This window comes from Juglans regia, chromosome 13 (genome assembly GCF_001411555.2).
Source record: "Juglans regia cultivar Chandler chromosome 13, Walnut 2.0, whole genome shotgun sequence".
In the NCBI taxonomy this organism is placed as follows: Eukaryota; Viridiplantae; Streptophyta; class Magnoliopsida; order Fagales; family Juglandaceae; genus Juglans; species Juglans regia.
Genome location: NC_049913.1, coordinates 34602866 through 34747044, shown reverse-complemented (window position 1 = coordinate 34747044; position 144179 = coordinate 34602866). Strand labels below are relative to the sequence as shown.

General features: G+C 35.7%; 12 protein-coding genes, 2 non-coding genes and 1 pseudogene across 17 annotated transcripts in view; 6 read left to right on the top strand and 9 right to left on the bottom strand.

Moving 5' to 3' along the window:
• Positions 1 to 4346, top strand: part of LOC108988323 (long chain acyl-CoA synthetase 9, chloroplastic) — a 12134-nt gene extending 7788 nt beyond the window's left edge. The window contains exons 8-12 of the mRNA XM_018961558.2: positions 1431 to 1548; positions 3075 to 3206; positions 3279 to 3413; positions 3487 to 3693; positions 4023 to 4346. Of these exons, the coding sequence (XP_018817103.1) occupies positions 1431 to 1548; positions 3075 to 3206; positions 3279 to 3413; positions 3487 to 3693; positions 4023 to 4190 (760 nt within the window). The 3' untranslated portion in view covers positions 4191 to 4346. The remainder of the gene's footprint in view (positions 1 to 1430; positions 1549 to 3074; positions 3207 to 3278; positions 3414 to 3486; positions 3694 to 4022) is intronic.
• Positions 4347 to 7472: 3126 nt separating this feature from the next.
• Positions 7473 to 9559, top strand: LOC108988294. The gene is made up of 2 exons (XM_018961522.2): positions 7473 to 7866; positions 8756 to 9559. Exons 1-2 carry the CDS (start codon positions 7566 to 7568, stop codon positions 9109 to 9111), a joined length of 657 nt encoding a protein of 218 aa, XP_018817067.1. The 5' UTR covers positions 7473 to 7565; the 3' UTR covers positions 9112 to 9559.
• Positions 9560 to 19425: 9866 nt separating this feature from the next.
• LOC108988316 (esterase-like) lies at positions 19426 to 22755 on the bottom strand. Its single transcript, XM_035684680.1, has 5 exons — positions 22323 to 22755; positions 21232 to 21444; positions 20949 to 21118; positions 20266 to 20530; positions 19426 to 19925 (listed from the first exon to the last, which is right to left on the bottom strand). Exons 1-5 carry the CDS (start codon positions 22579 to 22581, stop codon positions 19669 to 19671), a joined length of 1164 nt encoding a protein of 387 aa, XP_035540573.1. The 5' UTR covers positions 22582 to 22755; the 3' UTR covers positions 19426 to 19668.
• A 21574-nt stretch (positions 22756 to 44329) lies between these two features.
• Positions 44330 to 52449, bottom strand: LOC108988317 (esterase-like). Of its 2 annotated transcripts, XM_035684679.1 has the most exons (7): positions 51832 to 52449; positions 50110 to 50408; positions 47551 to 48713; positions 46274 to 46483; positions 45983 to 46152; positions 45183 to 45447; positions 44330 to 44849 (listed from the first exon to the last, which is right to left on the bottom strand). In XM_035684679.1, the coding sequence occupies exons 3-7, from the start codon at positions 47807 to 47809 to the stop codon at positions 44593 to 44595; spliced, it is 1161 nt and encodes a 386-aa protein (XP_035540572.1). In that variant the 5' UTR covers positions 47810 to 48713; positions 50110 to 50408; positions 51832 to 52449; the 3' UTR covers positions 44330 to 44592. The 2 variants fall into 2 exon arrangements, with proteins under 2 accessions (XP_035540572.1, XP_018817091.1); XM_018961546.2 differs by lacking the exons at positions 50110 to 50408; positions 51832 to 52449 and adding an exon at positions 48915 to 49055.
• Positions 52450 to 52804: 355 nt separating this feature from the next.
• Positions 52805 to 54154, bottom strand: LOC108988321 (esterase-like). The gene is given in 5 exon segments (XM_018961552.2): positions 52805 to 52969; positions 52971 to 53065; positions 53223 to 53487; positions 53653 to 53822; positions 53944 to 54154. Coding segments are annotated over 5 exon segments (906 nt in total).
• A 3714-nt stretch (positions 54155 to 57868) lies between these two features.
• LOC108988315 (esterase-like) lies at positions 57869 to 61133 on the bottom strand. The gene is made up of 5 exons (XM_018961545.2): positions 60821 to 61133; positions 59019 to 59231; positions 58728 to 58897; positions 58298 to 58562; positions 57869 to 58140 (listed from the first exon to the last, which is right to left on the bottom strand). Exons 1-5 carry the CDS (start codon positions 61077 to 61079, stop codon positions 57884 to 57886), a joined length of 1164 nt encoding a protein of 387 aa, XP_018817090.2. The 5' UTR covers positions 61080 to 61133; the 3' UTR covers positions 57869 to 57883.
• A 3388-nt stretch (positions 61134 to 64521) lies between these two features.
• LOC108988320 (uncharacterized protein At4g08330, chloroplastic-like) lies at positions 64522 to 66950 on the bottom strand. The gene is made up of 2 exons (XM_018961550.2): positions 66521 to 66950; positions 64522 to 65219 (listed from the first exon to the last, which is right to left on the bottom strand). The coding sequence occupies exons 1-2, from the start codon at positions 66631 to 66633 to the stop codon at positions 64826 to 64828; spliced, it is 507 nt and encodes a 168-aa protein (XP_018817095.2). The 5' UTR covers positions 66634 to 66950; the 3' UTR covers positions 64522 to 64825.
• A 10698-nt stretch (positions 66951 to 77648) lies between these two features.
• On the top strand, positions 77649 to 79027 carry LOC118344251 (annotated as a pseudogene).
• Positions 79028 to 84928: 5901 nt separating this feature from the next.
• LOC108988339 (photosystem II 22 kDa protein, chloroplastic) lies at positions 84929 to 87149 on the bottom strand. The gene is made up of 4 exons (XM_018961577.2): positions 86713 to 87149; positions 86455 to 86571; positions 85661 to 85904; positions 84929 to 85333 (listed from the first exon to the last, which is right to left on the bottom strand). The coding sequence occupies exons 1-4, from the start codon at positions 86926 to 86928 to the stop codon at positions 85089 to 85091; spliced, it is 822 nt and encodes a 273-aa protein (XP_018817122.1). The 5' UTR covers positions 86929 to 87149; the 3' UTR covers positions 84929 to 85088.
• Positions 87150 to 103452: 16303 nt separating this feature from the next.
• LOC108988340 (filament-like plant protein 3) lies at positions 103453 to 108654 on the top strand. Of its 3 annotated transcripts, none has more exons than XM_018961580.2 (5): positions 103453 to 103615; positions 104574 to 104733; positions 105932 to 106151; positions 106359 to 107905; positions 108052 to 108654. In XM_018961580.2, exons 2-5 carry the CDS (start codon positions 104623 to 104625, stop codon positions 108454 to 108456), a joined length of 2283 nt encoding a protein of 760 aa, XP_018817125.2. In that variant the 5' UTR covers positions 103453 to 103615; positions 104574 to 104622; the 3' UTR covers positions 108457 to 108654. The 3 variants fall into 3 exon arrangements, with proteins under 3 accessions (XP_018817125.2, XP_018817123.2, XP_018817124.2); XM_018961578.2 differs by lacking the exon at positions 103453 to 103615 and adding an exon at positions 103646 to 103849; XM_018961579.2 differs by lacking the exon at positions 103453 to 103615 and adding an exon at positions 103874 to 104149.
• Positions 108655 to 108848: 194 nt separating this feature from the next.
• On the bottom strand, positions 108849 to 108933 carry TRNAM-CAU. Its single transcript is given in 2 exon segments — positions 108849 to 108884; positions 108896 to 108933. It is a non-coding gene; the product is annotated as a tRNA-Met (tRNA).
• Positions 108934 to 111200: 2267 nt separating this feature from the next.
• Positions 111201 to 111272, top strand: TRNAQ-UUG. Its single transcript has one exon. It is a non-coding gene; the product is annotated as a tRNA-Gln (tRNA).
• Positions 111273 to 122218: 10946 nt separating this feature from the next.
• On the top strand, positions 122219 to 126052 carry LOC108988337 (chlorophyllide a oxygenase, chloroplastic). Its single transcript, XM_018961574.2, has 9 exons — positions 122219 to 122384; positions 122776 to 123009; positions 123193 to 123297; positions 123589 to 123864; positions 124090 to 124237; positions 124362 to 124546; positions 124661 to 124773; positions 125050 to 125344; positions 125525 to 126052. Exons 1-9 carry the CDS (start codon positions 122307 to 122309, stop codon positions 125693 to 125695), a joined length of 1605 nt encoding a protein of 534 aa, XP_018817119.1. The 5' UTR covers positions 122219 to 122306; the 3' UTR covers positions 125696 to 126052.
• A 78-nt stretch (positions 126053 to 126130) lies between these two features.
• LOC108988338 lies at positions 126131 to 126820 on the bottom strand. The gene has a single exon (XM_018961576.2). The coding sequence runs from the start codon at positions 126705 to 126707 to the stop codon at positions 126381 to 126383; it is 327 nt and encodes a 108-aa protein (XP_018817121.2). The 5' UTR covers positions 126708 to 126820; the 3' UTR covers positions 126131 to 126380.
• Positions 126821 to 128585: 1765 nt separating this feature from the next.
• LOC108988362 (BTB/POZ domain-containing protein At1g21780-like) lies at positions 128586 to 140113 on the bottom strand. The gene is made up of 4 exons (XM_018961610.2): positions 139880 to 140113; positions 139639 to 139784; positions 129735 to 129850; positions 128586 to 129417 (listed from the first exon to the last, which is right to left on the bottom strand). The coding sequence occupies exons 1-4, from the start codon at positions 139990 to 139992 to the stop codon at positions 128812 to 128814; spliced, it is 981 nt and encodes a 326-aa protein (XP_018817155.1). The 5' UTR covers positions 139993 to 140113; the 3' UTR covers positions 128586 to 128811.
• Between the last annotated feature and the right edge of the window lie 4066 nt (positions 140114 to 144179).

The window sequence follows — 144179 nt, the reverse complement described above, 5'->3', positions numbered from 1 at the left end:
TTACTTAAAGCTGCTGGAAGAACCTGTAGTTGTCTCTATTGGAATTAGACCATCAGGTTGACCTTTTTAATTGTTAGCTCTATGTATGACCATTTTACGTAAGATTGTTTGAGATCAAGATTAACCCGTCATGGTTAATGCCGCTTTATATAAGAATGATAGAAAACAAGATCTATAATTTGTATATTTTTATTATATATTAATGTTTATACTCCATCGCAGTGATTTAAATATTTTTCTTTCCTTTTATGATAATCCAAAGCAAATGTTTACTTTTTACAAGTGGGAACAATTGCTCTGATATTTTCCTGAACTATCCTCATGCTTTAATAAGTAAACAAAATTCTATTTAAAGTAGTTCCCCATTCTTAATTCTTGTCACTTAGACTTTTTAAGACACAGTTGTTGATAATGGAACGTCCTGTAGCACTTATCAAATCTGAATGGGGAAAGCGTCTAAATCTTGAGCTTCCCGATTGTGTCATGTGAAGCCCCTCAATTTGTTGATGGAAAAGTGTATTTTTCTCTTTCATTTATCAATAGGGCCCTGGTCGGTCACTTTTCCAGCACCTAGATGGCTTAATGCTGTTATACTTCTGGAACTTAATGATTAATGATGTCATACTTTGGATGGAGGAAGTGAATGTCTTGTACAGCTGAAGGTCTTGAATTCCACTAAATAAGCTTATACTGGCTTTTCCCGAGTTTTTTTGCATGGTTACTTAAATCGTTTGTCTCTGCTTTTCTTATATGGATTTTATATATAGGTATTGATGGGGGTGCAGCTTAGAGGGCCTCTTTTTTGGATCTCCTCCTTTGTACTTGGGCTGCTCCCCTTCTTTTTAGTTTTGTGCAATTTGACTATCTAGGTGAGTGTAAAAGAAAAAGATGTTTGATTCTCCAGGCTTGAATATACTAGAGCTCAGTTCCTTTGTCCACTCCTTTGATGCCTATAGTAATCAGCGATCATTGCATCTTGTGATTGGATTCCTGTGGATTTTTGCCATGAGGCAGGTGACATCTAAATGGGATGCCTAAATGTTAAAGCTAAGGCAAATGGTTTCTTATCCTTGCTTACGGATCTCATAGGACATTTGCTAAGATCCATCTTGGTATTGATACTTGTGAATAGAGGTTTCAGCTATGTTGGATATTTTTTTAGGATTTTAACAACTATGTATTTTACACATAGGAAAGATTTATGCAGAAAGAATCCCTCTTCACATCCTTAAAAGGGGGAAAAGGTGTAGTAAAAGAATGCATTGTGATGCTATTAGATACATTGCTTGGAAGGTTTATATTTGATCATTTGAAGAATACCCGCCCACTCTAATTCTTTCAAGGAAAAGCTAGTAACGCTAGATCTGCTCTCAGACATCTGTCCTATTTTTACGTTTAATATAACATTCTAATTAGATGACTATTTACAGTGCTCCAATAGGTCAAGGTTATGGTCTTACTGAGACTTCTGCTGGTTCAACATTCTCCGAGGTTGATGATACATCTGTCGGTCGTGTTGGAGCTCCACTGCCTTGCTCATTCATTAAGGTAATGGATGACCGAAAGTACTTTACCATATCTGCATAAATGAGCTTGCAACTTTTTCAAAAGTTTGTGTGAATTCCAGCTGTGGCTGCTGATATGCTAGCAAATACTGGACAGAAGCTTTGCAGCCGAAGACTCCGAGGCATGAGCCTCGATACATGGAACTTGGAAGCCTATAATACTTGTCTTTTCTCATTTTTATTCTTTTAGAATGACTGTCAGTGTGTACTTGCGTCTAGGATTAAGACTTGATTAAAAACAACCTTCCCTCTCAACTCTTGGTGGGGCAAGGAAATTAGGAATTCAGTCAATATTTTTGGGTTCTCTACTGTCAGGAAATGTTAGGAAGAGAGAACTTACAATTACACAAGCCACATTCTCTGAAGATTGAGGAACAAGAAGAAATCTATTGAGAAAAAGATTTTTCTGAGAGAAAATGATGAAGTTACATTCAATCATAAACTGCACATAAGTTTACCCTTCTCATGGGGATTTACCTTTCACAGAGATGCACAGAGGAACAAAATGAACTTCATAAAGACACAAATAAGGAAAATTTGTTTGGTGGAAAAAATCTTAACAGTTACATCTAATCACGGATTTTTTTTTTTTTTACTTATCAAAAAAAAAAAAAAAAAAGAAAGTTGCCCCTTTTTCATTGGGATTTACTTACCCTAGAGATGCACAGATGAACAGAACCAACTTTATAAACTCGCAAACTGAGAAATGCCCTGGAAAGTTTTTGGAAACAACCCTTGAAATGGGCGTGCCTGGTTCCTGAAGTTCTGAGCTCTATTGATGAAAAGGATCGAGGCTCTGGAATGGAGTTCGTCTGTTGCTGACAGTTGAAACGCATAACCCTTTTTTACAAGTAGTTGAAATACATATCCCTTACTCCTACTAGTTAGTGTATCAGTTTTGTTGCTAAATAATACAATTGTGGATGACATAACAAAACTAAACAAATACAGTTATGGTTGACTTTGTCATGATGGATGATTAAACGATATAAAAGGTTGAAGAAGCTAACTATAGCAATGCTGTAGAGCATATGCCTCGTACGCTAAGGCAAGTTCTCAAAAGTCAATACTTTGTTCTAATACGCTAGTGTTTTATGTGATTTATCCACTTTGAGTTTTTTTTTTTCAAGATTTATCTTTCTCCACTTATTATGATATCTTTGGTTTAATTGCTCTCTCTCTCTCTCTTTCCCTTTTTAGAAAATTCTTGTCAATATCAGCCTGTATATTTTCGTGTAGAAGTGATACCTTAATATATTATGGTTAACGTGGCTTGCATGGCCATTCATTCGGGTTCAACCTTTTTTTCACTCATCATGAAGCTTCTAAGTTGACGAGAATAATAACTGCAATACTACCCAATCTCACCCCTCTCTGGGGTTCAATTATATACTTTGCAGTATTGCTGCTATCAGCAACCACCCTCTCCCTCCCATCTCTCTCATTTCAAGAATCAGTGAAGTATTTATTCAAGTTAATCATATTAACATCTGGTCTTCTCTATCTCAGTTAATTGATTGGCCTGAAGGTGGATATCTAACCAGTGATTCACCAAAGCCACGCGGGGAAATAGTAGTTGGTGGTCCGAATGTTACAGTCGGATATTTTAAAAATGAAGAAAAAACAAAAGAATTATACAAGGTAGAGTTCCCAAGTTTCCGTTAGTTGTTAGTAATTATACTTTTAATTTTAATTCCCTTTTTGTTGTGGAAGGTTGACGAGAGAGGAATGAGGTGGTTCTATACAGGTGACATAGGGCAGTTTCATGCTGATGGTTGCCTTGAGATAATTGACCGCAAAAAAGACATAGTCAAACTTCAGCATGGAGAGTATGTCTCCCTGGGAAAGGTTTGAATGCTGCAAACTGACATGTAAAATTTTTCATTGAATCTTCCTCGGGGACTAAAAGTTTTTCCTACAGGTTGAAGCCACTCTCCTTGTTAGCCCTTACATCGACAATATCATGTTGCATGCTAATCCCTTTCATAGTTACTGTGTGGCTCTTGTGGTGGCTTCTCAGCATACGGTGGAAGATTGGGCTGAAAAGCAAGGAATTCCTTTTACTGACTTTGCAGACTTGTGTGAGAAAGCAGAAACAAAGAAAGAAGTTCTTGCATCAATCCAAAAGGTATCTATAGCGGATCAAATTTCTATGGTTATTATGAGCTTCGTTCTCTTTTTTACATTTGATGCATTTGAGATTCAATTCTTCAAATCAACTTTTGGGATGGAATTTACTTCCAGCATCCAAGGTAGACATTTAAAACTTTGGGAATTATGCCTTTGGTGTTCAAGAATCAAAAGAGATAATGAAAAGTTGAGTCGGCCAAGGCACTAGTTTGGGAACCGGATGCTAAGTTGTTAACTAAAAGTTAGTCTGGGACATCCATCTGGTTCAACTTGCTTTAACTTTCCTCTCTGTTTTTGGGTTGGGGGGTATCTTTTGGACGATTACAGGAAGCAAAGAGGGCACGATTGGAGAAGTTTGAGATTCCAGTGAAAATCAAATTGCTTTCTGAACCATGGACTCCTGAATCTGGCCTAGTCACGGCAGCTTTCAAGATCAAAAGAGATATCATCAGAAAGGCTTTCTCTGAAGAACTCTCTAATTTATACTCTTCCTGATACTTGGCAAAACTTGGGCGGGTTTGGTTGTAGCTCTTTTTTTTCCTACTCTATTTTCGTTTTATGTCTTGCATTAATACTTTTGCTGGGAATTATTGCTAGGAAAAGTCGAGATGTGTAGATCTTGCATGCTTAGAAATAAAAAACATTTTTGTCTACATTATATATATATATATATATATATATATATTTCCTGATGAATTATTATTATCTGCTAAGTGTGGTCACACCTAAATGCTCTGGATACATTCTCTCATTTGCTCAATTAAGTCGTTTCTTTTCCAAGCACTTGTTGAGTTAAAAAGTTTAAAGGAACGAAGATTAAGGTACAAGGAAAAAGAGGACCCAAGGATGTGGGGATGGTTGGGAGAAAGGGTTGAGTCTGGAGAAGACTACACAATTAGGTGGCAAGAAGGAGACCCACATCCAACTCTGGTCCATGAAAAAGCCTCACGCCCTCCTCCCCATGTGAGCCTGACTTCAAGCCAAACCCCATTGTAATAAGCCCCACGCCCCTCCTCCCATGTGACCGCAGCTTCTTTGTTTCCACACCTTTTAAGCCTTTTCTACATGTTTCAAGGACAACCCTCGTTGCCTTCCTTCTCTACTTTTCCCATAATATATTACCTCTCTCTCTCTCTCTCTCTCTCTCTCTCTCTTGCAGAATGTGTATATGAGAGGTAGTGTGTGTACGAGTGAAAACCTTGTGTGGAGCACATGCTTTGAAAGGAGAAAGGAAAATGAAAAAGAGTAATACTAGATACAATTTTAAGATGTGCAGATGAGATCAGTAGGGAGTATAAGGATCATTGAGATAATGGTTCTATTCTCAAATGAATTGTAAGATGGATTTGGATGCTCCAATGTTGAGAGACAAGAGACAACATTAATGTTTAGGTGGGGGTGAACACTGCCAGAAAATCCTACATTGTAATATAGATCCCACATGATAGATGGAATTTCTCTGGGTAAATTACTTGTAATGGTAGCTCAGGATTTCAGATTATTTGTTGGACCTGTGATTGAAAGTGTATGATGATACATGAACGATGAGCGCTGGTGAATCCAAGGCTTTATTTATGAGCAACCCATTCCAGCCCCCAACTCTCTCCCTTGCCATGTTTTCTGATAGAATTCAAGTCCCCAACAAGAAGCCAAACTACCTCTAATGGTGGATGGTGGAGGTATAATTAGACGATGTATCTGTCTGTCTACAGCAGTTCCCTTCTGCCATGACAATTGTCCCCACAGACAACGGAGACCACTGACTCCATGTACTAGCAATGCATTTATACTAGGAATTTGTTCAAACGTTATCTCTTATATATCTAATTTAAATGCCATGTTTTAAATGCAGGTATAGATTTGTAATTTTAAATCCTTTTTGTGAAATTATCTAATAATAGCAGCCAAGCTTATTAAATAAACATTCGTTTTACTCATTCAAAAAATTATTATTTTTAAATAGTAATCTTTTTTTTAAAAAAAAAATTGAAAATATCATTTTTCTTTCTAAAATAACAAAGAAAATCATAAAGGTACAAGTGCTAGGCTTCATGAACATAAGCAGTGAAGAAAGCAGGCAACCCTGAACAGCTACTTTCTCACAGCTTTTCAGATGCTTCAGGAAACTCCAATAGCTATATCTATGGCGATTATAGCCTACGGTTTTTAGCTTTATAATCAAGTAGGAGTCGAAAATTTTGACCTAGCCGACAATGCCCATTGCCCACCAATACAGACCTTTTCTTTTCTTGCATGAGTAGGACTATGGCTTTCTAGATGGCTTTTATTTTTATTTTTATTTTTTATTTTTTCTTAACCCTATATTTTATGAGTTATGTTCTTTAAAGTTATTTTTACGTATTTTTTTTATTATTTTATTGATGTAATTAGTTAAAATAATTATTTTATATTAAAAAAATAAAGTAATCAATCATATTAATAAAGTGTACAAAAAAGACGTAAAAATGATTGTACATATAATTTTTGATATTTTATATCATTTTTTTTAAAATAATAAGAAAATTAGCTAAATTTTTTTTATAATAATATCAGTATCAATTGCTTTCGCTCCTTGAAAATATCTCTCCTCCCTCCCGTCTTTGAGAGGGAGCCAATTACGAAGTCGATGCCCACTTGAGAAATTCTCATGCAAATATTTAATTCATAAAAGAAATGATATTTGCAATTACCAACCTACCAACATGTTTTGAAAGACAAAAAATTCAAAACCCCTAAACTTCTAAAACTTCAATGTTAATTATTTCAAAGAAAGCTTCTAGTTACCATTCCGACCACCGGTCGACCTTGGCCGCCACTCTAAGTAGCGGTCGGAAAACTCACCCATGTTGAATTTGGATACATCCTATGTCTATGTGGTCTGATCCGGTGGAATCTTTCTGGCCAGTACCCCAAAAGCATGGGGTGGAGGCAGACCACCCTAGAGGTGGCTGCCTGCCACCCTTGGGTAGATACCATCCACTCCTATTTTTTAAAAAATTTAATTTAATTATTTTAAATTTTAGAATTTTAAACCAGTATGAGTAGGCTGATTGATTTTACTCTTCAATAAAAAAACCTGACATGTCAACTCTTTATTATAGAGTATAAAGGACTTGATTTATACCAAATCTTGATTTTAAAAATTTATTCTAATTGATAAGAGATAATTGCTAACTCTGTATTTTTTTTTAGAGTAATGCTATATACATCATACTCTTATCTCATTTTCATCTTAAGATATAAGATGTGATATATTTATCATCATTGAATAATAAAAAATCATCTAATAAAATATTATTTAATGATAATAAATATATCACGTCTTACGTAATAAAATAAAAATGAGATGATAATACGATATATAAAATTTTCTAATTTTTTAATTACCTGTCAAGTAAAGGTAAGCAAAGGTATATAGACTATGGAGTGATGATATTTATTTTCTCATATTTGTTTTTATAAGGTAACTAAGTGGAGATCATTTTTGTAATGAGTAAACAAAAAGCTTTATATCTACTAAAAAGAAAAGATAATCAAGATTAGAAGAAGGGGTTTTTGGAATCATTACAAGAAAAAGGTTTCAGAAAGTACATTATACAGTTTTTTATTTTTATTCTGAAAATAAAGAGGCAGTTAGAATTTCAGAAATGACTTAAGAGCAATACAGGTAGAGTGTTACATTATTCAGATAGTGATATATGTTTTGGTGGGCCATGCAATTCATTCTAATTTCTACATTCTCCATACTATAAATGACTTCCTCCATATATATTATTCACCTTTATATAAATCCACACTTTCTCAAGTTTCTTTTCCCAACACTACTTTTTTCTTCTTCTTCTTCTTCACCTTTCCTCTTAACCCCATAACATGAATGGCCGCAGATCAGAAGACAACTCCTTCTGCCATGTCCATCCCAAACAAGTGGTTGTTGGGGTCTGCCCCTTGTGCCTGAACGAGAGGCTCTTAATCTTGGCCTCAAACCAAGACCACTTTTCCTCCTCTAGAAGCAGCGTCCGAAGAGGCCAGACCTCCAAGCACAGAAAGCCACCCATCACTCTTCCAAAGATCTTTGCTCTCGGAGGCTCTTTTCTCAGTCGTCTCGAGTTCCGGCATTGGAAATATTCCGGCAACTCCGATCATGATATTACCTCCATCAGTCCAGAAGGAGGTATATATAATATTACTTACTGTTACTACTACTACTATTACTCCTCACATCGATCATTGCCATTTTTACTGCTATTATTAACTTGTGGCCGTAAATTTCCATTACTGTAAAGGAGCTTCAAATGTCACATCTTGTTCATATACTGTGTCTGTATATGCGAATAATTCTTTTCCTTTTTTTTTTGTTTTTTTTGGTATGGTGACAAAATTAAGGTCAAAGTATAGCTGCATAGAGAGTGGCAAACAGGAAATATATGATCTTTTTTTTTCTATTATTATTATTATTTGAATGACATTGTGTTTGTCATAGCCAAGACTAATTTGGGTTTGAATTTATGGTAGCATGCATTAAGTATGCAAGATATTTGAAAAATCATGGTTAGTTTAACAAACTTTGAAAAAACTATCATATCCTATATCTTGAAAATGCAAACCTCATGGCCATAGACTTGTCTATACAAGCATATATGAAATCTTTCATGCACTTCAAGAAATTAGAAATACTGCAGAGTTCATAACAAAATTGTATATAAAGAAGCAACAACATTCTATATTTTCTGTAATTATGAGTGTAAATCTATGAGGGATTCCTCGGATCACGACCCATATCCCTTTGATCATTTCATTTCCACTAATCAAGTCCCGAAGAGGCCTATAAATGCATTTAGAGTAAAGAATAAATGATGTTTTGGGTGTACATTCTGCACAATATGTATGCATTTATTTGGATTTGTCAAAAAAAAAAAAAAAGGATTTGTACAGTTCTGGTTTTGATTTTCCACATCTGGGTACATCAAGTACATATTAAGTTGGAGTTTTTTCTAATGTTTATTTTCCATGTTTTGATATTTTTTGGGTACCCATTTTGATTTTGGCACGCAATATTTTAGCCTTTGAAGACTCATTTATATCAATCAAGTTTGGAGACAACGGCGTAGCTTCTTGGGAGAAGAACACAGTGTCCAAGGTATCTCTAGAGAACTGCAACATGTCCTGGAATAACAGCTTGACCCAAGAATTGACTAAAGAAGCCAAGGAGACAAAGGAGAACAAGACTGTAATAGAGCATGGGAAACCGCGTGCATCGCTTAGGTGGCGGAAGCGGATTGGGCACCTGTTCCAGGTCATGAGATGGAAGAGGTCCAACAAGGGTAATGTGTGCCATGTGAGCAGCAAGGTGGAAGGAGTCAAGGTGAGGAAAGGTTGGATAAGGACTCTGACAAAGAGAAAGACCCCAACGGAATAATTTAAAGTTGGATACAAAGTGATGACACAAGTCCACAAATCTTTTCACTCTTCCATATATAATACCAATTTAATGGGGTTGGTGCTCAACATTGTGACTGTAAAGCTATATATTATAGAGATGGTAAAGTCAAATATAGCTTTATCACCCTAAAAAATGTGCTTTATTTGCTTTGAAGTCTTTGGGTTCTTGTACTTTCCCACTTTCTCTTTTTCCAAATTTTTTATGCATATATACAGTCTGTAATGGATCATGTTGCTGAAATGTGCTCCGGTTTCAAAATCCCATGACCAAAACGGTATAGATATTGAAAAAAGCAAGCACTTGTAACTTATTTTCCATGCCAAGCATCATGCTAGATGTGACAAATTAGTGGGAAACAGTGAAGCACAATGGCCCATAAACACAGTGCCAGAAAAGTTGCTGTATCATTGTCTTGGTGGGAAAATATGTTGTTCCTTCTTCTCAGAACACTCAAAATGGAACTGCACTACTACTGCAGATGATCAGAGCAATATCAAATGCTGTTTCATGAATTAATTGAAAAGAGAGTAAGGTTAGCCATCATCTTTTTACTCATCATCTCATGATAATGTGTCATTAAATGGTCGTCAAAGACTTTAAGTATTCTCCCACAGGTGTGAGCCATCTTGCATGTGCGAATGGCCAGCCAATCAGGAAAAAGTAACCTGTTTAATTCGCAACACTACCCCTTACTTACAGGGACAGTTTGTCCTAAGTACATGCATGCATGCATGCCCCTGGCCTTTAGCTAGCCTTGGGACCAATGAATTGCTATAGGACCGCAGTGGAGGTTGGAAAAAGCTTCTCATGGAGTGAACGAAAATGACAGGACATGAATCTTCACCCAACTTCATGAACAACTGTACAACAAGACGGTCAGGTGTCTTTCTCCATTTGTTTCATTGCACCATTGAAAATTCTTTCTTTTTTCTTTTTTCTTTTTCTTTTTATTTTCTGGGTTTGTGACTCTTTCAAACATTCAAGAGTCTAAACTTACTAAGAATCCTCTTGATCATGTAAATTGACATTTTTCCGTTTTGTTATGCATTAGTTACTATTTATTTCTAGACTCCACACTTGATAACTTTTTTTTTATATTTTTTTATAAGATGTAGGGTGTGTACAATAAATAATGGTTTAGAATTATTCTTATACATGAGTTAGTGATAAGGCGTCAAAGGGATCATGAGGTGGATTGTGTGGGGATACATAAGCTACGTTCTATTTGAATTCGAAATTTACTTCAACTCATCTTATCTCATCATTATAATTTTTTTAAATTTTTACACAAAATATAATAAATAATTTAATTTTTTTCAAATTTCAAATTTCAAATAATATTAAAAATAATATTTTAATTATATTTTATTCAATTAATCTAAAACTATTTCAATTCATCTGAATTTAAACTGTCCTGTTTCTTTTAAGCCATGTAGATTTATAAGCTTTTTTTTCTTTTTTTTTTTTTTAAATATCTATGTAAGCACGACATTAAATTCTCACAGTTAAAACATATTTTTTTCCCTCATGGGAGGGAACCAGAAAATCAGATAAGAGGACCATAAGCCAATATAGAAAGAAGATAGATTAATAATGTTTAACATGTCAGTACAAAAGTGGTTGCTTGTTTACATCTTCTTTCACATGTAACATTAAATGCTTGTTTTCATTATGTGTATGTTCATGTGGAGGGAGAGAGAGAGAGAGAGAGAGAGAGAGAGAGAGAGAGAGAGAGGATTCAGATCACTCGAGAGGAGCGGGGGCGAGGACCCCGCCAACCTCTCATCCACCAAAAATGAAGTGACCAGATGAAGTCAGAAGAATAAAGGGCAGCAGCTTTAATTAACTAGTCGCTTTTTGTTCAAAGATAAAACATGATCAGCTTCTTTGAGTAGCTCATGAATCTAGTCAAAGCTGATCCCTTAGATACAGAGAGAGAGAGAGAGAGAGGCAGGTTGCTTTGGTCACACCTCATAACTCATGACTACTGATTACTGAACTTAAAAAATTTTCCTCTTTTCTTTTTCCTCATTCTTATCATCTATGATCTCCTTTCCCATCATTCTTTTCTTGGGAGAGAACCCCGGCCATACATATGACATGATCCATCTGTTCTCTCTATCTTGTAATTCACTTAATAAGTAGTGTTCCTTTCCAATTTCGCCTCTTGTTTCTGCAAACAAACTATATCAATATCTACATCAGAAACTGCAATTTCTAATGAATGAGTTTTGCTGCAAAAAATAGACATTTTATGAGAAAAATTCTATTCTCACAAAATTTTATTGTGGGAAGCTCCTGAGATAAAACTTGTCGTAAAAAATATTATAGTCTACGAAAGGTTTAAATCGCCTATCTTTTCCAATCTGTACGTAAAACTTGCAAGGAAATATACACACACGACACACATTCATGCACCGTCCAGCAACCATAATATATGAAAATTATGCATTTTTTTCGTGCGTAAAGCAATGGAATCTCCTCCTCTAATGCTAGTACTGTAGAGTGTACGCGCGTAGACAATATTAGGGAAACAAATGGGGCCTGTAAAAGTGTCCAATTAAGAACTTCCCGCCCTCCCAACAAGAAAAAGACACAAGTCATGAGAGATGTGTAGAGCTAGCGACGTGGAAAAGATCATTGGATCAAGTTCATTTTTTTCTCGAGTGGAAGGATCCAACGTCCGACCTGCAACCCATGATGGGACTCGACACTGATCGATCGGTGTGTTTGGAAAATGACTCCGTCCAACTTCCCCCCTAAGCCCCTGTATATGTTATATTGGATTACGATTTTAGCATTGATAAATATAGTTAATTACCATGATTCGAACAAGAGGATCACATGCAAGGTTGTGATATGATATACTCCACTACTATTCAATATTTATCATTGATTTTTACTACTTTTTCACTACTATTCACAAATCATCTAAGATCACCTTATTACCTAAATGTAGCCTAAAATTGAGCTATATGAGTGCATGAGCTCCAAGCATAGGATAACTTGAAGTAAGGCGGTTGCGTTAAGATGAATAAAGAAGAGTCCATGTGAAACTATGCACTTTCCTATGGTACTCATGATGTTTAATAAAGAATAAAATGAGGTAAGAGTGGCAATGTTTGATAAGATTTGCAAATCCGATATGAATTTGACACAAAATTATAAGTTTAAATAGGATTGAAGGTTATCGATTTCAAACCCACTAAATAAGACACGATAAATAATTAGATTAATTGCAGATCAACTTATGATTAGCTGATAGTTTTTATTAGATATATATTGTTTGGTTTGTTTTCACAAACCATCTCATGATCTCATTTAATCTAATCATTATAACTTTTCTTAACTCCCAAACAAAATATAAAAAATAATTCAACTTTTTCAAATTTTAAAACAAAAATAATATGAAAAAAATTATATTCTAATAATACTTTATTCAACTTTTATCTTATTACATTTCATCTGTGTAACCACATGGAGTGTTCAGGATATGTTTACTAATTAGTGTTATATATATTGAGCATCAAATATATATTGTCATTGTAGAATCGTGGATCATGATGTGTATAATTCATGTAATTTATGCTTATAAAATACATTTTTCATTAGTAATTCATTCTTAAAACTACGAAAACTTGTTAATTAGGTCGATGGTATTAAAATCAACCCACCATGATTTATATATTGAACGAATTATACATTTATGTACGTCATGCATTCGTTACTTAAATAGGTCTTGATAAAATTGAGGATCAGTTTGATTATTTATGCTCCGTTTGGATTGAGAGATGAGATGAGATGATTTTAGATGAGTTGCATAAAATATTGTTAGAATATTATTTTTTAATATTATTATTATTTTAAAATTTGAAAAAAATACTTGAATTATTTATTATATTTTGTGTGAAAATTTAAAAAAATTATAACAATGATATGAGATAAAATGAGTTGAGATCACTTCTCAATCTAAACGTGGTTTAATTAAACAAGTTGTTTTAAGGTTGGCCCATATAGTCGTAGGGCTATGATTTGACACAACATATAAACTTGTCCACGAAAGACCTAAATATTTTGAGCTTTGCTACACAACTTCCACCACACTCCACACTCCACACTTTTTTAAATTTTTTAAATTTTTAATATTTTTAAATTTTTTTTTTAAGTTTATTCTTTTTAAATTATTTCAAATTTTTTATTCATTATTTATATAATAAATATTTAATAAAATAAAAAAATAATAAAAATTAAAAATAATGTGGAGTGTTAGGAGGTTTTGAAGATTTTTTAAAATATTTTTCACAAAATTTGGGACTTATCAATCCTTTGCACACATATGTAAAAATTTACGAGGATTCCATACAATTAATTATCTTCTCTAAATACTTTTTACAATTTAGAGAAAGACCTAAAATTTGAACTCTACAATATTTAATCATGTTGGATTCATATATACTATCCGTAAATGATATTTAATATTATAAAATTTACATAATTTAGGTTCGTTTGGAGAGTGAGATGAGTTAAGAATTTTATGAATAATAATAAAATAGTTTGTGAATAGTAGTGAGATAGTTTGAGTTGAATATTTTTTGGATTTTAGGAAAGGAGAGAGAAAAATTTGAATAAAAATTCAAATTTATTCAAAATTTGTGAATAGCAGTAAAATAGTTTGAGTTGAATATTATTTTTGCTTGAGAATTTGAAAAAATTCAATTACTTTTAAATTTTTATTTAAAAGTTTTGAAAAGTTGTAATGATTAATTTGAAAAAATTGTAATAATTAATTTAAAAATTTTGTATTTAAATTATGTTTAAAAAAAAAGATGAGAAGAGATAAAAATTTTGAGATAAGATCTATTTTCAAACTAATACTAAGTGTATGTGTATTCGAGTCCAAAAAAGTACTACGTACTGTAGGAGATTTGGTCTGAGTAAAGTACGCACTTTCTTATTGGGTCCTTCTAGAAAGCACTTCATTTGACAATCATATTTGTCAATTATTAACAAAAATCACATTTTTCACTTTTTTTTTTCAAAATTTTGACGTTTCTTAAATGAAAAGAGCAAGTTTGATGTTTTCATTTAAGAAAATTCAAAATTTTAAGGAAAAAAAATTAATAAAAATTACTTCTATTGATGGTTGTCAAATGTCAAATATGCTTCTAATTAAGAGTGGTGACAGAGTTATTTTTCAAATGACACTAGTAATAGGGAAAGAAAAGTAATTACAATGGCTTCGTGGGAAAGAAATTAATAATTTATAAATAAAGGAGTATGAAAAGTAAGACACGTACTAGGATCACTACAACACACTACAAGAAACATGACATTTTTCAGTACAAAAAATTACTGCAAATAACTTCAAAAATCGCCGCAAATAACCTTTCGCAGCGATTTATGCTGCACCGGACATTCGTCGCAATTTTTGACTCACAAGTTTAACTAGCGAAACCCAAAAATCGTCTCAAAAGATATTTATTTGTAGCGATTTTTTTCGTTGTTAATATTGTAAATTACGCCGCAAATAACGTTCATATTTTCGCTCTTTATCGTTGCGAAAAAGTATTTGCAGCGTTTGGCCGTCAAGCCACCTAGGGTCTTCCCCCTCAGCCCTTTGCCCTCTCACCGCATTATACCAGATGATATCTTATTGCCACGAAGAAAAAAAATTTTAACCGCCACAAATGTCGTGGGAAAAAGAAGGCTTTTTCCATGAACTTGTGGTTTTGTGGAAAAAGTCTATTTCTTCACTAGTTATATGCCGCGAGTCTCCCACGCAACAAATTGGTGGAAATTTGTGAATTTGGTGCTAAGTAGCCAAGTGTGTTATGTATTGATGGAATGGAGTGGCTTCACTCACTACAACAAATATGGGCTGATGTATGGCAGACCTTTATGTTTCCATTGTTCTCACTTCTCCTTACCTATAATTTGTTTGAAAATCTTAAGCTATTATGTCTCTTTCACCTTTAATATGTGTTGATGAGTCTATCAGTTTGAGATTTATGAAACTATGTAATTGTTTGGGTTTGTTGGATATTGAGCTTAAATGGATAATGGATTTAATTTATATGTATATATTGATTTAGTTGAAGAGTTTGTTAGATTTTACTCAAGTACAATGATTCATAGATTGTAATTTATTTGAGGACCATGAGGTCCAAGAATTTGACAGGTTTGAATATGTTGAGTGTATTATGTATGAATAATGAATTGTGTGATGGATTTAGGTTGGGCTGAACAAAGTGATAAATGAATTAAAATTCCTTCGGGCAGCAAGCATGCTGTATGTTTTTGGTTTGTTGGTTGGGCGATAGCCTATTTGGATTGCAATGGAGTGGATGGAATGGAGTGGCTTCACTTGTGTTGTTGGAGTGAAAAATAATTATTATTGCCTTTGTCATGTACGTGCTTTGAAGAGTATGTCGGGTCTCTGAAGATTAAATATTTGATGTTGAGAATTAATGAACTGTCACAATAACAAATTTTTGTGTCATTCTATTAATCTTCCAACATACTTTGAATTTGATTAATTGTTTCAATTTATTAGATCTTAACATTGCTGGACTTTTTCTTTCTTACGATTAATTGTTCTTGCAGCTACTTTTCCTGTCTCAAGCCTATGGGCAGCTTGACCACCAACCATCTAAGACATTCTTAGCCTCAAGAGTTTTGGTATAACCTCTATTTCTCTATCTCTTAGACTAATAAGCACACTTGATTAAATGATCTTGTATTTGAATGCTTGGACATAGGCAAGTTGTGTTATATTGGGTTGGAATTGATTTGAGCCATAAATGAAGCTTATAAATCCTTATGATTGTGTTTGGGGTTAGTGTATAAATAATATGAGTAGATTTATACATTGAAAGTGTTGGTTTCAATGAACCAAGAAAAATGATGTGAAGGTTGAGAATTGTGTGGAGCCATGAATGAAGTTTATTAAAATTTTAAAATTTGTAATTGTGTTGGATTGATGTAGATGGGCAGCAAATATGTTAGTAAGTTTTATAATTGATAAATTGAGTATGTATTCGGGTGGCAAATATGTTAGATTTTACTTAAATGCAAATGTTTATGGATTTGAATTTACATGAGGAACTTGAAGTCCAAGAATTGGACAGATTTGATTATGTTGAGTGTGCTATACATTAACAATGGATTGTGTGATAGGGCTTAGTTTAATAAACTTATGCATTTTTTCATTGATTAATTAAATTAAAGGTATTTTAATTATAATTTTGTTTAATTAAATGTAGTTGTTTGGGTTAGTTATAATCTGTCATTGGTTCGGATATAATAATTATAGCCTATATTAGACTATTTGTTTTGATTATTTTTGGCTGAGTCTTATTTTTTGATTTGACAATTTTTTTTTTTCTAAAATCTCTTAACATTTGCCGTGAATGAAACTCGTGACAAATACTTTTTTTTTAGCGGGAAGTAATTATTTTCCACGATAAAATTTCTTCATAAATAAGTATTTCCGACGATATACTTTGGGGAAAATATATATTTTCCAGGAAATTATTTTATCGGAAATACCAAAGACAACTTATTTCCACAAAGATATATCATGGGTAAACACTTTTTGCCACAACCTCTTTTTATGGAGAATGATGTTATTTTCCATCATTATACTAGATGAGATCTTATTTGTCATGAAGAAAAAAAATTTTAACCACCACAAATGTCGTGGGAAAAAGAAGGGTTTTTCCATGAACTTGTGATTTTGTAGAAAAAGACTTTTTCTTCACCGCTTATATGCCACGAGTTTTTCCCACTAAGGATATATTTTTTCCCACGACTGTCACTTCTGAAAAAAATCAGTATTTGCTTTAGTAGATGTAGATGGTAAAGAGAAGTCAAAGTAATTTAGAGCATACATTTAGGATACGTTTAGATATTGAGTTGAGCTCTTTATGAATAATAGTGAGTTGAGTAGGTAGAGTGAATTATGTGAGACCCATCTAAAATGAGTTTAGATGTTTTTAAATGTTAAGATGAATTTAGTACTATTTATGAGAAATTAAAAAAGATTGTGGATCCAACGTATAAAGATGTGTTAAGTTAAAAAAGGTTATGAGTCTCACATGTAATGAGATTTTGATTTGAGATGAGTTTAGTAATTTGAGAGTTGAGTGTTTGGATGTTAGACTCAGTTTAAAGTTAGACTGAACTGAGTTGATTTCAGTTAAATCTTGCAACCAAACGAGGTGCCCTTAGGCTCCGTTTGAATAGTGGATAAGATGATTTTAGATAAAAATTAAGTTGAATAAAATATTCTTAGAATATTATTTTTTAATATTGTTATTATTTTAGGATTTGAAAAAGTTGAATTGTTTATTATAATATTTTGTGTAAAAATTTGAAAAAAGTTGTAATCATAAGATGAGATGAAATTATTTCTATATCCAAACGGGACCTTAGAAGAAATGCGTATAAGCAGAAATTTTACAAAAAAAAAAAAAATTATAAATTGACTTAATGTTATTCATCAAATTATAAAATTCTAATTTTTATTATAATGTACATCTAGCTACTCACGTTACATAAAGTGATACCAATTTATAAATTCCGTTGCGTTAACTTTTGGTGCAAACCAATAATTCCTCTTTAGAAAAGTCTATTGAGATTGTTTCTGAACCGTTAAAAGATATAATAAAGCAATTATTTATATGGAATCCATATGCATCACCTTTTTACATGGAATCAATTTATTAAAGGTCATTGATGACTTTAACTTTGACGAGCGCCGATGCATGGATTCTAAGGCACTTTTACCAAAAGGTTTGGAGAGCCTTGAGGAAAAAAACTATTCATGGGGAGTTAGGAATTGATTCGATTCTCTTCTTTGCCATTCAATACATTCTAATTGATCATTTATAAATACCGAAGCTTTGGCTCATAACAACAAATAAAAGTTCTTATTTCCCCGAAATTGGTCTATGATCTCTTGATTATAGTAATTATATATGTCCATTGCTATGTGTACTTTACAAAGTCCCGGCCATGATCCAATGTTTTGAATACCGTTTTGGTCAAGGCATTGAAACGAGATATTTAGATACCGGTACCGTTTCAGAATAGTTTATAAATGAATAAATTATATATAGATATATATATATAAATGTATATAAATTATAAATAGTCTAGTCTAAATTGAGGGGGTCCAAAAATGAACTTGCAATTTGAAGAAATGAAAAAAAATAAAAATAAAAATAAAATAAAAGTGTAAAGGCCAAAATATGTATCTCAGCCGAAATCCGATATATCGGACGGCATAGGCCGGTTCATACCGATATATCAGCCGATACAGGCTGATACGGCCGAAATTTTGACCGGTACAAAACAATGTACCTATCTGTATCGGCTACCTGGTTGGTATGGCATATTTCAACCGTACTGGCCAATACGAAATGGATTTCAAAACTATGCCATGATCTCGACCGAAGTAAGCTTTTACTACTGTTATTAAATACAATCTTAGGAGTGGTTTGGATTTAGAGATGAGTTGAGATGGGTTGAGATGGTTTGTGAATAGTAGAATAAAAGTTGAATTATTTATTATATTTTATGTGAAAATTTAGAAAATTTGTTTTGAAATTTGAAAAAGTTGAATTGTTTATTATATTTTGTGTGAAAATTTGAGAAAGTTGTAATGATAAGATGAGATGAGTTGAAGTGAGTTGAGATGAGTTATGAATATAAACGAGACCTTAGTCTTAGGCTGCATTTGGATGTCGAGTTGAGTTGAACTTTTTATAAATAACAGTGAGTTGAGATGGAAAGGTGAGTTTTGTAAGGTCCACTTAATATAAGTTTAAATATATTTGAATGTTAAGATGAATTTTGATGTATTTATAAAAAATTGAAAAGAACTTGAAACCCACGTTAGAAACATGTTAGAAAGAAGACGAAGAAAAAGTGGCCTTCCACCGAAAAGCTTTTCTCTCCCGAGAAAGCCAAACCCACGTTAGAATCCAGTGCTTGTCGTGGCAGAAGAAGAAGGCCTTTGGATTGGATCGAAGACCAATAATATATAGGAGTTCGAAAAAATCATGTTTAGGATTTTCAATGGGAAAAGGAGAAATTTTAGCACCTTGATCAGTTGAAACCTAATTAGCAAGAGCATCCAAATGGACAGTATTGGTTTGCGGTCAAGGACAGCTGCGTTCATTTTCGAAAGCCTAAAACTGGAACATATGAAATCGGTTTTCCATTAATCCCAGTTTGAGCAAAAAATGGGGAGAGAGAGAGAGAGGAAAATTGAAAGACATCGTCTCATTAGGAACAAAAAACATCATAATAAACAGATAAATACAAATTTCAAATAGATAAATCTTGGGTAAAGTTTTTATAAAATAGTAGATCCCACAAAAAAATGGATTTTTGTTTTTTACTTTTTAAAGATGGGTCTACTTTTTTATAAATGCTTACAGAAACTTATTTATTTGAGACTTATCTAATCATTTCTCCTTAATTTACATATACAAATATATATATTTTAATTAATGTGTGAATGGGAATTTAAACTTGGTGACATGCCATTTTTAAGGGTACAGGTGGATCTGAAAACGCTCCAGTTGAAATTTGAGAAAAGACAAACTTGTTGGCAGCCTCAGTATAGTGAATTCCATCCCAGTTTACTCTGACTGAGGGGCGCTCACATGAACCAACAAATATTTGGCTTCCATTCACAGTCACTGTTCCTCCACACCCAACACTACTGCTGTAGTTGTACTTTCCTCCATACCCACAACACGCAACAAGTGGAAGCTCAAATCCTGCACATTTCTCAATCCAAACATGAATGTGATCTTAAAGATAACAAAAACACTTTAGTTATAAAAGAATTATAAAAATAAATTTATAAATTGATGTGTCATGATATGGTACGTTAGATTATGAAATTATTTTTATTATAAAGTTTATTTAACAGATTCTATAAAATCACATTAATTTGTGGGTTTATTTTGTATAATCTCTTTATATTTGTAGCAATTTGAAAGATAATAAACATTGAGAACAGAAACGACCCTTCTTATTATATCCAAAGCAAGATTTTAATTTGGGAAGTAAATGACATAAAGAAATATAAACTTTTTGCAATATAATAGGACTTACCGTATTTTTGTGGTTCCCTATAAAGAGAGTACTTAACAGAGTAGATATCTACATATGTGATTGCAGCTGAAGGAAGATCGATCCTGAGTTGAACAATGGCCTCCTTCAACTTGTGATTGAAAGACTGAGCTACATCATTATAAGGCTTTGCACAGCCATAGCGGTCCCTTTGAGCTGATGGAAAATTGACCAAAATATAAGGAAGGCAACCAATCGGTCCATTATTGTGGATCCAAAATGATCTAGCTCCCAACTTATATATATTCTGCATCAATATCATGAATTTCACTTGATTAGCATCAATGAAAAACAAAACTAGGTTACCGGTTTTTCTTCTTTCTTTTCTTTTTGGATGAGGAAGTGAGTATTTTCCGTTGAGAGTAGTAGGTTAGCCTTAGCCAGCCCATTACGAGTAATGATAGTTACAGTCATAAGTGTTCAAGCACCATGCAATGACTTTGAAAAAGATGATAAATATGAGACTCAGATTGAAAAAAAATTAATTTTTTAATAGTGAACCTTACTCTTTTTCAAAGTGAATGTACAGCGCTTGCGCACTCATGACTATATATAGCATCACTCTTTTATCTTAAATTTGGTCATCCTTAATCACATTGATTGACGTGAAACCTTTTAAGTGTGACGGATACAATAAAATCATCCATTATAGTCTTAATTTTTACCTTAACATTAAGAGAGAACTTGTCAAGAATATCGGGGATAGAAGCATTGACTTGCTCTACAGTCATGTTACTAAAGAATCCCTCACTAAGATCATTCTGACCAATATCAAATGTGTACAAAGCTTTAGGAAAATAATCATTCTTGGGCATCAAATGTGCATATATTCCTCCTACAACAAGAGAAAGCATAAAGGTAGTTGATGATGATACAGATGTTTTATAAGCACTCTAAAAAAACCAATTAGATTAAGGAACAAAACAAGTAGTGGGGTACCCATTTTACCTTGTCGTCTTATAAACTGTGATCTTTCTTTGAACTGCTCAAATTGTGAGTATTGGATATTGAGGTAGAAGGGACTAAATCCACCTGCTGCAGGTATAATTCTGGATGGTAGTCTGATTGTGGATCCAGCCATGGCAAAGTTTGCACCGTGTGTGAAGTTAGTTCCCAAGGAATCAAGGTATGCACTCAGATATGGAAGACCAACACCCATTGCTGTAACCATGAGAATTATCATGTAAGATAATGGGAATTAACTTAATCTAGTACTCAGCATTCTGTCCATATTACTACTGTTGGACTTGGAAGTTTGGACAGTACTCGGTCAAAACTCCAATGTGCCTGGCCTACTTCCACTGGGTATCATGTGAGGTCCATGTGTATGAACGGCTGATGGGATTAATCAATGTCCAATAAATACATGCCCCTCTTCTCTTGAGTGAAGAAATTTATGAGCCTTATTTATCTCATAAAATCGATTTTATAAGGGATGATTCCTCATTCCTTATAAACATGTCCAATACATCATTCAAATATAAATATTTTTCAATTTCAAAATCTTCAACTTTTTCTTCTAATCATTATAACTTTTCAATATTTTAATTTTATAATATTTTTATTCAATTTTTTCTCTCATATTTTTCAAAATCTAATAAAATATTTTAATTCAAACTATTTCACTACTATTTCAGTGTTATTTGCAGAATTCTCGTCTAGTCTAATCTCATACCCATCCATCCATTAAAATGATGAAGAGCAGTGGTTTTAATTGCAGAATGGCTACATAGCTTACCTCTGAGGAGGTGCTCTAGATAGTTTTTTTGCAGGAGAACTCATGATTCTACGTTGGCTACTTGGTTGTTCTATCGTGTTTAAGCGTGTTCATGGATTTTCATGGGCCTATTAGTACTACAAATTCAGGCAATATACTGGGTCGTCTCTTTTTGCAACATTTTACAAAACGAAATTCCTTTTTCATTCTACCATTACACTGAAGTTGCGTAGACTACAACAGTGGCTATGAGAATCTGATTAATTCCTTAATAGTTAGTATATAATATAAGTTGAGCTATGCTAAAAGTCAAGGTACGTACCTATGAAATCAATAATGAGCCGACCATCGCAGAGCCTTCTGGCAGGCTTGTGAAAATAGGTCTCCCCGTTAGGCGGTATGACTCTTTGGAGGGTAGCAGACAATCCTCCAGTATCGGAACTTGAGGCGCCAAAGTTAAAGATTGCCGGAAAGTTGCAAACTTTTGAAGTAAATACAGGATTTAGAGTGGCAGCACACAGTAAAAGCGTAAGGAAGCAAGAGAGAGGAATTGTGAACTTGGGAATGCTAGGAGACTCCATATTGGATAACCAAAGAAAGTGATGCAAATGGGAAGGAAACGAGGGAAGTTTGATGTTTATAACTTATAAGGTCGGCTCTCTGATCTCTCTCTCTCTCTCTCTAGCCTCTACATATATAGACAAATTTACAAACGCATATTGAAAAATTGTTGTCAAAGATAGGCACGGCTTGACCATTCTTCATAGAAATCTAATAAGCTTACGAGGAAATTTGGTTTTGCATATGCACATTTTATATCTTTAGGACAATTTGTCCTCGTGTGTTTTGAAATAAAATGTGGTTCCATGAATACCCTTAAGAAGTTTTATTTATTTTTATATAGAATTTTACTATACGTGTGTAAATACAATATTTATAGTGAGACTCCTAATACAATTTTTTTAAAAAAATCAATAATATTTTTTTTAGCATTACTGATGTCTAAAGTTTTCAATTAATTGTGTATTAAAAATAACACTTATAAATAAATTTTTTTTAGTTTAGAGTTTACAATTTATAATTTAACTTGATATTTATGTCACTTTGTACGTCTTAAATGTGGTTCGAAATCATCTCAGCCTTGGCTCTACGTAGGAGTCATCTAACCTGGTCATTATCATAATCTGATCACCACCTATCGTACATAATGTGGGTGAACACAAGCCCAAAACTTTGACCCTAAACTCGAGTCATGTATAACCAGACAAAGGTTATTGGATAAATCCAAGATTAACACGGAATAAATTGTGAGCTTACCGGCCAACTTTTAGATTTTAACCATAAAAAGAGGACAATATTCAAAACAATATAAGAAAAGAGGAATGCCGTGTTGAACATGAAATATTACGAAAATCTTTATGCGCTGGCCGCTGCGTAGTTTAATGATATACATCAAATCTTGAACTGTGGTCAGTCCAATACTTGTAAAACCAGAAAACTTCCTGATCATGTTCTATTGAGAAATGATTAATTTGTACAAGTCTCAAATATCTCAGCCCATGCAAGCCCTTATAAAAAAGTGGACTCCACCTAAAAAAAATGTTAAAAAAATTATTTTTTATTAGTGAGATCTATTTTTTTATGAAGGATTTGTATAAGACTTGTCTATTTAAAATTTGTACCTAGCATTACTCTATTCTATTATATTTTTCGTGCATAGGAGAGCATTACATATGCCATTTTCACTCCAGCCCCTTTTGTCTTATTTTAATTAGTACATAAGATTTTTATTAATGAGAAATAGACATATCCCAAGTACATGGGACATATACAAGAGCAACTTTCTAACGTAACTAATTATATCATACATGGTAATCATGGCACCTTCGACAATCAAATTCTGCCCAATAAATCATACAAGAGAGATGTAACCTCAACCCTTTATATGATAAACCTTTACAATGCGCAAATTAGACTAAAGTTTTAAATCCTAATTACAAGAGTATAAAACAAGTTATTTGTAGCAGATAAAGATACCCAAACCCTACTTCTTAAAATGAGATTTGTAGAAGAAGTTATAATCAAGGAAGATGAGAATCATAGTGAGTGATCGAGTTTATGAGAATCCATCCAATCGGGTCGGTTTCATAAACGTCACGGAAATGGTTAATTGTTAACTTTAACAGAAACAAACATCAAATTTGTGTCTTTATTATTATTATTATCATTATCATAACAACAACAACAACAACAACAACAACAACAACAACAAAAATGGAAACCAAATATAATAAGTTGGCTCTCCATGATTACTAAACTCATCTTAATTCAAAACATTTTTATATGAGGGACACACAATATTTTTCAACTCAACATCTTGTTAGACGTGGGACCCACAACCATTTTCAACTTTCTATAAATACATTTAAACACATCTAAATTTGAGAAAAAAATACATCTAAACTCTTCTTAGGTGGGCCCACAGAACTCACTCTACCATCTCAACTCACTACTATTGATAGAGAATTCAACTCAATTCAAAATTCAACTTGAACCTAAAACTCTATCTTTAGGACAATTTGTCCTCGTGTGTTTTGAAATAAAATGTGGTTCCATGAATACCCTTAACAACAAGTTTTATTTATTTTTATATAGAATTTTACTATATGTGTGTTAATAAAATATTTATAGTGAGACTCATAATATAATTTTAAAAAAAATCAATAATTTTTTTGGCATTACTGATGTCTAAAGTTTTCAATTAATTGTGTATTAAAAATAACACTTATAAATAAATTTTTTAGTTTAGAGTTTACAATTTATAATTTAACTCGATATTTATGTCACTTTGTACGTCTTTAATTAATGTGGTTCGAAATCATCTCAGCCTTGGCTCTACGTACGTAGGAGTCATCTAACCTGGTCATTATCATAATCTGATCACCACCTATCGTACATAATGTGGGTGAACACAATCCCAAAACTTTGACCCTAAACTCGAGTCATGTATAACCAGACAAAGGTTATTGGATAAATCCAAGATTAACACGGAAGAAATTGTGAGCTTTCCGGCCAACTTTTAGATTTTAACCATAAAAAGAGGACAATATTCAAAGAGAACATAAGAAAAGAGGAGTGCCGTGTTTAACATGAAATACGAAATCTTTATGCGCTGGCCGCTGCGAAGTTTAATGAGATACATCAAATCTATGCATGGGTAGTGAACAAATTTTTTTTTTTTCTTCTTTACATTTTTTAACATATTTAAATATTTTTTAAAAAATACATGAATACATTAATAGTCAATTTCTTAATTAATAAGTAAAAAAAATTAAAAAAATAAATAAACGATGAGCGGTCAAAATGGAAGGATAAAATGAGACGGTATAGTAGCATTATTCCAAATTTACTTAAAAAAATATATTTACAATCTAATATATATACAAAAATAAGTTTGTTAAGTGTTTCTTTATAGGTATTTTTTGGATAGTGAATTAAGATAAAATGAGTTAATATGAAAGTTGAATAAAATATTATTTTTTTAATATTATTATTATTTTAAAATTTAAAAAATTAAATTGTTAATTATATTTTATATAAAAATTTAAAAAAATTATAATATTAAAATGAGATAAAATATTTATTATATCCAAACGAGGCTACTGATTCGTGAATCAATTTCAACTGCAGGGCTAAAGCCTAAAGATGAAGCTGTATGCCCCTCCACTGTTGTCACCCTAGGTGCACAAAGAAAAGAAAAGCCAATGCTAAAAACTCATATCAATCACATAACTCTTTTAAAATATCACATCACTGTCCCAGTTTAACTTGGGAGAGCTTTTACAAGATTTTCTCAACCAAACCCCCTTTCAGGTCAAACACCACTTTCCTTATAATTCGGATTGGAAACTTTTATGTACAAGTAACCATATAAATAAGGAGGGAAAACACCAAACAAACACAAGAAGACACCTTTAGAAGAATAGGCTTCCAAGAAAATTCTTGGCTTGGTTGTTGCAGATATATCTTTTAAGGGAAAAGATTCTATAAAACAAGCTTGCTCAAGTATGTCATGGGGAAAACGGAATGCCAGATACTTCAGAAGATGAAGGCTGTAAGGCACGGAGTTTTGTTGGGAATAATTGGATATCGAAGACTAACTTGAAGTATACCAGCGGAAATAAACAAAAGAAAATTCTGACAAGCACATACAGAACACCAAGATTTAAATGGTTCAGCTCAACGTGAGCCTACGTCCAGTGGTGGGGTCGGTATCAGAGCTTTCACTATAAACAAAGATGGAGTACAGGAGAATTAATACAAAACTTCTTTCACAAAGAAGTTAACTCTCTAAGCTCTCAACTCTAACAAATATCACTCTTGACAAAACATAAAACAACTGAAGTAGAATAATAAGAGGCGCCGCTTCCTATTTATAGAAAACAGTGCATATTCATTTCTGAGAACATTGGCTCGAGCGAACTATCGAGCGGGTGTCGAGCGAACGTAGGGTTTTGGCATTCCGCTCAAGCTGACTGTCGAGCGGGTGTCGAGCGATGTCGAGCAAAGTCTTGGACTTGCATTTCGCTCGAGTTGATCTTCGAGCGAAGTCTCGGACTTGCATTTCGCTCGAGTTGAAGAATCACCACTCGAGCGAACATACACCAGAGGCGTTATTTCAACTAGATTCAAGCCACCTCTTAACAAATCTCCACCTTGGGTTGAACTCTACCAAGTCTAACACAAAAAACCTCTGACCATAGAACCGACCCCCTCCACCAAATCCCCCTAAGGGAATCACAAACCCCGATCACCAATCAAGTCCAAATAGAGTTTGAACTTGTACATTGCAACTGGCTTTGTCATCATATCTGCTAGATTCTCAGTAGTAGCAATCTTCAAAATCTCTATAACACCCTCTGTAACAATCTCTCTGAGAAAATGATACCTGACATCAATGTGCTTCGTTCTCTCATGATACATTTGATTTTTGGTCAAATGTATTGCACTCTGACTGTCACAAAATACTGAAATCCCATCTTGTTATAGTCCCAAGTCACTGATCAAGCCTTTCAACCAAATGGCCTCCCTAACAACCTCTGCTTCTGCCATGTACTCTGCCTCTGTAGTTGATAAAGCAATAGTGGATTGCAGTGTTGGTTTCCAACTGATAGCAGATCCGCACAAAGTGAAAACATAACCTGTCAATGATCTTCTTTTATCTAAGTCCCTAACATATAAGAATCAACATAACCAGTAACTCTGGAACAGAAATCAACATCTCTATCAAATATTAAGCCAAAGTCTAAAGTTCCTCTCAAATGCCTGACTATCCATTTCACAGCCTGCCAATGAGTCTTACCTAGATTAGCCATGTACTTGCTAACAACGCTCACTGCCTGTGAAATGGCTGGACGAGTGCAAACTATTGCATACATTATACTGCCAACTGCACTTGAACAAGGAACACTAGCCATGAACCGTTCCTCCTCGTCTGTCTGAGGAGATAGGGAAGCTGAAAGTTTAAAGTGTGTAGGAAGTGGTGTACTTACTGATTTGGAATCAGACATTCCAAATTTTTGAAGAACTTTCTCAATGTACTTTCCTTGGGACAAGTATAGCTTTCCAGCTTTCCTATCTTTGTGGATCTCCATCCCCAAAATCTTCTTTGCAGCACCTAAGTCTTTCATCTTAAACTCATTTCTGAGTTGGATTTTTAACAAACCAATGCCAGATATGCCTTTAGCATCAATAAGCATATCATCAACATATATTAGCAAATAAATGAAAGACCCATCAGATAACTCCTTATGATAAACACAACTATCATAGTTACTTCTTAAATAATCATGATCAATCATAAAGGAATCAAAACGTTTATACCATTGCCTTGGAGACTGCTTCAAACCATACAATGATTTTTTCAATCTGCACACATGATCTTCTTTACATTCAACAATGAATCCTCTGGCTGATGCATGTAAATGGTCTCGTCAAGCTCACCATGTAGGAATGTTATTTTAACATCAAGTTGCTGTAGCTCTAAGTCATACAATACTACTATAGCAAGTAACACTCTGATCGAACTGTGTTTCACAACTGGAGAGAAAACTTCATTGAAGTCGATGCCTTCTCTCTGGCTGAAGCCCTTAGCAACTAAGCGTGTCTTGTATCTTGCATCTGTATCACCCTAGATTCTCTATTTTCTTTTGAAAACCCATTTGCAACCAACAGTCTTCATCTTCTTTGGCAACATAACCAAATCCCATGTTTGGTTTTTGTGAAGAGACTCAATCTCTTCAATCATAGTTGCGCACCACTGTGTAGATTCTTCACTCTTGATAGCTTCCGAATAACTGGAAGGCTCATTACCAACAATATCCTCTGCCATAGTAAGAGCATATATCACCATATCTGCATGAGCATATCTTTGAGGTGGTCTAATCTGCCTCCTCTGTCTACCAGTAGCTATATTGTAGTCTTGCTCACCCTGTGCGCCGCTATCAAAATCAAAATCATGCTTATCTGTAATAGCATGATCTTGGGCACCATTGGGCAACCCTTGTGGCGCTTCCACCTGAAACTCCACCTTCTTGCCAATATCCTGTTCTTTACCTGTAGACACAGTAAACTCCTTTATCTGATTAGGCATAGATTTTTCATCAAATACAACATCCCTGCTGATTACAAACCTAGGTGATTTAGGATTAGTACACCACAACCTAAATCCCTTCACCCCACTAGCATATCCAATGAATATGCATTTCTTTTCCCTTAGCTCAAGTTTTCCATCATTAACATGAAAATATGCAGGACAACAAAAAATTTTCAAATTTGAATAATCAGCAGGAGTATCAGACCAAACCTCATTTGGAGTTTTCAAACCAATAGCTGTGGCTGGAGAACGATTGACTAGGAAGCAAGTTGTGTTGATTGCTTCAACCCAAAAATCCTTAAACAAGCCTGCATTAGAAAGCATACTGCGAGCTCTCTCCAAGAAAGTCATGTTCATCCGTTCAACTACCCCATTTTGCTGTGGAGTATGTCTAAATGTGTGGTGCTTGGCAATACCTTCATTTTTGTAGAATTCATCGAACTCACCTCCGCAAAATTCCATACCATTGTCAGTTCGAAGTCGCTTAATTTTCTTGCATGTATGATTTTCAATCAAAGCCTTATACTGTTTAAAGTTAACAAATACATCACTTTTCTCCTTCATAAAATAAACCTAAACTTTTCGTGAGAAATCATCAATGAATGTAAGCAAATACTGAGCTCCACCTTTTGATGGAACAGAAGATGAACCCCAAATATCAGAATGAATATAGTCCACATAACTTTTAGTTCTGTGAACCCCTGTAGAAAACTGAACCCTGCACTATTTTCCAAACACACAATGTTCACAAACATCAAGTTTCTCTATCTTCTGATCACATAACAAACATTGTTTACTCAGAATAAACATCCCCTTTCCACTCATATGACCCAAACGCATGTGCCACAAATGGGTGACATTTGAGTCTGGATCATCTGAAACAGACACTACAGCTGCACCTGTCACTGTAATGCCCTGAAGGAAATAAAGACCATTTGTCTTATGTCCTCTCATCACAACCATGGAGCCCTTATTGACTCTGATAGCTCCACCTTCACCAGTGTACTTAAAATCCAAAGAATCAAGAGTGCCCAAAGAAATAAGATTCTTCTTCAAATCTGGGATGTGTCGGACGTTAGACAATGTCCTGACAATCCCATCAAACATCTTTATCCTGATTAAACCAATCCCAGCAATTTTACAAGCCATATCATTCCCTAATAGAACGGAACCACCGTTGACTGGTTCATAATTAGTGAACTAGTCCCTCTTGGGACACATGTGAAATGTACAAGCTAAGTCCATGACCCACTTGTCACTGAAGCGACTACTGGAGTCGCTAATTGCTAAAACAATATCTGAGCCGTTAGAATTTTCATCTGCAACGCTAACGGCATTACAGGAACTAGTGCCTTCCTCTTTATTTTTTAGTTTAGCACACTCATTTTTGTAATGACCAGACTTATGACAGTAATGACATTTAACATTTTTCTTATTAAACTTCGACTGTACTGCCCTTGGATTTACCTCTGTACTTCTCTGAACCCTTATCATTGGATCTACCCCCTGCTTGAGGAACCCTTAACAAACAAACCATTGGCTTGTTCATTAGTGCCCTTCACACTCAATTTATTTCTCAATTCCTTAGAATTCAAAGCAGATTTCACATCTACCAAGGAAATTGTATCTCTACCATACAATATGGAATTCACAAAATTCTCAAATGACATGGGTAATGAATACAAAACAATTAATGTTTGATCCTCTTCTTCAAGCTTAATGTCAATATTCCTCAAATTCATAATAATTTTATTAAATTCATCTAAGTGTTCAGAGATAAGAGTACATTCCTTCATTTTGAAAGTGTATAGTCGTTGTTTCAAATACAAACGGTTGGTGAGAGATTTCTTCATATACAGATTCTTAAGTGCAGACCAAAGACCAGTTGCAGTCTCCTCATCAGCAACCTCCCTTAAAACTCCATCTAATAATAACAAAAGAATAGTACTATGTACCTTTTCTTCTTCTTCTTTTGAAGGAGCCAAAGAATCATCAAACACCTTCTCTCCCAATACTTTTGACAAGCTCTGTTGTCGCAGTAAAGCCTTCATGTTGATTTTTCATAAACTGAAACTGTTCTGACCGTCAAATTTCTCTACTTCAAACTTAGCCATAGCCATCCCACCTGATCTTGCACAGAGCCATGCTCTGATACCAAATTGTTGGAAATAACTGGATATCGAAGACTAGCTTGAAGTATAGCAGCGAAAATAAACAAAAGAAAATTCAGACAAGCACAAACAGAATACCAAAATTTAAGTGGTTCAGCTCAATGTGAGCATACGTCCACTAGTGGGGTTGGTATTAGAGCTTTCACTATAAACAAAGATGGAGTATATGAGAATTAATACAAAACTTCTTTCACAAAGAAGTTAACTCTCTAAGCTCTCAACTCTCACAAATATCACTCGACAAAACACAAAACAACTAAAGTAGAATACTAAGAGGTGCCGCTTCCTATTTATAGAAAATAGTGCATATTCATTTATGAGAACTTTGGCTCAAGCGAACTGTCGAGCAAGTGTCGAGCGAACATAGGATTTTGGCATTCCTCGAGCAGACTGTCGAGCGGGTGTCGAGCGAAGTCTCAGACTTGTATACCACTCGAGCTGAATGTCGAGTGATGTTGAGCAAAGTCTTAAACTTGCATTTCGCTTGAACTGGATGTCAAGCGATGTCAAGCGAAGTCACGGACTTGCATTTCGCTTGAGCTGAATGTCGAGCGATGTCTAACGAAGTATCAGACTTGCATTTCGCTCGAGCTGAAGAACCACCGCTCGAGCGAACATACACCAGAGGCGCTATTTCAACTAGATTCAAGCCACCTCTTAACAATTTTAACATCATATTTTCTTCGACTTGATACTTCATTACTTGAGGAAGAGTCATTTCCATCTGATACAATAGGGTGCGATGACCTGTCATTGTAAGCAATTCCAATTGGGTTACCACACTTGCAGCAAAGAAGTTTGGTTCTCCGGCAAATCAAACCTGAAGAGTACTTAGAAAAGTGAGGTAAGCATTGGATTTCATCCTTCTGAGTAAATTTGCTCTCATCAATGTAAAAGAAAGATAGGATCCCTTTCTTTATAGATTTCCCATATTTAGAGTCGATGGTTGAGGTATTCCAATCGCCAGAGCTTAGGTTTAGCTCATACCCACAAGAACCACAACTTCATGAAAGAGACTGCAGTGTCATTTCCATGTAAAGAACCATCATCTTCACGTTTCTATTTTTGCATTACACAAAACATGACAAAGACAAAAGCAACCAAATCCACTGGAAAATCAACATCGTGTCCCCATTGGCTTGAAAGTTACCACACGAGTCATTCAAATAAAGGTTATTAATCAAACTTCAACGATTTCACAGAGACAACTTTACAAATACAGGCACTATGTCCTCAGGAGAGGCAATATTTCAAATTTTGTACTGTGGTCGGTCCTATACTTGTAATACTAGAAAACTTTCTGGTCATGTTTTGTTGAGAAATGATTTGTATAAGCCTCAAATAAACAAGCCCATGCAAGCCCTTGTAAAAAAGTGGACTCCACCTAGAAAAATGTTAAAAAAACTATTTTTTTATTAGTGAGATCTATTTTTTTACAAAGGACTTGTATGAGGCTTGTCTATTTGAGACTTGTACCTAGCATTACTCTGTTATATTATATTTTTCCTACAAAGGAGAGCATTACATATGCCATTTTCACTCTAGCCTCTTCTGTCTTATTTTAATGAGTAAACAAGAATTTTATTAATGAGAATAGACATATCCCAAGTACACGGAACATATTCAAGAGCAACTTTCTAATGTAACTAATATCATACATGGTAATCATGGCACCTTGACAATCAAATTCTGCCCAATAAATCATACAAGAGAGATGTAACCTCAACCCTTTATATGATAAACCTTTACAATGCGCAAATTAGACTAAAGTTTTAAATCCTAATTACAAGAGTATAAAACAAGTTATTTGTAGCAGATAAGGATACCCAAACCCTACTTCTTAAAATGAGATTTGTAGAAGAAGTTATAATCAAGGAAGATGAGAATCATAGTGAGTGATCGAGTTTATGAGAATCCATCAAATCGAGTCAGTTTCATAAACGTCACGGAAATGGTTAATTGTTAACTTTAACAGAAACAAACATCAAACTTGCGTCTTTATTATTATTATTATCATCATAACAACAACAATAACAACAACAACAACAGCAAAAGGAAACCAAATATAATAAGTTGGCTCTCCATGATTACTAAACTCATCTCAATTTAAAACCTCTTTATACGAGGGAAACGCAACCCTTTTTAACTCAACATCTCTTTAGACGTGGGACCCACAACCTTTTTTAACTTTCTATAAATACATCTAAACTCATCTTAGGTGGGCCCACATAACTCACTCTACCATTTCAACTCACTACTATTGATAGAGAACTCAACTCAGTTCAACTAGTAGCTAAGTTGACCATCTAACCTGGTTATTATCAAAATCTCACCACCTATCGTACATAATGTGGGTGAACACAAGCCCGAAACTTTGACCCTAAACTCGAGTGTATAACCTGACAAAGGTATTGAATAAATCAAAGATTAACACCAAAGAAATTGTGTGCTTACCGGGCAGCTTTTAGATTTTAACCAAAAAAATAGGACAATATTCAAACCATAAGAAAAGAGAAGAGTGCCGTGTTGAACATGAAATACCAAATCTCACGAAAATAAAATTTACGCGTTAATGAGATACATCAATAAGAATGTGGCCTACCACAAAATTCCTATGGAGGCTTATTTTTTTATTTAACTAATGTTAGTTACAAATTACAAATAGATAAATCTCGTTTAAGTTATTTATAAACAGGAAGATCCAACAAAAAAAAGAATTTTTTTTTTTTTTTTACTTTTTAAAGATAGGTCTACTTTTTTATAAATACTAGCAGGGAATGGATTTTTATTTTTATTTTCCAAAAAAGAGGGCGGAACTTCTGAATACTATATAGAAACCCTCACTTATAGTAGAGGAAAACCATCAAACGCAACTCAAAAAACTATCTTTTCCTGCCTACAATATTCCAAGAAACTATAGAACCTAGCCAAAACTATACAAAACTATCGTCTACTTCTAACGTATGATGTGCACATTACATCCAATCTCACTAATCCTATAGTCAACCTTGGAAGCTGTGACCAATCTAAGCAAGTTTTGGTCTCGCCCAATGCACCCCGTCTAGCCAATGAATCTACCACTTGGTTTCCTTCTCTGTATTGATGTGATATGGAATAATCAAAATCTTGTAATGAAATCTGTAATTGATCCCAGTATTCACAAAGGTACCATACCATACATTTATGGGTGAAGAACCAATTTACTACCATTGAGGAATCACGCTCTATGTCTATAGTCATGTAGCCAAATTGCTTACAGAGTTTTACTCCTTCTAACACCCCCCCTTAGCTCAGCTTCTGTGCTTGAAGAAGACCCAAAAAATTTTGAAAAGCCAAATACTATGTGACCCCTCTCATCTTGTAGTATTCTCCCACCTCCAGCGTGACCTGGGTTACTGAAACTGCTTCCGTCCGAATTTAGCTTCAAACAGCCAGGCTTCGGCTTCTTCCATCTAATCACTTGCACTTTTGTTTTCGTAACCTTCAATATTCGGGTCTCTATTTTCCTCAATAGACATGCTTCCCAGTTGGTTAATTTGTGGACATTGTTTATTCTAGCTGCAATAGAGCCTACCCATAATTTAATAAATCCCCATACCTCCATTGAGCTTTCAGTTCTCCCCTCCATTCTAGCTGCGCACCTCCTGCTCCATAGTCTCCAGATTACAATACAAGGAATTAAACCCAGTAAAAATCCCAGCTGAGATTTATGGGAAGCCTTGTTAAATCAGAGTTGAACTCTCTCATTCCAGCTCTGTTGGGCGAAATAGGGAACTCCCACCTCTGCCAATACCTTCCTCCACACACTTGCTGCAAATTCCCCTTTGCCAAATACATGTTCTAAGTCTTCACTTTGTCTTCTTGCAACAATTGCAGCCCGAGCCAAGCAGGATTCCTATTTTATGGATTTGTTCATCTACGCTTAGGCAATTAAACAATGCCCTCCACATGCATATTGCTATCTCTCTAGGTAGAAGATTGTGCCATACCCATTTGGCGCATTAAAAAATCAGCCTCTTCACTCTCACAACCTCCCATGCCAACTTTGTGAAAAAAATCTCACTCTTCTCAGGTAACCAAACCAGGATATCCTTATTATTATTTTGAATTCCTATCAGCTCTATTACTTCACTAGTTGCATGTCTGCCCATCAATCTTTGTATCCTTTCAGTTTCCCATCTGTCATTAGCAGCAAGTTCTTTCAGTGTAATGTTTGGCTCTTCCACCTCTACAACCGATTCAAACAAAGTGCCAGTACTTAGGAAATTATCATACCAAAACGAGATGTTTCCTTCTTGCACCTTCCATCTTGAGTTAGACAGTATTTTCGTAAGACCCTCCACTAATTTATTTCAGAACATCTACCACGATTTTTTATCTAAGCTTTTTATGATATATACTTGGCTTGAAAGAGGTTTGCCCATAGGGAATCTTGAGTTAGACTATGCCAACTGAATTTCATAAATAGAGAACTTTGCACTTCCGAAATATCTCGCACCCCTATGCCTCCTTCCTCCACTGGAACATAAAGTTTCCTCCAAGCTCTCCATTTTCTTTTAGCTTTACCTCCCTGCTCACCCCAAGAAAAAATTTGCTAACATGCTATGGATTTTTCGAACCACCATTTTAGGTACATGCAGTGCTAAAAGCAAGTAAAAAGGTATACTAGAGAGTACATGTCTCACTAGGATTAGGCGTCCCCCTTGAGATAGGAGCCTACTCTTCCACCTTGCTAGTTTCTTGTCAATGTTCAAAATTAGTGCATCAAAGTTTTTGACCTTCAGTTTGTCCTCCATGATCGATACTCCCAAATAAAAAAATGGAAAGTGGCCCTCCTTGAACCTAGTTTCTACCAATAGCTCTCCCCTCCTTCTACTGTTCAACTGCTTAGAAAAATATATTGCTGACTTTTCATGGTTTACCCTTTGTCCAGTCCACCTTTCATATGTCTTTAAAACCTCCATTAGAGCTCGAGTAGAGACCTTACTGGCATTAGCAAAAACCATAACGTCGTCGGCAAATAATAAGTGTGAAATGGGGGGAGTACCGCTCGGCTGAGAAAAATGCAATATCCTCTTTTCTGACATCTTCTTCTTGATTAATCTTGAGAGTACCTCTTCCATGATAATAAATAAATATGGGGATAGAGGGTCCCCCTGTCGGAGCCCTCTTTTCACCTTGAAATAACCTTTGTACATTCATCATAATAGAGAACCACAACGATGTTACGCAATTTTTTATCAAACTACAAAAGAACTCCGGGAATCCGAAGGCTCTTAGAGTATGTTCCAAAAATCTCCAATCCACCCTTTCACAGGCCTTGCTCATGTCTATTTTAACCATTAAGTTTCCACCTCTAGTCTTCCAATGTAATAATTTTACCATCTCCTGCGTAAGTGTGGTGTTTTCCAAAATATTTCTTCCTTTCACGAAAACTCCTTGTTCCGAAGAGATTAAATTTACGAGTACCATGGACATCTTTTCCACTAAAATTTTGGAGAAAACTTTGTAGATCACATTACACAAGCTTATAGGGCGGAACTTATCAAAGCTCTGGGAATTTTTAGTTTTCGGAATGAGAACTAAAAATGATGAGGAATAAAATCTTGGGAGAGGTTGACCTGTGTAAAACTCATTAACCGCCTCTTTGACATCTTCTTTAATAATATTCCAACATGACACGTAAAAAGCGGAGCCGAAGCCATCCGGTCCTGGGCTACTATCCGCTCTTATTGATGAGAAAGCCTCATATATTTCCTTCTCTGTTGGCTTTTCCCTCAATTTGCACTTCATGCTCTCCGACACAGCTGGTTGTATCAGTTCATCCAAACATGGAAGTTCTCCTGCATTCTCAAGGGATATGAACTCTTCAAAATACTGAACAACCCCCATACGGACCTGTTCCATTGATCCCAATACTGAGCCATCCTGAAGATTCATACTTTTTACGGAAGCGTTCATTCTACGTTGAGAAATGACTGCATCAAAAATTTTGTATTCTGATCTGCCTCCTCTATCCAGGATTTTTTTGCTTGTTGGGCCAATCTTGTGTCTTCTCTTTTATACCAGATTTCTAGTTTTGCCTTAGTGATTAGGAACTCCTCTTCAATATCCTCTGAGTAACACGCCTGCATCACCTCCTTATATTGTTCCAGCCTCTTTTCCAACTCCTTGATCACTCCATCCGCCTGGCCAAAAACCTATTTATTCCACTGCCTCAGTTTCTATTTGAGCCTTTTTAGTTTCCCAGCTAGTCTACATAGCCCTGAATCCCACCTCATCGGCTCGTTCCATGATTCCTTCACCATTTCTAAGAATCCATCATGTGAAATCCACATTTTCTAGAATCTGAAAAGGGCCTTTGCTGGCCCATACCTCCTATCCTCCGATGCCAGGTTCAATAAAATTGGTGAGTGATCCGATGTTCTTCTACTTAGTAATCTTGCAGTAGCTTGACCATACCTATGACTGAAATCAAAGTTAATTAAAATCCTGTCAAGCTTCGCCCAGCTTCTAGCTAGGCCTTTCTGCCCGTTGCACCATGATAGTTGTCTTCCCACCAAAGGTAAATCCATTAATCCACAACTGTTAATACAATCATTAAATTCTTCAATTGCTGAAGGAGGTCTAGCCTTGCCCCCGACTCTTTCCTCATTTGATCGAATGATGTTAAAGTCCCCCATGACCACCCATGCCTCTGTAGAAGTTGAAATTCCTTTCAGATTGGTCCCAAAGCTCCTTGCGTTAAGCTTACAAGCACTTTGCATATACAAATGATGCCAACAAAGGTCCCCCATAGTCCATAATTAAAATCGTCAGTGACTGTGCAAATTCAAATCCAAAACTTCCATTTTTATTTCATCCTTCCAACATGCCTATATGCTTCTACGTTGGAACATAAATTAGGAAAGTGCAAGCTCAGCGCCCACTTGTGTAGTTTGGATAGTTCTTGGAATGGTTTTGAAACAACCAACACAGAGATCTCATATTTCCTCACCAACTTCCGTATTCTTCTTTTCGATGTGCCCAACCCCCTTATGTTCCACACCATAATTTTCTCAATCATAAGTTCATTTTTTTTTGGTTGGGCTTTAGCCCTTCTAGACTTTCTCACAAGCATGTCGTCTGGATTTTGTATTCCTATATCACTTTGTGGTATTGTCCCTGGGTCCGAGCAGTAATCCTTTTGTGTTTCACTTACAATCTCAGTTTCATCTTCAGATAATATTGCAAAGCTATTTATGCAAATCATAGCCCCTTCTTCCTTATCACTATCGTACTCCTCCACAACACAAAAAATTAAATTTGTAGCAGAGTTGTTACCCACCTTTCAATTCTCCCTGCTTCCACTTGTTCGACTAGTTTGAGATATTCTTCTATTGAGTTATCCACTTCCTCCTCCTCCTCAATTCTCATTGTTTTATTAGTGTCCTGCACAAGGCCCGTATCTTGGTGGACGGTTTCGAGTCCCTCTCCGTTGTCCCCACCCTAAATCACATTGTCCTCCTTCCCCTCTGTCTTAGGCCGCTCACTTCCCTCCCCTGTCAACACTGTCTTTCCTTGTTTCCGTCCCACTTCCTTCCAAACCTTTTCCTCTTCCTCCCTTTCAATTACTTTCGTTCCTTTCTTTCCTTTTTTGTTGTTGTTGTTGTTGTTGTTGAGATTCTTTATACTATCTCCAGCTCTGCATATTACATCGGTATGCCCCTGTCTGAAGCATTTTTTACAATAAAATCCTTTTTTCTCATATACTACACGCTGCCATAACTGTTTTTTGCCTATTAGCATCGGAAATCCAGCAATTGGTTCTTCTTGTAGGTCCACTTCTACACACATTCTTGCCCCTATCGCCCTCGTCCTATACAACGTCGCATTGTCCGTGCCTAGAAATCTTCCAAACCGAGAGGCAAGAATCTGCAGGCAATCCATTCTATAAAGGTGCAGAGGAAGTCCTGGGAGGTAGATCCACTGAGCAATGGAAGGTTCTTTGTTTACATCGAAGTCTACCAACCAGTTGAACAGTCTGAATTGGCACCCTGCCACGAATCTTCCCTCTCTCGCCCATGCGTGTAAGTAGTCTTTTTCATTTGCCAAGTGAAGCAGGACATGGAACTCGTCCATGAAGCTTACCATCGGGACTTTAGAAAATCCCCATGATTTAATAATCTGTAACCTCAAAACATCTATAGAAGGCCTCTTCGAAAAATTTTTTAGAACCAGTACAAATTTCAACTCCTCAGCCACCCTTGTCATTTCCACTTTTGAGAAAACAAATCTCAAATCTCCATTGATCATCTCTAGTTTCCTCAAAGGGAGCTTAAATTTCGCCTTCGGGAGTGGCCTTTGCAAGGCTTGGGCAAAAGAGCTCCCACCCCTTCCGTAGCTCGTTCCTGGTCGATCCCCATCCTCAACAGCCCCACCTGTCGATACTAGAGCATCCTTCTGAGGTTCCGTGCCAAACCTTCCCCCACTCCCAAAGGCCACCCATATGGCCACTTATCATGGCCATCGGCAGCAAGCCGCGCCTCTCAACCCAAACCCTAGCAGAGGATTTAATCATCCTGCCTAATAGGAGAGAGAAAAAAAAAGCCCTTTGCAAAAAAAAAAAAAAATTAGAATGGATTTGTTTATTTGAAACTTATACAATCATTTCTCCTTTTATTTACATATACAAATATATATATATATATATATATTAATGTGTGAATAGGAATTTAAACTTGGTGGCATGCCATTTTCAAGGGTACAGGTGAATCTGAAAACGCTCCAATTGAAATATGAGAAAAGACAAACTTGTTGGCTGCCTCAGTATAGTGAATTCCATCCCAGTTTACTCTGACCGAGGGGCGCTCACATGAATTGACAAATATTTGGTTTCCATTCACTGTCATTGTTCCTCCACACCCAAAACTACTGTTGTAGTTGTACTTTCCTCCATACCCACAACAGCCAACAAGTGGAGGCTCAAATCCTGCACATTTCTCAACCCAAACATGAATATGATAAAAAAGATAATAAAATTTGGAATAAAATCGTTACTCAAGATAAATATTACCATAATAGAAAATTAACAAAAACTGAAAGAGTTGACTAAAATTAGTTGACGTTTTGAAGGTAAAAATGGCTGATTTTGGGAAAAAGGGGCCCACTCGGCGAAGCATCTTCACCACAACGTGCATATCGAAGAGAGCTTTCTGAATTGGGGTTATATGCGCGATTCTGACACCGGTAGCCAAAATTATAGTTAAAATACGAATGCTGCCGCTTCTCCACACCTAACCAACTAAGAGATAAATCTCGATGCCCAATACGGAATAAGTCTCCTTGCTTATGTCTTTAACTCTTTCTGCCTACTTAAGTCTCCTCGTCCAAAGTTGCCGCTTCTCGCCCAAATCTTTATCTTTTCCTGACGACTTTGCGCTGGTCTACCTTTTCTTACTAGTTAGTGCTTTTAAAGTCGCATTTGTCTAGTGAGCCTCATCAACCTCGGATTTGGACTCGGATCCCCATGCATCAACCTCCCCGGGTTGGAAAGAACTCGTCCTCGAGTTCACGCCATCGTCAACAAAGCAAGAGACATGCATATGGGAAATTAATTTTTACTAAGAGAACTGTCAATAAGGCTGCTGATATTGCAGCAAAGTTAGGCATGTATTTAGATAGTAAATCTGTGTGGATAGAAGAGGGTCCCCCAGAAGTTTTGTCAGCTATTTTGCTCAAGATGCCATGTATTGTTTGATTTGAATAAATGGAATTATATTTCTTTTCAAAAAAAAAAAAAACTTGTTAATTAGGTTGATGGTATTAAAATCATCCCACCTGATTTATTTATTGAGCGGATTATACATTTATGTTCGTCATGCACTCGTTACTTAAATCGGTCATGATAAAATTGAGGATCGGTTTGATTATTTAATTAAAAAAATTGTGTTAAGGTTGATCCATATAGTCTTAGGGCTATGATTTGACACAACATAAAGTTGTCCATAAACATGAATTGCCATTCCGAAGAGCGGTCATTTAGTTAGATTAAGAATCTAGCAGTAGCCACTGTTAATAAAACATTAAAATAGAAACCTAGTATCCCCTAAATATTTTTCACAAAATTTGGGACGTTTAATTAATTAATTAATTACAAAAAAATTGTTTATTTGTAACCAGTTATTTTTAATAAAAATGATTATTTCCTATCAAAATGAATCTAATTTTGTCACTAATGATCGTTATTGTCACAAATAATCCGTCACAAATATTTATTTTTCTTACGATTTTTGCACACATACATAAAAATTTACGAGTATTCCATACAATTAATTATCTTCTCTAAATACTTTTTACAATTTGTAGAAAGACCTAAAATTTGAACTCTACAATATTTAATCATGTTGGATTCATATTTACTATCCGTAAATGATATTTAATATTATAAAATTTACACTGTGTCTATGTGTATTCGAGTTAAAGAAAATGATTAAAACAAAAAGGAAAAGTAAGTACTGTAGGAGATCTGGTCTGAGTAAAAGTACGCACTTTCTTATTGGGCACTTCTAGAAAGCACTTCATTTGGCAATCATATTTGCCAATTATTAAAAAAAATCACATTTTTCATTTTTTTTTTTTCAAAATTTTGACGTTTCTCAAATGAAAAGAGCAAATTTGAAGTTTTCATTTAAGAAAATTCAAAATCTTAAGGAAAAAAAAAACTAAAAAAAAATGACTTATATTGATGGTTGTGAAATATGCTTGTGATAAAGTGGTGATAGAGTTATTTTTCAAATGTTCACACTAGCACTAGGGAAAGAAAAGTAATTACAATAGCTTCGTGGGAAAGAAATTAATAGATTTATAAATAAAGGAGTGCGAAAAGTAAGACACGTACTAGGTTGCAGATGGAAAATAGAAGTCAAAGTAATTGAGAGCATAATCTTATTTGGATAGTTAAATGAAATAAGATAATTTTAAATTAAAGTTAAAAGTTAAATAAAATATCATTAGAATATTATTTTTTAATATTATTATTATTTTAAAAATTAAAAAAGTTGATTTGTTTATTATATTTTACGTAAAAATTTAAAAAATTATAATGATAAATTGAGATGAGATGAAACAATTTCCGTATCCAAATAGAACCTTAGAAGAAGTGCTAGGTATAAGTAGAAATTTTATACAAAAAAATTTATAAATTGACTTGACTTAATATATTCGTCATATCATAAAATTCTAATTTTTTATTATAATGTATATCTAACTAATCACGTTACATTAAGTCATACTAATTTATAAAGAGTAATGCTATATACAGTCATTGAATATGTAAATATCGTACAGTCGTTTTAAGAAAGAATGAAGTCTATTATTAAAAAATTAATTTTTTTTATATAAATCTCGTATTTATTCACTTTTTTCAAATTAATTACACGACGCTTACACACTCACAACTACAGCTATCATTTCTCGTTTATAAATTCAGTTGCGTAAACTTTCGGTGCAAACCAAGAATTCCTCTTTAGAAAAGTCTATTGAGGTTGTTTTTGAACCGTTAAAAGATATAATAAAGCAACTATTTCCATGGAATCCGTATGCATCACCTTTTTACATGGAATCAATTTATTAAAGATCATTGATGACTTTAACTTTGACGAAGGCCGATGCATGGAGGATTCTAAGGCACTATTACCAAAAGGTTTGAAGAGCTTTGAGGGAAAAACTATTCATGGGGAGTTAGGAATTGATTCCATTATCTTCTTTGCCATTCAATACTTTCTAATTGATCATTTATAAATACCGAAGCTTTGGCTCATAACAACTAATAAAAGTTCTTATTTCCTTGAAATTGGTCTATGATCTCTTTATTATAGTAATTATACATGCCCATTGTTACGTGTACTTCAAAAAGTCCCGGCCATGATCTCGACCGAAGTAAGCTTTTACTACTGTTATTAAATGCAGTCTTAGATTTATGTTCAATTGTACAAGCCAACTATATATATATATACACTACAAAAAAAAAAAAAATGATCATTTATGACAGATTATTTATGACGAAAATAAACTCATTTTAACAAGAATAGTCAATTTTCGTAAAAAATAACTGAACACAAATAAGTAATTTTCTTATAATATTTACATGTTTTCATTCTTCCCAATAGCCATTTAATAATTTGTTTGCTCAGATTTTTTAGATGTGTTGTGTCATGGGTTTTCTTGTGAATGAAAGAAAATTGAAAGGAAAACAAGAAATAAAGAGAAACATCAAGATTGTTGTCAGTTGAGCAGAGTTCTTTATGATTTAAGGAAGGACTTTTCGAACTTTTTGAAAAAACTCAACTATATAATGTTATTGGTTCGAATGAGGTTTTTATGATATTTTTATTTTTGGATTTTTTTTTAGCACTTGTAACTGCCAGGTGTCCATTCAAGAGAGAGATTTTCTAATTCCTTAATTTTTTGAATTTATAGCATATTTGTAACCTTTGAGTAATTGAATACGGTAAGACATTTACCACCATGTAGAAGAACTGGAAACCCACGTTAGAAACAAATTAGAAAGAAGAGCAAGAAAAAGTGGCCTTCCACCGAAAAGCATTTCTCCCCCAAAGAAAACCAAACCCAGGTTAGAAACCGAGTGCTTGTCGTGGCAGAAAGAGAAGGACTTTGGGTGGGGTCGAAGATCAATAATATATAGGAGTTAGAAAAACTTATGTTTAGGATTTTCAATGGGAAAAGGAGAAATTTTAGCACCTTGATTGTTGAAACCAAATGAAAAATTCTATTCATCATGTCACATATTACACACCATACTTTTTTTTTTTAATTTTTTTCTCTTAACAAATATATGATGTATAGATGATGAATAAAAGAATTCAATACTGGATATATCCATTTTCTTGAAAATATGAATAAAATATCCCATCACAGTGGTATCTTTATACCGCTTGGAACGGCAAAAATAAATGCTAAGGAATAAAAAAAAAAAAAATTGAAAAATTGGATCTATGTCCGATGGATCACACCTAACAATAAAAAGTATTTTGTTTTGGCTTGACCTGTAATTATATATGAAATAGCAGACGGTATAAATTTCGTAACACTTTTCTCCGAGCATCTGTTGCATAGAAGAATTAAACTAAAAGAAATAAAAAAAAAATAATAAAATATACGATATGTAGAGATGATAAGTAGCAAGCTCAAACCTAATTAGCAAGAGCATCCAAATGGACGGTACTTGTTTGTGGTCAAGGACTATTGAGATTATTTTTGAAAGTCAAAAACTGGAACATGAAATTGGTTTTCCTTTAATCCCAATTTGAGCACAAAATGGAGAGGGAGAATGGTAAAGATCCAACCATTGATTAACTCTAAGACTATTGGATATTAATTTGTTTAATCTTTAACCTTCAAGATCATAACAGAGAAAGAGAGAGAGATAGAGAGGGAGGTCGGTTACGAAATGGAGAGGGAGAGGAAAATTGAAACAAATCGTCTCATTAAGAACAAAAAACATCATAATAAACAGTCATTTTATTAAATAATGTGGCCTACCACGAAATACCTCTGCAGGCTTATTTTTATTTGAGTAATGTTAAGTACAAATTTTAAATAGATAAATCTTGCATAAACTCTTTATAAAATGGTAGATCCCACTAAAAAAATGATTTTTTTTTTTACACTTTTTTAAGATGGGTCTACTTTTTTTTATAAATCCTTGCATGAATTTATTTATTTGGAACTTATACAATCATTTCTCCTTTTATTTGCATAGGAATTTAAACTTGGTGACATGCCATTTTCAAGGATACAGGTGGATCTGAAAACGCTCCACTTGAAATCTGGGAAAAGACAAACTTGTTGGCAGCCTCAGTATAGTGAATTCCATCCCAATTTACTCTGACCGAGGGGCGCTCACATGAACCAACAAATATTTCGCTTCCATTCATAGTCACTGTTCCTCCACACCCAACACTACTGCTGTAGTTGTACTTTCCTCCATACCCACAACAGGCAACAAGTGGAAGCTCAAATCCTGCACATTTCTCAACCCAAACATGAAATATGATCATAAACATAATACACATTGAGAACAGAAACGACCCTTCTTATTGTATCCAAAGCAAAATTTTAATTTGGCAAGTTAGAAATAAACTTTTTGCAAAGGGAAATACACTGGCTACAAAGGAATTATACAAAAACAATTCAACAAACTGATGTAGCTTGATGTGATTCGTCAGATTATATAGTTATTTTTATTGTAAAATAGATCTAACGGATCAGATAAAAACACATCAGTTTGTAAGATTACTTTTGTGTAATTCGTTTGTAGATGTAGAGTACTCTTTTGCAATATAATAAGGCTTACCGTATTTCTGTGGTTCCCTATAAAGAGAGTACTTGACAGAGTAGACATCTACATATGTGATTGCAGCTGAAGGAAGATCGATCCTGAGTTGAACAATGGCCTCCTTCAACTTGTGATTGAAAGACTGAGCTACATCATTATAAGGCTTTGCACAGCCATGGCTGTCCCTTTGAGCTGATGGAAAATTGGCCAAAATATAGGGAAGGCAACCAATTGGTCCAGTATTGTGGATCCAAAATGATCTAGCTCCCAACTTATATATATTCTGCATCAATATCATCAATTTCACTTGATTAGCATCAACAAAAAACAAAACTAGGTTACCTGCTTTTCTTCTTTCTTTTTTTTGGGATGAGGAAGTGGGTGTTTTCCGTTGAGAGTAGTAGGCTAGCCTTAGCCAGCCTATTACGAGTATTGATAGTTGCAGTCATGAGTGTTTAAGCATCGCGCAATCACTTTAAAAAAAAATAAATAAATATGAGACTCAAATGAAAAAAAATTAATTTTTTAATAGTGAACTCTACTATTTTTCTAAGTGATTGTACGGAGCTTGTTCACTCATGACTATATGTAGCATCGAAAAAAATAAATAAATATGAGACTTCAATGAAAAAAAATTAATTTTTTAATAGTGAACCTTACTCTTTTTCTAAGTGATGTATGGCGCTTGCGCACTCACGACTGTATGTAGCATCACTCTTTTATCTTAAATTTGGTCATCTTTAATCACATTGATTGACGTGAAACATTTTAAGTGTGACGGATACAATAAAATCATCCATTATAGTCCTAATTTTTACCTTAACATTAAGAGAGAACTTGTCAAGAATATCGGGAATAGAAGCATTGACTTGCTCTACAGTCATGTTACCAAAGAATCCCTCACCAAGATCATTCTGACCGATATCAAATGTGTATAAAGCTTTAGGAAAATAATCATTCTTGGGCATCAAATGTGCATATATTCCTCCTACAACAAGAGAAAGCAGCATAAAGGTAGTTGTTGATGATATGATACAGATGTTTTATAAGCACTCTCAAAAAACCAATTAGATTAAGGAACAAAGCAAGTAGTGGGGTACCCATTTTACCTTGTCGTCTTATAATCTGTGATCTTTCTTTGAACTGCACAAATTGTGAGTATTGGATATCGAGGTAGAAGGGACTAAATCCACCCGCAGGTATAATTCTGGATGGTAGTCTGATTGTGGATGCAGACGTGGCAAAGTTTGCACCGTGTGTGAAGTTAGCTCCCAAGGAATCAAGGTATGCACTCAGATATGGAAGACCAACACCCATTGCTGTAACCATGAGAATTCATATCATGTAAGATAATGGGAATTAACTTAATCTAGTACTTAGCATTATGTCCATACTACTACTATTGGACTTGGAAGTTTAGACAGTACTCAGTCAAAACTCCAATGTGCCCTACTTCCACTGGGTCTAATGTGAGGTCCACGTGTACAAACGACTGATGGGATTAATCAATGTCCAATAAATACAGACAGGCCCCCTTCTCATGAGTCATGACATTGCACTCTGTTTTGTTTTTGTTTAGATTGAGAGATGACATGTGATGAGTTGAGATGATTTGTAAATAATAGTAAAATTTGTGAATAGTAATGCATAGTAGTGATCTCAACTTATCTCTCAATCCAAACCGATTTGTTTGTGAGATTTATCTCATCTCAAAGTTTTTAAAAATTTCATTTCTAAACATCATTCAAATATAAATATTTTTCAATTTTAAAATTTCAACTTTTTTATCTAATCATTATAACTTTCTAAGATTTACAAAAAATATATATATATAAAAAATACAACTTTTACAAATTTAAAAAAAAAATAATATTATTACAATATTTTTACTTTATAATTTTTTTGAAAATTTTCTCTCATATTTTCCAAAATCTAATAAAATACTTTAACTCAAACTATTTTACTACTATTTACAATTTCAGATCTGTTTACAAAATTCTCGTCTAGTATAATCTCATCCCCATCCATCCATTAAAATGATGAAAAGCACTGGTTTTAGGTTTTAATTGCAGAATGGCTACATAGCTTACTTCTAAGGAGGTGCTCTAGATAGTTTTTCTGCAGGAGAACCCATGATTCTACGTTGGCTACTTGGCTCTTCTATCGTGTTTAAGTGTGTCCATGAATCTTCATGGGCCTATTGTACTACAAATTCAGGCAATATATACTCTCTTTCTGCAACATTTTACAAAACAAAATTCTATTCATTCTACCATTACACTGAAGTTGCGTAGGCTACAACAATGGCTATGAGAATCTGGTTAATTCCTTAATAGTTAGTATATAATATTATAAGCTGAGCTATACTAAAAGTCAAGGTACGTACCCATGAAATCAATCGTGAGCCGGCCATCAGAGAACCTTCCGGCAGGCCTACGAAAATAGGTCTCCCCATAAGGCGGAGTGGCTCTTATGAGGGTAGCAGACAATCCTCCGGTATCGGAATTTGAGTCGCCAAAGTTAAAGACTGCTGGAAAGTTGCAAACTTTTGAAGCAAATACAGGATTCAGTGTGGCAGCACACAGTAAAAGCGTAAAGAAGCAAAAGAGAGGAATTGTGAACTTAGGAATGCTAGGGGACTCCATATTGGATAACGCAAATGGGAAGGAAACGAGGGAAGTTTGATGCTTATAACTTATATGGAAAGGTCGGCTCTCTCTCTATCTCTAGTCTCTACATATAATATAGACATTTACAAACGCGTATTGAAAAAATTGCTGTGAAAGGCACGGCTTGACCATTCTACGCCTTTAATGTGGTTCGAAATCCATCTCAGCCTTGGCTCTACGTAGGAGACATCTAGTAGGGGGGCCAAAGTTGACCATCTAACCTGGTCATTATCAAAGTCTCACCACCTATTGTACATAATGTGGGTGATCACAAGCCGGAAACTTTGACCCTAAACTCGAGTTTATAACCAGACAAAGGTTATTGGATAAGTCCAAGATTAACAGGGAAGAAATTGTGAGCTTACCAGGATGCTTTTAGATTTTAACCTTTTTTTTTTTCAATGATCTCAAATAAACCAGATGCACCAACGTGCTATCAGAGCACAAAATACCGTAACACTCGCAACAAACAATATTGCCATCGAGCAAAGCGTAAAGAACACTCAGTGTCCCATCTTTTCAAATCATCTTTTCAAATGACCCATCTTGGAGAATTTGGAGACAAGTTTCTTGTAATCTTTAGAAGCCTTTGAAATATAGTAGTCACGAAGGTAATACCCGAAAAAGAACTTGTGAAGATACTGCCATGCAGTGCCCGGATGATACGCAACGAACGCGTCCGTGGCATCTTGGCCAGCGAGACTGAGCAATGGAAGCTCACCGCCTGGGTAGTCTTTAAGCCAAACTGAAACATCGTAGATCTTGCCCTGGATTGAAATCCACAGATCTCCTGCATGGTCGTGTTTCCGAAGCTCTTCCTGAGAAATGTACCTCTTTGACTCTGCCATTATTAAAGTTGAAATTGATGGGATAGAGAGATCTGCGAGCAAAGAAATAGGACAACATGTTTATAGAAAAAACTTGGCGTCAAAGGAATTTTGGAAACAATACAAGTAGAAAATAAAACCAAACATATAAAAAGAAGGAAAAAATAAAAAAAGAAAAAAGAAATAGCTTTCTGTCAAACTTGGGCAAAAAAAGCAAGAATTGGACTCATGTTAGTAGAACAGAAAAAACCCACCTCTAATTCACAAATCAGGAAAGCATGCACCAAACATGTAAACTTTCTAGAGAAAGTATCATCAGACTAGTAAATTCAAGAAACAAAATCTGCGTCACCATGAATAAATAGATGGCATTGGAGAGAAAGAAAGGAAAAAATAGGAGAGGAAAAAGAAGAGGGGAGATGGGAGAGAAATCAAAGATGATTGATTCAGTACACTAGAACACATCATACATCACATAAGTTTAATATTTGTTCAGATCTTAGTGGTTGGTATAAAAAGTGCTACACACCCGACCGGTTCCAAGCTTTTTCTCATATTGAAACCATAAGAAAAGAGAAGAGTGCCGTGTTAAACATAAAATACGAAATCTCAAAAAAATAAAATTTAAGCGCTGCATAGTTTAATGAGATGCATCAAATCTATTTTTCTTAAAAAAATATATTTACAATCCCAACATATTCACATGAATAAGTTTGTTAAGTATTTCCTTTTAGGTGTCTAAATTTAGACAGTAAATTAAGATAAGATGAATTGAAATGAAAATTAAAAGTTAAATCAAATCTTATTAAAATATTATTTTTTAATACTATTATTATTTTGAGATTTAAAAAAATTAAACTGTTTATTATATTTTGTGTAAAAATTTCAAAAAATTATAATGATACAATGAGATGAAACACTTCTTATATCCAAATGGAGCTACTAGATTCGTAAATCAGTTTCAGGGCTAAAGCCTAAAGATGAAGCCGTATGCTCCTCCACTGTTGTCACCCAAGGTGCACAAAGAAAAGCCAGAAGGCCAATGCTAATGCTCCAGCAAACTCATCAATCACGTAACTCCTTTAAAATATCACATCACTGTCCCATTTTAAATTAGGAGAGCTTTTACAAGATTTTCTCAACCAAACCCCCTTCAGTTCAAACACCACTTTCCTTATAATTCGGATTGGAAAATTTTATGCACAAGTAACCATATAAATAAGAAGGGAAAACACCAAACAAACACAGGAAGACGCCTTTAGAAGAATAGGCTTCCAAGAAAATTCTTCGCTTGGTTGTTGCAGTTATATCTTTTAAGGGAAAAGAATCTATAAAACAAGCTTGCTCAAGTATGTCACGAGCAAAACGGAATGCCAGATACTTCAGAAGATGAAGGCTGTAAGGCACGGATTTTAACATCATATTTTCTTCCACTTGATACATCATTACCTGAGGAAGAGTCATTTCCATCTGATACAATAGGGTGCGATGACCTGTCATTGTAAGCAATTCCAATTGGGTTACCACACTTGCGGCAAAGAAGTTTGGTTCTCCGGCAGATCAAACCCAAAGAGTGCTTAGAAAAGTGAGGTATGCATTGGATTTCATCCATCTGAGTAAATCTGCTCTCATAAATGTAAAAGAAAGATATGATCCCTTTCTTTATAGATTTCCCATATTTAGAGTCGATGGTTGAGGTATTCCGATCACCAGAGCTTAGGTTTAGCTCATACCCACAAGAACCACAACTGCATGAAAGAGACTGCAGTGTCATTTCCATGTAAAGAACCATCATCTTCACGTTTCTATTTCTGCATCACACAACAACATGACAGAGACAAAAGCAACCAAATCCACTGGAAAATCAACATCGTGTCCCCATTGGCTTGAAAATTACCACACGAGTCATTCAAATCAAGGTTATTAATCAAACTTCAACGATTTCACAGAGACAACTTTACAAATACAGGCACTATGTCCTCGGGAGAGGCAATATTTCTAATTTTGTATTGTGGTCAGTCCTATACTTGTAATACCAGAAAACTTCCTGGTCATGTTCTATTGAGAAATAATTTGTACAAGCCTCAAATAAACAAGTCCATACAAGCCCTTGTAAAAAAGTGGACTTCACCTAAAAAAGTATTAAAAAAAACTATTTTTTATTAGTGCGATCCATTTTTTTACAAAGGACTTGTATGTGGCTTATTTATTTGAGGCTTATATCTAACATTACTCCTATCTATTATATTTGTCCTGCAGAGGAGAGTATTACATATGCCATTTTCACTCCAGCCCCTTCTGTCTTATTTTAATCAGCAAATAAGATTTTATTAATGAGAAATAGACATAACCCAAGTACACGGGTCATATGCAAGAGCAACACCTAGGCATGATTGACTACAGATATAATCGACCAATTGAGTAAAGTGTGCACTCGAATCCCTTAATTATTACATGTCTAACGATGAATAAAATGAAAGAGAAAACAATAACTTTCTAATGTAACTAATTTCATACATGGTAATCATGGCACTCTTGACAATCAAATTCTGCCCAATAAATCATACAAGAGAGATGTAACCTCAACCCTTTATATGATAAACCTTTACAATATGCAAATCAGACTAAAGTTTTAAATCCTAATTACGAGTATAAAACAAGTTTATTTGTAGCAGATAAGGATACCCAAACCCTACTTCTTAAAATGAGATTTGTAGAAGAATTTATAATCAAGGACGATGAGAATCATAGTGAGTGATCGAGTTTATGAGAATCCATCAAATCGGGTCGGTTTCATAAACGTCACGGAAATGGTTAATTGTTGACTTTGACAGAAACAAACATCAAATTTGTGTCTTCATCGTCATCATCATCATCATAATAATAACAACAACAGCAACAGAAAATAAAAAAGGAAACAAAATATAATAAGTTGACTATCCATGATGTTGCTTCCATCAGCAACAATGATTATCAAACAAAGTCAATCCAAAAGTACTTTTCAATTGCAAAGATTGAAAATTTAATTCATTCACCGCTAATTCTACTTCCGCATATCAACATTATGAGAAACTTACGCGATTACAGAAAAAAACCCTAATTAAAACAAACAAATATATATTCAATTTGTGCAAACCAAATTAAAATTCAGAGAGATAGAGAGGTTGAAACCTGTAAGAAACATCCGTTCGAGAGAGAGATTGCTTCTAATTCCTTAAGTTTTTGAATTTACAGCATATTTGTAACCTTTGAGTAATTGAATACGGTAAGACATTTACCACCATGTAGAAGAACTGGAAACCCACGTTAGAAACAAATTAGAAAGAAGAGCAAGAAAAAGTGGCCTTCCACCGAAAAGCATTTCTCCCCAAAGAAAACCAAACCCATGTTAGAACCCAGTGCTTGTCGTGGCAGAAAGACAAGGACTTTGGATGGGATCGAAGACCAATAATATATAGGAGTTAGAAAAAGGGGTTAGAAAAGGGACAAGGATCATGTTTTGCATTTTCAATGGGAAAAGGAGAAATTTTAGCACCTTGATCAGTTGAAACCGATTTAGCAAGAACATCCAAATGAACGGTATTGATTTGCGGTCAAGGAGTGTTGAGTTCGTTTTCGAAAGCCGAAAACTGGAACATATGAAATCTGTTTTCCATTAATCCCAGTTTGAGCACAAAATGGAGAGGGAGAGTGTTAAAAAGATCCTTGATCCAAAAGCTTTAGAATTGTTAGATACTAATTTGTTTAAATCTTTTAACATTCCATATCATAACAGAGAGGGAGAGGGAGATGGAGAGGGAGGTCGGGCTAAGGGTTACGAAATGGACAGGGAGATGGAGAGGGAGAAAACCGCATTATAAACATAGTCGTTTTATTAAATAATGTGGCCAACCATGAAATATCCCTGCAGGCTTATTTTTACACAAGTAATATCACGTATAAATTCTATATAAATAAATTTCGCATAATTTTTTTTTGTAAAAATGTAGATCTCATCAAAAATATTATTTTTTTTATATTTTTTTAAAGATGGGTCTACTTTTTTACAAATACTTGCACAAATTTATTTATTTGAGACTTATACAATTATTTCTCCTTTTATTTACATATACAAATACATATATATATATATATATATATATATTTAAACTTGGTGACAAGCCATTTTCAAGGGTACAGGTGGATTTGAAAATGCTCCAGTTGAAATTTGAGAAAAGACAAACTTGTTGGCAGCCTCAGTATAGTGAATTCCATCCCAGTTTACTCTGACCGAGGGGCGCTCACATGAACCAACAAATATTTCGCTTCCATTCATTCACAGTCACTGTTCCTCCACACTCAACACTACTACTGTAGTTGTACTTTCCTCCATACCCACAACAGGCAACAAGTGGAAGCTCAAATCCTGCACATTTCTCAACCGAAACATGAAATATGATCATAAACATAATACACATTGAGAACATAGACGACCCTTCTTATTATATCCAAAGCAAGATTTTAATTTGGGAAGTCAGAAATGACATAAAGAAATAAATTTTTTGCAATATAATAAGGCTTACCATATTTATGTGGTTCACTATAAAGAGAGTACTTCACAGAGTAGACATCTACATATGTGATTGCAGCTGTAGGAAGATCGATCCTGAGTTGAACAATGGCCTTCTTCAACTTGTGATTGAAAGATTGAGCTACATCATTATAAGGCTTTGCACATCCATGGCTGTCCCTTTGAGCTGATGGAAAATTGACCAAAATATAGGGAAGGCAACCAATTGGTCCAGTATTGTGGATCCAAAATGATCTAGCTCCCAACTTATATATATTCTGTACCAATATCATTAGTTTTACTTGATTAGCATCAACAAAAAACAAAACTGGATTACCTGTTATTTTTATCTTAAATTTTGTCATCCTTAATCACAGTTATTGATGTGAAACATTTTAAGTGTGGCGGATACAATAAAACCATCCATTATAGTCTTAATTTACCTTAACATTAAGAGAGAACTTGTCAAGAATATCGGGGATAGAAGCATTGACTTGCTCTACAGTCATGTTACCAAAGAATCCCTCACCAAGATCATTATGACCGATATCAAATGTGTATAAAGCTTTAGGAAAATAATCCTTCTTGGGCATCAAATGTGCATATATTCCTCCTACAACAAGAGAAAGTAGCATAAAGGTAGTTGTTGATGATATGATACAGATGTTTTATAAGCACTCTCAAAAAACCAATTAGATTAAGGAACAAAACAAGTAGTGGGGTACCCATTTTACCTTGTCGTCTTATAAACTGTGATCTTTCTTTGAACTGCTCAAATTGTGAGTATTGGATATCAAGGTAGTAGGGACTAAATCCACCTGCTGTAGGTATAATTCTGGATGGTAATCTGATTGTGGATGTAGCCGTGGCAAAGTTTACACCGTGTGTGAAGTTAGTTCCCAAGGAATCAAGGTATGCACTCAGATATGGAAGACCAACACCCATTGTTGTAACCATGAGATTAAATCAAACAATTGAGAATTCATGTCATGCAAGATAATGAGAATTAACTTAATCTAGTACTCAGCACTGTGTCCATACTACTACTGTTGGACTTGGAAGTTTGGTGCAAGATTTGTGCCTTGGAACAGTACTCAGTCAAAACTCCAATGTGCCCTACTTCCACTGGGTCTCATGTGAGGTCTAGGGCTGAGCAAAAATCCGACAATCCGACTCCGAATCCGGCTCCGCTCCGGCTCCGCTCCGACTCCGCTCCGGCTCCGACTTGTCGGAGTCGGAGTCGGAGGTTTTTTCTTCTTGACAGTCGGAGTCGGAGTCGGAGTCGGATCCATTGATGATCCGACTCCGACTCCGCTCCGATCCGACTCCGATCCTCCGCCTCCGCCTCCGCCTCCGAATCCGCCTCCGACGTCTCCCTCCGACTCCGCCTCCGCCTCCGTCTCCGATTTTATACATATTTTATAAAATATGTGTTTTTCTATATATTAATTATTTAAATTTTATACAACTATATCTTATATAGTTAGTTAAACTCAATAATATACTAGTTAAATAATATATTTATACTATAATATATAGACTAAATTGACTAATAATAGTTTAGTATATGTAAATATCATACTATTACAAATTTACAATATTACTACCATGTAACACTAAATTACTAATGTATAAATATAATAGCATATAATACTAATAACTAATGTATATATAATATACTATAAACACTAAGATGAATAATAACATCGACATGTAATATTGTAATACTAATGTATAAACACTAATCTATAAATTTATAATAACATATAATACTAATGTATAATAACTAAAGTATTATTCATATAAATTACTAATAGTCTAATAGTATTAATTACTATATATAAATTAGTAAACCACTTTAAGCCTATATATAAATGACTATATAAATTACTGTAGTATCAATTACTAATACTATATTACTATATGATACTATTAAGTTATTAACTATAGTGATATACTAGTATTAGACATTAAGTATACTAATACAATCAGTAATATAGTCAGTATAATACTGACTATATTAAAAAATATATATATAGTCAGTATAATACTAATATACTAATACTATTATATAGTTATACTAAATTAAAATCATTATAGCAAATACTAATATATAGTTATTCTAATCATTACAACTAATTCTAATACTAATATAGACTATAGTTATAACTTGTAGTATCATAACTATACTAAATCACTATAACTTATACTAATATAGTTATACTAAATGACTATATCTATAACTATATATATTATATAGTATTAATATCACTATTAGTATAATATATAGTATTAATAATAACTAATAGTCTAATACTAATATAACTATTAGTATAACTAATATCACTACTAGTATAACTAATATTAATACTAATACTAATATACTAATACTATTAGTGTATTACATATATTTATATATATTAATATATATATAAAGTATATTAGTGTATTAATAATATTTCGTATACAATGTCGGTGTCTTTTTTTTAATATTCATATATAATAATATATATCATATATTTTTTTATGAATCTTCATATATATATATATAAAATATAAAATAGATTCATATTAATTAGTATATAATGTATATTAGTATATTACTATAGTAACTATTCGTTATAGCAAAAACGGCGCCGTTGGATACTCATTTAGGTCTGCAGTACAGCCCAGCTTATCCCTTCTTCAAGTTCAAACCCGTGCCCTCTCTCTCACGCAGCGCCGCATCCCTCTCTCGCCCGACGCCAGTCGCCAGTCGCCCTCTCTCTCGCGCAGCGCCGCAGCCGGCGCAGCTCTCTTAGTCTTTCACAACCCTCTGGTCCCTCTCTCGCACAACTCCTCCCTCTCGCGAAGCCCATCCCTCGCTCCCTCTCTCTCGCGCAGCGCCGCAGCCCTCTCTCGCCAGTCGCCCTCTCTCCCGCGCAGCGCCGCAGCCGGCACAGTTCTCTCGCACAACTCCTCCCTCTCGCGAAGCCCGTCCCTCGCGCAACCCTCTCGCAGCGGCAGAGCCCCTCTCTCGCGCAAACCCTCTCTCGCGAAACCCCTCTCTCGCGCGACGAGTAGGCGGCGAGGCGCAGCCCTCCTCTCACGTAGCTTCTCCCTCGCGCGGCGTTCTCGCAGAGCCCCTCCTCTCACGCAGGCCGCAGCTCCTCTTGGTAATCCGACTCCGCTCCGACTCCGCTCCGACAAGTCGGAGTCGGATCCGGATCGGATAATGTACATCGCGGAGTCGGAGTCGGAGGTCGGATTCGACCTCCGACAAAGTCGAAGTCGGAGTCGGAGTCGGAGTCTGGGCCCTCCGACTCCGAATCGGTCGGTGCTCAGCCCTAGTGAGGTCCACGTGTATGAACAGCTGATGGGATCAATCAATGTCCAATAAATACAGGCCCCCTCCTTCTCATGAGACATGACATTGCACTCTCCGTGTAGATTCAGGGCTCGTTTGAGGAATGATATGAAATTTGAAGTTTTTGAATAGTAAAAAGATAGTTTGTGAATAGTAATAAGATAGTTTGAGTTGAGTATTTTTTAGATTTTGGAAAATTAGAGAAAAAATTGAATAAAAAATATTATAAAGTTAAAATATAGTTAGAATATAGTTTTATAATATATATTTTTTTTTTTAGAAATTTGAAAAAATTAAATTATTTTTTATTTTTTGTTTGAAAGTTTGGGAGGATGATTAATTTGAAAAAATTGTAATGATTAGTTTGGAATTTCTGTATTTGAATTATGTTTGGTAAGGAGATGGAATGAGACGAGATGAGATTAGAATAGAATTTTGGGATGAGATCTATTTCCAAACAAGTTCTTAATTTGTTTGGGAAATTTATCTCATCTCAAAATTTTTCAAAATTTCTTTTCTAAATATTACTCAAAATACAAATAGTTTTCAATTTTAAAATCTTCAACTTTTTCATTTAATCATTATACATTTTCAAGATTTATAAAAAAAATAATACAACTTTTTCAAATTTAAAAATAAAAATAATATTTTAATTTTATAATTTTTATTCAATTTTTTTGCTCACATCTTCCAAAATATAAAATATTTTAACTTAAACTATTTCACTATTATTCACAAATTTTAAAAAATTATCGTCTAGTCTCATCCCCTTCCATCCATTAAAATAATGAAAAGCAGTACTGGTTTTAATTGTAGAAGGGCTACATAGCATACTTCTGAGGAGGACCGGAGGTGCTCTAGAAAGATCGTTGATCCAAAAGTTTTAGGATTGTTAGATACTAATTTGTTTAAATCGTTTAACATTCCATATCATAACAGAGAGGGAGAGGGAGAGGGAGAGGGAGGTCGGGCTAAGGGTTACGAAATGGATAGGGAGAGGGAGAGGAAAATTGAAACACCCTTGTGCATAACAAAAACCGCATAATAAACATAGTCGTTTTATTAAATAGTGTGGCCAACCATGAAATATCCTTGCAGGCTTATTTTTACTCGAGTAATATCATGTCTAAATTCTAAATAAATAAATTTGGCATAATTTTTTTGTAAAAATGTAGATCTCATCAAAAATATTAATTTTTTTTATATTTTTTAAATATGAGTCTACTTTTTTCCAAATACTTGCACAAATTTATTTATTTGAGACTTATACAATTATTTCTCCTTTTATTTACATATACAAATACATATATATATATATATATATAAATTTAAACTTGGTGACATGCCATTTTCAAGGGTACAGGTGGATCTGAAAATGCTCCAGTGGAAATCTGAGAAAAGACAAACTTGTTGGCAGCCTCAGTATAGTGAATTCCATCCCAGTTTACTCTGACCGAGGGGCGCTCACATGAACCAACAAATATTTTGCTTCCATTCACAGTCACTGTTCCTCCACACTCAACACTACTGCTGTAGTTGTACTTTCCTCCATACCCACAACAGGCAACAAGTGGAAGCTCAAATCCTGCACATTTCTCAACCGAAACATGAAATATGATCATAAACATAATACACATTGAGAACAGAAACGACCCTCCTTATTATATCCAAAGCAAGATTTTAATTTGGGAAGTCAGAAATGACATAAAGAAATAAATTTTTTGCAATATAATAAGGCTTACCATATTTATGTGGTTCACTATAAAGAGAGTACTTGACAGAGTAGACATCTACATATGTGATTGCAGCTGTAGGAAGTTCGATCCTGAGTTGAACAATGGCCTTCTTCAACTTGTGATTGAAAGACTGAGCTACATCATTATAAGGCTTTGCACATCCATGGCTGTCCCTTTGAGCTGATGGAAAATTGACCAAAATATAGGGAAGGCAACCAATTGGTCCAGTATTGTGGATCCAAAATGATCTAGCTCCCAAGTTATATATATTCTGCACCAGTATCATTAGTTTCACTTGATTAGCATCAACAAAAAACAAAACTGGATCACCTGTTATTTTTATCTTAAATTTTGTCATCCTTAATCACAATTATTGACGCGAAACATTTTAAGTGTGGCGGATACAATAAAACCATTCATTATAGTCTTAATTTACCTTAACATTAAGAGAGAATTTGTCAAGAATATCGGGGATAGAAGCATTGACTTGCTCTACAGTCATGTTACCAAAGAATCCCTCACCAAGATCATTATGACCGATATCAAATGTGTATAAAGCTTTAGGAAAATAATCCTTCTTGGGCATCAAATGTGCATATATTCCTCCTACAACAAGAGAAAGCAGCATAAAGGTAGTTGTTGATGATATGATACAGATGTTTTATAAGCACTCTCAAAAAACCAATTAGATTAAGGAACAAAACAAGTAGTGGGGTACCCATTTTACCTTGTCGTCTTATAAACTGTGATCTTTCTTTGAACTGCTCAAATTGTGAGTATTGGATATTGAGGTAGAAGGGACTAAATCCACCTGCTGCAGGTATAATTCTGGATGGTAGTCTGATTGTGGATCCAGCCGTGGCAAAGTTTGCACCGTGTGTGAAGTTAGTTCCCAAGGAATCAAGGTATGCACTCAGATATGGAAGACCAACACCCATTGCTGTAACCATGAGATTAAATCAAACGATTGAGAATTCATGTCATGTAAGATAATGGGAATTAACTTAATCTAGTACTCAGCACTGTGTCCATACTACTACTGTTGGACTTGGAAGTTTGGTGCAAGATTTGTGCCTTGGAACAGTACTCAGTCAAAACTCCAATGTGCCCTACTTCCATTGGGTCTCATGTGAGGTCCACGTGTATGAACAGCTGATGGGATCAATCATTGTCCAATAAATACAGGCCCCCTCCTTCTCATGAGACATTACATTGCACTCTCTGTGTAGATTCGGGGCTCGTTTGAGGAATGATATGATATTTGAAGTTTTTGAATAGTAGGAAGATAGTTTGTGAATAATAATAAGATAGTTTGAGTTAAGTATTTTTTAGATTTTGGAAAATGAGAGAAAAAATTGAATAAAAAGTATTATAAAGTTAAAATATAGTTAGAATATAGTTTTATAATATTATTTTTGTTTAGAAATTTGAAAAAGTTAAATTATTTTTTATTTTTTGTTTGAAAGTTTTGGATGATGATTAATTTGAAAAAAATTGTAATGATTAATTTGAAATTTTTTTATTTGAATTATGTTTGGTAATGAGATGGAATGAGACGAGATGAGATTAGATTAAAATTTTGGGATGAGATCTATTTCTAAACAAGTCTTTAATTTGTTTGGGAAATTTATCTCATCTCAAAATTTTTCAAAATTTCTTTTCTAAATATTACTCAAATACAAATAGTTTTCAATTTTAAAATCTTCAACTTTTTCATTTAATCATTATAACTTTTCAAGATTTACAAAAAAAATAATACAACTTTTTTAAATTTAAAAATAAAAATAAAATTTTAATTTTATAATTTGTATTCAATTTTTTTACTCACATCTTCCAAAATATAAAATATTTTAACTTAAATTATTTCACTATTATTCATAAATTTTAAAAAATTATCAAGTCTCATCCCCTTCCATCCATTAAAATAATGAAAAGTAGTACTGGTTTTAATTGCAGAAGGGCTACATAGCCTACTTTTGAGGAGGACCGGAGGTGCATGCTCTGGAAAGTTTTTATGCGGGAGAACCCATGATTCTACGTTGGCTACGTGTCTGTTCTATCGTGTTTGAGTGTGTCCATTGATCTTCATGGGGCTTATTAGTACTACAAATTCAGGCAATATACTGGGTCTCTTTCTCTAACATTTTACAAAACAAAATTCTATTCATTCTACCATTTACATTGAAGTTGCGTAGGCTACAACAGTGGCTATAAGAATCTGATTAATTCCTTAATAGTTAGTATATAATATTATAAGGAGTAGTGCTATATCTCCCGAGAGATTATATAGTCTGAAAATCTACTGAAAAGGCAAAAGTTGTTTTTTTATTTTTTATTTCTTTTATTTCATGTATTTTTTTAATCATCATAAATATTTTTTAAAAAAATAAAAAATTCACAACACTATTAAAAAATACTTACTTAATCACTAAATAAATAAATAAATAAATAAATATTCGGGACACAAATTCAAGTCCCAAAACATTTCTCTATTATAAGCTAAGCTATGCTAAAAATCAAGGTACGTACCAATGAAATCAATTATGAGCCGGCCATCGGAGAACCTTCCGGCAGGCCTGTGAAAATAGGTCTCCCCGTTAGGCGGTGTGGCTCTTCTGAGGGTAGCAGACAATCCTCCAGTATCGGAATTTGAGTCGCCAAAGTTAAAGATTGCTGGAAAGTTGCAAACTTTCGAAGCAAATACAGGGTTCAGTGTGGCAATAATCAGTAAAAGCGTAAAGAAGCAAGAGAGAGGAATTGTGAACTTGGAAATGCTAGGAGACTCCATATTGGATAACCAAAGAGAGTGATGCTGCTGCAAATGGGAAGGAAACGAGGGAAGTTTGATGTTTATAACTTGTAAGCAAAGGTCGGCTCTCTCCCTACATATATATAGACATATTTACAAACACGTATTGAAAAAATTGTTGTGAAAGGCAGGCACGGTTTGACCATTCTTCATAGAAATCTAATAAGCTTACGAGGAAATTTGGTTTTGGATATGCACATTATGTCGTAATTCAGGTTTATTTATGTCACTTTGTACGTCTTTAATGTGGTTCGAAATCATCTAAGCCTTGGCTGTACGTAGGAGTCATCTAATCTGTTCATTATCAAAATCTGATCACCACCTATCGTACATAATGTGGGTGAACACAAGCCCGAAACTTTGACCCTAAACTCGACTAATGTATAACCAGACAAAGGTTATTGGATAAATCCAAGATTAACACGGAAGAAATTGTGAACTTACCAGCCAGCTTTTAGATTTTAACCATAAAAAGAGGACAATATTCAAAACAATATAAGAAAATAGGAGTGCCGTGTTTAACATTAAATACGAAATCTTTATGCGCTGGCCGCTGCGTAGTTTAATGAGATACGTAAAATCTATGGGTAGTGAACAAATTTCACTTTTTATTTTTTTCTTCATTTTTTCTTTACATTATTTTAACATGTTTAAATATATTTTTTAAAAATACATCAATACATTAATAATCATTTTCTTAATTAGTAAGTTAAAAAAATTAAAAAATAAATAAATACATGAGCGGTCAAAATGAGAGGATACAAATGAGACGGTATAGTAACATTATTCCAAATCTACTTCTTAAAAAAATATATTTACAATCTAATATATCACAAAAATAAGTTTGTTAAGTATTTCTTTATAGGTATTGTTTGGATAGTGAATTAAGATTAAATGAGTTGAGATGAAAGTTGAATAAAATATTGTTAAAATATTATTTTTTAATATTATTATTGTTTTGAGATTTGAAAAAGTTGAATTGTTAATTATATTTTGTGTGAGGATTTGAAAAAATTATAAAATTGAGATGAGATGAAACACTTATTGTATCCAAACGAGACTAGTGATTCGTGAATCAATTTCAACTGCAGGGCTAAAGCTAAGGTTGTGTGTCCGGACCGGATTTTTTTCCAATCCGGTCTGAAAACCGGATATCCGGTAGGTTCAGGTGGTTAACCGCCCAGATGTACTAAGCGGTTAAAATAATTTTTTAACCACCTGGATCCGTGTGTGGATCTGGTTTGGCCATGCGGTTACCTAGGACCACACTATTTTAAAAAGAAAAAAAAAAATCACATTAGGTTAAACTGAGATATTTTGTCCCAAATGAGGTGAATCTCCTCGCTAGCTCCCTTGCTCTCTTTGGCCAAAACCCTAAGGCAAAAGCAGAGCTGTCACCGCTAGTTAACAACACAGAGAACGTCGCCGCCGGTTACCGTCACAGGTATGGGACTCCTATTTTACATCTAGTTCTTTTGTTTTATTTTCATTCCTTTTATTTTGTATGCGCCCACCCTAAGCCATTTTCTCCCTCTCTTCAATCTCAATCGTCTCTCCCTCTCTTTAGAGTCATCAACACAGACCCATCACCCATCATGGCATGATGTCTAGGTTCGTCAACAAACTCTAAAATTCTCCATTAATATATACAAAATTTCTTATATTGGCTGATCTGGACATTGATTAGTCGTTGATTCGTCTTTAGAGGTGGGGCTTTACGTCAGTTGAGGCTTGTTATTAGACGTTGTATGTCAAGAATCTGAAGTTCTCTACTTCTCCATTGTGTTTATTGAACTTTTTTTCCCTTCCTTTTCGTTTGGATTTGGGTTTGGGATTTTTTGTTTTTGTTTTTATTTTTTTTCTAATCTCTAGTCTATTTTCGACTTTTTTCTTTCTAGTCATCTCTTTGGATGTTGTGACTATGTTCATTAAATGTTTTCCTTCCTTTTTGGTTTGGATCTGGGTTTGATTTGTTTTTTTCTTTTTCCCTAATCTCTAGTCTATTTTCCTTTTTTTTTTCTTGCTAGTCATCTCTTTGGATGTTGTGACTGTGTTCATTAAATGTTTTTCCCTTCCTTCTTGGTTTGGATCTGGTTTGATTTGTTTTTTTTTTCTTAATCTCTAGTCTATTTTCGATTTTTTTTTCTTGCTATTAATTTATCTGAATGTTGTATGTCAAGAATCTAAAGTTCTCTATTTCCCCACTTCATTCATCAAACTTTTTTTCCTTCCTTTTTGGTTTGGATCTGGTTTTGGTTTGGTTTTGTTCTCTTCTCTAATCTATAGTTTGTTTTCAATTTTTTCTTACTATATATCTCTCTGGATGTTGTGACTGTGATCAATAAACTTTTTTTGCCTTCCTTTTGGTTTGGATCTAGGTCTGGAGAAATATGATCAGAAACTCTAACACATACTCCAATTTAATAGGCCTGACTTGGTCTCTAGTCTCATTTAGGTATCTATCGTTTTTCTTTTGTCCAAACCATGAAAAGTTTTAGTATTTTTAGTGAACTTCATGACCTGCTGAGTAATGATTTTTGGTGGCCCGCTGACATGATTATTCTGTGTTGAAGTTCACTCCATTGAAATGCTAAGTTAACAATGGGAGTAGAATGAACAAATAGCACATGGCAACAAAAACTTCACTGAAGCCATTCCGGATCGACACACTCCATAAGTATTTCATTTTCTCTCTATATATATATATATATGCATATTATGAGTTGGGTTATGACTTTTTTACTAATCTTCCTGATTTTCAGTTCTTTGTTTTCCACAGCTCACAATGGAGATGATAGGGGGCTTGACTTCAAATGTTCTTCCACAATTCTTTGTTGTTGCTTTTAAATTTTTCACAATTTGTTCCTTGTAAAGTTGATGTTTTGCATTATGATGTAAGCAACATTGTATGTAGTGTATTGTGTATGTTGATGTCTATTATTATTTATTTTATTTTATAAAAATTTGAATAGGTAATAAAAAAAAAGTTTTAAAAAATGCCTATAAAAATATTCATTATATAAAAAATGCCTAAAAATATTCATTATATAAAAAATAATAAACATAAACGCCTATAAAAAAAAGTTTTAAAGTGTTAACAAGATTTATTTAAAAAAAAAAAAAAAACTGGTTATAAAATCCAAATATCAGGCCTATAAAAAAAGCCTTTTAAAAAGTGTAAAAATGTACTTTTAGAAAAAAGGTTTTCAAGTGTTAAAAACATTTGTTAAAAAAAAAAAAAAAACTGGGTATAAAACCCGGATATCCGCCCGGGTTTTGGCCGGGTTTACCCAAGCGGATATTCGCCCGCTTTTAAGAAGTCGGATCCAGATGCACAGCCCTAGCTAAAGCCTATAGATGAAGCTGTATGCTCCTCCACTGTTGTCACCCAAGGTGCACAAAGAAAAGCCAGAAAGCCAATGCTAATGCTCCACCAAACTCATATCAATCACAGAACTCCTTTAAAATATCACATCACTGTCCCATTTTAACTTAGGAGAGCTTTTACAAGATTTTCTGAACCAATCCCCCTTTCAGTTCAAACACCACTTTCCTTATAATTCGGATTGGAAACTTTTATGTACAAGTAACCATATAAATAAGAAGGGAAAACACCAAACAAACACAGGAAGACACCTTTAGAAGAATAGGCTTCCAAGAACATTCTTGGCTTGGTTGTTGCAGATATATCTTTTAAGGGAAAAAAATCTATAAAACAAGCTTGCTCATGGGGAAAACGGAATGCCAGATACTTCAGAAGAAGAAGGCTGTAAGGCACGGATTTTAACATCATATTTTCTTCGACTTGATACTTCATTACCTGAGGAAGAGTCATTTCCATCTGATACAATAGGGTGCGATGACCTGTCATTGTAAGCAATTCCAATTGGGTTACCACACTTGCGGCAAAGAAGTTTGGTTCTCCGGCGGATCAAACCCAAAGAGTACTTAGAAAAGTGAGGTATGCATTGGATTTCATCCATCTGAGTAAATCTGCTCTCATCAATGTAAAAGAAAGATATGATCCCTTTCTTTATAGATTTCCCATATTTAGAGTCGATGGATGAGGTATTCCGATCACCCGAGCTTAGGTTTAGCTCATACCCACAAGAACCACAACTGCATGAAAGAGACTGCAGTGTCATATCCATGTAAAGAACCATCATCTTCACGTTTCTATTTTTGCATTACACAACAACATGACAAAGACAAAAGCAACCAAATCCACTGGAAAATCGACATCGTGTCCTATTGGCTTGAAAATTACCACACGAGTCATTCAAATCAAGGTTATTAATCAAACTTCAACGATTTCACAGAGACAACTTTACAAATACAGGCACTATGTCCTCAGGAGAGGCAATATTTCAAATTTTGTACTGTGGTCAGTCCTATACTTGTAATACCAGAAAACTTCCTGGTCATGTTCTGTTGAGAAATGATTTGTACAAGTCTCAAATAAAGAAGCCCATGCAAGCCCTTGTAAAAAAGTGGACTCCACCTAAAAAAAGTGTTAAAAAAACTATTTTTTATTAGTAAGATCCATTTTTTTACAAAGGACTTGTATGGGGATTGTCTACCTAGCATTACTTTGTTCTATTATATTTTTCCTGCATAGGAGAGCATTACATATGCCATTTTCACTCGAGCCCCTTCTGTCTTATTTTAATCAGTAAATAAGAATTTTATTAATGAGATATAGATATAGCCCAAGTAAACGGGACATATACAAGAGCAACTTTCTAATGTAATTAATATCATACATGGTAATCATGGCACCCTCGACAATCAAATTCTGCCCAATAAATCATACAAGAGAGATGTAACCTCAACCCTTTATATGATAAACCTTTACAACACGCAAATTAGACTAAAGTTTTAACTCCTAATTACAAGAGTATAAAACAAGTTATTTGTTGCAGATAAGGATACCCAAACCCTACTTCTTAAAATGAGATTTGTAGAAGAATTTATAATCAAGGAAGATGAGAATCATAGTGAGTGATCGAGTTTATGAGAATCCATCAACTCGGGTCGGTTTCATAAACGTCACGGAAATGGTTAATTGTTAACTTCAACAGAAACAAACATCAAATTTGTGTCTTTATTATTATTATTATCATCATAACAACAACAGCAGCAACAACAAAAAAAGGAAACCAAATATAATAAGTTGGCTCTCCATGATGTTGCTTGCATCAGCAACAATGATTATCAAACAAAGTTAATCCAAAAGTACTTTTCAATTGCAAAGCTTGAAAATTTAATTTATTCACCGCTAATTCTACTTCCGCATATCGCAAACCCCAACATTATTAGAAACTTACGCGATTACAGAAAAACCCCTAATTAAAACAAAAATATATATATTCAATTTGTGCAAGCCAACTTAAAATTCAGAGAGAGAGAGAGGTTGAAACCTGTAAGAAATATCCCTTCGAGAAGAACTAAGGCAAGAAGAAGAAGAAAAGGAACCGTGATGTTGATGTCCGTTCAGATAACGCTCTTTTACAGACACAGACTTCTCCTCCATTTTGAACTTCGAAAACCAAGCCTTCGATCGTGACTGTGACGGTGACGGTAAAGGTGGATACTAAGATGAGAACCACTTCTTCGAAGCCGGAGCTTTCTCGGAGTGGAAGAAGCGACCAACGTTCGACTCCTGATCCTGACAACTTCTACGATCCGAACTCGCAATTCGGATACTGGAATTGATCCGAGACGAAGCAGTTGAGAGAGAGAGAGAGAGAGAGAGAGAGAGAGAGAGAGGAGCGGGGTGGAATCAAATGAAAAAGGTCACCTTTTTAGAATCCAACGTGGTCTACAAGAAAGACTTGACGGAAACAATGTGATTTACTAATATTAGCATTCATCTCCATTTTAATTATATTATTTCTCTAACCAAAAGAATATATATTATTTCTAAAATTAACTACAAAAATTTCCCAAAAAAAAAAACACTTTTTAATATATTTTTTTTCTATTATTGCATTTTTCCAGCTTAAATATTTATTGATTTTTGGGGTTTGAGTTTAGAATGACGATTTTTATGTATTTATTAACATTTGTCATTTGAATAATATTAAATTAGTAATACTATACATCACACTCTCATTTTATTTTGATCATATTAAATAATATGTGATATATTTATCGCAATTAGATAATAAAGAAGTATACAATAAATAATTATTTAGTGGTGATAAATATGTCACATTTTATTTAATAGGATGAAAATAAAATGGTAGTATAGTTTATTGAATTTTTAATATTAAATATATAATAAAAACTTTATCATATAGTATTTGTGTGTCTTTTTTGTCGAAAATATTAATTAATTTATGCACATAATAACCGGCAATAAGTATTCTATTTTGAATAGTTATATTTGATATTAATTTTTGTTGATTTGATATTATTTTGTTTGATAAAATATATCCCGCAATTGGTTTTATTGCAAGAGAGGTTGGTGTAATGATTAAGAAATTCAGTCAATACTTCTAAAAGATGATCATTCCCAACTTGTTTATGTTTTTGTGAATTGTTAAAAGGTTACTATCTTATCTCATCTTATATAATTATTATAATTTTTTTAAATTTTTACATAAAATATAATAAGTAGTTTAACTTTTTTTTTTAATTTTAAAATAAAAATAATATTATAATAATATTTTATTTAATTTTTAATAAAATATTTCATCTGAACTAAGTAATTAAATGAGTCGCAAAAAAACTATTTATGAAATAAAAGGATTAATTTTGTTTTTTTTTTTGTTTTGACTTTGAGCAACAATAAGATTATAAAGAGCACTCTCGTTGGATTAGCCAAATTTAAAGGACATATTTGATAAATATAAGAGAAATTTAACTTTTAACTATTCCATTCACATAAATTTCCACATTGAAATAGTTATTTTTTTATTATATAATAATAAAATAATATAAGATGAATTTAATTTTAGTTATTCACATTAAATCTTCACATTAGATTATACATTTATTCATTATATAGTAATGAATAACTAATAATTTTAAAAATATTTAATTTTTTTAATGATTAATTTTATTATATTTTATTATTCTACTTATTATATGTTAATTAATAATCATGTTCTTATTAAATTAATATACCATTGAATCAAATTATTATATTAATTGTGATAAAATATGTGATAGAAAGAAATTGAGAGAAAAATAATTAATAAAATATGTATTTGATATATGTACAGTAATTTTTAAATTTTAAAAAAAAATTAAAAATCACTATAGTTAAATTCTAACTAATCTAATATGAGTATATTTTATTCTTTAATAACTAAACACTTATTAAATTTATCTTTTAATTAATTCAATGAGAGTGTTCTTATTAATGACCAAATCATGGAAAGGGAAAGTGACATGCATTATTAAAATGTTAATGGCGTTTACTTTACACGTGTCATATTCCAAGTCCTCAAAGTGAAAAGGTCGTGTGAAGTCGGCAGTGCAAGTGTGCAAATCGGCCATAACCAGCCACGTCACTACGCGGGATAATGCAATCAATTTTTCTTGTGACAAATGCCTGAATTTGGAATTTAAGTTAGTACAATATAGACATATAGTATTTGTCATAATTTTTTTATATAATTATATTTTGAATGAGGAATAGTTTTATAAAATAATTTATAAAATTAACATTATTTTACATACGTGTATCATTACTCTTAATGTTATTATTAAAATAGTTTAAAGCCAGATTCAAAATCGATTGAAGAACCATTTTATTAAACCGGACAATAAAATCATCCAATTTGCAAAAAGTTTATATAATATTCGATGTAATAAGAAACAGAAAAAAATATATTAAGTGTTTTTATAAACAATGCATGGGGATTTGTATGAGGTGAAAGTCTCATATAATTTTGCATGGATCAATAAATCTCGATAAAAAAAATTAAGGGTGTTACCTGCACTTGTGGGGTGGGGTTGTCCCCTTCTTGCACCTCGGCTCTTGCACATTGGGGTGAGGCCCCCCGTCCTCGCGTCGGAAGGTGGGGACAAATCGCCTGCCCCCTCGTCTACTACAGCACCCCACCACCACCACCACCACCACCACCTTGTGTGCATCCACCACAGGCATTGCCCACCCTTGACTATGGAAAAAAAAATACATTCATAACAAAGTTTAAAAACCCATAAAAATACAAATACACATTCCACAACAAAAACCAACCTAAACTATTAAGAAATTTTGGATTGAAATGGGCTCTCAACCCATTTTATCTCATTATTACAATTTTTATAATTTTTCATGTAAAATATAATAAATAATTTAACTTTTTCAAATTTTAAAACAATAATAATATTAAAAAATAATATTCTAACAATATTTTATTCAATTTTCAACTTTTAATTTTTATCTCAACTCATATCCATACCTAACCTTAAAATCCTTACCAAACAACCAATCGATCCATCGAAAAGAGAGAGAGAGAGAGAGAGAGAGAGAGGAGATGCCGAGTAAGAGGAAGAGAAGAGAACGACGGCACCTTGGCGACTCATGAGAGGGAGAGAGGCTTTCAGAAGAATCATGAGAGAGGAAAGAGGGAAGAGAAGACTGCTAAGCGGGGAGGGGGGTTAGGTTTATCTTAGCCCCCCACCCAAAATGATGACGTTTCATCTTCTGTTTTTAAAAAAAAATTGAATTCCATCCAAAACAACGATGTTTTGTGATTTGTTTAAAAAATAAATAAATGAGTTACCAAAACTACACGGTTTTGATAATGAATTTACTTACATATATATATATATATATATATATATATATGTATATATTGGATCTTGCTAATCGTACTTAAAAGAAAACTTAAGAAAAATGAACAAAGTTAAAATGACACGTGAGTGCAATATGATAAAGTGAAGTGAACAAATGAACGGAAAAGTAAGCAAATAGAAAAGTAAAAGTAATGGAAAATAAAAAAAAAATGGAAAAATAAAAGAAACAAGAACGTACAAACGAAAATATGAAGAAAACGCCCTAACCCATCATTATAACCAGCAACGCCTCTTTAGACGAAGAAATGAAAGAAATTTTTTTAGCAAAGTGAAATTTTAGATTTTACTGGAAACATGACGAAAATTAAGAAAAAATTTCAGCATAGTGAAATTTCATATTTTCCTAATTTTCTAAATGATGTTGAAATGGAATAATCATATCCTTATCAAGAAAAATGATAGGTAGGAAATTGAGTCAATTTTAAGAATCTATTATATTCAATAACGATAAAAAGAAATTACAGTTTCACCAAATTTGAGTTTATACTCTATAAGGAGTAATCAACAGTATAATTTGAGCCCTTTAAAATCTTTACATAACGCACTAATAATAGCAACAATCTGAATCCTTAACATACAAAGTCACCCCAAAAATAAGTTCAATTGTTGAGTACATGACACCCTAATAATAATAAAACCTGAATCCTCAATATACAAAGTCACCCAAAAATAAGTGTAATTATTGAGTACATGACAAACTAATAATTGCAGTAACCTCTACTCAGAATACATGGCATGGCAATTACATATCTAGTATTTTTCACTATATAACAAGGACATCATTATGTATCCAAGTGTCCACCACCTTGACTTCCGAAATCATGAGGCCAACTTTCAAATATGACAAGACACACAAAATAAAATAAATATCCACCATTGTTGCTATCAAAATGAGTGGGCCAACTTGAAAATAAGGTGTTTAACAATATTAATATTAGTCTCATGTTATTAATGAAAAAAATCCATTTCTTCACATTTGATTAAAGCGTTTACCAATATTAAGAATTACATCTTCACCGCATCTATGTTGCTCGTCATTTTGTATGGCAGAAGGTGCACCAAGATGTGTACTCACTTGACTCCAAATATAGTGATTCTAAAAACAAAGAGTAATGACATCTTATTAGTGATCCTAAAACTAAATAACAATAATCCTAAAACCAAAAAATAATGATCTTAAAACATACTCTGGAAAAATTTAGTTAATGCTACGTTTGATACATCGCATGTTGCATTGAAGGTGCGTAAACGTTTGCTTTCTTAGTGAGCTTTGGTTTAGACTACATAGGCACACAAAGTTATAATAGATTATATTATTCTACACAAAATGAAATACAATGATAGCCACCTTTTTTTTTTTTCCCTTTTTTGCCTTCAATTTATTAACAACATTTTCCATGGTGGAGGCTTTTCGCTTAGATGGAGGCCTACCATTGCTTCGGACAACTAATGAGTTTAGTACTTTATTGCTTTCTCTTGAATCACTGAGGCATGCATCAACGAGGTCACGAGATGTTGTGTTGCCACTGCGTTGATTTCCACTATGTACAAAATCAACTTTCAACATATCCAAACATCCCATTAGTTTGTTGCAACTTTTCTCGCTTTCCGATGTCGATAATGCAATTTCAGAAAATGCTTTTGGGAGTCTATCATATCTTTTTACTTCGGATTATCTACTAGATCCTCATAACTACACTTTACTTTAGTATATCTCCTTTTCAAGTCCTTTTGCCAACGGTCAAGAATGTATTTTGAAGGAAACAAAGTCTTGTCAAGTATTTTCAGGACACACAAGACATGCCTACACATTATTCTTCAAAATTGAAACAATTTACAATTGCATTTAACAACAAAATAATTCTCAACGTATGAAACCCAAAACACCATTCATTTAATGTACACATCTGCCACTTTCACATCATCAAGTAACCTTATAAGTGTGGACTAAACCTTTACAATTGACTAAGACAGGTCGGCAATATAAAAAACCACGAAACTCATCTTGAACTTCTTTGAAATTTGCATTAGTGTCCAATGATTGAAATTGCTTCTCAATAGAGTAGTGGGTTATACATGGATATTAGGTATGGAAGGAGCTAAAGTCTGCTGCTATCTCATTCTCTCTTTTTTTTTTTCAAAGGATTACCATATTGCTCAACAAATTACTTCAGAGAGGTCTTTGAGTTAACATAATCATAGAAGAATGCGTTCATACTTTCGCTTCATTGTGTCGTCAACATTCGGGCCCAAAATGTATTTTTCACATATGCGGGCACCCACTTACATATCTCCTTATACAACCAATCCAACCAATCATTATCATGTAGATTGAAGATGTTTAGCATCGCATCTCATTTGTCTTCAAATTCCTCAAACGTTAAAGAGTCGTAAACACAATTATATATCTAAGCCTTAATTGCTTTGTATTGAGAGTGTGAGGTAAATTTTTCTGGTAACTTCTTCATTATATACCATAGACAAAATCGATGCCGAGATGTTGGAAAGACCTTAGCAATTGCAATTTGCATTGCTTTATCTTGATCCATAGTTATTGCTTTCGGAGCTTGGCCACCCATACAATCAAACCATGATTGAAATAACCAAGTGAAAGTGCTTGCGTCTTCACTCGATATTAACCCACATACGAAAAGAATGTATTATCCATGATGATTGACTCCTACAAAATGAGCAAAATGCATAGTATAAGCATTCGTCAAGTAGGTTGTATCGAATGTAATTACGCCTCCAAAATTTAGTATGCAACCCTACTTCGTGCATATGCTCAAAACACATTTCTAAGACGACAATCATCATCTACATCTATTACATAATAAAAGCAATCATTCTTCTTTTGCATTCTCACAAAGTACTTTCAAAGTGCTTTGGCACCTCCTTCACCAAGTTGAAGCTGCCTTGCTTTTTCAATGTAATTGCGATAATCTTTTTCTCCAAATATAAATTTCTCATACCCACTGGTTTTAACTACCAAAAAATTAAACTTTTATTAATGCCTATACCAACCTTCTCTAGGTTTTCCAGCTTTGTTTTTGTGGTTGAATCGATTTTCTTGTTGCATCTAAAAAATCTAGATTTTTTTGGACTCAATACATGTATATGTTCAAGCACAATAATAGACAGTACATATTTTTCATCAAGACAGAGAGTTGCATTAATATTTGTCTTACATCCCACTCATTCAATTGGTCTTGGTCTTAGGACATTAGAACTTGTAGATTTTGTCTGACCTTGTCGAAAGCATGCTAGTGTTAAGTATTTTAATCTCCCATCATCTCCAGGTCTAGAGCTTCGTTTTGACAACCCAAAACCCATATGTCTAGCATATTTTATATAATAGGATCTGATTTTATCTTCAGATGAAAAGGTCATTCCAACCATACCTTTTCATTTTGTTTTATTTTAGTATTTACATCACCACCATCACCATCCATGTTTCTCACTTGGTCAATGTTCAAGTTCTCTACATGACTAAATATTCAATATAAATATACTATGGTAGAGATCACAAATAGAGTAACAGATCATAATTTTTCAAGTGATTACAAACAACATTTCATATTACTAATAACATAAAACAAAAAACAAACAAATGCAACAATCTGCTAAAAGGTAATTAGTCTTTGATAAAAATAAATTGCACAGAGTTTCATACTACTAATAATGTATAAAAATCCATAAAATACACTACCAAATATATCTTGTAAAAGTTGAGACAAAGGAAAAACCCCACACACAAAAACCCTCTTTCAGATTTGTTATTAAAAATTAATAACCACCAACACCAACAAGAACAACAATAGCATTATCTAAATAAATTTCGATAAACCCAACAAACAAAAACCCTCTTCCAAACTTGCTCAGTTTAACAAATTAATCTAAATAAATCTCCAGACCACGAGAGAAATGTTATTTTTTTTTCTTACCGTCAATATATGTATTTCTAAGTGGAGAGACTGAAACCCAAAATGAGAAAAATAGATTGTTCGTAGACAACAGTTTGCATCTAAACAGAAGTGTTGGGTTGGACGTGATGGGTTTGAGGAGGTGCATTGGGTTGGAGGCAATGGGTCTATTGTTTCTACATTTATTCTTTGCTTTTCTATCACTTTTACATTTCTTTTAACATTTTTACATTTGTTTTTTTATTTTCTTCACTTTTCATCTTTTTTAAACTTTGCCGTATATAACCTTCTTTTTGTCAGCTGCCACATGTGGTTTTTTTTTTGATATAATTGTACGTTTTTGTTAGGTTTTCTTTAAGTACAAAAATCATTTCTCATATTTAAGTTGAGCTTAAAAGTCCAGCCCGAAGTGTAGAGGAGGGAGGGCTTAGGTCCAGCCTTTCCCCTGCCCCCACCAATTGTTTTTCCTACGGCATGGGGCGGTGGATACAGGGTGGCGGGAGGCGGTGCCCCGCCACCCACTCTTAAAAAAGGTAGTGAACTTTGATAGTTGATCAGCTTTTAATTTCGACTTCCAAGCGTAGAAGCTGTCAAAGTAATACAAGGGTAAATCCCAAGATCGAATTCACAAGGACAATGAGAATTTAGCAAACATTTCATTTTCGCAAGACCACATATTACCGTTTGGAGTGACACGAAAATTTAAAATAATAAGCAAAGAGTAAACTAAATTTCTAAACTTAACCACTAACAATATTGACACCTAAATGTGGCTATTTACTAAGGGAGTGTAGAATGAATTATGAATGAAATTGTCGGGACGTTCAAGCATAAGTAAAACTGAAAATAAAAGAGAATCTATTTTTCTAAAATTGCTAAGATTAAAGGGATTTAAAGAAATCGTATGGAAGTTGACTTAAACTTGTAAGAAATAATTAAACAAACACTTGGGATGCAATTTTCACCCACTAATTTGGTGATGGATTTACTTCTCTTTTCATTTTCTCTCAACCATTCTCTCATTCCTAGAAATCATAGTCGGATAGTATAGCAATGAGCCACAATTTTATTTTAATAAAACTACTTGACAAATTATATAACAATCATAGAAAGTGAAAGAAAAACATTAAAGTCATGTTACTTGTTCAAGTATCAATTGTGCCTTTACGTCTACAATTGATCTAAACCAAGAACAAAGAACTCTAATATTTTCTAGATGCACATTGAGATATAATCCATCAAGTTAATCATCAAAAGCAATAAATATTGAAGTAAATCCAATCCCAAATAGTCACGGGTTACTCATTGAATCCCAAGCTAAAAATCTAGCCTATCATCTCTAGATTAACACAATGCTCAAGAAAATTAAAATCTAACATCATCATAAACTGTTTCAAATGAAAGTTACTGAACAAAAATATACTGTATCCCACAAATGTGCTGAAATCCGAAACTCAAAAGCATACAAACTTGCGGAAAATAAAATGAACTGGAAAAATAAATTGAAGAGGAAGAACTGAACCGCCGAAGGAAAATAAGTCCGAAAGAAAAAGATATGTGCGGAAGAAAAACACAGAAAAAACTAAAATTGAAAACTGCCAGCGCACGAAAATTCTTTTTCGTTTTATATCTCTCTTTTGCCTCAAGCCGACTACGCGTTTTCAGTTTCTGCTTCCTGCGTTTTGAGTCGGCTCCCTGTTTCTTCTCTGCAGCCCAGCGTTTTGAACGTGCCCTGTGTGCTTGCGTCCGCGTTTCACGTATCGCCCAGTAACCGTTCCACTTCGTCCGCGTTTCACGTATTGCTGCTGTGCGTTTTGATCTACGGTGCACACGTCTCAGCCCAACACAGATCCGCTTCATGCATTTCATCCCTGCAGCTCTGCGTTTCATTCCAGCCCAGCGTGAGTGCGTGAATGGGTCTTCGTGTGAGCTGCTTGCAGTGAGGCAGTTGCTGCTCGTCCTGCAGTGAGGCCCTGCATTACAACTCTTTTTGAGTGTAAAATATCATAACTTTACATAGAGTCAAGTAATAAAAATCAATACATAATTAAGTTCTTAATTCATTTTTTTGTTAAATAATTCATTCACTTAAGCAGCTTTATCATGTAATTTTTATCACTTTATCAATAGTTATATAATAGCTTGATCTCTTGAAGCAACAATGCATTGATGTAATTGCCATCAGATTAACAAAAGAGTATCTAAATTGATATTAATGGAATATTTAAATGAGATAAAAAATTATGTCACATGAATAGTATGTGGTTTAAATTCCTTCAAATAGAATTATTTTGTAATTATATGCACAATCTCAAGAGAATTGGGAATAACATTAACAAAATTTTATCCAAATACTGTTATTTTGGTCCAACTTGTTGAATTGGCTTTGTATTAACCAACCAACCCTAGTCTGCAAATGAAATCCAACACCATATGGAAAAGCCTGTTCAATTGAATAAACGTATACCATTAGGATCAAGGAATTTGTTTTCCAACCAAGGAGACAATTGTAGTGCTAATTTCATTACCAACTTTAGAAGTTGGCAACATTCTTGTTCCAACTTATCGGATATTAGAATTGAAAATAATTTTAGTATACAATCTGTTTGTAAGAGGGGCTGAATGGGTTCAGGAAGGCCTGAACCCCCCGAGGCCTGGCTTTAGGACTTTCCTTTCAAAGGCAAGCAAGGGAGGAAGACGAGCATGCATGATTAAGAGAATTTAGGAGCAGTTTGAATGAAAACTCGAACTATATGGGGCACCAAAAATGCGCAATACAGGAAAAAGAAGAACATGTACTTATGGTTGAAATCCTTAGGGTTGAAATCTCTATGGTTGAAATCGCTAGAAACGTAGAGTTGGTCAGATCGACTAGTATGGCGGAAGTGTTTGAAGTAGGAGTGTTGGCTCCTGAGATGGTGGAGACGACTTCATTCGCTAGGAATGACAGTATTAAGCCGACATACACTCACGTGTCAACGGGGCTACTAATGGGGTTTGGATCATTTAAGGAAGGGGAGAGCTCATCGCGAAGAGTGTCGATCAGGCCCAACCTCAACGTTGATGACTTTCGTAACATTCTTCACAGGTTAGATTTGCTCAAGTTTGAGCTCAATCGGCTCAAGAACGAAATCAGAGATAACGACTGTGAGTTGGAAAAGGCCCAGGCGACGATAATAGCCTTGAGGTTCTCCAAATGACCTAGAGAAAATGTGGTTGAAAAAACGCTCATGGAAGAGCTGTCAAAGGTTGTGGAAAAGTTGAAGTTAACCAAATCTATTCTTAAAAGCAAAAATCAGGAAATAAGGAAAATCAACAATGAGAAGAAAGCTTCCATGGCAGCTCAGTTTGTTGTTGAAGCCACTCTTTGAAATGTTCACGTAATCTCTAGTGTATAACAATATTGTAAAAGCTTCTTGGATTTGCAAGTTTTGGTAGATGAAAATTTTGCTCTTAAGTTTCTTAATGCATTGCCACCTTTTTGGCACTTTGATAGGAGAAGGGAAAAAAAATGGGCCTGAGATTCCCTCCTTGTCTGCCACTCATTATGCTCTGCTCTTGCTCTTTCGTAATCGTGGCTCACAAGGATGAAGACCCAACAACGAAAACCATGGGGGATTTCTTTGTCTCTCTCAAGATGTGCAGCGAAATGCTCATTTTCCCCATGTTTCCATCCACAAAAGTCTCTGTGTTTCCTCTTTTCTCTTTTTCGAAGAGTTACAACCCAACCTTGTCAGTCCTCCAACTCGTTGCAAGTGTCGATTACCTTTTTGGTGCCAGAGGAAACGTTGCCTAGGAGTTGTTTGATGAAATGTCTGAAGAGAATCTTGGCATTCCTCTTGTGTTCTCCAAGACAAGGTTCTTACTTTGGGATAGAGTAGATAAAGTCATGGAAGTTGGGTTCGAAGAGGAGTTTAGGGTTATCTTTCAGTGTTTGTCAAAAATTCGCCAAACTTTATTGTTCCCTGTATCAATGACAAGTAACCTGGAAACATGGCTTGAGCTTGCGAAAGCTAGAGAGCTTGTGGTTGTATTAGAAGTAGTTGTGATAAGCAAAGAAGATGCCAATCCTGGTGGTGTAGTACTTGCATTAAGAGAGGTTACATCTTGGTGGAGGAATCAATTCATGTGGCTTGTCCGAGTTAGTAAAGTGAGTGCTTTTGATGTATATGTTGAAGCTCACATTGCATACATCATACTGATAGGCTTTTTTGCTCCTCTAGCTTTGACCTAGCTTTTGTGCATTGGCGGCATTGGTATATATCACAAATTCCTCTCAATGGGTTACCTAACTCTGATTCTTGTTTATATAGGGCATACATCATCTCCATCTAAGAATCAGTTAATTGAGAATGTTGTATTTGGGGATGGACTTAGTGCTGGGTTTGTAACAAAATATTATACTAGCAATGCATACAAGCTAGTATAAGATATTGTAGATTTCTATAGGACTGGGCTATTTGGGGAAGCCACACACCTTTTTTGGATGATGCAAAAGAAGGATACGTTGGAAAAGAATTTGGGATGTGCAGTGGAGTTGTGGGAATTGTCCAGTAATTTCCTTTTTACAGAAAAGGAAGTTGGTCAGAACATGGCACTAGCTTCTGTCCAAAAGAAGCAAGAGCTCAACAATGTTGTGGTTGTTTGTACCTTAACAAAAAACTTAACAAAAGAACGACTTTCTAATTCATAGGCTGTTGTCTTTCCTGATATCAGGTCCAAGAAAGCTAGCGAGTTTAATGACTATTGTCATAATCTCCAGCCTTCTATTGCATTCATCAAAACCAAAGTGAAAGGTCTTTTGGGTTCTGTTTATTGTGACTTTGGACTTAAGTTTACTATTTCTGGCATTGATGGAAAGGAACTGCGTACTTGTACAATTGCATCGATTGGCAATGGAAATCATGTCCGAGTATCATGTGATGTGTTCTCTAAAGTTCATGGAATGACAGAACTGAATGATGGGAATCCAAGGAAGATTAGAAATGCAAGGGCTTATTCATTCACTCTTGACTCTTGAGGATGATATTATAAATTATGGAACCTATGTAATAGGTAGGTGGTATTGTTACATAGGTGAAGCAACCCAAGGTGTTGAACTTTAAGACGTTGAGAGAAACACTAACCAAAACTGGTGAATTTCTTCTTCTTATTGATTTATCTAAGTTTGTGTCTGGACCTGAGATTTAAGATGGCTTGCTCTGGTAATAAGCATACTTGTTGCAATGGTAGGAAGCTAAGCCCTCACTGGAACATTGGGCTACTAATTTTTCATTGTTCCTATCTTTTCAATTGTTGTCAAGTGGCTTATTACTTGGAAAAATCTAAATATAAATAGGTACATGTTGCAGAAGAGCACAACTGGTGAGATTTTTGTAAAGCACTTGGACAAAGAACAAAAGGCAGATCAGAGCAATGTTTGAGATTTTGTCAGCTTGGCGAATTGGAGTTTCAGGAGAAGTTATCCTTGCTCAAGTGGTTTGCTACAGAATACAGGAAGTTTGGCTACACGCTTGAGTTTGTGACCAACAAATCTCAAGAATGGTCTCAATTCAGCATGCCACAGACAGCACTACGGATGACCAGTTTGAAAGATTATGCAGCCAGGATGAAGGAAGGCCACGAATGAAATGAAGAAGAAGGGTTATGAGATTCTTGATGTGGTAGATACCAACAATGAATACACAGTTGAGCAACTAAAAAAAATTGAACGCAAGAAGCCAACCTCTGCTACAAAGGAATGTTTAAAACATAACTGCACCTTATGGGTAAGATGCTTTAAAGGGATAGGGTTTTTCACAGTTTTGTACATGCACAGTGATAGACCAAAATCATTAAGGCTTGGTGGGCTTAGTTATGTTGGGCGTGTTGGCTTGTGGCCATTTATTTTATTTACATGTTAGTGTTGATTTAGGTCATAACCAATTTATAGTTGTTAGGATTATATGAGCTATTTTTATTTTCTTATTTAGTTATGTTGGCCTCGGTCCCATTAGTTAGTAGGAGTAGGTCAATATTTGTATTTGTGTTAGACTCACTTGAAAACATCCGGAAGCTTAATACACATATTTTCTATTCTTCTCTCTTTTTCTCTTGGAGGCTAGGTCAGCCTCGAATCTGACCATCTTGCACTTTCTCTCGCATTTTTTATTCACTCAAACACCAACCATAAAGTATGTTACATAATCTAAATAAATGCCTAGACCATGAGAGAAAATCTTTTTCTTACCATCAATATATACGTTTCTGAGTGGAGAGATTGAAACCTAAAATGAGAAAAATAGATTGTTCATGGACAACAATTTGCATCTGAAGAGAAGTGCTGGGTTGGAAGCAATGGGTTTGAGAGGCGCACTAGGTTGGTGGCGATGGGTCTATTGTTTCTACGTTTGCTTCTTTGTTTTTCTATCACTTTTTCGTTTCTTTTAACTTTTTTATGCTTTTATTTTCTTCACTTTTCTGATTCTTTTAACTTTTCCGTTTATTTCCTTCTTTTGTCAGCTGTCACGTGTGGTTTTAATTGTATATTTTTGTTACGTTTTCTTTCAGTACAAAAAGTATTTCTCATATTTAAGTTGGGCGTAAAGCCCAGCCTAGGATACAGAGGAGGGCAGGCTTAGGCCGACCTATGAGTAGGGGCCCCCACTCCAACATGGGGTGGTGGACATGGTGTGGCCCGCCACCCACCCCTAAAAAAGATAGTGAACTTTGATAGTTATAGAGCAGCTTGATCTCTTGAAGCAACAACACGTTGATGTAATTGCCATCAGATTAACAAAGGATCGAGTATCTAAATTTATATTAATGGAATGTTTAAATGAGATAAAGATTATGCCACGTTGATAATGTGTGGTGTAAATGCTTTCAAATAGAATTATTCTAACATTATGTGCATAATCTCAAGAGAATTGGAAATGACATTATCAAATTTTTATACAAATTTTGTTATTTTGGTCCAACTTTTTAATTGAATTTGTATTAACCAATCAACCTATGTTTGCAAATGAAATCCAACAACATATGTATATCCGAAAAAGCCTATTCAATTGGGTAAATGTATACCATTAGGATCAATGAATTTGTTTTTCAACCAAGAAGACAATTGTAGTGCTAATTATGTTACCAACTTTAGGAGTTGGCAACATTATTGTTCCAACTTGTCAGATTTTCAGATTGAAAATAATTTTAGTATACAACCTGTTTGTCAGAGGGGCTAAATGGATTCATAATTTAATGGTGGAGAAATTGAATGAGATTGCAGTTTGATTCAATTTTCTTAGGACTATGATTTACCATATTCATTATACATATCATATTCATTTCTTGAAAATCTTGCTGGACTATATGATTTACTACATGAAACAAAAGTATGATATTCTTTCATATCTTATTCAGAATCTAATGGTGGAGAAACTGAATGAGATTAAAGTTTGTTGCAATCTTCTCAAGACTATATGATTTTCTTTCATACCATATTCATTATACATATCATATTAATTTCCTGTATATTTTGCTGGACTATATGATTTTTTGAATATGATTTACTGCATTAAACTAAAGTATGATTTTCTTTCATATCATATTTAGATTCTAATGGTAGAGAAATTGAATGAGAAGACCCCGAGGAGGACGTTGATGAAGCGGCTGCAACTGTTTTCAAAGATGTTTTGAGGTTTAGATCTTGGTACGCCTAAGGGATGGGGCACATAGTCATTCCCGACCCCACTCTTTCAATGAAGAAGAACAAGACATTTGTGCGTCTAGCTAAGGAGAATGGACGGAATAAGAGTTGTGCAGAAATATACAAGAGTTAACTAGACCAAATTATGGGTGATATGGTTGGATTGAGGAGAGATTTTTCTGATTGTGAGAAATGGATGAACTTAAGGATGTCTGAGTTAGAGGGAAATAGCGAGTCCCATAGAGAGACTCAACAAGATGCTTAGGCATCTGCTGAATTTGGGTCCAGCAGAATTTTTTGTGGGCATTTTTTGTGGATTGTATCAATCCAAAGGCCATGGCAGTTTGTAGGGAAAATATTTTGGTAGGGCTATATGGGAGTGTTAGCTATAGGTAGGGTATGTTAGAACAAGTGGTAGGGAAAAGATGGTGGTTTTAAAACTTTTGTCTAGAGCTTGAGGAAGTGTGTAAGATTTGACTCTGGGTTGGTTGCATATATACATTTAAGAAATAATTTTATTGTTTCAGAAGACTTCTAGTTATCATCAAGGGGTGATTATCATATACTTTAGTATGATTTGGTTTGTAGACTTTGTGTATTGGTTATTTCAGACTTAACATTAAAATAACATTAGTCTTTTTATTCTATGCAGGTTCTAGACTAGGGCACCAGCCTGCATTAATTCAAATATTCCATGACATTTTTTTGTTGTATTCCTTGGACAGGAATAAGTATTCTTTAGTTATTTACTAAGATTCTAATTATTCACAATTAACTTAGTTATGACTTATCCTAGTACATCTCTGTTTGAACATGGAAGGTGATAATGTTCTTTACAATTTAGTTATATATGAATAAATATAAAAATATATCAAATAGTGGTTGGAGTATTTTTGGATAAAAAATTGATGGTGCCACCTTAGATAGATGCAGTCAAAATGTAAATGGCTGAGAATAAATTTAAGGTATGTATTGCTTCAAGTGGCACAATTTATGAATTATAGGGCTTGGGGAAAATAAAGTAAATATATATATATATATATATATATATATATATATACATATATATGGCAGCAAGTATGTAAAAGCAGTAAGAGGTGGCTGTTTATGAATTTGAAAAATGGTGGGATATATATGGTTGGAAATAATATGGTGTTGTATTATATGTTTTATGATCGAAATTATTACAATGAGTTATAGTTTGAAGTCTCTTATAATCTTGTTCAATGGCTATTAAATAGAGAGTGTAAACCACAAAACATTTTGTTTGTATCATCTTTCTAAATATGATTTGCTAAGCATATGTCCTAGTAGCTAGGTAAGAAATGTTTTCTAATGGCTAATATAGATCAGTAAATGGTTTTTTCAGGTAATATGAGCCCCTCATATTTGTGGATTAAGAGGCTTTGCAACCAACCATGAATGAAGTTGAATTGAAGCACACATGTTATTGCAGTAATGTGTCTAGAACAAGAAATATGTATACATGTACAAGGATTTTGTTATAAACATTACTGATGTAGTTGGCTTACCTCCTGTACTCCCCTATTTGCAAACATATACTGTAAATCAGCAGGCCATGATTAACTGGTTAACCTAGTTGAAAAATGTGTAAAAGTATTATGATATATATAACTTATATTTATGATATTTTTGTTGAAGTTCTTCAGGTGTTGGTTTTATGAAGTGAATGACCTTTAATTTATTATATCGTTGAGTTAGTCTTAAAGCTATGATACTCTTTTGATTGTTGGTAATTTGTAGCTTCAATATAGTGATGGTATGAGTATATTCTTTTGATTGTAAACCTTTCTTGTAAATGTAGATTCTTCTATAAGTAGGTTGATAGAAAAAATTGGTCTTTTTAAGAAGAGTTGCGTTGGTGGAAAATATCCATGTTGCAAAGTTATCATCAGTATTTCCCATGCCAATCAATCCGTGCAAATTGTTTTTTTTTTTTACGAGATTTGGTCATGACAAAAATTATTTTTTGACAACTATGTTTTTGTGTTGTGTGAGAAATTGGTCTTTTGCCATGAAATCTAATCATGTAATCAAATTGGTTTTGACTAAATATTTGGTTGAAAATGGTTATTTCTCATGAACACTGGACATGCAAAATCTATAATTGCACAACTGTTTTTCTTGGAAAAAAAAGAAGTAATGCAAGCATTTTCCATGAACATGGTCATGGGTAAAACAATTATCCACCACTGAATTTCATGGGAAATTCACTAATTTCTCACGAGCTTAGGGTAGGTCTAGTACTATTTTTCACGAAATTTTGTATGTTTTTTCCGCCATTAATGTCGTGGGAAATGATACCTTTTTGTCATGAATTAAACTTTTGGTGAAAAAATAGACTTACTTCACCAGTTATATGCCACCAAGCTATCGCAGATCAATTTGGTGAGGAAAAACTTTTTGTCACTAAGTATAAATTTTTCCTCACCATAGTTCTTCTTGGCAAAAAGTAGTATATGTTGTAGTGCGTACTCTTCCCTTCTACAGGCAAGCAAGGGAGGAAGACGAGCATGCATGGACTTCTACAGGCAAGCAAGGGAGGAAGACGAGCATGCATGGACTCAGCTAAATCTACAACCTCCTATGCGAGGATCAAGATATTATCTCAAGGTAAAGAGGCATGTGGCACGTTTAGTTAAAAAAAATGGATGCACATTAATTAGATTAATTAGACATGAAGGAATGAATTACCTTCATTTAATTAATGTAATAACACCAAGACTCAACACTGAACTGTCAAGTTGCATGCCCAACTAAAAGGGAATCAGCGATATGACACGCATCAAATGTAACTATTGACAGTGCCAGACCAAACGGTGCATGGAAGCGATCACCTGACTCGCATTAAATGTGCCTTCTGGATATGTGGCTCAAAGCCTCGGCTATAAACAACCAAGTTATAATGTACATTAATTGCATGTTCCCTTGCATGTTAAATTCGCTCCACTGAAGATCTAATTTGAGCATCGGGACTTGGGAGACCCACGTCCAAGTTCCTTGTTCTTGTTTGCAGATGCTAATTAAGCTACATTAAAGACTACCTTTGGATGTTAAGATAATTTGAGTTGATATGTGAATAGTAATATTTTATAGATCTTATTGAAATACATTTAAATGTAAATAGATTAAAATATGTGTTTAAATATATAAAGTAGGTTGAAATGAGTTTAATTTCTTTATGAGAAGTTGAAAAAATAATGAATCCCAGGAATGATCAGTATGAGATGGGTTGAAATGAATTTGTGTTCCAAACATAGGCTAAAGTCTGGTCTTGGTATTGGCGTTGGGAGCTGTCTAAACGCAACCCATGCATGCAAAATATTCGTTGTGGCTTCCTGTCATGGGGGCTAATCAATCCATTTATTTTACTCCAACATGGAAATAAGTGGACTCAACTCAAACAGCCTTATAAGTCTTTCATTTCTGGTAAACGAAATTGCAGAATGGATCATGTAAAGCACTAGATGATCATAATTGAGATCTCAATTCCTTACAAGCTAGCTAGCTAGCTGCATGCATGCATATATAATAGGCATATAAATACACCTAGTTGTCTTCCTCATCTGTCACAAATTTACCAGTCCCAGGATTCAATGCAGCAAAGAAGAAGAAGATGACGTTGAACAACACGAGCGGCTCGATTTCATTGATGGGTATTCCGGTCTCGATGTTTAGTTGTGCCAGAGCTCCCTTTCCGGTTATGATTTCTCCAATTAAAGAGAAAGCAATACCCAGCTGAGCCAATCTTCCAACAAAGAGTTCGTTGGACTTTGTAAATCCAAATAGTGGACCTTGCATTACAAAACATTGCCAAATTATTTAGAATATACGTTTTTTCAGAAAACTAGCAAATTCAACGTGTCTTTTACTTAATTAAACTTGTCTCTAGCTCTTAGAAATTGTTTATTCCCTTTTACTTGGGAGAGCAATGAGCATACCCTCAAGATCATGACTCTTATCACTTGAGCCAACCCTTGGGATTGTTTAAAATATATGTTGAGTCACATAACATGTAATATGCATCAACCACACAACAATGATCAGGCACCAAAATGAACTTTGAAGCAGCCTTGTTTCTTTTAGCAGAAGTTAGCAGTACTATAATGGGAAAAACATACCTCCTTCTTTAAGACCCAATGCACTCCTGAGGCCTTTGCCAGGAGGGATCACAGCCTTTTCGAGTCCGGTCGTGTCGTCGTCAACGAATTTACCACGGTCACCCAAAGCACCTATGGCTCCAAGTAGAGTGAAAAGAATAAAGAATAGAAGAAGAGGCTCAGCTTCGTAGATGGGAATTCCAGTTTCCAGATTCAATTGTGATAGAATTCCTTTGCCTGTGATTCCTTCACCCAACAAAGATGCCTGCAGAAAAAAGGCTTATCATGATAACATTGAGTACCTTTCTTATACTTATATTAGGAAGACATTAAAAACTTTCATATATGCTTCTTGTATTGACTAATACTCCATGACTAACATGCATGTTAGTCAAGTCATTCATCTAGACAATAAAAAGTGAACAAATTATGCAAAAAAAAGTGACTCGCATGCATGTAAGTATTGTATTGGCTTACATTTTAAACAAAAAAATGTAAGCCAACGAAAGCTTGCCAGGTAGATCCTGTTGGTTATGAGAGATAGGCACCTCAAAAATCTTATCTTTGATGGTAAAATGCTACTTGATGAGAAAAACTCATAGTGCAAGTTGTTGACACCTCCACTGACAGATACTCTTTAACTTTGTGTTTAAAAATTCTAATGATTATATGCCAAACTAAATTATAGTATATTTCCACTAAAAGGGGTAATAATTCTCAAATGCGAAAGAAAAATACATCTGAAACTAATAAAACAGCGTATTTGTAAGCTTAATAGAAAATAGAAGAGAAAAAAACAGGGGATATTTACTCACAGCAAAGCCAATCATGGCAACCCGACCCACAAAGAGTTCATTCTGCTTAGTGAAACCGATGCCTCCGGAGGTGCCAAAGATACCGTCTTCAACCTTTTCCTTTGGCTTTGGCGCAACCTTTGGTAATTAACACAAGTAAAAAAGAAAAATTAGAAAAACTCTTGAACCTGAATAATGTAAAACTCACAGATGTTTTCCAGTACTTCTGTTTGATGTTTTCATTTCTGAAAGTAAAGCTTAGTAAAAGGAAATGAAAACCTTCTTTGGTGGGGCCTTGGTTTTTGCTTTGAAGAGAGCAAAAGTTGTGAATACTGGGGATGAAGAAGTAGTGTTAGCAGGCAGATGAGGGAGCAACAGATGAGAGAATGGTTTTGGCCTTAGTTTCTGAAGTTGGAAATTGAGTAAAGCGTCTCTCTTCAAATCCACCACATGGCTGCTAGAAACACCAGACATGAGCAATATGGTTTGAGCCATGTCTTGCTTCTATTTGGTACGTTTTCTTTTTCTGATAAGGAGGCTGGAAAAAAGTTCTGTTCTCTCCCTTTTAATTTGAGGGAGAGGAGTGTCTGAGAAACGAGGATCATAAGAGATGTGGCTATGGTGTGAGAGTTGATGATGGGCAACCAGACTGCCCACGTCTCTGTGTACCACAATATGTTTGAAGATAAAATGTTTCTGGCTGAAACATCATGCATATTTTGAAGGACAGAATTCTCCGATAATTTAACTTTGGAAAACAAAGGAAAGAATTCTTCTACTCAACTTTTGACCCCGTATGCCTCAAAAGGTTAACCGGCCCCCGTGTCAAGATTTTTACCGGGCTCGTTTGGCTTTTTATTAAACTCATCTCAATTCAAAATTTCTTTATACGTAAAATTTACGATCTTTTTCAATTCAACACATTTTTATACGTAGGATCTACAATCTTTTTTAATTTATCATAAATACATATAAACTCATCTTAACATCCGAACACATTTAAACTCATCTTAGGTGAATGGATCTTATAGAACTCACTTCACTATCTCAATCCATTATTATTAATAGAGAACTCAACTCAATTTCAAAATGCAGGCTTAATTTCTTCTTTTATCAGGAAATATCGATGTAGGAGGGATTGGGGCACAAATATTTTGTTCAGCTCGTTTATAAACAAGTTGGAAATATCAATTGAATGAATTTATTATCAAGATGCAAGAAGGGTCTTCACAAAATAACACCCCTTCCTTGGAATTTTCTCAATGTCTCCCTCAAAACTTACTAGAATGTGCAACTCCGTGAGCCTGTCTTCCTGGTATGTTGGGTTTGTGCACCACACATCCCAAAAGAACACCCCCATCCTGCAAAAGTACAACTCTCCAACTAACGTATCTGAAGCTGACAAATCATGAATTGACACCTCAAACAGCATCCTCTACACCTGTTGGGTTTCCAGATTCTTCTCGGTTCTCTGAAATGGCATGAATCATCTTTTCTTTTCTTTTTTTGGGTGAATGAGAGTAGAACACAGCCACAAACTACAAAGCATTTGGAAAGGATCATACCCTTTTCTAATCTCAGCCCTTCAGCCCTACTTTTTCTGGGCTCTGGATCCATTCCTCTTTTGTAACTCTGGACAGTAATTCAGCAAAGCCCAGTTAAATTTCATGGCCCAATAATTATTTTCGCCATTTACAAATGCAACCCAATAATCACTAACCAAATACAGCAAACTATTACAAATTTCATGGCCATATAATTGTTTTCTACATTTTCTGAATTTCAATATGCAAGAATGAGAACTTCCGCTTCGGAATCTTTGTTGTGAGGCTTGTTTAAAGCTTAGGAATTTTACTTTAAAGAAGTTTTATAATCACAAAAAAAACTCACAAAAATAAAATTATCAATTAACATAGTTTTATATGATATGTTAAATCTACTTTACAATAAGATTAATTTTGTAATCAAATGGATCACATCAAGTTATATCAATTTGTGAGTTGTCTTGACAAATTTGTAGAATCTCATATAAGAATAAATATGATAAGCTGATATATATAATTTGTAGAAAACTTCATAATAAAATATTAATTTTTTAAGAGTTTTTTTTTTTACTTTTGATTTAATTGTGGAGTCGTGCTCAGAGAAGCTGGGTCTACTTGATCGATAGTTGTATTTTGTAACTTTTTTTTTCTATTCACATTTTTTAAATATTTTTAAAAAATAAAAAAAAATACATCAATACACTTAAAATCACTTCTTCTTCCTTAATTATTATATAAATCTTTTTTTTTCATGAGCAGTCAAGTAGAGTGGTCACATTTAGTGAGCAAACTAGCTTTTTCCTTAATTGTGATATGTTTGAATTTTAAAAAAATATTATTTTATTTTAAAGTGGTAGAATAATTGTAAATTAGTTGTTAGTGTATCAATGTATAAGAATAATGTTACTTCAAGTTTTAAGGCGTGGTGTGTAATGTAAGGATGATGAGTATAAAATTTCTTTAAATATAAGACAATGATAGGGTCACCGATCCCTACATTGTACCGATAGTGCAAAATGCACTCTTTTTTATTTTTTTAAATATTTTTTAAACAAAAAATTCACAAACACATTAAAAGATATTTCATTAATTATTAAGTAGACAAATAATAATAAAAAATAAAAAGACAAAATCGGTCACTTTGGGGGTCACCTTTCTCGATGGCCCATGCATTTTTCTTAAATATATAGATACTATTTATTTCAGGTGTACAAATTAATTTCTTTAGCTGATCTATAAGCTCAACAAGATGTTCTTTTTATTAGTTTTTTAATTATTTTTCTAAATAGATGAAAGCTAAGAGTAAATAAGGCTAGGTCTATGAGAAAAATTGATATATACAAATCTTAAATATATAAATCTCGTACAAGTCTTTTATAAAAATAATAATAATAAAAAAAAAGTGAATAACACTATGAAAAATATATGTCTCTCCTATTAAAATGCCTCCCAAGTGCATAAGGTGTCTAGTTATTGTATAGTGAGAGTCTCAAGGTCGATTTCACAGGAATTAAGACATTTTAAGACTAAGAAATGTACCATTATTAAGAAATAAAAAGAATTAAAGAACTGAGATATTTACTAGTATAAATCCTTGCAGTCACTGAACAAAGGTGTGAACCAGATTGTTCACAAGCCAAAAGAAATAAGTAATCCGAAGAAATTTTTGTTTCGTTTTTTGAAGACTCTTTATGAAAATGAAATCTATTGGATGCAAACAGAAATATATTAAGCAACTAAGGAAACTGAATTCTTTTGTTGACTTAGGGAAAACAAACGCAGTAATAAAAAAATAAGTTTTAAGAGACTTTTAGGCAAACACTTAGGTCTCGGGTCAGCTTCTCACATAAGACATTCAAGAGAGTTTTAACATTCCACAATTTCCTTCAAATGCAATTTTAGTCAAGATTAAAGCATTTGGAGGATGTGTATGATGCATGCACTAACAAAATATTTTTTGAATAACCTCAATAGGTTTCATATCAAACCAACAATCAATATGCAACTCAAGAGTCAGGAATAGGGTTCTACACTGCTTAATCATTCATTGTGCCTTCAAAAAACGATGAACCAAAAGGAAATAGGAAACCCTAACCTCGGCTTCAACTCAAGGATGATAGAAATTTATGGAGACAACAAGTTAATTGGTAAAGGAAATAAAAAACCCTCATCGAAATCCTACTGTTCGAAAGGTTTCCCTTGACCTAGGTTATGAAATTACTCACTCATCAAATATGAAACTAAACTATTGATCAAGAAAAATAGCATTTCCATTATCTAAAGAAAGAGTAAACCCTAAAATTAAAATAAACTTTTTCGAATGGTCCTCTCTGGTTTCCAGATTTTTTTAGAATTCCTGGAAAACCCCATGCCCCTTTGGCACACCATCTCCAACTTCACTGATTTCTCTCTCTCCAATTCTAGATTGTTGCTCCATCCAATTCCATGCAGTTCCTTCTAATGTGTGAAGTCTAAGAGGAAACAAAAAGCATTAGGAATGACTCGAGTGTTGAAAGGATACTGCCTTCTTCTTTTTTTCCCAAGTGTTGTGCATGTGTGACATAACTAGCATAAGTAATTAAGTGCACAGTGACCAATTGACACTTAATTTTCTTCTTTGACCTTGTAATGCCCTTATTATAATTCTACTATGTAAGTGAGCATATGTAGTTTATTTTCAAATAAAAAATTTTAATTTCCATGCTCATTTACTACATTTATTTCCGCTTTATCGGTATGAAAAATTCATAATACAGACTATTATTTATAAAAGATTTACAAAAAATTTATAATTTAAAACTTATGCCCAACATTACTCATTATATAATTACTAAACTGATTTTCTTTCCAAAGAATATTACAACATTAAGGTTATGTTTGGATGTTGAAGTGAGTTGAGTTGAATTGAGTTGAGATGATAAAATATTATTAAAATATTATTTTTTAATATTATTATTATTTTAAAATTTGAAAAAATTAAATTATTTATTATATTTTGTATTGAGATTTGAAAAAGTTATAATGATGAGTTGAAATGAGTTGAGATGAGTTTGGGATCCAAACAAAGCCTAAAGTAGCATAATCTACAGACCGCTAAAAAGCTAGAATTCAGTATACGAGCTTTGCAGATGAAGAATTGTTGACGCGTAGATGAAGCTGATTGAAAGTCGGGTACAATTGTTGACTTTATAGGTTTGTACTGTCAATTTCTGTGCCGGCCATGTTTTTGAGCCACATTCAATGATGAACGTACTTTTGTAGTAGAATTATTTTATGCATAAGTTATTATTTATTTTTATATTTTATATTTAAATATTTTTTTTATAACGGAAATACTAAAGATCTCGAAAGTATATTTTGAAAATATATTTAAATTTTTTTTATTTAATGATTAAAGAAATGTTTTTAAATAATATTATGAATTATTTATTTTTTAAAAAAATGTTTATAATGATTAAAAAAATCCATGAAAAAATAAATAAATAAAAAGATGAAATGTAGTTTTCAAGACACATTCGGGACAAATTTTCAGTGGATGTAGTGTTTATTTTTTTATAAAATATAAGAATATTTTTTATAAAGTATAGACATATTTTCTATAGAATATGGAATAATGAATGGTGATTGATGAGAAGCATTTTTCAAATACAAATAATTTGACATTTATTCTATTAATTTATGTTATATTAATGTGATATCATATAATAAAATGAAAATATTACTTCATTCGCATTTCGAGACTACTAAAAATTTAGCATTGTGACGAATAGTTACACTTTTTATTATGCCATAACTCTATAGTTGATGTCTTATACAAAAATGCATATCCAAAAATGTTGAATGGATAAGAAGTTGAAACTCAAAATTATGGTATAATAGTTTTCTCCATAAATAGTAGGTAGTTTTGTGATATAATATATGTTCTAATTCTATAATTTAATGTTATAATATTTTGTGATAGGCTAAGAGTTTAATATCAACTATACTTTAGAGATGATAATAATAATCTCAATCTTCTTCTATCTTTGCTTTGATCTTTAAAGTAGTAAAGCCTCATTTGTTTTCACAACTTCTCTCAATTCATCATATTTCATTTTATCCAATCATTATAACTTATCCAATTTCTCACATAAAATAAAATAAAAATTTTAACTTTTTTAAATCCCAAAACAAAAATAATATTAAAAAAAATATATTCTAACAATATTTTATTTAATTTTTAATTTTAATCTCAACCCATTTCATCTCATCTCATCTCATCTGTAAAAACAAACAAGGATGTTATTTTGGGTACACAGCCCTTCTGTACCCCGCCCTAGCCTGGCAGGGTGGCTATATGGCCTTCCCACCCTCATCTCCACTGCCTGTAGATCTAATCAAGATATCCCTATGGCCTAGATATTCCATTTGCTTGTAAATCTGGCCAAAAATCAATACTTAAACCTACATAAAAAATAGATTTAGCTTGAAAATTAGACCACAAAACATAGATCTAGCTTGAAAATGTAGATCTAAGTCGAGAACACCCAAATAGAAAATATAACTTTGGCTTGAGTCACCGGTAGCCATGGCCGTTGGCCTCTAGATTGAGTGACCAGTGACCATGGTTGCTGATCTCTGGCTCGACATGGCCGCGAGTGAAGCCCAAACAAGGAGAAGAAGACGAAGAAGGAGAAAAAGAGCAAACTGAAGTAGAGATTCGAGAGGAGGAGAATATGAGGGCTGAGAGAAGAGAAAAAAAAATGGAGAAGAGAAAACTTAGGGGGAGCCATCACTTGAAAAAGAGAAAAGAGGGATAGAGTTAAAATGTTAGGGTTTTTTTGGTTTAAGTATGGGAGAGAGAGAGACAGAGATGCAAGGGGAAGGGAGATGATTAAACCTATAATGAAGCAACACCGTTTTGGGGAGTTTATAAACTTTCCAAAACAACGTTGTTTATTATAAAACTTATTTTTCTTAATGTTAATTTTGCGTTTTGTATGTTTGGGCAAGGTTCTAGCAACTCAGGCTGGGATCTTTACCTCTAAACACAAAGAAGAAAGTGGGCTCGAAGTCGTCTGGGGAGTCTTTGATGCTTAAGTTAATCTCCTATTGCGTATTGTGATAGCTTTTGTATTTTAAGTTCAAAATGAGTTCTTTGTACCTAGGTTGGGGGCTTTTATACTAACTCTTTGGGGAACATATTGTTCCTTGTGTCAGGGTTTAGTCGTCTCGCCCGTGTTTATAATAGTCTGGGCATTTAATGCGACGTGGTCTTCAAGGCAGGGTCATTAATGCAGTGTGGCTCCCCAGGCAAGTCCCAACGATGAGTGAATGGCACAGTCAATTCTGGTCTCCTCCGTCAGAGAATGGAGGGTCATTCGCATCTTCCATTCATCGACTGATGTAATTCCTTGATTCCAGGTGTAACAAGGAAGGCTAGAATCGGAGAGTCCCATTTGTCCCCTGTGTATGGTTCCCGCGTACTCATCCTTTTTTTTTTTTTTTCTAATGTGATCTCGAGGGCCGGACCCCTTTGGATGGCTGTAGGGCCTTGGAATACTAGGACTCAAACTGGGCTGGGACCAAGTGTTGAGCTCAGGCCCAACCAAACTCGGCTAAGTGGGAAATATCCCTCCTAGTTACCACGTCAATTCTTACTGAACTGGTTCGGCGGGAATTTCATCTTCGTTCCCCCTCTCCTTTCTCTCTCTTCTTCTTCTTCGTCTTTTTTTTTTTGGCATGTTTATGATAGATTTGACGTGCGCTTGATCGTGCCCATTGAGGTCCTTTTGTGTGGGTTAATCTAGAGATGATTTCTCTCTCATATTGCTTTGTGAAGCGGGTGTAACAGGCTAGTATCTGTTTGCCTCCCTTGGTGTAGTGCGTGTCTCATACGCTAACATGGGCTAGTCCAACCGTAGCGAGGGGCTATTTAAGACCCCATTCCCTTCCCATTATGGTCTGTTTACTTCCACTTTCTTTCAATATCTTAAGTCTTGCCTTCATGCTTTCTTCCCTCTTCATTTCCTCCCCCTTATACTATGACTCTAACCAACTTCATTCTAACTTCGATGGCTGCTAAGAACGTCTATCGCCCCGCTGCTCAACGCCCTAGTGAAGATGACCTGTCACTAGCTTGTGAGGCTTTTCAGACTTTCAAAGGTTGCAACAGGAGGTTAGAGGTGTCCTCGACGGTGCTATGGTCATTGAAGGTCTTCTATGGGGTCCCAGACTCAACTGTTCTGGAAGTTCTAGGGCCTGTGAAGGGGCCGTAGATCTGGAGGGTTTTGTCTCAAAGGTGGCCCCACACCCCAGCATGTTTACCTGTGGATTGCGGCTACCTTTCTGCAAACCTGTCCGTGAAGTTCTGGACTTCCTCAATCTGACTCTTGCGTAGCTCCACCCTAATGCATAGTGGATCTTGGTGTGTTGTTGCATAGTTTGGCATTGGATGTATGATCATCATACTTGCTATGATGATCATACTATCCCCATGCAAGGCAACGAGCGTAAAGAGCACAAGCGGCCCATTAGCCTTCCAATGGAGGGGATTGAAAAGAAGGCCTAGGGTGAGGAGCCGACGAGAAGTAGTTTCGACTCCAATCCATGCCTCCTATCTAACAACCCACCCTTCCTATCTTAATTTTCCCTCCAAAACCTTTCGCTTCCAAACCGAAGGTAATCGTTTCCATCCCGCCAACTTCTGCTCCTAAGGTCGCATTGTTTCCTAGCCCGTCGAGCAAGGCAGGGGTCACTGAAGTAGTCCAGGAATCTCTAGCGGCCCCTGAGATGGCCTAAGTTCCTCACCCCATCGTCCCTCTGACTACGATTCCTTCAAAGGCTCCTCTAGTTATGTATTCACCCGTCCAAGGGGTGATGTGAGGGTGATCGAGACCCTTACGTGGGCCCATAAAAGAGTTTCGCTTGCTTTTATGGAGCTTTCTTGAATACCACCCCTAGGGAGTCCACGGTCTGTATTTCACAGCCCTATGTTAACATCGAGATGGTTTCCTCCCCAGAGGCTGTCGAAGAGGGTGTCAAGAGGTTCCCAATCCTAACAAGTGTAACCTTGTGCTACGCAAGACATGAGAGGGAGGAGAAGGAGAATTTGGAAGAGGACCTTGTCAAGGCTGAGTTAGTCCGTCGTGGAGGCAAATGAGGATGGCTCGACTTCGTCGGCAGAAGGCCACGCTCAGAGCTAATCTCGCCAAGTCACGGTAGGATGCTCGCACAGGCCAATCTATAGGAGTTGTTGGACCCCCCATACAACAAAGCTAGAGGAACTGTGGGAGAAATTCAATTCTGCAATCCAGTTGTACAATTGGCTACAAAAGAGTCTGACTCCCTCTCCGACTCACTGAAAAGATGGAGTCACTCAAGTCCAAGTTGCAGTAGGTGAAGGACTTGGAGGTCTAGATCACTCTATCCCAGGCCATGAAAATCTAAGAGAGGACTTGGCTGGATGAGGCTACTACCAATCTGCTCGATGGAGCGTCGACTCGCCGCCAGCCAAGTCATTGTTCGCGAGTTGCTGAGTGAAGTGGATGACTTGAATGGCTTGGTCCCCCATTTAGACGCCTAACTGAAGTAGGCGCTGCTCATCTGGGATGAGGCTGGTCTCATGACTATATAGAGGGTTTGAAAAGGATGCAGGACTATGTGCTAGAGAATCCGCAGAGTGACTTGAGGTTTCTTGATTTGGCGACTCTGCCACCGAACCCATAGGGGTTGAAGCATAGCACCTTTATAAGCCCTAAATGGATGTCGGATGCCTTTCCGGATGAACCCGCCTATTGATTTTGTAGCCCCTCTGTTTCGTAGATATTTTTCCTTCTTATTTTGTACTCATTTGCGCTCTCTGCGCCATGCACTTTAATAATATATGAGCCTTCTTGATTTCATGTTCCTTTTTCTCTTGTCGTGCAAAAACACTCGGATGAACCATTATAAATAACCTTAGAAGTGAGATAATGAAGCGTTATGGAGGTTGAGTAGTTCGACCCGTGAGCCTGATGTTCATGTTGGCAAGGCTTGCGTTGTTTGTAGGGCTTACAAACTTGACGGCCTTGCCTTGTAGACTTTTAAAATATACTCACCCTTTGTGGACTTGTAGCATTTAAAATATACATTAACCCTTGTCGGCCCTCGCGGTGCGAGGGGGCTCGGGCAGTACGTTAGTTTGGACCCACCGTTTTAGACTTGTAAAGTGGGTGGAGGTCGAGCAATGTGTTAGACTGGACACGTCTTGTTGACCCTCGCAGCACGAGGGGGGTCAGGCAGTACGTTAGACTATACCCGCACTTTTGGACTTGTTAATTAGGTGGAGGTCGAGCAGTACGTTAGACTGGACTCACCTCGCTGACCCTCGTGGTGCAAGGAGGTCGAGAAGTACATCAAACTGGACCCGCCCTTTTGGACTTGTAAACTGGATGGAGGTCGAGCAGTGCATTTAGACTAAACTCGTCTCGTTAGCCCTTGCGGGGCGAGGGTGTCAAGCAGTACATTCAGACTGGACTCTCTTAGTTGGCCCTCGTGGTGTGATGGGGGTCAAACAATACATTCAAATTGGACTCGCCCTTTGCTTGTAGACTTTAGAGGAGTTCGAGAAGTACATTCAGACTGAACTCGCCTCGTTGGCCCTCACTATGCTAGGGGGTTGAGCAGTGCATTCAGACTGGACTTGCCCTTTGCTTGTAGACTTTAGAGGAGGTTCAGCAGTACATTCAGATTGGACTCGCCCTTTGCTTGTTGACTTTAGAGGAGGTCGAGCAGTTTATTCAGACTTGACTCATCTCGTTAGTCCTCACGGTGTGTGGAGGTCGAGCAGTACATTCAGACTGGACTCAGCCGTAGCTTTTAGACATTAGAGGAGGTCAAACAGTACATTCAGATTGGACTCTCCCTTTGCTTGTTGACTTTAGAGGAGATCACGCAGTACATTCAGACTGGACTCTCATCATTGGCACTCGTAGTACAAGGGGGGTCGAGCAGTCTATTCAGATTGGACTCGCCCTTTGTTTGTAGAGTTTGAGTAAAACATATTCCTAGGAGAAAGTCATCATTTCATTTATCATTTGTACATTATCAAAATAAATGCAACTTACATTTTAAACAAAAGAATTTCAGCAGGTGTTTGGCGTTCCATAGGTGTGGTGGGTCCTTTTCTTGTGCATCTTTGAGTCTATACAAGCCCGGACGATTGTTGGCTATGACCACATAGGGTCCCTCCAACCTTGGTCCCAGCTTCCCTTTGTCCTGGGTGGTTATCCCTGATTGCCTTAATACTAGGCTCTCGATTTTGAAGGATCTCTGCCGGACTCGCTGGTTGAAGCCTTTCTTTTGTTGACCGTTGTCCTTAGTTATGCTTCGAACACTGTCTGGTCAGGTAAGGACGAGTCCTTCTGCCAAGATGCAGTTCATACCAGCTTGTCGACCTTTTGGTTCTTGGCACTTGGTATCTGCTAAATTTGAAAGTATAAGAAGTGGCTGCACTTGTCTCCCACTAGCATCAGGTATTTTTTCGATTTTTCATTTTTCGTGGTGAACTCCCCCCCAGACTTGGTTGATAACTACTTGGGAATTAGCTTTTATTTCTATTTCATTGATGCCCAACAACTTGGCGACTGCCAAGCAGGTCAATAGTGCTTCGTATTTTGCTTCATTTTTGGTAGTTTTGGATACCAACCTGATGGCGTAGTTGCGTTCTTCCCTATCATCCGTGATGATATGCAGCCCCACTTTCCCTCCAGCCCAGCAAGATGAGCCATCGACGAAGATTCGGTAGGGCATCTCAGGAGGTGCATTATAAACCTCTTCCTGGAAGTTGGTGAACTCCGTGATAAAGTCTACTAGTACTTGTCCCTTAATGGAGCTTTTGGGGACATATTCGATGTCGAATTCACTTAGCTCCACAATCCAGTTCATCAGTCGGCAAGAGACATCTGGTCGCTGCAAGATCTTTTTCAAAGGGTCTTCAGTTAGGACTCGTATCGGGTGTGTTTAGAAGTATGGTCTGAGTTGGCGGGCGGTCATCCTAAGGGCAAATGCCAGTTGGTCCATACGAGGATATCGTCTAGGTGCCCTTTAGAAAGCACGGCTGGTGTAGTAAACTAGGAGCCCTTCATGTCCCATACTAAAGCAGCGGAGATTGCATGTGGGGAGACGAACAAATATAGGCTCAAGACTTCCCCCGGGTAAGCTTGACTGAGCAAAGGGGGACTGGCAAGATACTGCTTGAGGCTCTCGAATGCACGTCTGCATTTGTCGTTCCAATTCTGCGCCTTTCGAAATACTTTGAAAAATGGCAAGCATTGATGCTTCGTGGCGGGGCCATGTTGATTATGACCTCCACATTTTCTTGGTTGGACTCTATTTCCCGTTTTGAGACCATGTAATCCAAGAAGTTTCCAGATTCTACACTGAATGCACACTTGGCAATGTTGAGTTTCATCCGGTATCTCTTTAGTACCTTGAAGGTGTCAAGCAGGTCGGCTAGGTGTTGTTTGGGGGTCTTGCTCTTCACAAGTAAGGCATCCACACAAACTTACATGCTCCGCCCTATCTGTTCATTGAACATGCTGTTGATCAGCCACTGGTAGGTGGCGCCTACGTTCTTCAAGCCGAAAGGCACGGCCGTGTAGTAGTACAAACTCCTATCCGTGATAAACAACATCTTTTGCTCGTCACAAGGGTCCATGTGGATATGATTGTACCCTGAGTAGGCATCCATGAAACTAAGCATGCAATGTCCTGCTGTGGAATCCACTATCAGATCTATCCGGGGAAGAGGGAAACTGTCATTTGGGCAAGCCTTATTCAAGTTCATGAAGTCTACACATATCTTCCACTTGCTGTTGGCCTTCCTCATGAGCACAACATTGGACAACCAGTCAGAGTAGTGTGCCTCACATATGAATCCTACTGCTAGGAGATGATCAACTTCTTTCATGATGGCAACGCATTTCTTGGTACTAAAACTCTGTCGTTTCTTCTTGACTTTCCTAATCTCGTGGTCCACATACAAGTGGTGTTGAATGATGTCGAGGTCGATCCCTGACATGTCTTTGTGGTCCCAAGCAAACATGTCCCAATGTTTTGTCAGGATTCATATCATCGCTTGCTGTGTGCAGGGCATCATTCTGCTGCCAAGTCTGATCATGGCCTTGGGGGTGGTTCGGGTCCAATGGAACCAGTTGAGAGGCTCATTCGGCGCTACTTTTCGGAGAGCCTACTCGTCCTAGACCTCTTTCTCTCCCGCGACAAACCTAGGTAGGGGCGAGATGCAGTCATCATTCTGGGGCTCTATTCGCCTTTGTTTGTCTTAGCTCTTGCATGTAACATTCTCATGCCAATAATTATTTGTCGTGGATCTCGCTCACTCCTATGGGGGTTGAAAACTTCATCTTTAGGTGGTAAGTCGACGTCACCACCCTCAGGTTGTTGAGTGTGGGTCGCCCAAGTATAGCATTGTACGAGGAGGGGTCTTTTACCACTATAAAATCGGCCATCGTGGAAACTGTGTGAGGGGTCTTTTCAGCGAAGATGGAAAGTGTGATGGTTCTGATTGGCTGAACCATGTCTCCCTTGAATCCTTTCAATGGCATCAATGCTGGTCACTGGCGGTCAGGATCAATCCCCATCCGAGAGAAGGAATCCCAAAAGAGGATGACGATAAAGCTATCGTTTTCGATGAGGATTCTCCCGGTGGTGAATTTGGCCACCTGCATCATCACTACCAGGGCGTCATCATGGGGGTAGAGGACACATTCTTTGTTGCCCTCCCCGAAATGATGGTCAGTGCAAGTTCTCCCCTCTTCTGCTTCGTTGAGTGGCATTCAGCCGAATATACTTCCTCAAAACATGCCCTGGGGGCAGGTACACTGCTCTCCCCCTTTCTCCCTATTGGGATTTGCAATTCGCCATGTTGTGGGTTGCAGAACGGTGGATTGTGCAATAACGGGCCCATGGAGGTAGTTTGTTCTCCTCTTCTATTGTTAGCGTTGCCCAGTCGCGTTGGGCGCTCGCCTTTTTCAATGGGCGGGAATCATCATACTCTTTTTGTGCCTTGTTCGTAGTTTTGGATTGGACTGACATCTTGGCTCTTTTGTCAGTTTGCTTTAGCTCTGTCTTCCTTGGTTCTGTCAATGCCCAAAGCGTGTCTTCAGCATTTATAAACCCGTCTGCTTGGTCTATGAATTCTCATAGTGAGGTGGGGCTCTTCTTGACCAATTCAGCCATAAACGGGTTTCGAGGCCATACACTGCCCATGATAGTGGCGAGAGTAATCTTCTCGTCTTGATTATCAATGGTCATACGCTCTTTGTTAAATCTAGACAGATAAGCCATCAAAGTCTCATCCTCTTGCTGTTTAAGGGTCAGGAGGTAAGTCGTTGGTTGCCTTTTCCTCTTACTGGTCATAAACTATGTGATAAAGAGACGAGATAGGTCCTCAAAGCAGTAGATTGAGTTTGGTTCCAACGAGGCGAACAATGCCCGTGCCCCAACTTTTATGGTCAACAGGAAGGCCCTGCATGCGATTTCCCTAGGGAATTTGTGTAGGGTCATATGAGATTTGAAGGTATCCAGATGCTCCAAAGGGTCATTGGATTCGTCATACAAGTCTATATGAGGGATCCTGAATTTTGGTGGCAGCGGCATGGCCATCACCTCCGCACTATAAGGTAGGTTCGTGCTGGTGAGTATCTGGTCTACTGAGGATGAGGCTCCCACATTTTTGGCCATCATTTCGTATTTGTCCATGAGGTTGCGAAGCTCATGTTGCACCTTCTTCTTGTCTTTGTTATCAGCATCCACCCCTCCTACAGCCCATGACTCGGCCTATCAGTCGTGGCTGGGCTTAGTGTCTTCAAGTAGCTTGGTAGTGTCTACATGTGGGCTTCTTTTTCCTCTGGAGTGTTTCCACTTGTGTTGTCAGCGTTTTTGTCAATTGCTTCATTTCTACTAAGCGTGCTTCCATGTCTTCTAGTAAGGTTTCTGGTCCTCGAATTGTCTGAAAACGGGTTGTTACTGGCATAGAAAGGACACGTTATGTCTATAGAAAAGATCTCACAGACAATGTCACTGTTAACGTCGTGTTTTATACTCTTGGGCAAGGTTCTAGCAACTCGGGTCGGGATCCTCACCTGCAAACACAAAGAAGAAAGTGCGTCCGGTAGCCTTCGATGCCTAAGTTAGTCTCCTCCTGCATATTGTGATAGCTTTTGTATTTTAAGTTCAGAAATAGTTCTTTGTACTTGGGTTGGGGCTTTTATACTAAGTCCCCGTGAAACATTATGTTCCTTATGTCAAGGTTTAGTCATCCTGTCGGTGTTTATAATAGTCTGGGCATTTAATGTGACGTGGTCCTCTGATACAGGGTCATTAATGCAGCTTGGCTTTTGGGATGGTGCCATTGGTGTGGCGTGGCTCCCCAGGTGATTCTTGGCAGTGGGTGAACAATGCAGTCACTTCTGGTCCACTCCGTCAGAGAATGGATGGTTGCCTGCATCTTCCGTTCATCTACTAACGTAATTCCTAAATTCTAGGTGTAACAGGGAAGGCCAGAGTCGACGGGTCCCATATGTTACCTATGTATGGTTCTCACATTACGCATCCTTCTTTTTCTGATGTGATCACGATTATTGGACCCCCTTGGATGGCTCTAGGGCCTTGGAATACTAGGTCTCGGGCTGAGTCGAGTCGCAGCGTCGAGCTCAAGCCCAACTAGACTGGGCTGAGTGGGATATATCCCTCCCACTTAGTATGTGTGTGTGTGTATATATATATAGGTTGGGCGGACGGGTGAAACTTGGGCGGGGCCGAAGCCTAGGTTGATGCCCGCCCCCACTTTATAGAATGGGCGATTGCCTGCCTGTTTGCCCTCCTAGTGCGGGCTAGGTACAGGTATCCAGTCCCCAAGCCTAATTTTGAGGGTTCATAAATAAAATGGTGAACTAGCATAAACACATTTAAAATCAAAAATAAAAATCTCCCTTGAATCTTTGAACAATAACTCAGAATCAATATAGCTTACAAACTAGGTGACTAGAAGGTGTTGGGCCTCTATATGTAGAGTTTGGTTGTATTTGTGATGACCCGATTTGATGACCAGACCTAACAAAGATCCATTGTAGTTTTTTTGGTAGATTTTCAATGAGACTTAGGCTATGGAGTAGAGGCTTGGGCTGACTCGACCCACGAATTAGCATTTATTATATATTGTATTATTCTCTTATACAACCGCCACACCGTATCTTTGTTTATCTTCTAAATATATTTTTTTGCAATTTCAGGAATGTAGGCCCGTTGTTAAACTACATAAACCTTATGTCGTGTTTGATTGATTCCACCATTTTAATATACTTATTCTCTTATTATTCCTAATAGAAGGAAGGGTTTCAAAATGTGAACATGCAACAAAATCCACCCTCCTTCGCAACCCGAGCTCTCCACTTCCAATGGTTCAAGAACACCTCAATTCGCAAGTCTAGTTGTTATATGTAATCCATTAAAAATACTAAATTTATTTGGCAATGGAAGGCAAAGTCATTTAATGATTTAGATTATTTTGATATACAGATGTTTAAAATGAGATTTTTAGGTCTTGTTTGGATAATAAATTGATTTTAACTCATTTTTTTAAAATTTTTAAATAAAATATAATAAATAATTTAATTGTTTAAAATATCAAAATAAAAATAATATTAAAAAATAATATTTTTTAATAATATTTTATTTAATTTTTAATTCTCATATCATTTTATCTCAACTCAGCTCACTATTCAAATCTCTCCTAAAATCAATATTTTTTTTCTTTTTAAAAATCAAAAGGTTGTGTTTGGATGTTGAAGTGAGTTGAGTTGAGTTGAGTTGAGTTGAGATGATAAAATATTGTTAAAATATTATTTTTTAATATTATTATCATTTTAAAATTTGAAAAAGTTGAATTATTTATTATATTTTGTGTTGAAATTTAAAAAAATTGTAATGATGAGTTGAGATAAGTTGAGAGTGATTTAAGTTCCAAACGCACCAACTCGGAAACAAAGGTCTGCAAAGAAATTCATAATGTAGCCATCGAAAATGACGGATTTTATAAATTAAAAAAAAAACATGAAAAATAGTAAACTTTTCTCTAATTTCAATTTTGAAATAAAAAAAGGTTCCCATAAAACCCATTTTGAAGTCACACACTGACACACCCCCAAGCAGGCCGTATGTCTCACGGTTTCCTCACCGTCCGATCATGAGATCCGACAAGATCCTGAGAAATGCATCAAAACCAATGCCACGAGAGGAAGTTCACGTTAAGTGCGCCTTCTTATAAAGATTCCTTCACTATGCTCATACTACTAATATATACAATTACAAACACCTTTTCGGAAAAGCTGAGGAGACGGTAGACCCAGAGAGAGAGAGAGAGAGAGAGAGAGAGAGATTTGGCAACTGAGAAATTTGTAGTAATTACTAATCAATTGAAGGACTGTTCTACCAAAATCCTTATCCAAGGGCGGGAATAAGGGCAGCTCAGTTTTTAAACACAAATAAACAGATATTAGAAAAGCTGAAAAAGTAGTCACTTCAGGTCCTTCTCTTGAATTTCACATCCACAAGCACATGCTCCTCTTTCTTATCTGGAAAAAAAGGAAATAAAAAAGGTAAAGTGAAAAACAAGGAATAGAAACCTCATTATCCGCTACTCAGTTTTTATATATCTGAATACCCACTGACGCTACACAGAATTCTGCAGGGTTACTTTCTTGTTATTTAATATTACCATCATGTTTCTGCAATCTCAATTATCAAGTTTTAACTGAACCCATCTTTTGGTTTCGTTCATTGCTGGCTGGCTCCTGTCTAATCTCCAGGTTATTTTTGTCTTCAAGTCAAAGGTATTTGATATGGGTCTAGCTCCTTCTAAGTGGTTCTTTGTGTTTTTTTATTGTCTCTGGGAAAGTTAGTTGTGTTTTATGCTATTTTATCTTAATGGGTCAGTCATGTTTTGGATCTTTTAGATTGAAGCCCATCCACTGTTTCATTAGTTTGAATTATCTTTCTTCATTTATTTGGACGATTTATTAGTTTTGAGCCGGGAAGTACTCATTTTTTTAGTCTCAAGTCCTGGGTTTTATTGATTTCACAACTTGAGCCTGTTTCAGAAACCGTTCAAGGTGTTAAATGTGAATGAAAAGGTACAAACTTTTGTTTTCTTCTGAAATGTATGTCTTTGTGTTCTCTGCCCTTTGTTGACTGTCACCCATCAAATCTTTCTCTATAATCTCGTTTGAACTTTGATCTTGTCCCCAAATAATCACGGCACTTAAACTACCATTTCGAGTTTTATGTGCTAGGGTTGTATGGTAACAGGGTGGATTTGAAGCAAAGTTGTGAGAATCACAAGCCAAGTCATCTTTTTGTATAAATTTCTTGGAGTTTGTTGAAGCGGACGCGTGTTTCTGCTTTTCAAAGGCTTGAATATTTTGGTGGTAGTTCGGTTACTTGAAATAGTTTGCTATTGGATAGCCGCTTGATTGTTCTCTATCTTTTCGATGCAATTTTCCGGAGGATTTTAGGTCTTCGGTGACCTGTTGAAAGATGGTGTGAATGTGCGTGCAGATGAACAATTTGTGAGGTGCTTGCTGGTGTTGGACTATTGGGACTTGCAATGGAAAAGAGGAAATGGTTGTGGAAGAGGAAGTCTTCTGACAAAAGCCCCGGTGAAAGTGAGAGTTCAGGTTCTGTATCTTCGCCTTCGGAGAGATACTCCGATGATCCGGTATGCTGCCGAATCCTCTCCACTACTGAATTTGTGTTAAATTTGACTCTCAGAAACTTGGATGTTTTTCTGGTAGCATTTAACTGATTAATTACCTGATAATGTTCACAAAAATTCATTTACGTGTTGCTACTTTTTGTTGTAAACTCGGTATTCTTCTCTCCAAATCACTTACTCGTGCAATGTTTCAATTTTCGTCGGCATCTCAGAAGCTTGGCATTCTAGTTCAATTTTTTCCCATTATGTAAAATTGGGTCATCGACCTTTCACAGTGAGAAAATGATTTGCAAATAAATCCGAAAATTCCGGGATAGCTCTTTGTTGGCTTTCTGACTGTCCATTTTTCCCGACGCCTGTAATCAAGTCTCTTTATATCTGGGTGGAAATATGAACACCCTGCAGTCGTTTGAATGTTGATTGCCTGGCCATCCTCTATTCCAAGTCCTCAACAAATTCTTGTAGTGTAGTAAATTTCCTCAATACATGCATGGAATGGCCACACTTCTCTCCCTTTCACTCTAGGGCTGTCAATGACTTCTCTAATTTGTTATCTTGAATGAATAAGTATTCTGTATATAAGAAACCAGACTGCACCAAGTTGGAAGGGGGCTTGTGACTTCCACTTTATTTCGCTTTGCATTGGATTTTTTTCTCTTGGCCTTGGTAAGCCCTAAAGTGCAATGTCTGGTCGCATTTTCTGTTTGGGAGTGCCCCTTGTACCATATCTAGTTTGTCTCTCAGTAGCATTTGTATCGTTTATTGTCTTATTTTCTCAAGCTCCTCTGCTGTCTGCCTCTTGCCTTGTAATGTTTAGAATGTATTGTCTTAGATCAAGTGACAGAACTGGAGAAATAACTACCATAAAACATACTTGGGCAGTACTTTGGATTTGCATACTCATGACACAGTTTCCTGTGATGCGACTGGTGTGATTTTGGCATCAAACACACACCTACACGGCTACACATGCTCATAAAATAGCCACTCTAGCCAAGCTGCTAAAAAGTTAAGTTCGCTGTTGTTTCTTGATTTCTAATAACTCTAACTAAAACCTTTGTTTCGTCCCGGATGGGTTCTTCCCTTCATCTAACATATAATTGACTTGTGGGTGACTTTGGGGCTATTGCATGAGGTGATCCTTTTTGTTATACCATGGAATCAAAATATTGTTTTATCCAATGTCTCCTCATTGAATCAGGAGGTATTCAAGTCATCTCCTAATCACAATACTCAATCACCCGAACTCACATCCAAGTCTATGGCAAGTGCTGAAGAAGTTAGTGATGCTTCATCAAAGAAAGAGACTCATGATAGTGTAAAACGCCTAACAGAGAAGTTATCAGCTGCTTTAGTTAATGTTAGTGCCAAAGAAGATTTGGTAAAGCAGCATGCAAAAGTTGCAGAAGAAGCTGTTGCAGGTATTGCTCACATATACAAGCAATCACAGTACCGTTGTTTGGTTCCAGCACTTTAGTTGCAATGGATTTGTACATCCTGTTTCAAACTAGAAGCTTGCATGAAATCTAAAGTCTGTTTGATGGTTTTAAATCTCAACCAAACGAAAAAACAATTTCTGTATTCTTTTCATCGTTACTTATCTTTCTTACATTTCGATATAATTCTAGGTTGGGAGAAGGCTGAAGACGAGGTGATTGTTCTAAAGCAACAACTCGAGTCTGCAATTCAACAAAACTCAGTACTTGAAGATCGGGTGAGCCATCTTGATGGGGCCCTTAAAGAACTAGTTCGGCAGCTAAGACAAGCAAGGGATGAGCAGGGGCAAAAGATCCATGAAGCTGTGATGATGAAAACTCGTGAGTGGGAAACGACCAAACTCCAACTTGAGACCCAGCTTCTCGAGCTCCAGGGCAACACTGACGCGGGTAAACCTGGATCTTGTGCTATTGTTGATCCAGATCTTTACCACAAACTTGAGTATTTGGAGAAAGAGAACTCTGCTCTCAAACTTGAGCTCCAGTCGCAGTCTGAGGAGTTGGAAATCAGGACAATCGAGAGAGACTTGAGTACCCAAGCAGCTGAGATGGCCAGCAAGCAACATTTAGAGAGCATAAAGAAGGTGGCCAAGCTTGAGGCTGAGTGTCGGAGGCTCAGATCAATGCCTTGCAAATCCTCCTCAGTTAATGATCATAAATCCACCACTGCCTCCTCAATTTATGTTGAATCTCTCATTGATAGTCAGTCAGAGAATGGCGAGAGGCTCAGCTTGGGAGAAATTGATACCCGCAAGATGTGTAGCTCAGATCCAAATAAGTGTGAGCATAGTTGCTCAGACTCATGGGCATCTGCCCTAATTGCCGAGCTTGATCAGTTCAAAAATGGAAAGACTGCTAAAAGAAATATCCAAGCCTCTTCTGTTCAAATGGATCTTATGGATGATTTTCTTGAGATGGAGCGACTTGCTGCACTGCCTGAAACCAAGAACGGAAGCCATGGCCTCACACCAGTGGTTTCCCATCAATCCATCGATGAAGACAGCTCCCTGAGAACTGAACTTGAAGCCATGACTGGTCGGATAGCTGAATTAGAAGAGAAGCTAGGGAAGGCGGAAGCACAGAAAGCTGAATTGGAGACTACTCTAATCACAAGTCAAGAAGCTATTGAGGCATCCCAACTTCAGCTGAGGGAAGCAGAGGCACAGAAAGCTGAACTGGAGACTACTCTAATCACAAGTCAAGAAACTATCGAGGCATCCCAACTTCAGCTGAGGGAAGCAGAGGCACAGAAAGCTGAACTGGAGACTACTCTAATCACAACTCAAGAAGCTATTTTAGCATCCCAACTTCAGCTGAGGGAAGCAGAGGCACAGAAAGCTGAACTGGAGACTACTCTAATCACAAGTCAAGAAGCTATCGAGGCATCCCAACTTCAGCTGAGGGAAGCAGAGCTGAAATTGGAGGAGTTGCAAATGGAGCTAAATATTGCAAAAGAAACCAAGCAAGCCGTCGAGACTAGACTCATTGACATGGAAGCAGAAGCAAGGACCATGCATGCAAAAGTTGACTCTATAGAAGTAGAGGTTCAGAAAGAGAGGGCTTTGTCCAAAGAAATTGCAGTCCAGTGTCGGGAATTAGAGGAAGAGCTATCAATGAAGAGGCAGGAAATTGAACTTCAGAAAACTGCAAGCTCAAATAGTGAATTGAAGATAAAGCAGGTCAGTCATCACCAATTTTTGGTTTCTACAATTGCTTAATATTTTTACTTTTATCAATTTCTATTGTTCGCTGGTTATTAGCGAGAATTAGAGAAATATATTATATTCCTTACAGTTTCTAATCAGAAGACTTTTGTCTATATCAGGAGGATCTAGCTGTAGCTGCTGGAAAACTTGCTGAGTGCCAGAAAACAATAGCATCTCTTGGGAATCAACTGAAATCTCTAGCAACACTGGAGGACTTCTTGATTGACACTGCCAACATACCAGAGCTTTCTGCAGGTGCATCAGTGATTCCTAAAGCTGATGAAGAATTGTGGAAGTTGCATTGTAATGAAACATTTTCGCCTAAAAGAGACTCTGATTCTTCACGAGTTGCTGATGAGATTTCTGGTTCTTCAATAAACAAAATCGAAGGGAACTCGCCACCATCTTCATCTTCAGAAACTTCAGCTGCTGCATTGTCAAATCATGTCAGCTATGAGAAGAACCGAAATGGTTTTGCGAAGTTTTTCTCTCGTACTAAGAGTGGGATACGACTAGAAATTTAGTGAGGATGTACAAAACAAGGATTAATTGGTTTCTCAGTTGTAGGAGAGCTTAGGATTATTTTCTATTTCAAAGCTGCTGATTACATGTTGTTTTAACTGGCAGCAAAAGAGTTTCTTTTATATTATTTTTCACATGAAAGAACTGGGTCAATGCAATATGAAATTTGAAGCAAAGTCCTCTGGTTATCATGTTACTTATATATATTTTGCTAAATGTTTGTTACACTCGGCAAAAAGAGTGAAAATTCTGGAGTCTGCAAAATGAAGAATTCTCGGAGGAGCTACATGGGTTGGGAGGAACGACCTTTGATCGGGCAACCTCTCCTTTCTATGCCATAACTGCCATTTGCTACTTGCTAGGATACAAAATTAAAAGGGAAGAAGGAAAAACTTGGGGTGAGAGAGGCTCGAACTCTCGACCTCAGGATTACTCAGAAGCTATGAGACCTACGCGCTAGCCAACTGCGCCACCACCCCTTTCCTGTAGACTCAAGATACAAAATTTAAATTATTCTCAATAAATAAAGCAAAGTGTTGATTTCACACTTTCTAATTAAGGTCTTTCTTCAAAAGGCTAAGACTCCATTTGGATTCGAAAAGTGTTTCATCTCATCTTATTTTTTATATAAAATTATTTCATCTCATCTCTAAATCAAAACTAGCCCTAACTAAATTTTCATTTAGAAAACAGTCGTTTATCTCAGCATGTATGAGATTATACCTTCAGCTATGCAAGGACGTGATACTCATCAGTCTCATCCTATCATATTAAAATCAATACTTAGATGAACAATTTTAATGAACTAACATTTTGGGAAAGGATGATAACATCTGGTCGTCATCCATATTTGAGAGAGCTATTTTTAACCACAAAAAATAGTATTTTTGGAAAGTATAAAAGGGTACTTATCCAATTAGAATTCAGATGTTCTAAATCTTAAACTAATTAAAGTGCGTTTGGATGTTAAACTGAGTTGAGTTGAGATATTAAAATATTATTATTATTTTGAGATTTAAAAAAGTTAAAATTATTTATTATATTTTATGTTAAAATTTAAAAAAATTATAATAATGAATTGAGATAAATTAAGATGAGTTTAATTTTCAATCGAAGCCTAATGTTCTTATTCCCAAAACGTCATCTAATTAACTTTATTATACTCAAAGTAGAGTAACACTACGTATAGTTTTAAAGTGAATAAATTTTACAGTCTCTTTAAAAAAATACAATCCCTAGTAAAAAAATGAGCCTTTTTTTTTTTTGTTCTTCTTCACGATGATCTTATGCAAGCACTCACTTTTAAAAGTAATTTTTGTGGGACTTGTATATTCTAAAATTTTATAAATTATTAAAAAAAATAATGAAAAAAAAGTTTGAGGGGACTTTGTTTTGCAGTGATGGAATTAAATTGGTACACTATCTACCGAATTGGGTGGGTAGATGTAAATATTTACATCTTCTTAAAGATGTCACACATTATAGCGCAAACTCCAGCGAGGCTAAAAATTGTGTTTTAAAATAAGGATATTTATGTAAAGTGATATTAGTTTTATAAGTTATTTTATAAATATACCTTTAATTTAAAATATAGTTGTATAAAAGATCGTAATAATGTCTGTATATCTATCATTTTTCTTAAAAATTATAATCCTTTTCAACTTCTTTCTTAGGCTTTTCGTTATTCTCCTCAATTAATTATTATTCTTTGTCTCTCACTTATGTAGGATAAGCAAACTATTCAATCTTTAAAAATATGACTTAAGGTAGGTTTTCTCTTTAATTGGGCTTTTAATTTTTTTTATTATGGCTTAGATATTTTGGATCAGATGGCATAAGGCATAATATGGAGAACTAGGTTTGAACCTTGACTCTGTATTAATTTATTATTATTATTATGAATGTTATATATTTATAATATCTTTTACAAAGTATAAACAGCTTTGTAAGAAAAGTGAGAGTAGCTTGAAACCTAGAGTGGTTCTTAGTACCCAAAAGTAGGTGCAAAGACTGTAAGAGTGGTTCGGCAAGTATTTTTTTTTGTGATTTTCTTGTTTCTTTTAGAAACAACTTGGAATTCGGATTTGTATAATAGGTATAAAAGATGTCCTTATTGAGCTAATTAATTTGAAACTTGAATAATAATTGAACAGATTTTTATTTATAAAAGGAAAGTAAGTTTTGCTATACATAAGTCACTATTCACCCTCACACCCCACACGGACAGTTATGTTTTTTACAGTATATGAAATAATAAATAGTAACTGATGAGAAGAATTATTCAAGAAAAATTCTCTTATTTTTTATTCTTTCTTATTTGTTCAACAATTTAAGAAAGAGATCAGTTGAATTATAACCCTCACAATGGTGAAGTCATTACTTTCAATCTCTATAGCTGCCTCTTCTGTTTGTAAATCATGACATGTACATATTAGATTGTAGATGATATATGACAAGTTAAAAAAAATTAAAAAAAGAAAAAAAGCAAAAAAAAAAGACATGTTCATCTTTTCTATAGCCCATTTTCTTCGTAACTTGGTGATGTTAGCTCGTTTGTGTAGTGAGATGAGATAATTTTAGATGAGTTGAATAAAATATTTTTTTTAAATATTATTATTGTTTTAAAATTTAAAAAATTGAATTGTTTATTATATTTTATATGAAAATTTGAGAAAGTTTCTTGGAGAATAGGGATGGCCTGGTTTGCACTCCAAATAAGTTTGCATCTTGGCGCAAGAAACCAAGGGGTTCCATGGTGTAGTGGTTAGCACTCTGGACTTTGAATCCAGCGACCTGGGTTCGACTCCCGGTGGGACCTTTTTTATGTTTTGTTTTGTTTCTTTCCCTTACATGAAGCATTGGAGTGTGGCATTTCAAGTCCAAAGATTCAATCCTTAATCCAGATCTTTGGTAAAATGCCGATTTCAACAACCTTGCTTTGAATCAAGGGAAACAAATCACTTTTTCATCTCTTAACAATATATATACCATTTCTAATCTATTTCTTAGGTGAATTTCATTCTCTTCTGAAAACAAGATCAAACATAAGATACTACTGTCTTAGCTCCTTCGATCAGCCTTCCTTTTAATTTGTCCTTCACGATGGCAACAGTCTTTCACCTGGGAATTCCTCAGCTGTAACCACAACCACTTAAGGATGTCCCTCTAATCCCATAAAAAGGCTACTGAGGTTTCAGAACTTGAGGCATATTTCGCATTCTTCAAGAAAATGTCTCCTCGTCAAACCTTAAAAAACACTCTAGGTATTGTGTTATTACAATGCCCAGAAAAATGAAAACCATGATCAAGCTCGCAATGCATACCTTAAGAGGCTTGGTTATCTGAAAGTTTTTGCAGAACACATGCAAACACTTCATCTCATACTGGCAATTGATTCTCAACTTAGGTATGACACAAACATCTGGAGTTTATAAACCCAGTAGCTATACCTCAGTTAATTCAACATTTATCCCATTAATACTGTCATATTAAGTCAAAATAGAAATTATAAACACTTACGAAGAAAGAATAAGATGGGGAAAACATTTATACAAACCAGAAAGATGAATGTATATGCATGCATGAAACTTAATTACATGCCAAAATTGAAAAATGGTTGAGCAATATGGAACACGGGATATGCATGCGGCATGGCACTATGTATAGCATAAGTTTGTCAAATTATAGCTACTGTTTAGTTCTTACGCTGTTCTAATCGAGATTTATCATTACTTTAGAAGACATTGCATGTGAATTAAATCACAGTACTGTCAATATCCAAACCATGATTGAAGCTAAATTGTCATCATCTTATGCTCCAGGAAGCCATCTTCCAAATGTAATTATGAGGTTCTCGCTTTTCTCTATTTTATTTTCCTGATTGTTAATAAAAAATGCAGTGCATCAGAAATTATTAATATCAGGTAGTATTAATGGGAATATTTTGAATAATAAGTGATATATGTGTAAACGCTTTGTAAATTAGAAAATATGTAAATTAACAAGAAAAAATTAGAAAGAGAGAAGTTGGTATTGAGTTACTTTGTGATGGACACTTTTCTTAGAGTATAAATATTCTATTTGTTAAACTAGATGTGTGTAGTAATTGATTGGTTGTTATCATGACTTCAAATGAACCTATTGCATCCGAAAAATTTGAATAAGTCAATTTTAAGCATTGGCAAAAAAAGATGAATTTTTTTTTTACAATATTTGGATTATATTTTGTTATTGAAAATGATCCCTCTTCTGATGATTTACATGAACCCAAATGTTCTGTTGACTCCCAAACTTATGCAAAAAAAGATAATTTGTATAGATGTAGGATTTTAAATCATTTAAGTGATACATTTTTTTTTATGTTTACCTACACATTAAGGCGTGGTTTGGATTCGAATATAATTTTAGAACATCTCAACTTATCCCGTACGGTAAACTCTTCTCCAATTCAAACAGTGTATTGACGTTATCGGGTGTTTTTTTTATTTGTTTTCATATACGACAAAATAGCTTACTGACCGTTGCTTTTTACTTTTCTAAGGGACTAATGTAATGAATGCTCAGAAGACCGAAGGACCCACGCCTTCACCCAGCCCCCTTCACAGGGGTGTAAAATAAAAAATTATTTTATATATAATAGCCAAAATTATTATTTAACGATTTTGGAAACAATTTAAAAATAATTTTTAAAACAATTTCTATTAATCAATTTTAGTTGATATTTTACAAAAAAAATCCATTAGAAAAAAATATTGGAATCCGGAAAATATTATTATAAAATATATTATAAAAAATAAAAATTGGGTAGGTAATTTATAAATTATTATTACTTAAGGAATAAATATATTTATAAATAAAACAAATTTATTAAAAACACTATGCAATAATTTGTCAGACCTACATCTATCTCATCTCCAAAAAGTTAAGACCATCTCAACTCACTCACAATCCAAACACACAACATTTTCAAAAATCATCTCATCTCAACTCATTTCAACAATCTCACTACTATTCACAACTCATCTTAACTCATCTTCGAATCCAAATGACTCCTAAATATGTCAAGAAGATTTGGAATGCTCTTGATAAAAAAGATGGTATACAAGATACTGGAATGAGTAAGTACATTGCAAGCCAATTTCTTTGCTTTAAGATGGATGATTCCAAATCTGTGGTAGAGCAAGCCCATGAGTTAACTATCATTTACCATGAATTGGACCAACGGGCCGAGAATAAGTATTACCGAGCGTCTCCAAGTTGCTTGTACAATAGACAAATTGCCTCATTCATGGAAGAATTTTGGCCTATCTCTTAGACATGAGACTCAAGATATGACTATGGAAACTTTGATCTCTGCCATTATGACCCTAGAACAACACTTGAAAAATGATCTCATTTCACCATTGGTTTTTGATTTCCAGTCTAAAGCAAATATTGTAGAAGACCACAGAACATGTAGGAACTTATTACACTAGAAGTCCAAATTCAATAAGGTAAACTTAGTTATGGGCACAATTTGAAATCAAAGTTCTATATGAACAAGGATGATAAGAGGAGACCCATTTGTTTTAAGTGTAACAAACTGGGTAACTTGGCCAAAAATTGTTACTATAAGAGAGGAAAAATTAAGGCAAAGAACAACCAAGATCGCCTAACTCACAAGTTCATATGGTGTTTTCCAGGACCGACTCAGTTAGAACCAATGAACAAATACAAGTGGCATGAAAGTGACAATGGGTAACTCCACCTCTGCACAAGTATTTGAAGTAGGAAATATTAAACTCAAACTAACGTCTGGAAATACTCTTCCATTAGAAAAAAATATTTTACGTATTAGATGCCAGAATGAACCTTGTTAGTGGGTCTTTACTTAGTGGGGAAGACTACACATTGTTATTTCAATCCAACAAAGTTATTCTAACTAAATATGAGTTATTTCTGGAGAAAAATTATGTGAGTGATTGTTTGTTTGTAATAAATGTTCAAAATAATGTAGTAGACAAATTTGATTCTAATAATAAATTTACATTTTCTACATGTTCCTCTTCAATATGGCATACTAGATTAGGCCATATTAATTATCATAATGTTAATAGAATGATGAATTTTGAGATTATTTCTAAAGTTCCTGTTTATTTGGATGAAAAATGTTTAATATTTTTTTAATCTAAATAGTCTAGAAAACCATTTAAATATGTTGTAAGAAATTATTCACTACTTGAATTAACTCATAGTGATGGTTGCTATTTTTTTTTTTTAAAAAGAGCAAGAAGTCAAATGTCCAAGAGTGAACTCCTCCTAAATTTATTAATAATGTCCTCATTTATAGCGGAGGAATACCGTGGTAACAAGAACTAGACCATGGGAAAACCCATCAGGACTGCAACCAAGAAAACAAATTTATGACAAACTTATGTATTGACAGGGAAAACAAAACAAAAATACAAGAAAAAACTAAACTCTTTGAGATTGAAGGCCTAAGTAATCCAAACGGAGCAAGCCACGAAGAATTCGCGGTAGAGCGCAATTATTAGAAAAGACCAAATTGGCGCCTGAGGCACTTTCCTTGGCTAACCAATCCGCCGACATATTACCTTCACGAAACACATGTTGAAACCGGCAATGAAGAGTACGAGTCAAATGGTTCTAAAGGTTGTAATAAATACTTCATTACTTTTATGGTATATATGTCCAAATGTTATTATATTTACTTGATTAAAATAAAAGATGAATCTTTTAATAAATTTTTCATATATCAAATTGAAGTTAAAAATCAATTGGAAAGAAAGATTAAGATTATTAGGTCTGATAAAGGAGGTGAATACTCATCTAATCAATTGGTTCAATATTATGAGGAGAATGATTTTTCAGGAGGAAACCGCTCCATATTCTCCTCAATCCAATGGTGTTGCTGAAAGAAAAAATAAAATGTTGGTAGATATGGTCAAATGCATGTTCTGTAGTTCTAGTCTACCAAAGCAATGGTTGGGGGGGGGGGGGGGGGGGGGGAAGCAATGCTTGTAACTTGTTTCTATCTTGAATAGAGTACCATTTAAGGGATCTGACAAGATACCGTATGAACTTTGGAAATGTAGAATACCCAATATTAGTTTCTTTAAAGTTTGGGGTTGTCTTGCAAAAGTTAATGTTCCACAAATTAAGAAAATGAAATTAGGTCTCAAAATAGTCTATGTAGTATTCATTGGGTATGCTAGACATAATTATGCATATATGTTTTTTATTATCAAATCAGAAGTTCAAGATATTGATTCCAATACCATCATGGAGTCTAGGGATGCAACATTATTTGAAGATCTATTTCATTTTTTTTAAATAGTAGAAAAGTCTTTACCTACATTAAGTTTTCCTTCCACCAGAAAAGTCTTTTCCTGTTGATAGTTGGAACCAATACTAGGAACTTTATTTGTTGAAACTAGAAGAGAAAACTGTGAAATAAGACGCTGAACGATGTCCCATTCAAGAGTGCCACATTTCAATAGGAACAAGTTGACAGATAAAAGTTTGTGGTTGAGTGGAAGGAGAGACACCGGAGGGGAAGGAATAGAGTCCATCTTTAGTCTTGCCGCGCAGTAGAATTTTTCCGGAGACTTCGTCCTTCACCAAAAAATAAGACAAGTGAAACTCAATATAGACATGATTGTCATTAGTAAATTGGCTAATAGATATGAGATTATTCTGAATGTAAGGAACATGCAAAAGATGCGGTAAATAAAATGAGTGGGAAGAAGTATTCAATTTGTAGGAACCAATGTTTTGTATACTTAAACCTGCCCCATCACCAACTTGTATGTGGTCACCGCCTGTATAAGGCTCAGAATGAATATTGAGGTTTTGAATTTCATTAGTGAGATGATTGGGAGATCGTGTGTCAGGATACCAATTCGCATATGGAGTTGATTGTTGAGCAGTCAAGTATGCTACCATGGTGGGAGGGGCCCTTTGATAGTCCTGATCGAACCTGTCGTAACATTGGATGGCTGTATGTCTAGTTTTACCACAGACTTGGCAAAGCGGTTGAGAGGATCATTGTTGTCCATGTCCCCCTTTGCCACATCCACCGCGTCCTCGTCCCTGAGAATTGTTGTGCTAATAGTATTGCTGTGGAGGACGTTGCAGGTTGGAATACTGTTGTTGTGGAGAGAAAGTTTGATGTTGTTGCTGAGGATAATGCTTCCCCCCACGATAGCGAGAACTGTCAGTACGTGTGTCAGTGTTAACTGATCCAATGGTTGCTTCAAGAGCATAGTTGTGTTGTTCCAATCGCAACTCAAAATTGAGAAGATGGCTGAATAGATCTTCTCTACTCATCGAGTATGGTCGAGTGATTATGGCAGTGACAATTGCATCATAAGTGGAATTGAGTCCACTAGGGAGATAGGATTGAAACTTGTGGGCAACAGGGGCTCACCAATGGCTGCTAGAGTGTTTGCATGAGTCGTGATCTTCTAAAAATAATTAGAGATAGATTCGCTCCCTTTCTTCATACCAGAGAGTAGTTGTCTGGTTTGCATGGCACGAGCTCTGGAATGGGAGGAGGAGATAGTTTCTAGTGCAACCCAAACTTCTCTGGAGGTGGAAATTCCCACCATTTGAGCAAGAATATTCTCAGACAAAGAGGAGACCAGTGTGCTTAGCACCACTTGATCTTAATCGAACCAAATAGTATATGTCGGATTGGAAATTTTTGAAGAGCGTTTGTCCACGTAAATATGGTTCAATTTGAGCTTTCTACAGTAAATAATTGTCTTTAGTGAGCTTGATGGTAACAAGGCTGTGAATACTGACTGAAGTTACAGGAGTGGAAGCCATTTGAAATAAAAAAAGAAGGAAAAAGACAAAGGTCATGTTAAATCTCTGATACCATGTAAGAAGAGTTGAATAAGAACAATTCTCTGTATCCCTTTCAAGGGTAGAGTAATTCACTTATATAGATAGATAATATACAAATCATATAGACAGATAATACAAATCAATCTCTTATAATTATGGACATGATACATGGGTGACCGTTGCACTGATTTCTCTTATGTTTAAGGGTCATAGTTTCCATAAGTTTGGCAGATTGTTATCCCTTAGAATCAGGATTAGTTGTGTCTGTCGTGATTTCCTTAACACACACTTGCTGTGACTTGCCCATTACTCTTTCATGCCAAAAAGATGCTTTGTCGCTATTCAAGGTCAATAATCACCTAGTCCTTATTGCTTGAAGAAGCAGAAAAATAGGCATTGAGATATTCACAGCTTTCATCATCATTCATTGATGGCTACGTTTTTCCCACCTTGATATTTGAAGCTGTTACTTGAACACCTCGTTAAAAAGGCTTGACATAACATAACTGAAACATGATGCTCCATTAATGAGTATGCCATTACAGGGTACGTCTCAGACACGCATTTTTTGAAGCATGCGTACTTCAATAAGCCTTGCATTAAATGAAGGAAGTGGCAGAGATCCATAATTTGAGACCATTTACAAAGGAATTGTATAGTTCCCAGTGGAAAACATACGCAGTTCATCTACGGGCAGGGAAATTTGCGTAAGGGTTGCGCAGGAATAAATATTTTATTCTAGTGTTCCACGTTAACTACAATTACAATTAAAGAAATAAAAAGAAAAAAAAATAGAGGTTGAAATGGAACTGTAGATACATGAATGAGACTGAGAGTGGAATGGGATTGAGAGTGAAATCCGCAAAACAAGAACGAAACTAGTGCTTCGTCATTCACTGCCCATTCGTCTCCCTTATTCACGTCGTCGACATATCTACGGTAAATGAGTTCATTTTTTTTTCCAAATAATGGAGATAGTTGAAAATCAACTCCAAAAAATTTTGGGTTTATTTTGATTTTCGACAGTAAAACTCAGATATATCATATATCCAAAGCAGACACTACTCAACGGAATCATGGATTGAGAAGTGATGAACCAACCCACAAAGTCCTTAGCCAGCGTCAATTGCCAAGAAATTGGCCCAAATTTCAAATACTAGGCAATGTTCAGAAACTCATTTCGACCTGGAGAAGCTTCGGAGAGGACGAGATGCGGAGGAGCTTTGGAGAGGTGGAGAGTGAGATGGAGGAGAATGGTGGGTTCATTTCACCTGGGGAATGCTTCAGAGAGGAGGGTTTGTGCGAGACCTGGGGAAGCTTTCGGAGAGGAACTGAGGTTAAGATGGAGGAGAAGCATTCTGAAACGGAACTGAAGTTTGTGTGAAACGCATCGTTCCCTTTTCCACGTAGACCGTTCGTGCGCATTCCCTACCCGAAATATCCTGCATACGTCATTTTCCAAACACATGTGATAATGTGATGTGACTACTCTTTTTCCTAGCTGGAAAAATTTCCAGTTTTCTTGAATAAGCTATCTTTCAGGCTAAACTGATACAGTGAGATTTAGAACTACACTACCAGAACAAGTTGAACAGATTATGAATCCTTCAGACTCTAGTTTCGCATTTAAACTCTACGACCCGACCACCATTTATTGTTACCTGTCGGCTAAACTTTCAAACAGAACAAGAATAAAACATGAAGCCAAGTCACCGCATTAACAACAATCAATAGAATCCATTCATTAGAATTGAGAAAACCCAGGAGAAAAAAAAATAAAAAGAAAAATATCCAATTCCAGATATGGAATGAAACACAGAATAAGGAAAAAAAAAAAAGACAGAAGGATTAGTGGAAGAGAGACCTGGAGGTTTTAACAAAGGGAGGGTCTGCTTGAAAAAAGCATCAGCCAGCAATGACGCACAACAATTCCTCTTTTAATTTTATCCAAAATATTTATACAGACAATAATAAATATCGTAAAGTTCACTCTATATGGTTGTCTTTTATCTATTTAAAGTTCACCAATATTTTTTCCCAACGTTATTGGTAAGGACTAGAGGAGTGAGTCTCCATTAAAACTGATACAAACAACGTAGGCATGGGCATTCCAACTCTTATGAGATCTAGTTTTACCATTGTTGATGCAATTTACAAAAGTCGATTGAGAAAAAAGAAACGAGGATGAGACTAAGCTTATAAGCTGACCAACATCCAACGTACAACATCAATTGTTTTGCTATGTTAACATTATACCACACCAAAATGTTTTTCTTTTTAGGAACTTGTTGTCCCAAAAAAGTATGTTTTTTAATATAAAATTTCATCTAGAATGAACATTTTTGCCATGAAAGGAACCAGAGAGGATATATACATGTCAACTTGAAAGATGCAACAAAGTTCCTCGCCTCAATGGAGTGACACACGGGGTGGTACACATGATAGAGCAACGGGTGGGGAGGAATATAAGGATGTTGAAAGTGGAAAATGAGGCCAAATCTAGTTGTAGATTTTAGTGTCAAAACATAGCAAAGAAAGAGAGAACGAAGGAAAGAGAGAGAGAGAGGTAGAGGTAGAGGAATGGCTAATCGATTGAAATATGGTTGGAGAGTGAAACTTGAGAAAGACTATGCACCCCAATATTGAGGTGGCACTTGTGGCTCATATTTTCGAACAATGGCGGGCGTGGTGATGTAAGGTGGTGAAGTAGATGCAGGGTTGATCCAAGACTCCAAAGGTAAGGGCCGGCCACTTAGGTCATTGCCTAAGGGACTATCCTTTACGTGGCCCTAAAAGATAAAAGTGGGATGATGTTTTTATTTTGATTTTTTTTTTCAAAAAATGCAAAAACCCATTTCATAAAATAAGAATTTAAATAATTGAATATTTTAATGTGCTCAAGATTATGTGATACTAAATTTTATATATAATACTATGAGTAATTTAAATTTTTAGTTATAGAGAAGTAATTATGTAAATTTATATTTTTAAATGGTTGTATTAAATTTAAATTCATTTTTTTTTATCTCAAATGAAGCCTTATTAATTTTTTTTAAATAATATAATAATATACATTTTATTATATTATAATTAAAAACTTTCATTTAAATTTTTCTACCTTATGCCTCAATTTATATTGTCTACCCTAAATAAAAAGAAGTATTACAACCATAAAAGGATTCTATAAAAAAAACCAACAAATTAGCATGAGTTTATTTCCTTAAGAAGAAGAATAAGAATGGACGGCAATGAATCATAAATGTAGCAACATCCTTGTCTATCTCTATCATTGCTTTCAATTAGTGGAAACGAATCACTATAGCTTTGAATAATGTTAATAAAACAATACATATTCACGAGAAAAGAAAGATAGTACTACTAAATTATAAGATTATTATATCATACAAACATAGTAGCTTGACATTTTAATGTTTTTTCATTATGTTTTTCTTTAATCTTTAATGTTTTATTTCTTGTACTAATTGTAAGATATCATGTGACATATCTGTAACTTATAGTGCATACATTATTATAAAAAAACATCGAAATTAAAATTCTTTAACAGTAGTACTATAATAAAATGAAGATAATTTTATAAAATTTAAATTTATTTTTGGGCCCGTGTTGTTCATTTACTATACTCAATTCAATTGAGTTTGATTCAGATTTTTAAACCTATTTTAATATTTAAACACTCAACTCTCAAATCGTTAGACAGATTTCAACTCAAAACCTCTTTATACATGAGATCTACAACTTTTTTCAACTCAACACTTCTTTACACGTAGGACCCACAACATTTTTCAACTTCCCATAAATACATATAAACTCATCTTAACATCTAAACACATTTACGTTTGAATTCTAAACCCATCTCAACTCATCTTATCTAATCATTAGAACTTTCTCAAATTTCAACACAGAATATAATAAACAATTCAACTTTTTCAAATTCTAAAATAATAATAATATTAAAAATAATATTCTAACAATATTTTATTCAGTTTTCTACTTTCATCTCAACTCAATTCAATTCTGTTCAACATTTAAAAGCAGCCTTAAACTCATCTTAGGTGGGCTCTACAGAACCTACTCCACCATCTAAACTCATTACTATTCATAAAGAGTAATGCTACATACAGTCGTGGAATGCGCAAATGCCATGCAATCTCTTTGAAAAAGATTGAAGTCTACTATTAAAAAATTAATTTCTTTTCATGTAGGTTTCATATTTATTCATTTTTTTCAAAGCGACTACACGGCGCTTACATACTCACGACTGTAAATATCATTTCTTATTCATAAATATTTCAACTCAACTCAATATCCAACCACAACCTAATAATGTGGCATGTTTGTACTAATTGATGGTAAAATGAATTTATAAAATAGTTATAAAAAAGCTGTAATTACGTTATCAAATACAATTCTCAAAAGCATATTCCAAGAATCTCATTTCAACATTCTTTGTATCCAAACATAAGTTTCATTTTCCATGCAAAGTTTTGAGGTGCCCATCAAGCAATATACACAAATTACAATTTACATTAGTGGAATATGAATATGATGGACGGACAGGATTTTGTTGTGGTCCATATCACATTACAAAAAAGGGTTATTATTCACCTCATATTCAACGAAACACAGCCTTCTCTAAAAACAAGCGAAAGGACAGCGAACACCAGCACAACAGATAAAGAAATATATCTTCAATATCCGAGCTGGCAAGATGTTAGGGCCCACAGTCAGAAGGTAGTCTCTCAGACCAATAAAAGAACATGTGGAAGCAGGGGATGCCACGTCTTAGCCATGGAGTCCACGTTTTTCCACGTGTCAGTTCTTGGAAGGACAAACTAGATCGCGGGAAACACCGGCCTCTTATCAACAAAATCCCCAAAACAAGTCTCTACGGTCATATTACCTCCGTTTTAACTTTTCTCCCTCTCCCTCTCTCTCTCTCTCCCTCTCCCTCTCAGAGTCGGTCAGCTTTAGACGCCAAAACATGACCACCGTAGCTACTGCTTCGGCTCTCTGTTTACCTATCTCTCTTGGTAGATCATCTAAATTCAACACCAAGAAGGTATGGATTTTTCACTCTTATATGCCTGCTGAGTTTATCTGCGTATACGGTAAAAGATATGGAACAACATTTTGTACGTTGAATTTTAGTTTATAAGACTGGTCATGAGGTGAGAGCATTTTGATCTTTCACTTGTTTTCTTGAAAAATAGCAATGGGGGATCCCTTTTTATTATAACGAAATGGGCTACTGTTGAATCTATAGGTGAATTACTGTGACTGGTTTATTAGTTAGTTCAGTCGTGATTTAAGTTCTAATACTCAATAACCAAAAGATTTGACTTTGTAATAGATCTATCTGGGAACTGCTAAATTTTGTAGGAAAAAATCGATTAATATATTAGCTGATTCTTGGACTTATCTCAGATCGTTGTGGGCTTGTTGAAATTCAGGGTGTCAAAGGAGGATTTCGGGTGCTTGCTGTATTTGCAGAACAAGGAGGGGTTGAAAAGAAGGTTTCTTGGGGACCGTTGTTTGATGTGGAAGATCCAAGGTCTAAAGTCCCGCAGTGCAAAGGGAAGTTCTTGGATGTAAACCAAGCCCTGGAAGTGGCTAGATATGATATACAGTACTGTGATTGGCGGGCTCGACAAGATGTGCTCACAATCATGCTCCTTCACGAAAAGGTTTTTCCATACATCTTTTGCTGATTGTTTCCTTGATTTTACTAGCTTAAAAGCCATGCATCCTTATGTGATCTGCTGTATTGATCCTTTGAAGCTTGGTGTTGAGGATATTTTTTTAGAAAGTATTTTTAAAGCACCTGTTTATTTTTGTCGGCAATTCTAATATTAGAAAATCGGCTGTAGGTTGTAGAAGTTCTAAATCCTTTAGCACGGGAGTACAAGTCAATTGGCACAATGAAGAAGGAGCTTGCAGAATTGCAGGAAGAATTAGGACAAGCTCACAAACAGGTGAGAATTAGGACAAGCTCACAAACAGGTGATGACTGATGAGAGACAATTGCGTAATGAGAGAATGATTTGTGAATTGATACTTGCCATCAATGAGGCAAAACCCATTAGATTGTGAAGCATTTCACATTTCTTTGGAAGATAATGGACCATCCGACTGATTATTAGATGATGAAAAACTTTCACATGTCTACTCAATGCAGACCCTTAAATCCAGACTACCTGCATAAATATTTTCCCTTAAAATCTAGTCCTATAAGAATATGATATCTGACCCATGAATCATAACAGGTTCACATATCTGAAGCAAGAGTTTCCACTGCTTTGGATAAACTAGCTTACATGGAAGAATTGGTGAATGATAGACTGTTACAAGACAGAAACTCAACAGCATCAGAACAAACATCCCCTTCTCCCAGTACATCTACACAATCTCTCAAAGTTGTACAGAGGAGGTTGCCACGTAAAAGCTTGAATGTCTCAGGTCCAGTTCAACCTTACCATCCTCGCTTGATGAATTTCTGGTATCCCGTTGCTTTCTCTGCTGATATGAAGGACGATACCATGGTAAGCTTATAGCCTGAAAACTTTTTGATTCATTCTTTATGTATTAGTTAATTATGTCAGCGTTACCCAGTCAAAAAATAAAAAAGAAAATAAAAAGCATCATCCAGCCACCAGTTTCAGCGTGGTGTCTTGATACAGACACCCCTGCAAACTATCTCTATTTTGTCACAACCAATTATCGTGTGTATGTCATCTGATGCATACCTCTTCACTTTTCTGCTTCAGATTCCAATTGATTGTTTTGAGGAGCAATGGGTCATCTTCCGTGGAAAAGATGGGAAACCTGGATGTGTACGGAACACCTGTGCACATAGGGCATGCCCTCTTCACCTGGGTTCAGTAAATGAGGGTCGCATCCAATGTCCCTACCATGGTTAGTAAGAATTACAAGAGATAATTGCAGTTTATATGGTCTGGTTAATATTTGCAGGTCTTATATTACAATGAGAACGTGTGCAGAAAACTAATCTAGGAAATTTGTGATGGATGAATGTCAGGATGGGAGTACTCAACAGATGGGAAATGTGAGAAAATGCCATCAACGCGATTACTTGATGTGAAGATAAAGTCATTGCCATGTTTTGAGCAAGAGGGGTTGATCTGGATTTGGCCTGGCAATGACCCTCCAACAGCCACCATTCCTTCTTTAGAACCTCCTCCAGGATTCCAAGTCCATGCTGAGGTATGACACAGACATTCATATCCTTCAAGCCATTGCCGGCAATGAATTAAGCTTATATGATTGTATGAAAGAACACGAGTCATCTCATTGCTTTTATATCCTTCCATATGACAGATTGTCATGGAGCTTCCGGTGGAACATGGGCTACTTCTAGATAATCTTTTGGATCTTGCGCATGCCCCTTTTACCCACACTTCTACCTTCGCCAAGGGATGGAGTGTTCCCAGGTTTGTTGCCCTTATTACTACTCAATGCAATCAATTTTGCTAAGGTCATAAAAAACAAATCAGCAAATCTGATGGAGAATGATTCCTGTGATAATTTTCGAGATTACCCCATTTTTACATTGCATTACTTATGAATTTTATCATTCTAATATGTAGCTAGTGAGCCTAGTGTCAAGACTAAATGGTCCTGATGTTAGCAAAGCAAATTCAGTATCTATCTTAACAAAAGAGTACAATCAAAACTTACTCGTGGCAAAACTTGCTTTATAATTTCAGCTTGGTGAAATTCTTGACACCTGCATCTGGCCTCCAAGGATACTGGGACCCTTATCCGATAGATATGGAATTCCGGCCACCTTGTATGGTGCTATCAACCATAGGGATCTCAAAGCCAGGGAAACTGGGAGGACAGAGTACCAAGCAGTGTCCTACGCACCTTCACCAACTTCATGTGTGCTTACCTTCATCCAGGCAGAAAACAAGATTACTATACAGAATGTCACTGGATTTTGCTCCCCTGCTTAGGCACATTCCTTTCATGCACTATCTGTGGAGGCATTTCGCGGAACAGGTAAGAGAAAAATTCACTCTTTCTTTATGGGTTGCGGGAAAAGTGGAGTGGGGATTCAAAAGATGAAAAATTTCAGCTTTCTTGGTATAGACTTTGGAGGTAGAACAGATGACAATTCCATACCCAGTTATTCTCTTCTGACATTTCTGTCCAAACATTCTTGATGTTCAATTGAGACAGGTCTTGAATGAGGATCTGCGGCTTGTACTTGGCCAGCAAGAGCGCATGATCAACGGTGCAAACGTCTGGAATTGGCCGGTATCCTACGACAAGCTCGGGGTAAGGTACAGGCTATGGAGAGGAGCTGTGGAGCAAGGAGCTAAGCAACTACCATTCGACAAACCAATGTAGAATCAGTTTTGATGATGGATTTAACTACTGTTGATTCCCACTATTGAACTCGGCCAGAAGATTTAACTGAAATCTCAGTACAGAGTTTCAAAAACGAGCACTGAAGAGCTGACAGTATTGTGCAGTTTCGAACACCTTTTGCTCTCTCAAATAAATCCCCATGGCAGAAATTGTCAATGATCAGAGGCAGAGGACAAACGGGTCTTCACTTACAAACCCCTGTAAACTATAAAGAAACTGTACACTGATTTTCTTGTTTTTGTGTACAGTCAAATGAATTTTGTTTTTGTTTTTGTTTTTCATGTAATTCACCACTTAATAAAGGGATGAAGATTGATTTCTGGTCTTAGAGAGTAACATGAAGTGTCATTTTTTTTTTTTTTCAGATAGTGCATTGGTTGCTCGAAATAAAAATTCATTATCTGCATAGGCTTGTAAATTCAAATTTCGATCTAATATTATATTACCAAACAGATCGAAAGTTTCATAGACTAAAGAGATTAAACAGAACCCAATCCTATTAATTTTGATCACATCCTAAAAGGATGACATTTTCTACAATCCATTATACAAATTTACAACTCCCACCAAAACCCTAAACGCTCCAAACTCTAATCGTCACCTATACCCACACCCATTTCACAGTAAGCTATTGGTAACGAACGAACAAAATAACAGGGGACGCTCACAGAGCAGATCCACAAAAGGGGCAAAAACTGAACTCGGGCTCCACCGGCCTTTTACAGAAACGGCACCTCAAGACGTCGGGGAGGGCCGAATTGGCTGGCGACGGCGGCAGGGAGTAGGAGGGAGGGAAGAAAAGGTTGCAATTGTTGCAGTGCATGAGGGGCTCTTTCCCACGCCACCGCCAGACGGGAACGAAGAACAGCTTCAGGACTTTCTCGTACTCCACCAGATCGGCCGGTGAGCGGCAAGCTATGCACTTTCCGGCCCCATATTTCAGCACCTGCCGCACTTGCTGCTCTACTCCTCCCACAAAGAAGAAAAACATTTCCTCGTTCCCTTCTCCCTCTCCTTTCCTTCTTCGTCCGAAAGGTTCAGTTCATTTATATGGAAAGGGCTTAGACAGGCGGTTCGTTCGGTTATCTGGAGGTTTCGGAGGGGTTCTGGGCCTCTGGCTCTGCTCGACCAGGAGGTGAAAAAAAACATTTTATTTTATTTTATTATTTATTTTTATTTTTTATAAAACGTAATTAATTATATAATTATTTTAATATCTACTTATATATAATTACATATTCTACACTTGTGAATTAAGCATTCGTTTAGAATAAGCAAAATGATTAATCTACAAATACTTTACAATTATTTTACAATTCTATTTAAAAAAAAAAAGATATTTATATAAAATTGAAATAATTTTTAATGAAGTGGCACAACGACATTAATTGATTTAAAATGAATAGTAACTAATAAGATAGTTATAAAAAAGTTATAGGCGTATCATTATTTAATATATAGATATAGAAAAATTCTAGACATAAGTCTCACACCCTGCACACTTAAAATGTGATTTTATCTTTTTATCCACATAATAAAAATGATTTCAGACATATTTGTAAGTAAAATAGGACAAAACCGTAAAATGATATGTTTTTGAATAGGTGTGCAGAGTGTGAAATTTATGGGTAGTACTGCTCATAAATATATATTATCCCAAGATCTGTCCTTTATCGTTTTTAAGATACATTAAGATCTATCGTATGAGCAAGCTCATGTGTCATTGTGTTATTATGTTAACACTGAGGGGGCATTGATGTGAATTATATATTACCAAAAGTTCTGGAGTTAGTGCTAACAATCTTAAATTATGGTAGTGGAATCAATTATACACGATACAAGATTTACGTAATATACTTATGTCCAAAAGCTGCAGATGATTTTATTTAGATGATAATTAAAGATAAAGTTCGACAGTCGTATAAGTATTTAACATAATATGTTAGAGCGGATTAAGAGCCGAAACCTCATTGAAAATTTATTAAAAAAAAAACACAACAAATCCTTATTGAATCGAATCATCAAACTGAACCGCTCATAGACATGATCAAACTCCACATAGAGAGCCAACATTAGTCTCCCTTATATATAATAAAGTTTGCTTAAAGACGTATAATGAAGGTGAATGCTCAATAGAGTGAGGCCATCCCTGGTTTGATTGATGGCTAAGCAAAGATGGGTTGTTACAGGAATGCCCATTCTGAATGGCTTATTTGATTTGAAATATTTTATGGCATTCCTGCACTTAAAGCCATTGTCAATTAAGAGTTATTGGCAAAGCTTGATGCAGCGTCTGCTTAATCAGGGACAACCAAATGGTTTATTTTCTTCAGCTAAATTGATTGCTGCATTGGGAGAGAAAGACCCAAGTGTTATTATGCCAGTTTAGTGTTGAAAGCATATTGTTTTTGTGAATATTGTATAGCCATATTTCATATTCTATAGTCCATGCTGTACCGAATCGAACCATGAATTTTACCACGAGTCCTTATCCTGCCACACCCGTGCTGGCCGTGCTTGGTCACATTCAATCTACTGAGCATATGCATTAGCCATTGCTTTCTGGTTGTGAATTTGTGATACTTATCCAGATGGTTCAAATTGTCTAAGAAAGTTGGTGAACACCCCTATCCGTAACCTCTGACCATCACACCCCAGGAAAATAATTGAAAAACTAAGGAGGCTGTAGCAAATGCAAGAAATGCTTGCCACTCAGAAACAACAACATTTTAGTAGTCAAGGTTCTTCTACCAATAATTTCATCTCTCAAAGATGTCTCCAACAAAAAGAACTCATATTCTTGCCACAGGAACAGCGGTGGAGATGGAACTCGTATTCTTATCTAAGACCGCACATGAGATGAGTAAGATTTCCGGAAAAAAACACAGCTAAAAGCACTGCTCAATTGATTTGGAATTCCAGGAATTTTATACCCAGATCAAGGTTCCACAGATCATAATACAAGTATTCTTCACAGTTTAAACTAATAGACTTCCTGCATGCAAACCTTAGCATGCTCATGTGTGCAAGAGCATATACAACTTACAAGAAACTATGTTGTTTGTCCGTATGTGAAGACCAATTCCATTGTTACTTCATACAGGCTTCCAAACTGTAAGCACCTCTTGGAACATCTCCAACATCAGTTCCCTGTCTGCATGACGGAAAAAGTTTTTAACTTCATCTTTGACATCGTATATCTTGCCAAAATCAAATAAGTACGTCAAACATCCTTTCTTCAACTTGTTCAACTGGTAAAGCCAAGCCTCTTGCAGCCTCTCAAGTACATTTTCAGAGTTAATGTCTTCCAAGAGGCTTTCCTCACAAGCATCTTTGAGGTTAGCAATGTCATATTTGTTGGCTGCCCCGAGAAGAGCCAGTCGGTGCTTCCAGAAATCCTCTTGTTTTATGGTTCCATACAAGTAACTAAGAAGGGCCATGCAAGATTCTAGTGGCATGTCTTGTACGTAGATTGAAGAAGACTCTTTTTCCTTGAGGTCATGATGGAACATGCTTTGAAACACGGGAGAACTTGCAGACAAAATTGCCTTGTGAGCTCTCAAAGTGCCCTCAGCAGTGTTTATGGTGAGATCAGAAAGGATGGCCTCATCAAGCATACGAGAGAGGCACTGAAGAGAACTCTGGGCTGACACAGACTGCATCACCCCATCACCGGGCCAAATGGAACAAGCGTCTCCACCCTGAGTTTAAGAATGAAAAGAATGATAATGAAGCAAGTAGCAAGGTTTAAAGAAACTAAGAGACACCTTGAGTTTGTTTTAATGCTTGATTTCTTGTGTCTTTATAAAGAAAAATTTCATTGCTAAAAGTCACCTGGCCATAGAAGAACCGGACTGGAAGAAAGTAAATCTGACTAGAGAAATTATACTAGATGCATTGGAATGAATCCATGATAAAAAAGAGCTCCAAGAGAGCGGAGAAAAAAAACAGTCACTAAAATCCCTCTTACATGCCAACATCATAGTTAGCTCAGACAAGACTACGGTAAGTTACTCACATTCAGAGGGCAGATCTTCAGGTCCAGAAACTCAACATCAATGATGAAGCGACCATGAAAGGTGGGATCAACTGGCCAAACGAAGTCTTCACATGTTCGAAGCAGTCTCTCATGAACTGTAACATGAAACAATATATGGTTATGTGCATATATTGGCGACTGTCTGATTCTCATATGCAAAACATATCACCATATTGGAGCTTAAAATAAAATGAATGAAATTTCAAATAATGAATGTTGGATGATCACTAAAAACTTCTATTAGAACTGATTTTACTTCTTTCTGCAAGTAGGTCAAACAAAAAATTGCTTCATTTTACCCACTTCGGCCTGGGCGAGATCCAAACAAATGTGGCCAACCACATCTCCGTATGCATGCATTCATAAAGGGAGTATATCTTACAACACAACACAGTGGCTAATTATAGCAATACGAGTCAGAGTCAATGTATTTACAGCAACCACCAAAAAAGATTAAAGAAGAGCATGCAGAAACTTTGCAGACCCATAATGTAAATTGATCATATAGAAATAAAACTTGAATGGGAAACAGCCTGAACCCTGCTTATTTTAATTTGAGCATACAACACAAGGTTGAGTAACGCCAAGCAAAAAGGATCACCCAGGAAATACAGCTCATCAAGTTGAAACAACATACTGTCCATCCATCAAATTCTTGCATAATGGACAGGTGGGAGGAACTGAGATCCTCCTCAAGGACTCATGGGGCCAAAAAGATAATGTGATTTTTGCACAAAAGAACTGAGAAATATAATAGTGTGTGGTTGATTGCATGAAGTTCAAACTACTTTTGAAAGAAAAAACATTCCTCTTGGCATATTTTCGTGTTTCAAAACATAAGGATCTCGTACTGTACTTGTGACAAGAAACTGGGTTAACTGAACACAAAAAATTTACCTCAACCTGCTTATATTTTTCTTTTCTTTTCTTTTTTCCTGAATGATTCAAGGCACATACATAGGATGCTTTGCCACACAAAGTTTTCAGTTTCATATTGATTGTGCAAGTTTAAAGTGTAGTAGTGTCATCTAGCCAGCGTAAGAGCAGGATCGGTGATGTAGGATAGAAATGAGATAAGAGGTAGAGCAGAATATTAAGAAAATAGAGAAGAGAAAAGAACGAGAGAGGAGGGAGAGAGAAGAAGAAGACACTCGGGACTGGAAGGGGGCGGCTAGCGCATCCGTTTTGCATTCAAAATCAACTGACTACAAAATTCCTTCAAAAGTCTTTAAGTAGTAGGGCAACACAAACCCTAAATGAAATAACTAACACATTAATAAAATGACAAAAATAGAAAATGTCTTTAATTAGTAGGGCAATACAACCCTAAATAAAAATAGACAAAACATTAATAAAATAACTAAAACAATAATAGAAGGAGATGTCCTCATCAACTCTCCCGGGGTGGAAAAGCTTGATTCTGCCAAGTTGATGAGTCACACTAAGGCTGCAATCAATCACCCAACCATAAACTAAGTGGTTGAGCACGCTTCTTCCGACGGCCATAAACACGTGTGAGTGGAGGTCTGAATCTGGTGTCTCTGCCCACTTCTCTAGAACAGGCGGCTGGTGACCCAGGCAAAGGAAGATCCTGCTGGCCCCGATAAAGCTCTAATAAATCTGGATCAAGCTGCTGTAGTGTCTCTCTGGGAATCCATGTACAGTCAGAATCTGGTCGATCGACCCAACGAACAAGGAAACGTTGAACCTCTCCATCATTGGTCAACACAATCTGTTCATCTAGAATAGTATCGATTTTATCTTTGTGTGCTGTGATGGATGGTAGTGGATTAGGAGTTACAAAAGGTTCAGGATTAAGGCTCACAGATGGAGGTAGAAAAGGATCACTGGAGGGATTGAAGTGGCCTTTATAAGCAACTAAGTCCTCAACATTGAAAGTAGGGTGGTAACCAAAATGTGATGGAAGATCAATAATGTATGCATTTGGACCAACACGCTTTAAAATTTTAAAAGGACCAGCACTACGTGCTTGCAATTTGGAAGCGGATCCAGGTGGACGCCGTTCCGGTCTAATTCGAATCATAACATAATCCCCAACTTTAAATTCAACATGTCGTTTATGCAAATCAGCTTGCAGTTTATATGATGCATTACTAGCCTCAAGTTGTTTATTGATCTCAATATGCAAGTCATGAAGATGTTGAACAAAAGCCTCAGCTGACACAGATACATGAGCATGAGGAGACATGGGAATAAGGTCTAAGGGCTTCCTAGGTTTGTAGCCATGAACAACTTCAAAGGGACTCATACCTATAGACCGATTCACCGAACTGTTATATGCAATCTGAGCTGTAGGGAGGATCAAATCCCAATTCCTAAGATTCTCCTGAACCAGACATCTTAATAAGTTGCCAAGACTGCGGTTGACAACTTCAGTTTGACCATCTGTCTGGGGGTGGTAAGCAGTGGAGAATTTCAATTTAGTGCCAACCATATGCCATAGGGTTCTCCAAAAATGACTTGTGAAGCGAACATCCCTATCTGACACAATGGTTTTAGGAAGACCATACAACTTGACAATCTCGTTAAAGTACAACCTAGCGACCTTAGACGCATCTGAAGTTTTGCTACAAGGGATAAAGTGAGCCATTTTTGAGAAACGGTCCACTACAACAAAAATAGAATCATACTTCTTCAGAGTGCGTGGAAGTCCCAACACAAAATCCATACTAACGTCTTGCCAAGGACAACTAGGGACAGGAAGGGGTGTGTAGAGACCAGTATTTTGTCGCTTTTGTTTGGCTAATTGACAAGTGTTACAGGTGCTAACTATCTTAGCCACATCTCTCTTCAAGCTAGGCCAATAGAATTGACGTTCAATCTCTTCTATGGTCTTATCACGTCCAAAATGTCCAGCCAAGCCTCCAGCATGAACTTCCCAAACTATAAAGTCTCTAACTGAAGTCCGGGGGATACACAACTTATTGGTCTTAAAAAGATAACCATCCTCCAAACGGAAACCATCAGTGGTATCCGACTGCCCGCTTTTCAAAGCGAAAAAAGTATCCCTAAAATCAAGACAAGACTCATACTCCTCCTTAAGTCTTTCAAAACCTATGACCTTGACATTCATGATAGACAAGAGGGAGATACGGCGGCTCAAGGCATCAGCTGCTTGGTTCTCAACGCCCTTCCTATGCTTTAAAGCAAAAGAATAAGCTTGCAAATACTCAACCCAACGGCCATGCCTAGAATTCAATCTTTTCTGGGAATTGAGGTAGCGGAGGGCCTCATGATCTGAATAAAGAACAAACTCCTGAGGTAGCAAATAATGGCGCCAATAGCGCAAAGCTTGCACAACCGCGTACAGTTCCTTATCATAGGTAGAGTACCGTTGTTTGGCATCATTTAACTTCTCACTGAAATAAGCAACAGGGTGGCGTTCCTGGCTAAGAACTCCACCTATTCCTACCCCTGAAGCATCACACTCAACCTCAAAAACTTTGGAGAAATCAGGAAGTCGCATGACAGGGGCTTCCGTCATTCGCTTCTTAACTAACTTAAAAGCCTTAGCCGCTTCCGATGTCCACTGAAATTCGCCCCTCTTCATGCACTCCGTGATAGGAGCCATGATTGTGCTAAACCCCTTAATAAAACGACGATAAAATGTAGCCAGACCATGAAAACTCCTGACATCGTGTATAGTCTTGGGCTCAGGCCAACCAACAATGGCCTGAATCTTTGTGGGGTCAGCAGATACTCCAGTAGAAGACACAATGAATCCTAGGAAGACAACCCTATCGGTGAAGAAAGAACATTTCTTCACATTAGCATACAGATTTGTCTCACGAAGAGTGGAACAAACCTGTGTGAGATGATCTAGATGTTGTTCCTTAGTCCTACTGTAAACGAGAATGTCATCAAAGTAGACGAGGAACTTACCCATGAAAGGCCGAAGAGCTTGTGTCATCACTCTCATAAAAGTACTTGGGGCATTGGTTAGTCCAAAAGGCATGACCAACCACTCATAAAGGCCGTCCTTCGTCTTGAAGGCAGTCTTCCACTCATCACCCTGGCGAATCCTAATTTGGTGATACCCACTCTTTAAATCAATTTTCGAAAATATTGTGGCACCAACCATCATATCCAACATATCATCAAGCCTAGGGATGGGAAATCGATATTTCACTGTGATCCTATTAATGGCACGACTATCAATGCACATCCTCCAAGAACCATCTTTCTTAGGAGTCAAAAGGGCAGGAACTGCACAAGGACTTAAACTCTCACGGATAAAGCCTTTGTGAAGAAGTTCACCCACTTGTCTTTGGAGCTCAGCATGCTCAGTGGGATTCATCCTATAATGAGGCAAGTTGGGAAGGGACGCTCCTGGGACGAGATCTATGGCATGTTGAATATCTCGTAGAGGAGGTAAGTGGTCAGAGAGGTCTTCAGGGAAGACATCCCGAAACTCCTGAAAAAATGATTGGGCCTCATCAGGGACCACTACTGGAGATGTCAAAGGAACCTCCATAACAACTACAGCAAACACCACAGGAGCACTCACGAGTGCACGCTCAAACTCCGTAGAGTTAATGATATTTAACCCTTTTCGCTCCACAATTTTCTTTGTTTGTTGTGACCCAACAAGTTTTGGAGGTAAAGGGTTAAGATGAATCTTCTTTCCATTAAACACAAAGGAACATGAATTGGATCGACCATGGATAGTCACATCTAAGTCGAATAACCAAGGCCTGCCAAGAATGACATGACCGACATCCATAGGAATGACGTCACACCATATACGATCCTTATACTCTAAGAACTGGATAGGAACCAGACAACGCTCTTTCACAGCTATGGAAGAGGTATCAACCCAAGAAACACTATAAGGCTGAGGGTGAGGTACTGGTTGTAATCCAAAACGGGACACAGTAGCCACAGAAACCGCATTAATGCAACTCCCACTATCCACAATGATTTTGCAACCCTTATCATTGATTTTAATATAAGTATGAAAGATGGCATGACGGCGCCAATCATCAGCACCTTTTGGTTGGGTAAGGGTGCAACGTACAACACTTAATCTGGGTGTGTCGGGAGCATAAGGTACAAAACTTAAATCCACAGGAAAGGCTCGGATACAACCTAAGAAGGTACCCTCATCATCACCTAGATCACCAAACTCTTCAAGATTAGGCTCATAGACTTGATCTTCTAACAGTTCCTCAACTATACTCTCATGTTCCTCAATGACTAGGGTTCGACTAGGACAATTGGAAGAAATGTGACCAAAACCCTTACATTTGAAACACTGCAAGCGGGAGGAAGTCCTTGGAACTTCAGGGCCTTTACCCTTATTTTCCCATGCAGGGGACACATTAGGTGGCGGAGGTCCTAAGAGAGACTTAGGGGAAAGGGTGGGCGCTGGGGTGATGGAAGGGCGGTTGTCACCGCGCCTTCCATACGAAGTCCTCATGACTGACTCATAGTCTCGGACTAAAGAGTAAGCATGGTCAAGTGTAGCGACACCCCGAAGGACAAGCTCACGTCTAAGGTCATCCTTTAAGCCTTGTCTAAACCTACTCAAAGTCATGGCATCATCCTCAACAATATGACATCTCATTCGGAATTCATCAAATTGAGTGACATACTCGGTCACTGGCCGATTGCCCTGTGTAAGGGCATTCCATTGGTCCAACAAATTACCCCTGTAAGATTGGGGCAGGTATTTCTCTTGAAGACGACGCTTCATTTCTTCCCAACTCCCAACAGGAGGCGCATGACGCCTCTCAAGGAGATCCTCTACACTTTCCCAAAAGAGTTGGGCAGTGCCAGTTAGTTTCAGGCTAGCAAATTGAACTCTTCGATCTTCAGGGACTCTATACCAGGTAAAGAAACGATCCATATCCCTAATCCATTGAGTAAAAACTCGAGGATCTAAGCAACCATCAAAAGTAGGGGCCTCTAGCTTAATGTTTCTGAATAGACGCTCCTCATGGCGAGTAGGGGACTGAGTACCTTGGCGGTAATGGTCTCGTTCTCGCTCACGATCATAATCCCTACCCCCACGATCATGTCTGACATGTTGTCGATCACCTCGTCGACGACGATGGCGTCTATTTTGGGACACTTCAGAGTTGTCAGACGAATGAGGGAGTTCCTCAAAATTGTTCAACCTAGCAGCTAGGTCCCTGTTCTCCTCACGAGTAGCAGCCATCTCAGTTTGGACAGCCGCTAATTGAGTTTGTACATGTTGCTGGTTATTGGCTAGTTGAGCTAATTGCCGAGTGAGGGCATCAAATTGGGAAGGGTCCATGGTAAAAGTACTGGAACTAGAGGTGACAAGACGACCACTACGCAACTGCATGCAATGCAACACTCGCTAAATGAAGTGCAATGGAGATCAATGAACAAAAATGCAAGCAATGAAAATATCAACCTGAGCAAATTTTTTTTTTTTTTTTTTTGGGATTACGTAAATCCAAATACGGCAAGCAACTAATGCTAATATTTAAAATGACAAAAGCAAAGACCAAATACTAATCAAGAAAATCCAATCACATAGGATTTTTTTTTTTTTTTTTGAATAAGTAATGAAGAAACGAAGAACAAGAGTTTGGTCTTATGAAGATGAGAGAATGAGAATATAAAATCCAAGAGTTGACTAAATTGGGCTGCAGCAAGTATGGGAATAAAAGTAACCACGGAAACTAAGTTAACAAAAGATCCAATCAAGTGGGTCTGGAAAATTTACTACTGGTAGCACAGCACAGAAAAACAATTGATACAATTTTTTTAAAAATAAACCGATTGTATAAAACCAAATAAAGAGATAGTTAAAACTTCCCTCGTGTTGATAACTGTGCACACGTTGAAAAGTCACGCGAGGAACTCCGACTCCCTCTCTTTATTCCTTTTGCGTTCGGCTGTTTCTCTGCTGGAAGTCGCGCGAGGGGAGAAGACCGAAGGAGAGTTAGGCGTCTGGTCGAGGAAGAAGAACCGGAGCTGAGATGCTGTGTTTCCGGCTTCGTATGCCTCAAATCTAGTAGTTTGCGTTCGGCTGTTTCTCTGCTGGAAGTCGCGCGAGGGGAGAAGACCGAAGGAGAGTTAGGCGTCTGGTCGAGGAAGAAGAACCGGAGCTGAGATGCTGTGTTTCCGGCGTCGTCTGCCTCAAATCTAGTGGTTTCGACGAGGTCTGTACTGTTTTCTCTTTTTTTTTTTTTTTTTGGTATTTGTTGTCTCTGTGTATCTCGGTACTGGGTATTTCGGGAGAGGCCGAAGGTGAGACGGAGGTAACGGGGAGGGTCGAATCACTGCAGAGAACCCAGTTCTCGGCAAGGTCTTCGACGGGCTTTACTTTGGCTTGGATCGAAGGGAGCTCGGGTGGGTGGGTTTTCGGCGCTGGTTTTCGGAGGAAGGAGATGAAACGAATGGTTCGGTATTGTTTGAGAAAACAATACAACCGGCTCTTGATACCAATATGATGTAGGATAGAAATGAGATAAGAGGTAGAGCAGAATATTAAGAAAATAGAGAAGAGAAAAGAACGAGAGAGGAGGGAGAGAGAAGAAGAAGACACTCAGGACTGGAAGGGGGCGGCTAGCGCATCCGTTTTGCATTCAAAATCAACTGACTACAAAATTCCTTCAAAAGTCTTTAAGTAGTAGGGCAACACAAACCCTAAATGAAATAACTAACACATTAATAAAATGACAAAAATAGAAAATGTCTTTAATTAGTAGGGCAATACAACCCTAAATAAAATAGACAAAACATTAATAAAATAACTAAAACAATAATAGAAGGAGATGTCCTCATCAATCGGTTTTAACTTGATGGGATTAGTTTAAAAGGCCATCTAGTTGGTCACAGCAATCAAACATACACCACATTATCTACTTTCCAACTGCTGTATTCCTGATGCCTTTATTCCACCCTCTTAGAAAACCCTCAAATATGTTTTTTCTTTCTCAAATTGGATTGGCCAAATTCAAATATGGATGTTATACATATTTCTGGAAAACAACCATGCAATAATTAAAATTTGAAAAAAGCTGAGTACAGAAGCATATTTCCCTAATTTTTTTTTTCCATTCAAACAAACAGAGTCCCAAATCTAACCATCCACTAAACCAAATACCAGCCCCATACATGTACTTGTCCAAGCATACACACAAAAAGATCAGGAAAATTGTCATTTATTAGAACTACAGATTGGTTTCTCGATATTTTGTATATGTATGTAGTAAGGTTAGATTTTTATGTCTGATGCATTCTCAAGACAAACATAATTTCATATGAGAGTGAGTATAATGCGGCCACAACAGAGGCTTTTAAGTTTTTGGGTAAAGGTCGTGTCTCAAACTTGTTGCATAAAGGCCTCAATTGGAGACTCCCTAATGTTTATCTCCCCAACAAATAATTGTCCCCATCATATACAATTTAAAACATCTTCAGCATCATAGTCCCTAGGCTGTACAACTCTTCACCTTGCATCCTAGAGCAAATTACTTGGGATTTTCCATATAAAAGAGCCTTGGTCTTGGTGGTATTCTCCCTCCAGATCTAAGGTTTGAACCTTGGGTGAAAACAATTTCTATGGGCCATCAGACTGGGGGAATTTCAATTTCCTTTGACTTATTTGAGGTACACTTATGGTAAACTCATTGCCAAGGGCTTGTGCACTCTAGATTAGTTGAAATTTTGTTCCGGACACTCCTTTTTTTTTTGTAAGTAAACAAACTACATTGCTCAAAGAATAGGCCAAGCCCAGTATATACAAGAGACAACCTTGACTAGGAGGGTGCAAGAGAGACAAGGAAATCAGGAAGGGCCATGCCATTAAAATCAACAGCATTGGACCAAGTACATAACGTGCTATAAAATAAAGCTACAAGTTCCTCCAGCAATCTCTCCTTATCCTCAAATGTCCGCACATTACTTTCCTGCCATAAACACCACATGATATACATTGGGATCATCTTTGAGACTGCAGTAATCTGATGTACACCTCCAATAATTGGCCAGCTGGCCAAAGCTGCCACCACGGTCTCTGACATAACCCAACCCAACTCTACTCTACCCAGCACCCCATCCTATAAAGCACATGCTATCTCATAGTGTAACAAGAGGTGATATACCAACTCGCCCCCTCCCCTACACATATAACACCAATCTGCTATAATAACTCTCCGCTTCCTCAAATTATCAGTTGTGAGAATCTTGCCTAAAGATGATGTCCACACAAAGAAGGGTACTTTGGGGGGCGCCTTGTGTCTCCATAGCCTTCTCCAAGGGAACCGACGTTTCGGACAGTCAATGGCAATAAAAAGAAAATATAGAAGATGTAATAGTAAAAGAGTGTTACACGGGCAAAGATCTAACTTGAGAGCTAGAAGTTTGTATGAAGAAATGTTGTCTAGCAGACGCGATTTGCATAAAGCGCTTTGCTTGGAAGATGGCAAGGAAAATTTAGATAGTTTAGTGTTAAGGGTGTTATCACTTTATGGTTACATTATATTCTCTCTCTTTGGAGTAGTTGTTTTAGCTTTGCTTCGAGTTTTGGTTGAAATAGGACATTATCAATTTCTTTTAATTCATCTATTTAATTGCCTTTCATCAATAAAGCTTAACTCATTGTTTGAAGGAGTCCTACAGTAATTTACAATTCACTATCAATATTGGCATTCAAAGGAAGGGAAATCCCGCTTTCATTTCCGCCAATCGTCCCACTTGTCTCAAAAACTTAAGCCAATGGGAAGAGCTAAATGTAATTCTGTATTTTATATCTAAACAACGAGATCCTTCAAAAAAGGGCTCGTAAAAGATGGACATCTCAACCACAAAAGACTCAAAATTAGAAGGGAAGACATTTGCTTTAACAAGAAAATATGAACATAATTAGTAAGATAAGGCATACTTGGGGAGGTGTACTGCTTGCGATTAGCGCCCGATATACAGACTCGGAGGATAAAGCGAGCAAGCGGAGGCTGCTCTTTGGAGACTCGTGAGGGCTCTGGATATAGGCGAATGTAGATATAACGATTCTTCTCTATGGATAAATGCCTGTAAACCAATTTCCAAAACATCATCCACCAACAGAAAACCCAATCACATTTACATAAATTTACATGTCAGGTAACAAGCGAGGGAGTTGTTACCAGTTCCAGATTCCGACCTTGAAAGGGTCGGATTTTTTGAAAGAGCAGGGTCCAAAGTTGTCGATTTTCCATTGAGCTAGTCTTGAGATCATCTCCACCTTGGAATCAGCCATCTTTACTTCTCTCTCTACATGAGTTTTGAAGTATTACTGTGCTTTTGAAGGAGTCAGAGAGGCACAGAAGAACAAAACAGGTGGAAGACTTCGCTTTTTGCAAAGTTGCGACTTTATGATCGTGTTTGTTCAGAGACAAAAGTGTCGCTTCCAATCATGAAACTTTTTTCTATTCACTTTTTTTTAAAAATTTATTTATTTAAATTCCTACGTCTATAAAATAAAAAAATTATATAAAAGATAATAATAGATTTATTATTTTTTATTATTTATTTACTGACATGATTTTATCTGATTTATTATATTTATTTTATAATAAAAATAATTTTATAACTTAACGAACCACGTCAATTTATGAGATTGTTTTTATATAATTATTTTATAATTAAAATATTTTTTTTATGTCTATGAGTTGTTCTATACAACCTCCTACTATTACTCAACTACCGCACACCAGCTGACGTGTAACTTTTTTTTTTTTTTTTTTAAATAACTGAAACGTGCTTTTAGAGCTACCCTCCCATGGACCCATTTTATTTCTCATTTGAATTTCCCCCCTCCCCCATCCCCGCACGTTTCCCAACCCCCTCCCTCAGCATTCGCGTTCTCCTTCCGGGCTTCATCCCTCCGCCCGCATTCTTCATGCCGCCATTCTCACCGCCCGTCTGGGGCCGCAGACAAGGGTAAGAACCGACCAAAACTTTCTCTCCATTTCATTTTTCAGTATCTCTCCATTTCTAACGTGACTCATCCTGTGTGTTTTTGTGTTTGTTGGATTTGTGGTTTTGTATTTGTTGATCTGTGGTTGGTTGCTGATTTTGGGTATTTTTCTGTCGTGTACCTTACATTATACAAGTTAAAAGTAGAAATATTAACAGTTGTGCTCACATTAGATTTTGGGCATTTTTCTGTTCGTATACCTCAGGTTAGACAAGTTAAAAGTAAAAATGCTAAAGTTGTGCTCACGTTAGATTTTGGGCATTTTTCTGTTCTTGTATCTCTTTCCATTTTTTGACTGTTGCACAATTTTTATTTTTTTTTGCCATACGTACGGCCGTGAGTTGATTCCTTAGCATGAAATTGGTCTGCAGAGGTTGAAACTTGGATTTATCTCTATTTTGGGCAATTCTAGATGCCATATTTATAATGATATATAGATTTCATGATCACAAATATGCCATATTATATAATATTGTCCACTCCAACAATGTGGTTTTAGCCTTCAGTGGTTATAAATTCAAAGCTAGGATGTAAAAATATGACAAGCTCCATATGACTTTAGCATTGTCTTAATGATGGCAAAGAACCACTTCAAAATAAAACATATACTAGTAATTTGCCAAATACTAGGGAGAAAGTGATTAAAAAAAAAATCAAACCACTTCTCTGAGTGAGAGATCAGCATGTATGTTTCCCCCATTGCTATCTGATATTAATTGTTGTTCTCAAAACTCAGTTGAAATAACGTGATGGGCAATGAAGAAGATGGAAAGCCACCCAGGCCTTCTACCTCAATTTCACCAACTCATGTATGATATACATTATTTATTTGAAAATGTCATGGTGGGAGGTGTGGGAAGGAAAAGTCTGCTTTGGATCTTTTCACTTCTTTGGATATTTTCACTGCAATTATGTTGGCATGCTTGGTTCACCCAACACTAGGATTATTTGCACTCCTCTTGTTTCATGCTTTGGCATGTCACAATATGTTCTGCAGGTATTGTTTTGTGATTTGTCTTGTCCTTAGCTGGTCCTATTTATGTACTTGTTCTTTATTTTCTAGAGTCATGCTTCAATGTTAAATTACTAAAGTCTGATGACATACGGAGGTAGATTAGTGGTAGCATTGACTTTCCACTAATTTTCCCTTGCTCTCAATTATGGTCCATTTGCTAGACTTGACTCACAGTTAAAGCTCAAGCATCCACAAGTGGGATGTAATTTAAGGGCTGTATTATAAAACTTATAATTGCTTATTGTATTTTGTTTGCTCAACTCTTTAATCAAACTTCATTAAATGGTGAAAGATAATATTACTCCCGAATGAACAAATGTTAGACAGATTATATTGAAATTTTCATGTGTCATTATTCGCGACTATGGTGATCCCAAGTGTAGCTTCATGTTTTTGTAACAGTTTTTTGATGACTTCCTTTCACAGCCATGCATGGAGAAAAGAATTATTTAGCAATAAGAATAAAGGCAATGATGGGTCTCGACAGTTTACATCCAAATTTGACGAAAGATCCAACCAGAGATTGCCCATGGAAGAGAACAGTTCCAATAGTCTAGACTCTCCAAAAAGTTTTGGGGACTTACAATTTGTGTATATAAATGGGTAATTGTGTATTTGTAAGTGGGTAATTTCAGCCTACTAATTGTGTATGTGTTTTTAGGTAGTTTTTAACTAATTGTGTATTTGTAAATGGGTAGTTTCTAGCAATGTACTTTGATTTGGTACATGTACTGATTTTGATCATCATATTATGAGAGAGTAAGCATGAGTTCAGGTTCTAAAAGGCTTTTGTTCTAGAAGGCAATGGATCACAATTTTTTTCCTGGCGTTTGTACGTACTGCACTCCTAAAGGGCTCACAAGAAAAGAGCCTTGATGGCACCACTCCTCAATCCTGGAACCTTAAATGATTGCATCATACAAAGTAAGTGTGTTTAGAGAATATCAAAATGCATTTTCCCTGTCGGATTCTCACAAACAGAGAGGATGCAGCAATTTAACACATCCATTACCATTCTCACAAACAAATTTAGCATCCATAATAAGCTGTCATAATTATATTCATAGAGAATATAGCATACAGTTACAATCCAAACCATCTATTTATAATTAAAAGTAAAACGATACATCTATAGTCTGAACCAACCAAAAACTATTACAATATATACGATTTAATACAAACACAACAATATGCGTGTACCCCTATTGTTTATAATCCGTTTTCTTAGTTCGTCCTCTTGCTTGTGAAGCTAATTCTCTCTCTCTCTATTAGTTTGTCTTTATTTTTTAGCTTCATTCTCGCGTAGCAATAAGTCATCCTCCTCTTTCAAACTGCATTCTCTCTTGTTAGGATTTTTTCCTCTACCAATTGAAGTATATTTGCCTATCTGAGAAATTGACATATTGCTTCTCCCTGCATATAATTCAAGAATTTCAAACTTTAAATATGAAAACTTTGTACATGCATTAAAAAACAATACAAAAATATGACAACTTTGTACATGCATTCATAATTATTTTTTTGACTATAAGAACTAAAAAAATGTCACTCTACTTTGCCATAATAATAGTTGGATTAAGACATTGCAGCTGATACTGAAATGATAGATAATACCAAAAAAAATCAGGCCACATTCTTATAGACATCATCTCTACAAAGCAAAGAGAAGAAATGAAAGTCCATATCTAGAATTACTTTTTTGCCTCCAGTAACAATTTCTATGGCATTAGGGAAGATCGCAACTGTCTTCGCCCTTTGTACACTAGTGACTTCATGTAAAGGAATTATTTTCTGAAGCATATAGTTATCAAAATTCTCACAATCAAGATAAGAACATAAAGATAGTAAAACTCAATGGTTACTCATCTTATAAATAAATTATATTATAAAGGGTATGCCTATCTATTAATGTTAGATAACTTGAGAAGCCTCCAGGCAATGGAAAGAAGAAACAAAAGTAGCAGAACTCCTCATATCTATGTTAAATTACAATTCTTGACTTCGAAAAGCCACCAAGATCCTTAAGGTTATGTATGCTATATGGATATCTCAAGTGAGGGATACTCCCAGGTCAATCACACCATATTTCTATAAACTTCATTTTAATTTGGACCGTAAAAGTAAGAATCGTAACATTTTATCCTTCCGATTTCCTCTTACTTGGTGTTTCACACATTTCAAATAATAATCTAATGTTAACTTCCCAAGCCCCTGTAACATGGTAATAAATTATAATCACAACAAAACTAAAAAATAAGTGACCCTTTGAGTCATGCCAACAAAAAAGAAGACTATAACCAATACACACAATCATGTTCAAGTAGGGTAACAAAACTTTCACCCGTTAAATTCATTTTTAAACTTTATCTTTCATATAAGAAGGTTAAATATGGCTAACTTTTCTTCCACCTAAATTATTCTTGTTCCAATTTCTCAGTTTAAAAATCTATTA

Coding starts and splice junctions, on each gene's coding strand:
- LOC108988294 (XM_018961522.2), top strand. CDS start 7,566: ATGAATGGCCGCAGATCAGAAGACAACTCCTTCTGCCATGTCCATCCC. Junction 7,867..8,755: donor CTCCATCAGTCCAGAAGGAG/GTATATATAATA, acceptor GCAATATTTTAG/CCTTTGAAGACTCATTTATA.
- LOC108988316 (XM_035684680.1), bottom strand. CDS start 22,581: ATGGAGTCTCCTAGCATTCCCAAGTTCACAATTCCTCTCTCTTGCTTC. Junction 21,445..22,322: donor GCTCATTATTGATTTCATAG/GTACGTACCTTG, acceptor TCATGGTTACAG/CAATGGGTGTTGGTCTTCCA. Junction 21,119..21,231: donor ACAGTTTATAAGACGACAAG/GTAAAATGGGTA, acceptor CTCTTGTTGTAG/GAGGAATATATGCACATTTG.
- LOC108988317 (XM_035684679.1), bottom strand. CDS start 47,809: ATGGAGTCCCCTAGCATTCCTAAGTTCACAATTCCTCTCTTTTGCTTC. Junction 46,484..47,550: donor GCTCACGATTGATTTCATGG/GTACGTACCTTG, acceptor TCATGGTTACAG/CAATGGGTGTTGGTCTTCCA. Junction 45,448..45,982: donor AGTTCTCTCTTAATGTTAAG/GTAAAAATTAGG, acceptor ATATTGATGCAG/AATATATATAAGTTGGGAGC.
- LOC108988315 (XM_018961545.2), bottom strand. CDS start 61,079: ATGGAGTCTCCTAGCATTTCCAAGTTCACAATTCCTCTCTCTTGCTTC. Junction 58,898..59,018: donor ACAGTTTATAAGACGACAAG/GTAAAATGGGTA, acceptor CTCTTGTTGTAG/GAGGAATATATGCACATTTG. Junction 58,563..58,727: donor AATTCTCTCTTAATGTTAAG/GTAAATTAAGAC, acceptor ATACTGGTGCAG/AATATATATAACTTGGGAGC.
- LOC108988320 (XM_018961550.2), bottom strand. CDS start 66,633: ATGGAGGAGAAGTCTGTGTCTGTAAAAGAGCGTTATCTGAACGGACAT. Junction 65,220..66,520: donor CGAAGGGATATTTCTTACAG/GTTTCAACCTCT, acceptor TCTTTCATGCAG/TTGTGGTTCTTGTGGGTATG.
- LOC108988339 (XM_018961577.2), bottom strand. CDS start 86,928: ATGGCTCAAACCATATTGCTCATGTCTGGTGTTTCTAGCAGCCATGTG. Junction 86,572..86,712: donor CCAAGGCCCCACCAAAGAAG/GTTTTCATTTCC, acceptor TAATTACCAAAG/GTTGCGCCAAAGCCAAAGGA. Junction 85,334..85,660: donor ATTGGGTCTTAAAGAAGGAG/GTATGTTTTTCC, acceptor TTGTAATGCAAG/GTCCACTATTTGGATTTACA.
- LOC108988340 (XM_018961580.2), top strand. CDS start 104,623: ATGGAAAAGAGGAAATGGTTGTGGAAGAGGAAGTCTTCTGACAAAAGC. Junction 104,734..105,931: donor AGAGATACTCCGATGATCCG/GTATGCTGCCGA, acceptor TCATTGAATCAG/GAGGTATTCAAGTCATCTCC. Junction 107,906..108,051: donor GTGAATTGAAGATAAAGCAG/GTCAGTCATCAC, acceptor TGTCTATATCAG/GAGGATCTAGCTGTAGCTGC.
- LOC108988337 (XM_018961574.2), top strand. CDS start 122,307: ATGACCACCGTAGCTACTGCTTCGGCTCTCTGTTTACCTATCTCTCTT. Junction 123,865..124,089: donor ATATGAAGGACGATACCATG/GTAAGCTTATAG, acceptor TTTCTGCTTCAG/ATTCCAATTGATTGTTTTGA. Junction 124,238..124,361: donor CATCCAATGTCCCTACCATG/GTTAGTAAGAAT, acceptor GATGAATGTCAG/GATGGGAGTACTCAACAGAT.
- LOC108988338 (XM_018961576.2), bottom strand. CDS start 126,707: ATGTTTTTCTTCTTTGTGGGAGGAGTAGAGCAGCAAGTGCGGCAGGTG.
- LOC108988362 (XM_018961610.2), bottom strand. CDS start 139,992: ATGGCTGATTCCAAGGTGGAGATGATCTCAAGACTAGCTCAATGGAAA. Junction 139,785..139,879: donor AAGGTCGGAATCTGGAACTG/GTAACAACTCCC, acceptor ATTGGTTTACAG/GCATTTATCCATAGAGAAGA. Junction 129,418..129,734: donor TGAAGATCTGCCCTCTGAAT/GTGAGTAACTTA, acceptor TCTTAAACTCAG/GGTGGAGACGCTTGTTCCAT.